The sequence below is a fragment of the Panthera pardus genome, unplaced genomic scaffold (genome assembly GCF_024362965.1).
Source record: "Panthera pardus isolate Hobbes unplaced genomic scaffold, ASM2436296v1 HiC_scaffold_25, whole genome shotgun sequence".
In the NCBI taxonomy this organism is placed as follows: Eukaryota; Metazoa; Chordata; class Mammalia; order Carnivora; family Felidae; genus Panthera; species Panthera pardus.
The window spans coordinates 25,132,895-25,241,425 of record NW_026526821.1 but is presented as its reverse complement, the minus strand read 5'-3'; the positions used below and the strand labels follow the sequence as shown (position 1 = coordinate 25,241,425).

At 45.0% G+C, this 108,531-nt stretch overlaps 1 protein-coding gene across 1 annotated transcript; it reads left to right on the top strand.

Moving 5' to 3' along the window:
* The first annotated feature begins 1,134 nt into the window (after positions 1-1,134).
* CHMP4B (charged multivesicular body protein 4B) lies at positions 1,135-54,233 on the top strand. The gene is made up of 5 exons (XM_019458757.2): positions 1,135-1,480; positions 48,675-48,852; positions 50,837-50,951; positions 52,035-52,161; positions 53,366-54,233. The coding sequence occupies exons 1-5, from the start codon at positions 1,291-1,293 to the stop codon at positions 53,428-53,430; spliced, it is 675 nt and encodes a 224-aa protein (XP_019314302.1). The 5' UTR covers positions 1,135-1,290; the 3' UTR covers positions 53,431-54,233.
* Positions 54,234-108,531: the final 54,298 nt, after the last annotated feature.

Sequence of the window (108,531 nt, the reverse complement as noted above, 5' to 3'; positions counted from 1 at the left end):
CTAATGGATGGAGAGTGATTTTTTTTTTTTTTTTTTTTGAGGGAGAGAGAGAGAGAGAGAGAGACCGACCATGAGCAGGGGAGGGTCAGAGAGAGGGAGAGAGAGAATCTCAAGCAGGCTCCTAGTTGCCAGCGCAGAACCCGACATGGGGCTCACAAACTGGGAGACCATGACCTGAGCCAAAACGGAGTTGAACACTTAACTGACTGAGCCACCCAGGTGCCCCAAGGGAGAAGTGATTCTTGACAGCAAAGGACAAGGGAAAACAATGAAATGTGGCCCCATAACCACAGTGATCTGTATAATGCACGGACAAAAAACTCTTCAATACTTCTACTACTTTTGAAAGTTCTGGGTCTCTTCCTGGTTTAATTATTAGTGTGTATAATGATGACCAAGAATAAGGAATAAATTTTTGAGCACCTAGCTAGGCCATGCTAAATAAACACTTTACATTACCTATCTCATATAAACTTGGAGGTGGTCTTGTTATTATCATTTCTAGTTTACAGTTTCAGACAGGAAGGCACACAGAGTAGGGGAAGTAACTTGCCTAAGTTGCAAGGTGCGTTTTGAACCTTTGCAGTCTAACTCCAGTGCCAAGGCTGTTAGTTTCTACTAGGTTTCCAAGAACCTGCTAGGCGAATAAAGAGTAGAAAGGCATTCTAGGTAGAGGGAACAAAGTATACAAAGACAGGACTAGTCAATTAAGCTAGTCAGCCACTCAGTTTCTCTGAGTCTTGGTTACTCACCTACAAAATAGGAACAGTATTATCTATCATTAAACTTGTGAGAATTAAATGTGATAATGTGTGTAAAGCACTTTGCAAAATTCCTGGATCACAGAATGTACATAATGCTAATTAACGTTTTGAAAAATATTATTTCTCTTCTAGTCCTTCTACCTCTACAGAACGGGCTCCAAGGAGACTACATTTCCCAGCATGCAACCTCGTCCTTTGACTCTAGCTGGACCAAAAAGACGCGCCGCGGAGCGCCTCAAGCCGGAAGACTATAGTCTCCCGGCATGCAGTGCGCCTTCTTCCATTAGGTTTGAGGCACGGCCGGCGCGTTGCCCTCCGGGAGTTGTAGTCAGCGACGTATTGCTCTGACGCTGGCCGGCCCCGGGCGTGGGGGCCTGTGGGAGGTGGCGCGGCCGAGCCCAGCTGCGGGGCGGAGGCGGCGGAGAGGCCTGTGGCGGCAGGGAGCGGCGGGGCCAGGAGCGGGCGCTGGAGCCGAGCCGAGCCGAGCCGGAGCGGGCGGCGCAGGCCGGCGCGGCGAGCAGCAACCATGTCGGTGTTCGGCAAGCTGTTCGGGGCCGGAGGGGGTAAGGCCGGCAAGGGCGGCCCGACCCCTCAGGATGCCATCCAGCGGCTACGGGACACGGAGGAGATGCTAAGTAAGAAGCAGGAATTCCTGGAGACGAAGATCGAGCAGGAGCTGACCGCCGCCAAGAAGCACGGCACCAAAAACAAGCGCGGTGAGTCGGCCCAGTCCCTTCGGACTCTCTAGGCTCTCCGGGCCCGGACTCCACCGTCGTCAGACACGCCCCGGGGTCTGCCCGGACCCTGGAACTCTCCCCGGTCAGACTCCCTTCTGGGCCTTTCCGGACCCCTCCCCTCTGGCTCCCTTGAGTGTCCCTTGGGGCCTTGGACGCCTCCACCATCAGACTCTCATTCCTGCCTTTCCCCTCAGGCTCTCCCTACCCCGCCAGGCCCCTTCGGATCCTGGTTTCTCAGCACTTCCCTCCGCCCGCCCTATATTCTGTTCTCTTCCGCCTTTTCCTCCTCTCTCAGGCCTGCCCTCACCCACCTTCGAGACACTGCTGTCTCTTCCTTATTGGCTCATTTCTGCCCCCCATCCTAACTCATGTGCCCTTCCTTGTCCTCGCCCTGCCTTCTCCTGACCCTCTGTGGGGGGTCTAGGAGCTGCCCCAGCCCTTCCCCCATTTCCCACTCACAATTCGCCTTGAGAGACCTCCTTGATGGAAAGAAAAGGGGAGTGGGAGAGCGGAGACCCCTGGTACCGTCTCTGTTCACTTGCTGAGTGAACTTGAGTAAGTTGCTTTCCTTCTTGAGGCCTCATTTTCCCCGTCCATCAGCAAGTGCCTTCCAGATCTGTGATTCACTGCTTGCTGTCTCATAGCCAGGGCTTATCAGAGTTTCTGGTAGCAGCAGAAGCCTTCACGGGTGACTCACGGCTTCCCCATGGCTTCCCCCATCCTTTCCCCATCCCTTCCCCATCCCTCTGAACCAGAAATAGGGACTCCATTCCTCCATTGGCGGTGACTCCTTCCCAGTCCCCTCTACTGGGGGTCAGGGTGGGGATAGTGAACTCGAGGCATGCTTTTAATATACTTCTGTTGTTGTATGGCTTTCTGGGCAAGTGCTTTGTATTCTTCTTAAGGTGAACGTGACAATGCTTTAGTAACTGTAAAGCAGTTTAGAGATATTTGATCATTTTGTTGTTATGGCAATATGAGATTGAACTATAGGGTGACAACGCCTCCTCCCGCCCCCAGAGGGAAGCAAAGGTGAGAGGGATTGAGGAACTGCACAAACAAGTATTTAATTTAGAAGTCTGCTAGTTACTAGCTGCGTGACCTTGAGCTAGTTACTTTACCTCTCTGAAAGAAGATCATTTCTTTACAGTGACTTTACAGCACATAGTAGGGGCTAAATAGTAGTTTTCTTCGTTCTAACAGAAGAACAGAATAGCTTATCCTGAGGGTGCTTCTCTGCTGATAGTCAACAAATACTCTGGAAAAATTTTTTTGAGTGCTTTCTTTGCTGCATATTCACAGGATGAACAAAGCACAGCTTCCACCCTAATGAGAAGACAGAAATAGGAAAATAAGTGAAAAAAATATTGTCTAGTGGTGGTGGGTGCTTAAAAAAAGATGATCTGATAGGGTGCAATGGAATGGGAAAAGAGGTGCCAGGGGAAGACCTCTTTTAAAAAGTCAAGTTTGAACTGAGCCTTAAGAAACCAGCTCTGTAAAAAGCTAGAGGAGGAGCTTTCCACTCAGGGAAAACAGCAAAGGAAAAGGCCTGGAGGTTGGCCTGTTTTAAGAAACAGAAGACCTCTGGGTCTGGAATGTAGCAATTGAAGGGGAGAGTGGTATGAACTAGGAAGATGGGGATTGAGTGGACCTTGGACTTCCTGGTAGAGTTTGGGTTTTATTTCAAGTGGGTGGCAAGATGTTGCAGGGTATTGTCCAGGAGTGTGTGCTTAGCATTGATAGAGTTTTAAAAACACCATCTAGCTGCTCTTTGGAAAGTAGACAGGTCAGGGGTGAGAGTGGGAGCAAGGAGGCCTGAGATAGTTGCTGTCGTCCATTTGTGGCCTGGATGCCAGCTGTAGGTAGCCCTGGAGATAGAGAACGGGGTTAGATTTTGCTGCCTCTAGCTTTTTTTCTCTGATGACTCTCCCTCAGTCAGGATCCTCTATTGTTTATTAGAGTCTGTGTTTTTAGCAGTCTGCATTTTGGAAAGCTTTGCCTGTTGCAGGGTGGTGGAGGAGAGGGTATCACTTGACCTCATCTCCCATCTGAGAGGGAGATTCTTCTGAGGTCTTTTGGTCTGGAGCTAGTTTAGTTTTTGCAGTTTTAGAGGTGATTGAATTTTCTTTCAAGAGGCTTAGAGAGGGTACCAGCAGACTGTGGAGGACCAGTCTCAGCTCGTTGTAATAATTTTGCTGAAAACAGTCTGTCTTCTTCCTTTTCTTTTTTTTTTAAGTTTATTTATTTATTTTGAGGAAGGGAGGGACAGAGAGAGAGAGAGAGAGAGAATCCCAAGCAAGCTTCTTATGATCAGTGCAGAGCCTGATGCGGGGCTTGAACCCACAAACCTCGAGATCATGACCTGAGCCAAAATCAAGAGTCAGACACTTAACTGACTGAGCCACCTAGGTGCCCCCAGTCTGTCTCTTTGAGTTTGGCTGAGAGGACAGGAGCTACTATAAGCTGCCCTTCTTTTTTAGCATCTTCTGGTCTTTTAGACCAGAGGTCTTTTAGCATCAAGGTCTTATCTGCCTATTGGGGTAGTGCTGTGAGGTATTAACACCACCACATACCGTCCAGTTAGTCACTTATTGGCTTGCTACTGTGGTGGGATCTGCACAATCAGATGGAAATACACTGTGCGTGCCTTCCAGGAATTCAGGATTGGTAGTGGGTGTGTTTTTGTTGTAGTTTGTGTGTGTGTGTGTGTGTGTGTGTGTGTAAAAGAGAGAGTGAGAGAGTGGAGGAGGAAAAGGAGTAGGAGGAGGAAGAGAGGAAGGGGTAGAGAAGGGAGAGAAACATACCAGTCGGTGCTGAAACGTGTGAACATGGGTCTGAGGCTGCATAGGAGGAGGTTCCTGTCTGGAAGGGAAAGGGCAAGGGGGGCTTCAGAGATGAGGGAAGTGTGAGACGGGTCAGCAGGGAGTTTGGGAGCAGTGAGAGTGATATGGGGTGAGACAGCAGATAAGTAACTGCAGACTGGCCTGTAGCCTCAGACCTCAACCTGGAAATGCTGAGGAGCCACTGGCTGTCTTAATGCAGAAGAGACAGATCAGCTTAGGTTTCCAAAGAGTATACCAGCAGCAGCGTATAAGTAAGTAAGGAGTGTAGACCAACCAGGAAGGGGCTGGAGGCAGGAATCCATTAAGACATAAGGATAGAAAATCTCATAGACACGATTTGAGCCGTAGATTTATCATTTACTAGCTGGTGCCTTGGGCTGGTTACTCTGAACCTTAGATTTCTCCTCTGTGAATAGGAGTACTAATATCTACCTTATTGGGTTAAATTGTGTTATGTGTGCAAGGCTCTTAGCATATGCCTGCCATATGGTAAGTGATCAATAAATGCTTGCCATTATCATTATTATAAGGAGACTTGTAATTATTCAGGTGGGAACAAAGGGCCTAGAGTAGAAGCGTGGAAAACTAGATGAGAAGTAATGCATGTTAGACTTTTCTGAAGGAGAATCAAAAGAGGCTTGGTGACTTATGGGACTTGGGGGCAGGATGAAGCAGGGAGGAGTTGAGGACGATTCCCAGGTTTACAGCTTGGACAACTGGGTGGATGGTGATGCCATTAATCAAGGTGAGAAACACAGAGGAGGAGCAATACTTCATAATTGTGTAGTCCTTTGAAGTTTGTAAAACTTCTTTTTTCCTGAGTCTCACAGCATCCATTGTGAGATTATGAACTCCTTGAGGTAGGTTGGATGCTTATGTTCATCACTGTGTCCCCTAGCATAGGGTCTGACATATGGTTAATGTTCAGTAAGTATCTATTAAATTAATGGAAACCATCTGTTGACTATGTTCTGTTATTCCCATTGTACAGAGAAGAAAATGAGGCTCAAGAGAGGATGTAACTTGATTCAGAGACCAGTTCTTCTGGTGGCTGTGGGCATCTTGTGTTCTGTTTACTCCCATGATGGCTGAAGGCATCATCATTACCTTTGTCATCACTCGGCTCATTAAACACCCACCTGGGCAAGGTGTGGTGCTGAGTGGGGGGAAAAGAAGTGAGATAGGACCATGCCCGGCCCTGTTGCCCAGCCCGGCCAGGTCCTTGTGGCATACACATTGGAAAGATGATAAATTGTCCTTTAAAACAAATCTCTGAAGGGGTGCCTGGGTGGCTCAGTCAGTTAAACGTCTGACTCTTGATTTCAGCTCAGGTTGTGATCTCAGGGTTGTGAGATCGAGCCCAGCATTGGACTCCATGCTGGGTGTGGAACGTGCTTGGGTTTCTCTCTTTCCCTCTCCCCGCCCCCTCTCTCAAATAAAATTAAATTAAAATTAAAAATTAAAAATAAATAAAACAAATCTCTGAAGCTCAAGTAGATTATTTGCAGTGCACAGATGTGTTCTAGGAAGTAGTTTTAGTTAGGGGCCTGGAGCAAAATTTGGATTGCATATTTTTGCCAAATTTCTTTTCCTTTCCTTTAGTCATGTATTCATTCTTTTTATATTAAATTATTTTATTTAATTTATGGGGGGGTGGAGACAGAGGGAAAGAGAGAATCTTAAGCAGTTCCACACTTGATTCAGAGCCCAATGCAGGACTCAATCTCATGACCCTGGGATCATGACTTGAGCTGAAATCAAGAGTTGGACATTCAACCAACTGAGCTACCCAGGCACCCCACATATTCATTCTTAAGCATGTGGTAGGCTCTTAAACTGTGTCCTAGGCCCCATGCTCAGTGCTGGAAATATAGAGAAACCAGACATGGTCCCTGCCATTCAAGGGACTTAAGTATCATCACCTTTCCTTTTGTATAAAGTAGAAATAATATTCATCTCACATAACCTTTGGTGAAGATGAGCTAAGATAGTATATAAAAAAGTGTGACACGTTGTGGGTATGAAAGTACACTTTTCTGGTAAAGGTTTTGCTGCTCAGGTTTCTTTCTTTCTTTCTTTCTTTCTTTCTTTCTTTCTTTCTTTCTTTCTAAGTTTACTTATTTATTTTGAGAGAGAGAGATAGTATGGGAGCAGGGGAGGAGCAGAGAGAGGGAGAGAATCCCAAGTAGGCTCTACACTGTCAGTGTGGAGCCCGACACAGGGCTCAAACTCACAAACTGCGAGATCATGACCCCGAGCTGAAACCAAGAGCTGGCCGCTTAACTGACTGGGCCACCCAGGTGCCCCTTGCTGCTCAGATTTCTTTGGTTTGATTGTCAAAATGGAAAAGTCCTTTAACTGAGAAGTGGATGGAAATCAGTCTAGGTGAACTGACAAAAATCACTCAAACTTAGGTGTTTTTTTTTTGGTTCCTTTCCACAGTACCCTGTTAGTGGTACTGTGGAAAGGAACCACTTAGTGGTACTAAGACAGTACCACTTAGTGGTACTAAGACAGATGATCAAATATCAAAGATTTTTTTTTCTTCTTAAGGCATTGTAATGAGTTATGAAGTATCTACCCTAGGTGGTTCAGATTTGCCTTTTGTCCTGTTTTAATAAAGATGAAAACAACTTGTAGAAAGGATCATATTTTAGTTTAACAAGAACTGTATAAGATTAGGAAATGGGTATGAGACTGGGTACCTTAAACACCCTACACCAATACATGTCTATTGGATTTATGGATGCAAATCAGTTCATTTACAGGTTAATTTAGGTTTAGTCGAAAATGTCTGATGGATGTAGAGAGGCTGTGTGCTCACAGGAAATACATCATCATTAAGTCCTGTTCATTGCTGGAGCCAGGGTGACTCTCTCATGTTTAATAGAATTGCTTTAAAATGTTAGCATGTGGGAAGACATCTTAATAAGTTACATTTATAGTGAATGTGGCCTTTTGGTTCTCTAGACTCAGGGTATCAGGTAGAAAAGTACAGCATCTTATTGGTGCATGTGTCAGCAGGATCTCCTTTTCCGGAGGCCCTGGGATGGAAAATCCAAAACTCACCCAGGGAACTGAGCAGTGGGAATTTCCCTTGGTGACGCTTAAGTTTCTTGTTTGAAGAAATGGCTGGCCAGATTGGGTTTGGTTTACTTCTTAAGACAGATGGAGTGTCAGAGAGGCCTTATGTGTTGGCTGTCCAAACATGCTGGTGCCTTTGATTCAAATGACAAAAATCTTTTTTTGCCCCATTTGGCAGGGAGATTAAATATTTTTAAGTGCCTGCCAGGAGGTTTATAATGTGCTTTGAAATTCAAGATAGATTTTGTTTGGAAGTTTAGCTACATGTGAGGACCTTTGAGCTTGACTATTTTGCTGAGGGAAATTTAGTGTTGTCCATGGTTGGGTTTGTGTGCAGAGAGTGAGATCTTGGAAAATAGCTTGTGAAGATGTATGGGAGCCCTATATCCCTGAGGCAGAAAGCCAGGACCTGATTTGTTTCCAGTGGTCCAGAGCCCTGAGGTGGAGCCAGGGCTGAATGGGAGAAGGGAAGCTCTTGGAGTCTTGAGGAATTCCTTTGGGTGGGAAAAGTTTATGAAAATTTGGGCCTCTTGCTCAGAATTTTTTATGCTGTGCCATTGTCTTTAAAAGAGTGAGAGGATCTTCAAACAATACAACTTTAGAATGGTCATTTTGAGGATAGATGGTTATATTTAGAAGGAAAAGTTGAACTTAGCAACAGGAAACAAGAACAGACCTATCTGGATATAATATAGCCTGTTTTTAAGGTGTTTGGCTCAAACCAGCAGATGCTTATAGAGTTCCTTCCGGGAGGAAGGCAGCATGATGGTTTAGGCAAAAGATTTCTCTGTTTGAATGCTGGTCTCACCACTCACCAGCAGTACCTTGGCAGTTACTTATCCTCTCTGAGTTTTCAATATCCCCATCTATAAAAAGGGGAAAAATAATACCTACTTCTTAGGATTCTTGTGAGGATATGGAATAAGTTGATACATGTAAAGTGCCTAGCAGAGTGCCTGGAACATAGGAGAGATGTCAATGTGTCCTTGGTTTCCCATGTATAGTCTTGGGCAAAATAAAGGATATAAAGATGGATAAGACACTACTTTCTCCCTACAAGGGCTCACACTTCAGTGAGGAAGACACATACATGTACAAGTAACTGATAAAAGGCAAAGCATGGTAAGTGTACAAATGAAGTATTAGAGGACAATACAGCAGGAATAGATTAATTCATCTCTGAGGGTTGGCAGGTTCATTTCACCCAGCCACCCATCCGGTGCCCAAATTCCCTTTGCAGTATTCCTGCCAAGCGATTAACCTCCGATTGAACCTCTATGCTGACAGGATTTGTATTAGGTGCTCTATCCTCCCATACTGCAGCATCGTCTGTCTTTGGATAGCTCTGACTATAAAATCACCTTTCTTTGGAACTGAGATCTTTCTTCCTGTAGTGCCTACTTGCAGTACAGGTTGAGGAGGTAGCTCTGTAGGGAAGCAGTTTGGGCTCGTAAAAAGAATGTGGTACAAGGCCTGGGGGCAAATCCTGGCTCTGACAGTAGAGGATTGTGAACAGCGTTTCTTCCCTTGGGAAAGCTAATTGCTAATTCTGCCTCTTGGGGCCAAAGAGAACAGGTCTAATCCTCCTTCAGTAAGATAAATCAGGGAAGATAGTGCTTAATGTTTCAAGCCTGCCACTTCTCTAGGACAGATCTCTGTTCCGTTGGCTGTTGCCAGGTATTTCTGTTCTTTCCCTGTTGCCCTCCTCTGGATGTGCTCCTCTTTATCGGCGTTTCCTTTAAATTGTGGAGTGAGCAGAGCTGAATTTCTGAATATTCCAGCCAAGGTCTGAGCAGCGTAGGCCAGAACATGCAGGGCTAGCCATTTGTCTAGGAATTAATTTGATTCTGTGTACTAAATGGCCCTGATAATTTCCATATCACTGAGACAGGTTTTTGGTTTTTTGTTTTTAAGCAAATTATGTTTCTGGTGACCTTTCATTAATAAAAGAATGAACATCTTGGGGCGCCTGGGTGGCTCAGTCGGTTAAGCAGCCGACTTCGGCTCAGGTCATGATCTCGCGGTCCGTGAGTTCGAGCCCTGCGTCGGGCTCTGTGCTGACAGCTCAGAGCCTGGAGCCTATTTCAGATTCTGTGTCTCCCTCTCTCTGCCCCTGCCCCGTTCATGCTCTGTCTCTCTCTGTCTCAAAAATAAATAAACGTTAAAAAAAAAAAAGTTAAAAAAAAAAAAGAATGAACATCTAGGAACTACTAAAGTTTGGCCTTTAAGGAGTCTTAACTGAAGGGTTGAATGATTTAAATTTTTTTTTTTTTTTAATGTTTTATATTTGAGAGAAAGAGAAAGTCAAAGTCCAAAGCAGGCTCCAAACTCCGAGCTGTCAGCACAGAGCCTGACACGGGGCTCAAACTCGCGAACCATGAGATCATGACCTGAGCCAAAGTCAGATGTTTAGGATACTTAACCGACTGAGCCACCCAAGTGCCCCTGGATGATTGAAATTCTTGACAAAAGCATCTAGCCGTCTTGATTCTCCCATAGCTGATATTTGTAGTTCTACCTCTTCCCTCTTCCATATAAGGCAAAACTGGCTGGAGGGCTTATTTGAGGGATGCAGGAAAACTATACATCTCCGTGGTTGTGGCTGTTTAGGTCAAAAGGTTAATGGCATGGTACGGTGGAAAAGGTGATGGGCTTAGGATCAGAAGACCTGACTTATATTCCACCTCTGCCCCTTGCTGGTTTTGTGATATGCAGCAAGTTTCCTTGTATCTCTGAGCATCAGCTTTTTCAGCTGCAAAAACAGTATTTAATAACTCCTTTACAACTTTGCTACTCAAAGTGTAGTCCATGGGAGTATTTGGGAATGTGTTAGAAATACAGATTCTCAGGGGCGCCTGGGTGGCATAGTCGGTTAAGCGTCCGACTTCAGCCAGGTCACGATCTCGCAGTCCGTGAGTTCGAGCCCCGCGTCAGGCTCTGGGCTGATGGCTCGGAGCCTGGAGCCTGTTTCCGATTCTGTGCCTCCCTCTCTCTTTGCCCCTCCCCGTTCATGCTCTGTCTCTCTCTGTCCCAAAAATAAATAAAAAACGTTGAAAAAAAATTTAAAAAAAAAAAAAAAGAAATACAGATTCTCAGTCCCTGCCAGCCCTACAGAAGCAGAACCTGCGTATTTATGAGATCCCCAGGTGGTTTGTATGCACATTAAAGTTTGAGAGACACCTCTCTGTTGTGGGGATTAAATGACAATAGTGGGCATTTTTTATATGCCCATGTCACTATTCATTCCTGGATACTCAGGGATGCTGTCTTCTGGGTCAGTTTGCTCACTTCTGTTGCTGCTCAGAGATTGAACTCTTACCCAACTCAATCAGTTTCCAGATGCCTTCAGCTACCTCCAAACCCAGTGAGGCCACAGAATGTGGCTGGTTCAGTAGAATCTGGCTCCCCCACCTTTGAAAAACTTGAAGCACATATCCTGCTAATGGGGTAATGGCCTTCTTCATGAAAGAAGTCAGTCATCTGGGTAATTGAGAAGTATTTAGTCAAGCTGTCAGTCATGAGGACCCACTGATTGTTAGGCACTGGCAACCCTGGTGACAAATTGGGTGCAGTTCCCATCCTTAGGAAGCACTACTGCCTAGTGGGGGGACCAGTTGGTAAAGAATTTTTACCCAGTGAGGCTTGTATAGAGTGCTATAAAAACCCCAAGTGAAGAGGAATTAATTCCACTTGGGGGTTGGGGGTGGCTAGGAAATGAATTTTTTTTTAAGTTTTTTTTTCTACCAGAAATGATTTTTCAGAGAGTTGTGATTTCTTGGTTCAGTGGCTTTGTGGCTGTTTCCTGTTCTGTTTCTATGGCATTGGTAGTGTTCTGATCCACCAGTTAACTGCATCAGGAGGGACAGATGTTCTCTGAGAGTCAGTTCTATGTTAGGAGCCATCTGAGATGCTGTGTGGATTTCCAGGCAGTGAAAAAGACACAGCTTGGCCCAATGGATCCTACAGATCTGTTAAACAGATCTGTGGCTCTTTCAGAGAAAAAAAAGTTACCACAACTAAATAACCCATATGTTTTTTCACTGGAGTCTTACAGCCATCCTAAGCGTACCTTTCAGGAACTTATGGATAAAGTAAAAAAAGATTCAGAGAACTTCTCAGCCAGGGGGAAAGGAGTTATATGGGATAATGAAGTATATAAATGGTGGGAGAGGATCAGTGCAGGGAATTCCATCATGAACCTGCCCTGTTTGATTCCATAAAATGATATTTTTCTGGATTTGGGGTGATAGTGAATCAAGCACCAGGTTGCTTGGGGTGCTAGGCCTGGGACTTGGCACAATCTGCTGAGGAAAGTTTTCTCTCATTGAACAATCAGGGCAGTTGAGTTTGCTTAGAGCTGAAGGCTCTACAAGTCCCAAAGCAGAAGTTCAGACATTCATCCAATTCATCAAGTGTGAGGCCTGTCGAATGATCCTGCTCTCAGAAAGCCCATACTCTTGGTAGACAGGAATAATTAAAGTGCGGTAGTGTCTGTAAGGGCCAGCCACAGGAGCACCCTAAATGGCATATGTGGTAGAGATTTGAAGAAAGGAGCAGTTCTCCAGTTTAGGGTTGAGATGACAATGTGATCTTTTGTGTTGGTCCTTAAACAAGTAGGCAGTTATAGGTTGGAGTGGGGTGGGGTCGACTGGGGTAGGGATTGGGTGTAGACACTCATGTTTGGTATTTGACACCACCTCAGGTCTAGAGTTGTGACTGGAAGTTGCAGAAGAACCTCTCCTTTTATCTAGCTGTGTTGAGTATAGAGTAGTATATTTGAGAAAAGGAAACTAAGGCTTTTGAAATGGATTTGGATATTGTGTACTGTTTAGGGACCTTGATGCTGAGATCCCAAATCTTTTTGGTCTTAGTGCTTTATAGGTAAACATTTGCATTTCATTTCAGATGGTCCCTTTTAAAAGAAGGTAGCTAGAAGTCATCCAGTTTGGAAAGGAAGAAGAAAACTATCACTATTTGCAGATGACATGATACTATATATAGAAAACCTTAAAGATTCCACCAAAAAACTCTCAGAGCTAATAAATAAAGTTGTGGGGTACAAAATTAATATACAAAAATCTGTTGTATTTCTATACTCTAATAAGGAACTATCAGAAAGAGAAAACAAGAAAACAGCCCCACTTAACAATTGCATCAAGAAGAATAAAATAGCCCTGGTGACTGAGCCGCCACGAGGGACTCAGCTGCCTGCCCCTTGAACCCGCTTGCTTCCCCGATGCTCTATCACCTCCCCCCACCTTTTCCCCACCCCTTCTCCTATAGGCCTTTTCCACCAAAGAAAAGAAATCATATTTATTTCCACTGTCCAGAACCTCCACTCTTTTGACCCCTTTGCTGATGCAAGTAAGGGTGATGATCTGCCTCCTGCTGGCACTGAGGATTATATATATAAGAATTCAACAAAGAAATGGCAGGAAGACCTATACTACTGTCTAAAAGCATTGTTGATGATTACGACAAAAACTAGTGAAGGTGTTTAAGAAGAAATTTGCCTGTCATAGTACTTTAATTGAGCATCCAGAACATGGAGAAGTAATTTAGCTACAGGGTGACCAGTGTAAGAATATATTCCAGGGGCGCCTGGGTGGCTCAGTCGGTTAGGTGTTCGACTTCAGCTCAGGTCACGATCTCACGGTCCATGAGTTCGAGCCCTGCATTGGGCTCTGGGCTGATGGCTCAGAGCCTGGAGCCTGCTTCTGATTCTGTGTCTCCCTCTCTCTCTGCCCCTCCCCCATTCATGCTGTGTCTCTCTCTGTCTCAAAAATAAATAAACGTTAAAAAAAAAATTAAAAAAAAGAATATATGCCAGTTCCTCTTAGAGATTGGACGGGCTAAGGACAACCAGCTGAAGGTTCATGGGTTTTAAGTGCCTTTGGCTCACTGAAGCTTAAGTGGGGATTTCCTCACAATGGGTAGAATTTCCTTTCTGTCCTTTGTTACATTGTTTAAAAATCTTATAGCTTCTTGTAAAGATGATGATTTGGGGTCTGCTTTTAACTTGGACTAGTTTAAGTCCTTTGTGTAATAAACTGAAAAGAGCCAAAAAAAAAAAAAAACAAAAAAAAAAACCCAGAATAAAATACTTAGGAATAAATTTAACTAAGAAGGTGAAAGACCTGAAAACTATAAGAAATTGATGAAAGAAATTAAGATACAAATAAATAGGAAGATATTCCTGCTCATGGATTGGAAGAATTAATATTGTGTAAATGTCTGTACTACCCAAAGCAATCTACATATTTAATGCAATGGCATTTTTCACAGAACTAGAACAAATAATTCTAGAATTTATGTGGACCCACAAAAGACCTGAATAGCCAGAGCAGTCTTGAGAAAGAACAAAGCCAGAGGCATCACACTTCCTGATTTCAAACTATACTACAAAGCTGTAGTGATGAAAACAGTGTAGTATGGCCTAAAAGACACACAAGTCAATGGAACAGAATAAAGAGTCCTGAAATAAACCCACACATATATGGTCAATTAATTTATGACAAAGGAGACAAGAGTATACAATGGAAGAAGGAATGGTGTCTTCAGTAAATGGGTTTGGGAAAACTGGGACCACTACATAACAAAAGAATGAAATTGTACCACTGTTTATGCCATATACAAAAATTAACTCAATGGCTTAAAGACTTGAACGTAAGACTTGAAACCATAAAACTCCTAGGGGAGCCTGGATGGCCCAGTCAGTAAAGCATCCAACTTCGGCTCAGGTCATGATCTCACGGTTTGTGAATTTGAGCCCTGTGTCAGGCTCTGTGCTGACAGCTCAGAGCCTGGAGCCTGCTTCCGTTTCTGTGAGTCATTCTCTCTCTGCCCCTCCCCCACTTGTGCTGTGTCTCTCTCTGTCTCTCAAAAACAAATAAATGTAAAGAAGAAATTTTAAAAATAAACCGTAAAACTTCTAGAAGGAAACGTAGGTGGTAAGCTCCTTGACATTGGTCTTAGCAATGTTTTTTTTGGATCTGACTCCAAAGGCAAGGACAACAAAAGCAAAAATAAACAAATGAGACTACATCAAACTAAAACGCATCTGTACAGTGAAGGAAGCCATTAACAAAATGAAAAGGCAACCTACTGAATCGGAGAAGATATTTGCAAATCATGTATCTGATAAGGGGTTAATATTCAAAATATATAAAGAACTCATACCACAATAACAATTTAAAAAATCTGATTAAAAAAATGGGACAGAGTATCTGAATATACATGTTTTCCAAAGAAGATATATAGGTAGCAATAGGCACTTAAAAGGATGCTCAACATCACTCATCATCAGGGCAATGCAAATCAAAACCATAATGATATATCACCTCATACCTGTCATAATGCCTGTTATAAAAAAAAACAAGATATAACATTTGTTGGTAAGGATGTGAAGAAAAGGGAACCTTGTACACTATTGGTGGGAATGTAAATTGGTACAAACACTATGGAAAACAGTATGGAAATTCGTCAGAAAATTAAATATAGAACTACCACATCTAGCAATTCCACTTCTGGGTACCTATCTGTTGAAAACAAAAACACTAATTTGAAAAGATATATGCATTTCCAATGTTTATTGCAGCATTATTTACAATAGCCAAAATGTGGAAACAACCCAAGTATCTGTCAATTGATGAATAGATTAAAGAAGTTGTGAGTGTATTTGGAATACTGCTCAGCCATACAAAAGAATGAAATCTTTATTTATTTTATTTTATTTTATTTTATTTAACGTTTATTTATTTTTGAGACAGAGAGAGACAGAGCATGAACGGGGCAGGGGCAGAGAGAGGGAGACACAGAATCTGAAACAGGCTCCAGGCTCTGAGCTGTCAGCACAGAGCCCGACGCAGGGCTCCAACCCACGGACCGCGAGATCATGACCCGAGCCGAAGTCGGCCGCTCAACCAACTGAGCCACCCAGGTGCCCCAAGAATGAAATCTTTACAACAATATGGATGGACCTTGAGGGTATAATGCTAAGTGAAATAAGTCTGAGAAAGACAAATACTACATGATTTCACTTAAAAGTGGATTACAAAAAACCCAGACTCCTAGATACAGAGAACAGAATGGTGGTTGCCGGAGGGGATGGGGTTTGGGCAGGCAGTAAAATGGGTTAGGGGATCAGGAGGTACAAATTTCTAGTTATGAAATAAGTCATGAGGTATAATGTACAGCATAGGAAATACAGTCAGTAATACCGTTTTAACTTACAACACATGGAAACTAGGCTTATTATGGTGATCAGTTTGCAATACATGTAAAAGTCATAATGATACAAATGTTAAATCGCTATGTTGTACACGTGAAACTAATATTGTATGGTTATACTTCAGTTTAAAAAATAAGAGTAGCTAGAAACTTTTTCTTCATTCACAAACCCATTTGCTAAGTATATATTAACTTGAGCTGTGTGCCAGATACTGTCCTAGTTTATTGGGTAAATGCAAGTGAAGGCACGTCATTGCCTCTGTGATGCTTTACAATCTAGCTAGAGTGACAAATAATCAGATATAATCAGGGTACAGTGTGATCTGTTCTAGAAGCATATTCAGAATTCAGAGTACAAGATATGCAGTGGAGGTAACTGAAACAGTCTGTATGTGTGTATGTGTGTGTTGATTGAATCTATATTTTTATCAAATAGTTTTTGGAGAATAATAGAATATTACAGTAGGAAAGAACTCAAAATGTGTAAGTGCTTGAAACTTTGAATTAATATAAAAAGTTTCTGAGAAAGAAAACCCAGGAACATGGAAATATATGTGGTGCTTTTAAAAGCACTTTATTTGAATCAGAATCCCCTTTAGGGGGACATAAGAGTGGGTATATGTTTAACTTAGCTTAGTCATAAAAGAATTGCTTTTAGAATACTAAATTTAAATTACAGCTTATTCTAATAATTATTGCAAATTCGCTTTACAGTTGTCTTATTTCCTACAAAAGAAAGTAGGAATAAACTTGAGGAATGATTTACTGTATGCATAAACAGGAACTGTAAGTCTCTTGTTTATAAGCTTTAAAAGACCTGATAGTTGTAAGAGCAAAAATTAGACTTGTACATGTGTAGCCTGGCTGCTATTCTCTGCAGAGTTTTGAGGAGGAGTTGGTATTCAACAAGGCCATCAGAAAGACTCCCCATTAGGGTGAAGGCTTTGATCAGCCTGTGTCCCCAGAGTTGATTAGACTTTGAAACGTTAACTAACAAGGGTGATATTTAAAACTTAAATAATTGCGGGCTCCTGGGTGGCTCAGTTGTTGAGCATCTGAGTCTTGATTTTGGCTCAGGTCATGATCCCAAGGTTATGGGAAGGAGACCCTTGTCTGGCTCCCCGCTGAGTGTGGAGCCTGCTTAAGATTCTCTCTTTCCCTTTACCCCTCTCCCTCACGCGTGCTCTCTCTCTAAAACAAACAAACAAAAATTTTTAATTAAAAAAATTTTTTAGAGCTCAAATAATTGCTAGTTTCTTAATTCTCCTCAAGTATACCAGTTGCTTCCACCTCTCCAGAGCATTTTCTCCTTTTAGAATCTTGTACAAGGTCAGTGAATGGTTGCAGATTTCTTGGCAAGTTTGGAGTTAGAAAATTTGGGTTTTGAGTTGTAATGGGCTCTGATAGCCTTCTATGGCATGTCCAAGGAGGGAGCTAGTATCAGCCTGGCATCCAGCTTGTTGCGTTTAGCAGACAGGGCTGCAGAGCTGGTGGCGGCACAGTCTTTCTCATGTTTAGATTTTATTTATTTATTGTTTAAAAACATTTTTTTTTAACATTTACTTACTATTTTTGAGGGGGGTTGCAGAGAGAGGGAGACAGAGGATCCAGAGCAGGCTCCACAGTGTAAGCATAGAGCCCGAGGCAGGGCTCGAACCCATGAACTTCGAGATTATGACCTGAGCCAAAATCAAGAGTCTGCCACTTAACAGACTAAGCCTGAGCCACGCAGGTGCCCCCTCATGTTTAGATTTTAGAGGTAATTTTGGAGGTGTAAAGGACAGAGCAGTATGGAAACACCTTTTCTTAAGTTATTTTCATCATTCTAAAAAACTTTTTCAAAGTAAAAAGATTATTTTCAGAACTAGAAATATCTTCAGAAAATGAAAACATTCCCTTGTCTTTGGGAAATGCCATACACTTTACAGACTTGATCGTGTTTGATTTTTTTCCAACCACCCATGTAAGTGATATTACACCCCACACCCCCATTAGAGATGAGAAAGTTGACATTCAGAGTACAGAGTCACTGGTCCAATCCAGAAGTCTTGGGGGATCCTAATGTGGGCTGCATCACCGTGGGTTTTGGTATTTTTGGTGTCCGATAGGGCCAGGACTCCATAGCCTTCAGTGCTCATAATTTTACCAATGGACAAAATCCTGTCTTTGAGAATACATTTTTTTAAATGTTTATTTGTTTTTGAGAGAGAGACAGACAGACAGACAGATAGACAGACATAGCACAAGCGGGGAAGGGGCAGAGAGAAAGGGAGACACAGAATCTGAAGCAGGCTTCAGGCTCTGAGCTGTGAACATAAGAGCCCAACGCAGGGCTGTAACTCAGGGACCGTGAGATCATGACCTGAGGAAAGCCGATTCTTAATCAATGGAGCCACCCAGGTGCCCCCTGGCTCCCTGCTGTTAATGCTTAATTTCAGATTCTCTTGCCAGCTTTAGCAAGGCAATGTGTCAATAATGGGTGTGGGTTAGGTGGAGGAGGAGGGGGAGGGCAAGGTTGGGGGTCCTCAGAATGACTGGATTATGTTTATCCAAAGTGGGACTAGTGCCAGAGAGAAAACCAAGTGACTGTTCATATGTGTCTAGAATGGTTTGAGAGCCTTTGCTCACTGCCTTCATTCACAGTGTTACAACATTAGCATTGTGCATTTCCCAGCCTGGTTTCCATTCTTTTACTACAACAAGCTCAGTTTCTCAGTGGTCTCTAGAGCAGTGTTTCTCAACCTTGGGACTATTGACATTTTGGACCAGAGAATTTGGTGCGGAGGGGGCTGTCCTGTTCATTGCAGGATGTTTAGCAGCAGCATCCTTGACTTCTACTTGCTAGATATCCATAGCATTCCTCCTCCAGTTGTGACAACAAAAAAAACGTCTCTAAACACTGCTAAATGTCCCCTCGGGGACAGAAGCTCCTAGGTTTGAGAACCACTGCTCCAGAGAGTGGCCTAAGGGTGAGAGGTTTTAAAGAGCAGAGCTGAGAGGATCCATTAAGGGTACTTTTAATCCCACCCTTTTGTTGTTCTGCTGAGGACACCAAGGTCTAGAGATAGGACACAGCCTCCTGGCTCTGCTTTCTGGGAGTCTGGCTTGGATTGGGACCTAGATCAGAATGTCTCCCTACTCAGGACTCTTTAACCAACCCAGAGGTTTTCAGTCTTCAGGTTGGAGGACGCTTTTCCAATTCCAGAAAAAATGAGGGATGGTCATGTGATAATGTGTAGTTGTACTTTAGTACCCATTAATTGAGAAGATAAATAATTACCTTCAACCAATATTTATTGAATACCCACTGTCTGTGTTTCCATCCTAGGATTGTCACATGAATGGCAGTAGGTGGTCAAGTGACAGTTGCTTTTATTATTGTGTGATATATTCACCATTTAGGGCACAGACAGTGCTGGGCAGGCGCATTTCACAGAGCAGTGTAGTGTAGTGGCGACTATGAACCCTATGAGCTCACAACCCATAGGTTGGGAACCAGTTAATGTATTATACCATGAGATTTGAGAGAACAGCAGACCTGAAACTCGGGGCTTTTCTTGAAACCATGAACTATTTTTACACTCAAGAGAAAAATCTCCATAGTCTGTGGAAATACAAAGCCACTAGGCTACCCAGAGTCCTCAGTGCAGCTCTCTCAACAGCCATACACTAGGGCATTTGTGATAAAAGAAGAGGCATTTGGCTGGAAACAAGCTTTAAGTTCTTAGCATTAGTTGGTAAATGGTGCATTGGTCTGAGGGGAATTTAAAATAATGGCCTTGAACTTGAGAATATGTGTTTCCAAAGCCTCTCATCTCGAACCACTCAGCTTCTCTGACAAGAAATATTACTCTTATTTCAGAGGTAAGAGAGGCAGAGAGGTGAGGCCACACAAATGGTCCCTGAAAGAGAGCCGGCTACTCTCAGGATTAGGAACTGGGACTCTGGTTGGCATCCCAAGATGGGGTTGTTTGTTTACGTCAGATGATGGTGGGATAAGGAAAAAAGTTGTTAGATTAGCTTCTACCCAATTTGGCCAACATTTTAAGTGCCCACTGTGAAAGACTCCATGTGAAGGGATAGTAGGACACAGATGAAGATTTGGGACAGAGGAAGGGGGTAAGGCCATTCTGTGCTGGAGGAATTGTGGAACCAAGGTACTCTGTGTGTATGTGGGAGGGGAGGGGAGATGATAGGGGAAGGGTGGGGGGTAGTGGTGGCTCAGACAGAGTGACAGTTGGAAAGATAGGCTGCAGCCTCCCTGAGGAGGCCCTGGATACTAAGCTGAGGAATCTGTTAGGTTGAATTTAGTGAGGCACATACTGAATAGACACTCTGTCTGTTGAACAGTTTGTGGGGACCAGCAGCCATCTTGCTGCAGCACCCTGCTGAAGTTACCCATTGGTAGGCTTTCTACCCATTATTACCAGAGGGATTGAGGTGGGTAGAGAGTTGTTCCCTTATAAGGGGGGTCATTGCTCTTTCTTTGGTTACTTTTTCCTGGTTCCCCTTCTGCTTTATCTGAAGCCTGGAACATCCTGGGCAGCTGGGTAGAGACAGAACAGTAACTTTTCTCTACTTGAGAGTATCTCAGGTTATATGCTGAAGATAGGCAGATCTTCCCTACTTAAACTAGTTTGACCAAGCCTCATTTATTAATCACGTCCTTGACTACCTCATGTTGTGCATTTTGCTCCCGACTCCCTGGCCGGCTTACTCAATTAATTGTGATCTTTGAGATTATTTAATTTTCCCTTCATGTTTATCTTTGATCCATGAGAGAGGGAGATGGGGAGAGTTTACCTCTCTTGGCTGATGAGAAGGACTTCTGAGGTCCATACATTTCAAGTTCAGCCTGGTCTCTGCTATCCTAGTCACAAAAATCTGAGAACTCACTCTTTTATTCACTCTTTCCTGAGCTCCCAGCCTCCTGTTTTTTTTCCCTCTTTTCTAGGTGCTCCCTCCATTACCCCGGATGGTCAAGCAGAGCCCTAGGACTTAGAGACCACCCCAGTTCTAGTTCTGCTTCTGTCAACTAGTATCTTTGGGCAAGTGCCTTCTCTACTCTGGGCCTTTGTTGAGAAGCAACAATTTGTTGAGAATCAGCTATTGTTGAGAACAATAAAATGAAAAGGATGGATTAAATGAATGCTGAGATTCTTCCTGCTCTAACATTGTCTGAGTCAACAAGTGCTGTATTACAGTAACTCTCCAGAGAACCAGGTGTTGCTCTAAGCAATTTTGCTGCATAAAAAGATGGAGCAGCTTAGTGTTTGTTTTGTCTGTTAGCAGCTTGGGTATAGCCCTGCTCAGTGTAGATGTTGGGGGCAGCCACAGACTGTTTTGTAGAATGTGATGGACGTTTTTTTGTTTTGTTTTGTTTTGTTTTGTTTTGTTTTGTTTTGTTTTGTTTTGTTTTTAATTATGATTCCCTGGTTCAGACGCCAGAGCTGAATAATCGTTTTTAGCTGCTCCCGTGAGCCTCTGTCCAGGTGAGCAGCGCAGTTGCCAGAAGGCATCTCTTCTGGTGTCTGAGCCTCCTTTGGATCAGTAGTCTGCCTCTGACTTGACTGCCAGTCTTTTGGCAAATCAGAAGCACACATTTTTTCTGGGGCTGAGCAGGCTTAAGCCCTGCTGGACAAAAACCCAGCAGTGACCAGTTAAACATACTGAGGATGCTTCCTTGTAATAGGACTTGACCTCCTCACCAACCCACAGGATTGGGGCCACAGGATACAAAGGAGTTGTCTCCTTTGTGAAGGGAGTGGAGAAAAGAACCAGCTGGTCAAGGCTGGCCTGACTTGAGTCATTTTATTTAAATCTGCTTTTTAGGGGTGCCGGGGTGGCTCAGTCGGTTGAGCGTCCAACTTCAGCCCAGGTCATGATCTCACGATTCATGAGTTCAAGTCCTGCGTCGGGCTCTGTGCTGACAGCTCAGAGCCTGGAGCCTGCTTCGGATTCTGTGCCTCCCTCTCTCTCTGACCCTCCCCGTTCATGCTCTGTCTCTCTCTGTCTCAAAAATAAATAAAAACATTTTTTTAAAAATCTGCTTTTTAGGATGGTGACTAAAGATGATGCTGTATATCTTGGGGAGAGCAGTGGGCTTCTCTGCAAAGACCTGAGGTCCTAGCACTGCCCTGAACAGCTAAGCCTTTTAAAAATATGGAAGACATTTACTCACCTGGTTCTAAATGAAGGCCTTTAAAACCTCAAGGCCCTACTAGTGCCCATTAAAGACCATTCTCTCCCTTTTATTAACTTTCATAGTACTTTCATGTGTCCTAAGCAGCTCTGGAAAAATCAGACAAGTTTAGAGCTCATCTTGCCCGTATAGAGGGAGATTCCAGGCCCAGAGAGGTTAGGTAGCTCAGGGTGCCTGGGTGGCTCAGTTGGTTAAGCGACCGACTCTTGCTATTGGCCCAGGTCATGATCTCACTGTTCGTGAGTTTGAGCCCCATATTGGGCTCTGCACTGTTAGCGCAGAGCCTGCTTGAGATTCTCTCTCTCTGTCCCCCCCTCAAAATAAATAAATAAACATTACAAATAAATAAAAAGTGACACAGCTCAGGAGTGCCTGGGTGGCTCAGTTGGTTAAGTGGCCGACCTCGGCTCAGGTCATGATCTCACAGTTCATGGGTTTGAACCCTGCATCAGGCTCTGTGCTGACACCGCAGAGCCTGGAGCCTGGCTTCGGAGTCTGTCTCTTTCTCTCTCTGCCCCTCCCCCACTCCTGCTCTGTCTCTGTCTCTGTCTCAAAATTAAATAAACATTTAAAAAAATTTTTTTTTAAAGTGACACAGCTCATGAAGACAAACCTGGGACTAGAACCCGTGGCTCTTATCTCTTTCTGATTAGTTCTGTTGCCTCACTGCTTCTCAACAGACTCTGGGGTGGCCCGTTGCCAGAATGGCTTTGAAAATAAAATTAAAGTTGCCATGCAGAAGGCCAGCTGACGGGAGAGAAGGAGCAAACAGTTGCTATTTTAGGGGGTGGTTTTTTTTTTAAGTTATAACTGGCTGTTGGTAGTTTGGCAGGATAGCACAGCCTGGGTGGAGGCTCATAAACGTCAGGGTCTTGTAGCTACCTTCCTGACTCTTTGTGTAACCAGGCTGTCTTTCCCTGCCTTCTAAGAACCTATCCAAGGGATTAGAATATTCCTACTTTTAACCCCTTTTACAGGACTCTGGGGGAAGATTAGGAAGTCTATAAAAAGACCTAGGAAAAAGTTGGTATACAAATGACAATTTTTGGTACTTCTTGATTTTTTCTTTTTTTTTTTTTATTAATGTGTAATTTGTTTATAGTAAAGCACACAAGTCTTAAGTGTGTAGCTCAATGGTTTGTTTTTTTTTTTTTTTTAACAGATGTATATACCCATGTAATCACCACCCAGATCAAGACATAGAACATTTCTAGCACTTCAGTAGTCTTGGTGATTTTTATAGCAGCTAAGGACTTTATTTGTTTACTCCAGTCCCCTTAAGTATCTCAGAGGCATTATATTATCCTTCTGTTACTCATTCAGCATGTTTCCCAAACACCTAGTAGTGGAGAGTGCTGTGCTAGGTGTTGCTGGGGGTTCAGAAATGAGTAATTGTTGGCCTCTGTCTTAGGTTCACAGCCCATCAGGGATTATGACTAGGATCCAGTGGAGACTGAGAAGGGCTGTGAGAAGCGGCTTGAAGGAAAGAGGCTGCTTCTGGCTGGGAGAGGAGAGTATATATATTTACATAGCCAGAGAATTTTCCCCAGCCTTCTCACTATTCATAAATATAGGAAAGGAGCCAGATTTTGGACTTTTAGTCCCTTCTCAGCCAGTTCTTTGCATTTTCAGACCATATTGGGTACTTTGGAGAGGTATAAGCCTAGCTGAAAATCAGCATCTATGGTGTTTGCTCAGCCTTTCCACCTCTGCTGGAGACAACATGGACAATATGGAAGAGAGCAAAAACAAGGCACTTCTCCCCTTCTTTGTTTGGCCCAATGCAGGGCTCAATCCCACAACCATGAGATTATGACCTGAGCCTAAATTAAGAGTCAGACGCTTGGGGCGCCTGGGTGGCTCAGTCGGTTGAGCGTCCAACTTCAGCTCAGGTCATGATCTTGCAGTTGATGAGTTTGAGCCCTGCATCGGGCTCTGCACTGACAGCTCAGAGCCTGGAGCTCTGAGAGCTGCTTCGGATTCTGTGTCTCCCTCTCTCTCTGCCCCTCCCCCGCTCATGCTTTGTCTCTCTCTGTGTCAAAAATAAATAAACGTTAAAAAAATTAAAAAAAAAAAAGAGTCAGGCGCTTAACTGTCTGGGTCACCCAGGTGCCCCAGACGACAAATCTTTTGTGAGTTAATTTTAGCCTGAATTTCTCTAACCCTTTTGGTCAGATTGTTTAAAACATCGAATTTTCTGTGTCTTAAGTGAAAGCAGACTCAAGAGTGACTTTTCTGATCTGTTTTCATGTGTGAGAAACAAGTTTTTGTTTTGTTTTAAATGCTAATAAAGGCATATGGCTCTGTGGTTGGTAGGAGGGAAGAAGGCCATGTCTAAGTAGATGCAAGGTGGTCCCTTTCTTTAAAGAAAGATTCTTTCAAGGTAGTGAAGACCAGTGCCTAAGATAGGGTTAATAAGATAATAGCCTAGGACATCTGAACATTGCAGAGCTTTACCTTAGTGTATGTGTAGATAGGAAAGAAAGAAGGGCACATGACTTAGCTCGGCTGAACCGTGTTCAGGTTTGATGAATTACTGTGTCTTAGAATCATAAGTCTTAGATCGTTTGGGTCCATTCCCCATCTCCATTTTACGGATGAGGAAACTAAGACTTTGATTTGGTCAGGGCTGGAACCAGAACCAGGTCTCATGTCTAGTGAGTACAAAGATGTTCTGGAAGAGTGCTCAGCAGGATTTCGAAGGAAGCATTGCTAGGAGGGGGTAGTGGTGAGGTGGAGGGTGAATAGAGTGACAGGAGCACTGGATGGTTTCCCCCAACAGTGGACCAGGAGAAGCAAAATGCTGGAGGAGGGAGAGGTGAGAGTGTCTCTTCTAGGGAAGACTGAGGCTGTCAGTAGTCTGAGGGGGTGCCCTGGGATCCCCATAGCAAGGGGATGTGGAGGCTGCTGTGGCCAGGATTAAGTGCTTTAATTGGCCAGAGAATCTTCGGCACGTATCCTCCTTCTCTTTTTGTTTTCTATTTGACTACTTGGGGACCCCTATGGTATTGCTTTCCTCGGTAGGAAGCCTGCTTTCTAACATTCCTTTCTTTACATTCTTTTCTAAATAATCCAATTATAATCTATCACTGTTGTGTGTTGTTCAAGGGAATAGAAATTATTATCCCTTCATTATTTTGGCTTCTGATAATTCTGTGCAGTTTGGAGTTAGTTCTCCAGTTTTATTATTTTCACATATATGGTTATAAGCTACAGTGTTTAGTGGAAAGACCAGATAGCAAATTCATGATTGGGTGTGTGTGCGTGTGTGTGTGCGTGTGTGTGTGTGTAGTAAAATCTGTTTTTTACATATATATGTGTAATATATATGTTACTTGATGTCTGTCATCAAGATTAACTATTTGGCCTCATCTGTAAAATAGGAGTAATAATCATAATAAGGGCTCTGAAGTCAGACAAACTGGATTTGCAAACCGGATTAGGCTCTATCACTTAACTGACTGCAATTTGGGGGAAGTTACTTAGCTTTCTAAGCCTCTATTTCCATTCTTTTGCTATTGAAGGAGAAGGGGATGAAGATTTATTGAGCATCTACTATTAGGTATCGTACTATACAACTACTTTGCATGTGCTGCCTTGTTTTCCTTGTAGTGGTTCAGTGAGATACAGATGTTATTATCCTTATTTTATATATACGGAAACTGAGTCTTAGAAAGGTTAAGTGATTTGCCTATGTCTTCCCAATTAAAAGTCTTGGGAAAACCTTTTGGGAATGACTATTACTATACTTTCCGAAATGGGATTTTTTTTTTTCATATGGATTCTGATTCAGTTAATGTTTGCTGAACCTTTTTTAGGTGATAGGCATTATAGTTAATACCAGAATTATTTTATTGTCTTATCACCATTTTATAAATGAGTAAGTTAAAGCTCAAGGCTCATCCAAGATTATCCAAATTATAGACGACAGAGCCAGGATATGGACCAAATCTGCCTGATTCCCACCTCATGGTACCTCAGGATTACCTGACTGTGGCCCAGTTGTTTATAGCATTTGTTGACAAAAATGGATTTCATTTCAGCATAAGAATTTGACTATCCACAGGAAATTAATTACAATGAGATTTGACCTGAATCAGAAAATAATAAAAGGTATTAAAGGAGGAGTAGGGGTGCCTGGGTGGCTTGGTCAGTTGAGCATCCGACTTCAGCTCAGGTCATGATCTTGCAGTTCATGAGTTTGAACCCCGTGTCGGCTCTGTGCTGACAGCCCAAAGCCTGGAGCCTACTTTGGATTCTGTGTCTCCCTCTCTCTCTGCTCCTCCCTTGCTCATGCTCTCTCTCTCAAAAATAGATGAAAACATTTGAAAATTAAAAAAAAAAAAAAAAAAAAATGGAGTAGATTAGGAAGAGGGTCTTCCCAGCCATTATTAGCATGTCTGCTCAGAAGCTTTGCAAAGAACAGAAACAGAGAACTGCCATTACTATTAAATTCCCTGGAGGTTGGAGCCAGGAACAGATTCATTATTTGTTTTCTCCTTGACCCTGGGAGGTAGACCTGTGGGTGTCTTGTGATTTCATAAATAGTGAGGACTGGCAAAGATAAAAGTCTCATGAGAGCTATCTCCCAGTGTTATGAGGATCTCAGGCTGTTGGGGTTACTAGTCCATTGAGATAGTTTAAAAACTTTTTTAGTAGCCAGACTTGGTTCAAATCAACTCTTAGGCGTAGAAGCAACAATGGCAGGTTCTTGGGCAGTTTTTAAGTGACTGACCAGACCATAGGCATTGCTTATTCCTCATTCATTCAAGTGACATGTGGGCTCGAACAGCTTATCTAAGCCAGGGACTGTCCCCAGAAGCTTCATTGCACCAACGGGATGTCAGTTACAGTAGTACAGTTTGGTGTTTTGAGGCAGCTTTCAGCAAGGAGTGATTCAGGATCCAGGAGAAGTGTCCTCACTTGGCCTGGGGAGAGTGGGAGGATTGAGAATCTGCTGCCTGGACAGCCCTGCAAGACCGGTGGGAGCAAACCAGATGAAGAGTGAGATGGGCATTTGAGGAGAACTGGAAGCCTGAGGAGGCTACAGAGAATGAAAGCCAGTACAGGGTTTTCTAGGCAGGGGAGTGGAGTGTTAAAGTTTGTGTTTGGAAGGACCACTGGTTAAAAAAAAAAAAAAAAAAAAGAAGAAGAAAGAAAGAAAGACCATTGGTGACAGGTGGGGAGGGGGCACCTCCTACCCCCATCCACATACACTCTCTCTTCCCCCTGCCTTCCCCCAGCTCATAGAGCCCAAGTCACAACCTTGTGAGCAACTACACAACATAATCCCTCTGCCCCCCAAAACACACACTCAACACAGGGTTCTGCCCTGGACACAGTCCTCTTGCTCTTGGGTCTTGATTGCTTCAGTTGTAGGAAGGGGCCTTCCCTTGGTGTGCTGAAGGTTTAGGGCTTAGGCTGAAGATTTGTGGGCATAGAGGCTTTTCATGCCTTTATGGAGGGAGGGGCTGAAGCTGTTTTCCATGTTTCAGCCTTGATCCAGGTCTGCCAGAATTGGGAGGGGTGGTAAATGGCTATGGGAGAGGAGGTAGAATTGTTAATCACCTAGCTCCTCAGGGAGGGTGAATATAGAAATAAGAGGTAAGTTCCCCCAGAGGTGTGGAAGTGCATATGTGTGTGTAAACAGGACTTTAGCCAAACTCCCACCTAATCGCCCTGGCCCAGGTCGACTGGCAAGGTGCATGTAGAAGAAGAAATGACCCTGTCCTCTAGAGATGCCCTTTTGTTCCTCTCTTCTTTTGCCCTGAGATCCTCAGAACCTCTGCTGTATGTCTCTCCACCATGTGACAGGATCTATGACTGGGAAGAAAAAGGAAGAGGGAGGTTCTTATCTAATTACTGGGGTAAACAACCCAGCACAAAAGTTGCAGAAAGTAGAGAGTAGCAAGAAGAAAATATCAGTTCAGTTGCTTTCTTGGAGGCAGGAATATTTGTGCAGAGGCTACTGCAGGGGTAAAAGCAGGCATGAAGGAAGTTGGGGGCAGCAGAGCTAGGGGATGGAAACAGTAAGGAAGTATAGACCTCCAAATTTGGTAGACCATTCAAGAACTCCTGATGGATCCTCAACTGGAGACCCTGGCTTTGGGAGTGTCTGTCTCCCTGTTCTCAAGCTCCTTCGTTTTTAATTCTTTGGGACATCATGGACCCTTTTCAAAATCCAGTAAGTGCCGTGTCCTCCCAGAACTACACATACAGTGCATGTGAAATTTTGCAGGTTGTGGTAGGGATCCTGGACCCCGGTTGAGAATCCTGCTCCAGCTTCTCTGCTGTTTTTCTGTACTATCTCATTTCTGGTATTGCCAGTTTGGTTTTAGTTGGAGGTGGTAAAATGCCAACTCATACCGGCTTATTCTGCGGAAGGAGGACTTATTGACACATATGACTGTGGGAAAGGGCAGGGTGGAGCTGGTCTCTCTTTCAGCATGTTGACTCATTCTTACTGACTTCCTCATGAGCCTGGGCCAGGGCTGCCAACTGCTCTGGCTTAGAGCTTTGGATCTTGGCAGGGAATGTGCCACTAACTCCCTTCACTCTCATTTCTCTCCTCTGGAATCTCCTAGCAAATTCCAGAAGAGGAATCTGATTGGCTGCTTGGGTTAGGTACTCGTGACTAGGCTAATCACAGCAGTGGAGGGGAGGAGCTGTTCTGTGACCCAGCTTGGATCATAAGCCTGTTCCGCTCCATGGCCAGGGAGGCAGGTTTGTTTGTAGAGGCTTGGTGTTTGAGGAGGGTGGTCCTCTGGAAACAATTGCCCCTGCACTTTTCTCCTCCTGCCTGGTAGAGCTCATTGCTCCTGCTCTTTCATTCTTTCTCAGCCCCAACAGGGCTTGTGGGGGCATGTGGGAAAGAACTGGAGACCTGTGTTCTGGTCCTAGGACCACCTTCCACCAGGGTTCACTGAATACACACTCTGCTTATACCTCCCTGGGTCTTAGTTTCCTCCTCTGTGCAAACAAGGTTGGACTTATTCTCCAGAAGTGTGTTTGTCCAGCCAACCATCCCTCACGGAACACCTACTATGTACTGAGAATACTGAGATAGAGAGACAAGTCCCTTCCTCCCAGAGTTCCCATTCTTAAAGTGTGAAAATAGAGATATGCATTAGGGTTCCAGGACACTGAGATTCCGTGCCCCTATTTATTGTGGACCCAGGCAAAACCTTCTTTCCCAGAAAGACACCAGCTTACTGTGGCTCCTCTTGCCCTCCATTCTTTGGAAGCTGCCATTTGGGCAAGGAGGGTAATTTGTCTCTACCCACTTCATCATGCCTCTCCGATTCTGAGAGAAAACACTAGTTTGGTTTTCCCTCTTGCTTTGGACAAATACTTCGTAGTGCTTTTCTGCTGGCATTTCCCCCTCCCCACTTCCCCACAATCGACTTCAACCCCCAGACCTCTCTTGTCATCTCAGTTGCCAGGGTGCTTTCTTGCTTGTTCAGGCAGAGGGGGCTTTTGTTGGCTTGAATTCAGCTGGAAGCAGGGGAAGAAAAGCCAGTTGGAAAAGAAACATTTCATCCTAGCCTGGGAACGGAAACCAAGGGCAGGCTCTGCTTTTCCTATGTCCCAGCCAAGAACCTGATCACCTCCAGTAAGGCAGACTAAGAGCACACAGCCTGAGACCTGGTGGGTGGGAGGAGTGTGATCAGTGTCCTTACTCCACTCGTGGGACCAGGCCACAGATCAAGTGCCAGGCATAGTTAAGTTGTTCTTAATACATGTTTGCTTTTAAATACAACTGTCTTAGGGTACCTAAGTGGCTCAGTTGGTTAAGCATCTGACTTTGGCTCAAGTCATGATCTCATGGTTTGTGGGTTCGAGGCCCACGTCGGGCTCTGTGCTTGATAGCTCAGAGCCTGGAGCCTGCTTCAGATTCTGTGTCTCCCTCCCTCTCTCTCTGACCCTCCCCTGCTTGTGTTCTATCTCTCTCTCTCAAGAATAAACATAAATTAAAAAAAAAATTAATAAAAAAATAGAGGGGCGCCTGGGTGGCTCAGTCGGTTAAGCCTTCCGACTTCAGCTCAGGTCACGATCTCACAGTATGTGAGTTCGAGCCCCGCGTCGGGCTCTGGGCTGATGGCTCAGAGCCTGGAGCCTGCTTCCAATTCTGTGTCTCCCTCTCTCTCTGCCCCTCCCCGGTTCATGCTCTGTTTCTCTGTCTCAAAGACAAATAAACGTTTAAAAAAAAAAAAAAATTAAAAAAAAAAAAAAAAGATACAACTGTCTTTTCATGTCTCGGGATGGGGCAGAAATTGGCTGTTTTATTTAGGTTACTTTTTTGTTTGTTTTGATTACATAGTCATGTAAGTGATACATTATTTTATTTATTTTTTAAAGCTTTTGACATTCTTTTAAGTTTATTTATTTTTGAGAGTGAGAGAGAGTGAGCAGGGGAGGGGCAGAGAGAAGAAGAGAAAGAATCCCAAGCAGGCCCCACACTGCCAACATGGAGCCTGACACAGGGCTCAAACCCACGAACCTGAGCTGAAATCAAGAGTTTGACACTTAACCGACTGAGCCACCCAGGCGCCCTGGTATGTAATTTTAAAAGTGCCTTCTCGGGGCACCTCGTCTTTTCTCCCCTGAGTCGGTTACTAGTCTCTCTGAGAAATGGCATCTCCACCACCTTGTTGCTCCAACCAGAACTTGGGGGTTCTTCCTGGCTGTGCATTTTCTCACTTCCTTCCCCTACACATTCAAACAGATGATACAGGCCAAGGTCTTCCCTCTTGATACCTCTCATCTTCTCCTGGTCAGTCCCTCCACTGTGGCCTTAGTTCAGGCCCTTGAAATCCAAACTCTCTGGATTATTGCAGTTGTCACCAGTCCTTTCTCTTCACAGCAGCCAGAGAGATCTTTCTGAAATGCAAATCTTATCACATGCTTGCCCTGCTTAGAATCTTTCAATGGCTTCCCTCTAATCCTGGGATAAAGTCTAGCAGCTCCTTAATAAGACATACAAGTTTGTTCTTGAGTTTGTCTCTTGAGCTTTTATCTTTCCTTACTCCTCCCCCTTCCCCCCAATGCCTTTCTGTTCCTCCTGCCTGGGATATGTTTCTCTTCCCTATCTTTTATCATCCTTTATTTTTTTTATTTTATTTATCTATTTTTTTAAGTAGGCTTCACACCCAACATGGAGCTTGAACTCATGACCCTGGGATCAAGAGTCGGATGCTCTGCTGACTGAGCCAGCCAGGTGCCCCTTTCTTATCATCCTTTAAAGTGTGTGGTAACTACAAAGGTTAGGTTCCCCTCCCTTGGGCTACCATAGCGCCCTGTGCTTACCTCTGTCATTATATCACATTGTCCATCTCTTTGCTGGTTTGTGAACTCCTTCAGCTTTGGGGCTGTATCTTTTTTTGTTTCTGGTAACAAAGTATTACAAGCAAAGTATAATTCCTGATAGTAGAAGGAGCATGGATTTAGGTTGTTCAAGGAATTTTTCAATCTGAGTTTTCAAATTTATAAGCATGAAGTTGTGCATAATATTCCCTTTCCCTTTTAGCATCTGTGGAATCAGTAGTGATGTCACATCATTCCTGACATTGGCAACTTTTTTTTTCCTGATCATTCTGGCTAGAAGTTCAATTTTATTGATCAAAGAGACAGGTTTTTTTGTTGTTGTGGTTTTGTTTTTTAGGGTTTATTTATTTTTGAGAGAGAGAGAGACAGAGCACGAGTGGGGAAGGGGTAGAGAGGAGGAAGACACAGAATCCGAAGCAGGCCCCAGGCTCTGAGCTGTCAGCACAGAGCCCAATGAGGGGCTGGAACTCACAAGCTGCAAATTGATGACCTGAGCTGAAGTTGGGCACTTAACAGACTGAGCCACCCAGGTGCCCCAAGAACAAGATTTTTATTTCATTGATTTCTATTTTTATTTCATTGTTTCTGTTTTCTATTTTATTTATTTTTTATTTTGTTATGCTTTATTGGTATAATTGACATAATATTAGTTTCAAGTATACAACATATTTGATTTGATATGTATATATTGCAAAATGATCACCATAAGTCTAGTTAACATACATCTGTTTTCTAGTTTATTGATTTTCATTTTGATCCTCATTTCCTTTCTTCTGCATAATTTAGGCTTTATTCTTTTTCTGGTTTCTCTAAGGTGGAAGCTGAGGTCACTGATTTGAGGTCTTTCTTCTTTTCTAATATAAGCATTTAGTGCTATAAAATTTCCCCTAAGGATTGCTTTAAGTGACATCCCACAAATCTTGATGTGTTATATTTTCATTTTCATTCCATTCAAAATACTTTTTAAAAAATTTTTATTTATTTATTTTGAGAGAGAGCGTGCACATGCAAGCCAAGGAGAAGCAGAGAAAGAGAATCCCAGGTAGGTTCTGTGCTGTAAGTACAGAGTCCAACACAAGGCTCAAGCCCAAGAACCATGAGATCATGACCTGAGCCAAAATCAAGAGATGGAAGCTTAACTGACTGAGCCACCCAGGCACCCCTCAAAATACTTTCTAATTTCTCATTCTATTTTTTTTTTTGACCTATGGGTTATTTAGCAATATGTTAGTTTTTAAGTATTTTGGGAATTTTCCTGAGATCTTCTGTTTGTAACTTCTAATTTAATTTTATTATGGTTAGAGAACATACTTTTTATGACTTGAATCCTTTTAAATCTATTGAGCTTGTATTGTGGCCCAGAATGAGGTCCATGTTGGTAAATGTTCCATGTTCACATGAAGAGAATGAGTATTCTGCTGTTGGTGGTGAAATTTTCTATAGATGTCAATTAGGTCAAGTTTATTGATTTTGAGCTGTTCGAGACTTCTGTATCCTCACTGATTTCCTGTCTACTCTATCAGTTGTCAAAGAAGGGTATTGAAATCTGACTGTAATTGTGGATTTGTTTCTCCTTGTAATTCTATCCATTTTTGCTTCATGTATTTTAAAATTCTATAATTAGGTCTATAAATGTTTCTAATTGTTATATCCTCCTGATAATTGAACTCTTTATGATTATGAGATGACCTTCTTTGTTCCTGGTAATATTCTTTGCTCTGAAATCTACTTTGGTATATTAATTAATATATCCATTCCAGCCTTCTTTTGTGTAGTGTAACCTTGGTTACATTGCAACATGTAGTGCAATAATGATTTCAGGAGCAGAATCCAGTGATTCATCCCCTGCGTATAACACCCAGAGCTCATCCCAACAAGTGTCTTAATGCCCCTTGCCCATTTAGCCCATCCCCCACCCACAACCCCTCCAGCAACCCTCTGTTCTCTATATTTAAGAGTCTATTATGTTTTGTTCTCCTCCGTGTTTTTATATTATTTTTGCTTCCCTTCCCTTATGTTCATCTGTTTTGTATCTTAAATTCCACATATGAGTGAGGTCATATGAAATTTGTCCTTTTCTGACTAATTTCACTTAGCGTAATGCCCTCTAGTTCCATCCATGTTGTTGCAAATGACAAGATTTCATTCCTTTTGGTTGCCAAGTAACACTCCATTGTATATATATACCACATCTTTATCCATTCACCCATCGATGGACATTTGGGTTCTTTTCATACTTTGGCTATTGTCGATAGTGCTGCTATAAACATTGGGGTACATGTGCCCCTTGAAACAGCATACCTGTATCCCTTGGATAAATACTTAGTAGTGCAGTTGCTGGATTGTAGAGTAGTTCTATTTTTAATTTTTTGGGGATCCATCCTTTTACTTTTAACTTATTTGTCTTGATGTTTGAAGTGTGTTTTTTGTTGGCAGCATGTAGTTGGATTTTAATCTAATCAATAACTTCTGCCTTTTTTTTTTTACATTAAACTTCTTTTTATTGTTTATTTTTTAAATGCTTATTTTTGAGAGAGAGAGTGTGCATGTGTGCGTGCACAAGCAGGGGAGGGGCAGAGAGACAGTGAGACATAGGATCTGAAGCAGGCTCTATGCTGACAGCAAACAGCCCAACGTAGTTCTCAAACCCATGAACTGTGAGACCATGACCTGAGCCGAAGTCAGTGCTTAACTGACTGAGCCACCCAGGCACCCTATTGTTTAATTTTTTTAATTTACTTATTTATTTTTAATGTTTATTTTTGAGTGTGAGTGGGGGAGGGCAAGAAGATTAGAAGTGGGCTCTGTGCTGACAGCAGGGAACCTGATGTGGGGCTCCAACTCATAAACTATGAGATCATGACTTGAGCTGAAGTCAGATGCTCAGTCGACTGAGCCACTCAGGTGCCCACTGCCCCACCGCCCATTGTTTATTTTAGAGAGAGAGAGAGAGAGAGAGAGAGAGAATGAGGGAAAGGGCAGAGGGAGAGAGAGAATCTAATTCACACTGAGCATGGAGCCCAACATGGGGCTCAATCCCAAAACCTTGGGATCATGACCTGAGCTGGAATCAAGAGTCTGATGCTCAGCTGACTGAGCTACCCAGGTGCCCCAACTTCTGCCTGTTAATTGAGGTATTTAGATGGTTACATTTTATGTGATTATTGATATGGCTAAATATAAATCCGTCATCTTGCTCTTTTTAAAAATTGGTCTCATCTGTTCTTTGCTACCATTTTTTTCTCTTGATTCCATTTATCTCCTTTGTTGGCTTATTAGTTGTAATTCTTTGTTATTTTTAATATTTACTTTAGAGTTTGTAATATACATCTTTGACTTATATATTCTGTTTTCAAGTGATACTATCGCCTTACATACAGTACCTGAACCATACAGTGGTACAGTCTCACTTCCCCCAGGCTTATGTGCTACTGCTGTCATATGTTTTACATATGTTATAAACCCCTCACTACATTATTGGTTTTTCTGTTTAAAGAGATTTAAATAATTAAAAAGTGGGGTTCCTGGCTGGCTCAGTCAGTGAAATGTGCAACTCCTGATCTCAGGGTTGTGGGTTTGAGCCCCACATTGGGTGTAGAGATTACTTAATATAATCTTTTTAAATTAATTAATTAGAAAGCTGTATATGTTTATGTATTTATTCTTTCTGGTGCTCCTCATACCTCTGTATAGGGCTGTATTTTCATCTGGTATCATTTTCCTTCTGGCTAATTTTATCGGATGTCAAATGGAAATTTTACCTTACTGGGTATTGGATATTTCTGTATTCCTATAAATATTCTTTTTTTAAAAAAATATCTTTCCTTTTAAGAGACTCTTTTCTTTTAATGTTTGTTTATTTTTGAGAGAGCGTGGAGGAGGGGCAAAGAGAAAGAGAGGGAGAGAGAATCCCAAGCAGGCTCCGTCTGCACTGTCAGTGCAGAGCCTGACATGGGGCTCGAACCCAGGAACCATGAGATCATGACCTGAGCCGAAGTAGGATGCTCAACTGACTGAGCCACCCAGGCACCACACTGTAAATATTCTTAAGCTTTGTTTGGGCATAGTTCATTTTGTTGGTAACAATTTGTGTTTTTGGGTCTTGCTTTTAAAATTTATTTGGTGGGACCAAAGCAGGGCTATTTATTTCCCACCACTCAGACAAGACAGACCCTTCTTCTTCTTTTTTTCTTTCTTAAATGTTTATTTATTTATTTTTGAAAGAGAGAGCACAAGCAGGGGAGGGGCAGAGAGAGATTGAGGAAGACACAGAATCTGAAGCAGGTTCTAGGCTCTGAGCTGTCAGCACAGAGCCCTATGTGGGACTCGAACCCACAAACCACGAGATCATGACCTGAGCTGAAGTTGGATGCTTAACCAACTGAGCCACCCATGCGCCCCATACTTTTTCTTTTTTTAAAGTTTATTTATTTTGAGAGAGAGAGCGAGAAAGAGGGAGCGGGGGAGGGGCAGACAGAGGGGGAGAGAGAGAATCCTAGACAGGTTATGCACTGTCAGTGTGGAGCCCAACGTGAGACTCAAACTCATGAGCCTTGAGATCATTACCTGAGCCGAAGTCAAGAGTCAGAAGCTTAACCAGCTGAGCCACCCAGGAGCCCCAAGACAAGACCTTCCTGAATACTCTACCCAAAGCCCCATGAATTGTGAGGTTTTCCAGTATGGCTGAGGAGCAGGTACTGTAACCAGCCCCATGTGAGCGCCTGATACTGTTCTCTCTAATCCTTTTGAGTGGTTCTTTCCCTGATCACTGATCAGTATTTTGCTGAATACTTGAGAGGGCTCTCTACAGATCTCCAAGAGTTTGTGTTTTGTGTTCTCTTTCTCTCTCCCTTCTCCCCTCTCTCCCCCTTCCAGCTTTGTCTTCTCTGGTACTGTGTCTCCTGTGAACTCTAGCCACTTTGGTCTTTCTAGACTCTTAGCTCTATCTCGTCAAGTCTGGAAGCCTGCCAGACTCTGCCTGGTTTCTCTCCCTGCACAGAGGCCTAGGAAACTCTCAAAGCAATAAACTAGGGGAGTTGTCACCTAGTTTATTTCCCATCTCAGGGATCACTGACCTTTTTTTACCTGATACCCTGTGTCTTGAAAATCATTTCATTTTTCTTAAGTAGGAGGTTAAGTTTTAGGTAGTCCCTACCATTTTATCTTGGCTGGAAGCAGAAGGAATATGGATTTGGATCCTGACTCTGCCAGTTATTCACAAGCATTGAGAGGTTAACAAGTTACTTAATCTCTCCAGCTTAAATCTCCTTATCTATAAATGGACTAAGACTAATTCCTTATTGTGAGGATTAAATGAAGGAATAAAATACAAGGCTGCGAACAGGTGTTAGCTCAGGTATGTGTATAAAGAACTCAGGATCAAGGTTCGAGGTCCATCCACCCATTTGGAATTGAGAAGAGGAGAGAAAGGATCCAGAAAAACCCAAGAATAAATGATTATGGGAACCAGAGACCCTCTAGGGTATCTTTTTTTTTTTTTTAAGTTTATTTATATTTATTTTGAGAGAGAGAGAGGATTAAGGGGCAGAGAGAAAAGGAAGAGAGAGAGAATCTCAAGCAGGCTTCACACTGTCATCACAGAGCCCAACATGGGGCTTGAACTCATGACCCATGGGATCATGACCTGAGCCAAAATCAAGAGTCAGACGCTTAACTGACTGAGTCACTCAGGTGCCCCTCTAGGGTATCTTCTAAGACTGACAGGAGAGAGCCATTTCAGAGAGAGGAAGTCAGCAGTGCCAGAACTTACAAAGAAATGGAGAGTGAGGGCTTCTGGCTTTACATTCTAACTGTAATTACCTCTTCTTCCTGGATGATGTGTATGAATGACATTTGTGGCTAGTTGTTGAATACGAATGCTGACTTCCTCTCCCCAGCTGGAGCAGCTGAGTTCAGATGCCAGAAGGAGTCTCTGATTTTTCTAGCACAGTTTGTGAAACCAGTTGAAAGAAATACTGCTAATTTTATTGGACAGAGAAAACTTCATTATGCAAAATACTCAGGAAATGGAGAATATTGATGTTAATTACAGTTTCAAGATCACACAGGGTCAATCAGAAGAAACCTTTGTATTTGTTTTAATCAATTACTAGAAATTTCAGAACTATATAGGTTCATATATTGTTAGAGCTGGAGGAACACCTTAGAAGAAGCATTTAATCCATCCTTCTTATGTCCTTGATGAAGAGTCTGAGCCCTAAAAGGGGCATTGCTCAGGGATGTAATTTGATCATGGCAGATTTAGATCTAGAAGCTAGATCCATGATCACAGGACCCATGTTCCAGGTTCTGTCTAGACATAAGTCTTCTCAAGAGTAGTGGAAGGAGCACTGTCCCAGGGGACAGGGTACCTGGCTTGGATTCTTCTTAGCCATTACCTCTAACTTTGTGACTTTGGACAAGTTGTTGAACCTTTGGTTGCCTGTCTTTAGATTAGGAATAACCTTAACTGCCTGAAGGTAAGGGATTGTTCCAGATAACTCGTAACTGTTTACTCCAGACCTAAGATGAATGTCTAGTGTTGTGGGGTAGTCAGGACATGTGTATGAATAACATGGCCATGTATATGTTAGTGGAAAGTGGTGGGCACTGAGGTGAACTAGAGAGTGTGTGCCCTTTCTAAAAGGATAGCTGCTACTTAGTTATGTTGGATTGTTGCCAGAAAAATTGCAGTATCGAAAGGAAGCCAAAAATCTGGATATTTGTGTGAAATATGTAACATTCAAATTTATGTATTAAGACATGGGACAACTAAGACATATCTGTGGGCTGCACGGGTACTCAGTTTCCGTTTCTGACAGCTGCTTAAATAAAATTCTGTGCCCTGACCAGCATACAGAAAAGAACCTTGACCTAGGATCCCAAAGCACAGGCTGTCTGACTGTGGCCCTCAATAACTAAAGGCAGATCACTTTCCTTCCTGGGATCCTAGTACCCCCATCTGGCCCTGAGTTACCCTTGTCACAAGAGTTACTCTCTGGATGTTTGCTGTGTCTGGGAACTGAAATGGGGCTTCTTCCTGCCTGAATTGAACCCAGCTGCAGCAGAACCCTGAAAAGCCATCAGCTGCCCTTTTTGGAACAAAAGGGAGCAGCCTCACAGGCCTTTGCACTGCTACCCTGGGTGGACTTCCCTTGGCCATCTTTTCTTCTTGCTTATGGCCTAGGCCACTCCCACTGACCTAGTCTGGAACAGTCTATTGCTTACTCTGAGTCTTTGCTACTTCCCCTCAGATGTAGTCACAAGGGGAGGTCCTAGGCTCACTGTCACTTAAACAGGCCCCTGGACTCTGGTTTTAAATTTCTAGGCATTGGGGCGCCTAGGTGGCTCAGTTGGTTAAGCGGCCGACTTCAGCTCAGGTCATGATCTCACGGTTCATGGGTTTGAGCCCTGTGTCGGGCTCTGTGCTGACAGCTCAGAGCCTGGAGCCTGCTTTGGATTCTGTGTCTCCCTCTCTCTCTGTCCCTCCCCCGCTCACACTCTGCCTCTCAAAAATAAATAAACATAAAAAAAAGAGAAAAATTTAAAGTTCTAAGCATCATGGGGTGCCTTGGGGTTGTGAGTTTGAGCCCCATGTTGGGTATAGAAATTACTGCCCCTCCCCTGCTCATGCTCTGTTTCTCTCTGTCTCTCAAATATAAATACACGTTTTAAAAAATTAAAAAAAGAAATTAGTTTAAAAAATAAAATAAATACAAATAAAGTTCTAGGCACTCCACTGGGAGTTAATACAGGAAAAAAAACATAAGCAAGTGACAGAAGTTTGAGAAACTTTACCAAGTTCTTATAGCTATGGTCCCTGGGTCTTCTAGAATATAGAGGGAAGGTCATTTTAGGTTCTGGGGAAAAGATCTAGAGGATATTATGGGGTGAGAGGACAGAGGGCAGAGCCCACTGGCCTCAGAAGAAATGACAGGGCAAAGTTGGGCATTATGAAGTACCCCCATCTCTTTTCCTTGTGTCAGTGCTATTAGGGGCACAGAAGTGTAGGTTCTACTCTTTAGGAGCACGTGGTCTAGGGAAGACACAGGGCAGGCATGAGGGAAAAGATATTCTTTTTTTTTTTTTTAATGTTTTTTTTTTTTTTTTTTAATATATATTTTTTTTTTTTTGGGACAGAGAGAGACAGAGCATGAACGGGGAAGGGGCAGAGAGAGAGGGAGACACAGAATCGGAAACAGGCTCCAGGCTCCGAGCCATCAGCCCAGAGCCCGACGCGGGGCTCGAACTCACGGACCGCGAGATTGTGACCTGGCTGAAGTCGGACGCTTAACCGACTGCGCCACCCAGGCGCCCCTTTAATGTTTATTTTTGAGAGAGAGAGAGCACATGTGAGTAAGGGAGGGGCAGAGATAGAGGGAGACAGAGGATCCAAAGCAGGCTCCATGTTGCAAGAGAGCCTGATGTGGGGCTCAAACTCATAAAATGTGAGATCATGACCTAAGCCGAAGTCAGACGCTCAATCAACTGAGCCACCCAGGCACCCCGAAGCAGATATTCTTTAAAACAGAAAACCACTCATTACAATCTCCCCATTTATGTAGAATTGCCAACCTAAATGCAGAGGAGCTAATAAAATGGTTGGACTTTAGCACATGTGCCTTTAACCAATTTAAAATCCAGTAGGAAAAAAAAAATTGTCTTTTCAGCCAAAGGCTTTTACTGCCTACCCTCGTGGATTACCAATTAGTCAAGTGTTTCTGGGCAGACTGAGCTGCCTCTGGATGCCTTTGGTGCCAGGCTACTAGCTTGTGGAATCTGTTGTGTGGGGAAGGCACAGGAGGCTCTCAGATCCCCAGGCTCAGGCAAAAGCAGGCCACCTGCCTTCTCAGTGCAGGGTAGATAGATGTTCTCCATGGAGTAAGAACACACTCTTTGCAGATAGGCAGCCTGGCATTGATCTCAGGCCTCTCACTGTGTAACCATATGACTTGGGCAGGTGTTAAACTCTTTGAGCATCAATTTTCATATCGGTCAATGGGGCAATAACAGTACCTACTTTATAGGGTTCTTGGGAGGATCCAGTGAACATGTAAAGCACACAGTCATGGTGCCTGGCACCCAGGAAGCCACTTATAAATGTTAGCTGCTGTTCTCTATTATATTTTGCTCACTGATCCACAGCTGCAACCCTTTCTTGGAGAGACGCACTGGGCTAAGGGGAGGAACAGGATAGAGAAAAGAAGACACAGAGATTCCCCCGAGAGAATGTCAGGCATAGGCAAGGAGAGAGAGGCAGAAATTTAAAGAAATGAGCAAGATGGAGAATGCTCGCATTTATTGAGTATTTTCAGAGAGATTATCTTTCTCATTCATCTTTGGGGTAGTGTTATCCATTTTCCATTTGATGAAGAGGTGAAATTACTTACCGCAGTCCAGTGTCAGAGCCAGGATTCTGCCACCAAGCCTCACAGTCTTTTCTTTGTGCCCCTTGCCACTACACATCAACCAGGACCAAGGATGATGAAGCTTATGTTGGCTAAGTAATCAAGGTGGTTTTAAATTTTTTTTTCCCCCAAGCTACCTTTTTTTTTGGAGGGGGGGAGTAGGTGGTGATCGTCGTGGTTCTCTTTCTGTTAAAACAGGCTCTGAGAATTCCTGCAGTTAAGAATAATACCAATGACCACTTATTAAGCACTTGGCATGTCTGGCCCTGTGCCAGGTGCTTCACAAACATATCTCATTTTAATCCTCACAGTGATTCTATGAGATGAATATTATCTGAGGATTAGTGAAATTCAGTAATTTGCTCAGAGTTTACTTGATAATGGAACTGAAACTCACAGCTGAACTGCTAGACTCTCTAAATGACCATGTTAACTTGACATGACCCAGCATTTCCTGAGCTTGTTTGAAGGTGTCTTATCCTGCCTTTATCTGACTTTTGCAGAACATATTTTCTATGTGCTGTTTAAATGATTTGGAACAATTTGATACTCTGTTAGATTGTTGATTGGGGGACTTATTTCTTTCATCTTTGTCCCGTTAAGCAGATAAGGGGCTTCTCTCTGTCTCTCTAGGATTTTTCCTTGCAGTGAGTACTGTACTCCCTGTGTGTTTGCTGATGAAGTCAGCAGGGTTTCAGACTCCACTTTCCTGGTCATACACAAGTACTTATTTTACCATCTCTAAATGGAGTGCATTAGCTCCAAGCCACGGAGAGCAAATTAGGGGAACGGAGAGATACATCACAGAGAAGGAGGCTGCTCTGAAAAATGCTGCCTGTACCTCTCGCCTGTACTCTAGCTGTGTGGGCTTAATAAATACAACATTCCAAGGCTTTTGCAGGATGAGGCCCTCTTTTTCACAGGTGAGCCTGAGATATTGAGTGATGATGATGAACACAAAACAGCCTCTGTTTGGGTTTCTGAGACCTTTCTGTAGCCCCTGTAGACCCAGGCTATTGCTATTCCTGCCACTTCTATACAGGGTAGAGAAATGAGAGCCCATCCAGGCCCCTTTTTCTGCAGCTGTGGACAGGATCCACAGCATCCATGTAGGGAAAATATTATGGAACCAGGAAGATGTTACACCTTTTTTCCATTAATTTTTCTTTTTCTTCTAACTGGGGACTTAGGAGAGAATATTGGTAGCTTTATTTATTTTTCAAGATTTTATTTTTAATCTCTACACCCGAGATGTGTTCACACTCACAACCCCAAGATCGAGTTGTGTGCTCTACCGACTGAGCCAGGCAGGTGCCCCCAGCATAAGCTTTTAAATGAGGTTTGCAAAGGGCAGAATTTGGAAATTGGATGGAAGACCATTAGGAGATTGTTTTCCTTATGGTGGGGAAACTGCTGGTTTACTAGTAGCAACTTGATTTGGAGATAAGAGAGTCAAGGTGGTAGAAAGAGCCCTGGCTGCAGACCTGGGTTCTGGTTCTTTCTTTAATTCCCTATATGATCCTGACAAGCTGTGTCACCTTTTCTGGGCATCATTTTTTCTCAGTTCTCTAATGAGACAGGTTGGACATAAGTATTTCTGTGAGTTCTTCAAGCATGCAGCCTTCCCCCTTTTGATGCCAAAGTTGGAACTCATTTGGTGGGGTCTGGTGGGACATCTGATGCCATGGGGTGCGGGATGCTTACTAATAACCATCCCTGCAGGAGGATGGCTTTCTTTGACATTGGTGATCAACTGGGTTGTTTTGACTTTGGGTCTTTTCTTGCCCACATACACAGGGTAGATGACAGGTAACCCCAGCCGTGACTAGTGGCTTAAAGGCCAGATGTGGTTTTCTTGGCTGAGGGTATCCTGAACAACTGAGGCTTTACTCATGGGCATGATGAGCAGGGAGCATCTGAATGATGGCTGGAGGCAGGCAAAGCAGGGCTCCCTCAGCTTCACTTAGCTGCCTGCCTGCCAGTAGCCCTGCCATGATCAGACTGCTGAGTGTTCTTCAGAATTCCCACTTAGTGTTGCATCTGTGTGTAGGTGTCCTCTGGAGTATGTTTGTGTTTGCTGTGTAGTTCATGCTGAGAGTGGGAAAGGAACTGCACTCTCCTCCTTCCCTCCTAGTCCGTGTATCTTTTGCTTGATGAATTCAGATGTGGAATCTTGGGTCTTTGAAAGGACTGTAGACACCATCATTCATTCATTCAGTGAGAGGTTATTAGTAGGCCCTCCTTCCAGCCATTGCCTAAATCTCTCTGTATTAGTCACTAAGCATACAGTTACGACTTTTTAGCATCTGTAGAGATGCCCTGGGCTCATGGCCCCTATATTGAATGCCCCCAGATCAGAACAGGCAAACTTGCCCTCCTTAGCAACTCTTCAAAGAGAAGTCAGATCTGCCTTTGCCTAAGAGAAAGGAGCATCCTATCTAGTTGTATTGAATTGATGTGTTCTCCGAAAATGGTTTCTGTACTGTCACTAGCAGGTGCCTTACAGAAGGAGTTTCCAGTCCTGGGTGAATGCATTTTCAACTGCTCTCTTTCATAGGGTATCTCTTCTGTATTTTTCCTCCAAATAGCTGTTTAGAGTGTCTAATGAAGCAACTGTCTGGAGACCAATGTTTATTTCAACATGGTTGGAGTTGTTTTTGCTTCAGCTTTCAGAGCCAATAAAGCTGGTTATTAGATTCTGTAATTGCTGCTGTAATTACTCTCTTGGAACCGGCAAAGGCATAATTAAATATGGAGATTCCAAGGACTATTTTTTTCCATCTAAAAGCAACCTCTTTAACTTCTATTGGCCTGAGTTAGATTTTAGTTGTTTGTTGTGTTGTTCTTAAAATTTTCCTTTATTTTAAGTAGGCTCCACATCCATTGTGGGGCTTGAACTCACGATCTTGAGATCAAGAGTCACATTCTCCACCAACTGAGCCAGTCAGGTGCCCCTAGATTTTAGTCGTTAAAGCTGCTGTGCTTATGGATGACGCTAGGGTTCTTTGGCAGAAAAGGGATTTCTTTGGACACCTCTTTATTTGGTTTAGATAAACTCCTTGTTAACCCAGTACTTTTTTTTCCCTTTACCCCCCATTTTATTGAGATATAACTGACTTAACATTGTATCAGTTTTAGGTATACAACATAATGATTTGATGTATGTGTGTATTGTGAAATGGTTACCACGGTAAGTTTAATATCCATCACCTCACACAGTTGTTTGTTTTTTCTTGTAATGAGAACCCAGTACTGTTTTTGTTTTTGTTTTTTAACCCAACCGTTAGGAATTTAGAGACATATAAAGTAAGACATTAAGAGTCAGCATATATTTATGTAAAACATTGTGTTTGGCCCTTTAAACTTTGGCTACTTATAGAAGTAAATTTCTGGGGGCACCTGGGTGGCTCAGTTGGTTAAGCCTCCAACTCCCGGTTTTGGCTCAGGTCATGATCTCACTGTTCGTGAGATTGAGCCCCACATTGGGCTCTGTGCTGACATTGTGGAGCACGTTTGGGATTCTCTCTCTCCCTCTCTCTCTGCCCCTCACCTGCTCATGCAGGCACACACTCTTTCTCTCTCTCTCCAAGTAAATAAACATTTGGGAAAAAAGGAGAAAAAAGAAGTAAGTTTCTGTGGTCAGAAATAAGGTTGGGATGGATGATATTTTACTTTTAAATGTAACTATGCAGGAAAAGTGGCACTTTGCTCCTTTAATTTGGCCTAAGTTATACTTCACCACTGTGCCACACTGTTTCTAAGATAACAGAGTAGTTTAAGTGCTGTGAATATTTATGTTTATATATCTTGTAGCCCAAATGGTGACCCCATGTCTAATTTCAAGATTACTTTACTCATGAACCATGTATGAAGGGAGAAAATGAATTAAGTACCCCTTCTCTTTGAAATTTTTAACTGGTTGAGAGGTACACACAGGATTAGATTGGGATAGATAAATCAAATGTCCTGCCAGACACCATCCTGGAGAGTTTGCTACATGGAGAGGAAGAGACTGTGTGAACCCTGCAGGCAGAATGGGAACCCTGGAGAACAAGGCTCTGCTCAGGCCTTTTTTCCAGTCTCAGGACACACTTTTCAGTGAGAAGAGAGGGTAGGGCATGTGATTATAGAAGTTCCTGCAGGAGGAATGCAGGGAAAGAATCCTGCCAAATGGTCATTTTAGCCAGTGTTTCGATGAGACGTTATCATTTCTCCTTTGAGTCAGAAGTACACAAGTGATAAAATGTGGATGCATCACACATGAAGAACCTTTTGCATAAAATATATGAAAAATTTAAATACAGATGAAATTAGAGATTCGGTTTAATACGTATGAAGCACTTACTATGTACTAGCCACTGTGCTGGTCTGTAAACATGAAAAATATAAACATTTCATTCATGGGGGACCCTTGCTTACCTCCCTGGTATGTTTGGGTATTTGCTTCCATATCATTTATCGCTTAGAGAAGTTTAGAAGTAGGGTGGAGATCAGAGAAATGTAAGATTAGCATGTAAGGAGTCACTGCCAATTGAAAATCTAGTAGAAAAAAAGTTAAAGCAGTTCTAAATCTGTGATGTTAATAGAGAAAGAATAAATTTGATTTAAAAAATCAGAATGTGGGGCACCTGGGTGGCTCAGTTGGTTAATTAAGTGTCCAACTTCGGCTCAGTCACAATCTCACAGTTTGTGGATTTGAGCCCAGCATCAGGCTCTGTGCTGACAGCTCAGAGCCTGGAGCCTGCTTCGGATTCTGTGTCTCCCTCTCTCTGCTCCTCCACTGCTCATGCTCCGTCTCTCAAAAATAAATAAACGTAAAAAATTAAAAAAAAAAAATCAGAATGTATGGGGAAGTTGGTGCTAAACCATTCGTGGACCACCTGCTTCTTTCTGGGTTGGGGTTTTGTATGTAGCAGAACAGCTCCCTCACTGCCATCTGTTGAAAGTCAGCCCTCAATACAAGAGTTCATTAAAAAAAAGAAGAAGAAGAAGAAGAAGAAGAAGAAGAAGAAGAAGAAGAAGAAGAAGAAGAAATTTGTTTTTAAACTGAAAACAAAACAAAAAAATCAGAATGTAGCTGACTGTATAAAATCAAGGCCTCTGCTATACTCAGGGCACCGAAAAGCAAGGCAGATGTGTCATCTCATTGTTCATGCTTAAGAACTGTCCCAGTGTCACTTGCCATCATTCTGAGCCTGTGTGGGAAGAGCAGAGGCCTTGGGGTTTATGCTCCAATCTCTTTGTTAAGTAAGAAGGTGGCCAGGACTGCCACAACAATCTTGTTTACTTACCACACAGCAGCCGGTCAGACAACCTTGTTCACTTTACTCATGAACATGGCAGACAAGTTTTTATAGGCTGGGGTATTCCATGGGTGATGGGGATGGCTGAGGTGGACCTGGGAAAGAGGCATCTGTGGTCTGAGAAGGTTTGAGAATCATTTGTTTAGAATGTGTCTGAGTTTCTGTGGAAAGGCAGCATGGCACTAAGGAAAACACAAGGAAACAGCTCCGGGCCCTGAGCACTTACATACCAGGAGATCTTCCCTCTGTCGTGATGTTCAGTGGCAAAGGGCTCCCAGAACCTGACCTGTGGTGAGAGCCCCAGTTCCTTGCAGGATCTTACCGGCTACATTAAATCACATGGAGGCTTTGTCTTCTGGGTACAGGTAGATGTTGAGGGTTTTTAAGCAAAGGAATGATGTGGTTGGATTTGCACTCCCTCTTCTGTGTTTCCACGGTCTCCTTGACACTCTTTGCTGGACTAGATGACTCCTCCAGGGCAGGATCCTACCTTTTTCATTAAATGCGAGGTGCAACAGAATGGCAAAGCATGGACTTTGGAGTTCCGCACTTGACTTAATCTCTTATGTCACTTACTACCAGGTAACCTGAGTTTGAACCTTAGTTTCCTCCTCGGCTAAAAAGGGTGGTCTTTTTTTTTTTTTTTTAATTTTTTTTTAACGTTTATTTATTATTGAGAAACAGAGAGAGACAGAGCATGAGCATGGGAGGGATAGAAGAAGGGGAGACAGAATCTGAAGCAGGCTCTAGGCTCTGTGCTGACGGCTCAGCACAGAGCCTGACATGGAGCTTGAACTCACAAACTGCAAGATCATGACCTGAGCCCTGAGCCAAAGTTGGACGCTCAATCCACTGAGCCACCCAGGTGCCCCAGAGGGTGGTCATTTCTACCTTAAAGAGTTGCCGTTTTGTGAGGTACTTTTATAGCATGTATGACTTAGTATTAGCAGCTGAAGGGGTTCATTCAGAGGAGTCTTGGGGACACCTGGGTATGACTTGAAGTCATAGGCCATTCACACAGAAATCAAGGGAAATAGGTTGAATGGCTTGTCAGCATTTTTTTTTTTTTAATGTTTATTTTTGAGAGGGAGGGCGCGCACATGGGGGAGGGGCAGAGAGAGAGGGAGACACAGAATCCAAAGCAGGCTCCAGGCTCTGAGCTGTCAGCACAGATCCCGACACAGGGCTCAAACTCATGAACCGTGAGATCATGACCTGAGCTGAAGTCAGACATTTAAACGACTGAGCCACCCAGGCGCCCCATTTGTCAGCTTTTAAGTAGGCACATTTCATTGTTCTTCAGATTTTTTGCCGTTTTTCATTAGCCTGCTTTATGCTTTGGCTGGAGGAATTTTCCTGGTGGTTTTGTTTGCTGCTTTTAGAGGAAGTGTGGACTGCTTATGTGCAGGCCAAGGCCATTTTCCCTTGGCAAATGGTTTTAAGGATGTAATCCTAGGCTAACAGGGAGCATGAGTGAAAGGAGCATGGAACCTATTCATGTGACATGTGGAGAAACCACAGCCCTGTAGGGAGGGCAGTTGCAGGTCTCTGAGAGCCCACCAGAGATGGCTGTGGTCTGGAACTCAGGGACATGGGGAGTGTGTGTGTGGGTGCATAATATGTGTGTCCGTATGTGTCTAAGGCTAGCGCTGTCCAGGCCAAGGTAGGGCTGGGCAGCTTCCCGGACCCAGCCCATTTCTTATGTTTAAGTCTGTGGTGAGCCTTCTTTCTGGCTTTGATAACCATCTAAGATGTATACTAAAGATACTTTCTGGTGGAAAGCGGGGAGACAGTAAGGGGAACAAAGCCCGGGTTGAGAGTAGGGAGATATGCTTTTGGCTCTTGCTCTGCCGCAAATGCACCTGGTCAAATTGCTTACCCTGACTGGATCCAGGAACCAATGATCCAGGAAGCATAGACAGATGCGTAGACAGAAGCATAGACATGCCAGGAGGCATAGACACATGATGACATTGACTTGACCAAATGGTCAGACTCTAGATTTGTCCCTGATAGGGAGTTCTGTCTTTATTTTAGTTGTGTTTTGTTTTCTGTGATAGAGAATGCTATAGTAACCATCTTTAGGCATGAGGATTTTTGCTTTTGTTGAATACATTTCCAGAAGGAAATTACTGGGTCATAGGGCAGGAACATCATTATGGCTATTGCTATATGTTGCCATGTTGCTTTTCAGAAGCAGTGTATAAATTTACAGTTGTCAGCTATGGGTGAGAGTGCATTTTAACCCCAACTGGTCCAGTATTTAGTATAGTAATTATTTATTGTTTTTATAATTTAGTTAGCATAAAATGATACTTTAAAAGCTGCTTTATAATAATTAGAGGTGCTGTTTTCTGGGTGTCCGCTCTGTTTAATGTTGTGCTAGGTGTTTACATATATTATCTCATTTACTCCTCACAGTGAACCTATCAGGGAGGCACAGTAGCTCACCTAAGTCTGTGAGCTGGGGTTTGAACCTAAGGCAGTATGGCCTCAAAACGCAGCCTCCATCTGGGTGCCTCTCCATTCTTTGATTTGTGGGGTGTGGTTACACAGTGTGAACTTTTGCTTGTGTGCTTTGCTGCATTTTGAAGTATGTGAATTTTGTATAGTTTTTTTAGAAAATTGAATGTGCTCTTTGCATAGAAGAGATTATTAACCCTGTGTTAGAGTGAAAGCAGCAACTGAGGTGCGTCTACTATAATTAGGGAGAAGACTCAAGTGAACTCGAAGCTATTCTGATCTGGGCTCTCTGAAACCCTATTTTCTCCCCCCATGCAGCTGCCCTCCAGGCACTGAAGCGCAAGAAAAGGTACGAAAAGCAGCTGGCGCAGATCGACGGCACACTATCAACCATTGAGTTTCAGCGAGAGGCCCTGGAGAACGCCAATACCAACACGGAGGTGCTCAAGAACATGGGCTATGCTGCCAAGGCCATGAAGGCTGCGCATGACAACATGTACGTGGTCACCCACTGGTGGGGTGGGCACCGTGTGGCAGGGCAGTGCTGGCCCTGGAATGCCTCAATCCCAGGACAAGGCCTTAGGCAACCCCTTGACTTACCCATTCAAACATCTGAATTTGTATTAATTTGCATTCTTTTTTGGAACTCCTAAAATGGATCCTGTATCCTGTTGCCTATAGAAGCAGATCACATGGAATGAAACTGTATTTCTGAGTAATTCAGAGTTAACTGTGATGAGCAGAGTTTCTTGCTGGAAAGGTCCTTAGAAAGTCCTCTTGCCCAGGCCTCTGATTATCAAGGGGGACGCTGTGTCCCAGAGAGGGGAAGTGACTTGCCCCGGGTTATATGTGAGCTTGGATAGAACTGGGATTAGAATCACTGTCCAGGGCTTTTTCCTGATGCTGTAGGGATCCTGAAAAGATTGGTGCTTCTGAGGACTTTGGATCTCTCTGTTTTTACATCTGCTTTCGATGGAATTTTCTGGCTCCCCCCTTGCTCTGTCTTTGGCTGTCATATTAACAATGTTCTTGGGGCGCCTGACTGGCTCAGTAGAGCATGCAACTCTTGATCTCTGGGTTGTGAGCTTGAGCCCCATGTTAGGTCTAGAGATTACTTTAAAAAATATATCTGTAAAAACGATGTTCTTGACCTCAGCAATCCTTCCCTTATGTGGCTACTTCTCACATACAGTGGCCTAAGAAACTAGATAGCCACCCTTGTTATAGTTGTAATTAAAGGCCAGAGTAACACTAGACTCCAAATGAGAGCCTCTCCCATGAACAAAATTCTGCATTTGTTGCAGTGCTTGGACTTGGATCATATATTTGGGTACTTGAAGCCCTTTTTTACTTCCTTGGGGTACTTAGCCATGTTCTAGAACAGGGTTTGGCAAGATGCCTCCTATGGGCCTGCCACCTATTTTAGTAAATAAAGTTTTATTGGAACACAGTTGTGCCCATTAAGTTACATACTGTCTATTTGGCTGCTTTTGTGGTATACAGCAGGTTTGTGACAGAGTTTGTATGGCCCACAAATTCTGAGATACTTGCTCTTTGGTCCTTTATGGAAAAAGTCTGCTGATCTCTGCTCTAGAAATTTGGGGTTGCAGGAAAAGTAGCCTTTAAATAAGTGAAGTATTGGGGCACCTGGGTGGCTCAGTCAGTTAAGCGTCTGACTTTGGCTCAGGTCATGATCTCACGGTTTGTGAGTTCAAGCCCCACATCAGGCTCTGTGCTGACAGCTCAGAGCCTGGAGCCTACTTTGGATTCTGTGTCTTCTCTCTCTCTGCCCCTCCCCAACTCATGCTCTGTCTCTCTCTCAAAAATAAATAAAATATTAAAAAAAATTTCTATGTTCTCCAAGATGCCCAGCAGAGAGCACGTCTCAGTGAACCACTATGCATACTTTGAAATATGTGTGTGTTTATTATATTGATTATTTATAAGATTGATAGTATATAGAAAATAATTCTGTATGTTTGCCTTTCTTTTGGAGCCCGGTGGAGGCTCATAAGTGGATTTGAGTAGATGGGGAGGAACTGTCAAGTGGCACAGCTATATTTTATGATTTGTGATTTTATCTCCCCCTGTGCGGTGTTAGAGTTGCCCTTGAGCTTGAAGAAGAGCTTACTGGCCCAGGAGTTAAAGTCCTGTAGTCTCATTTGACATGTTTATTACTAGCTTACATGAGAGATCATGAATGTGGCATCTAACTTTGCTAAGCCTTATTTCCTTAGGGTGTTGGGAGTAGATGATGTCTAAGAATACTTCCATCCTCTTGATTCTGTGCTTCTCTGTTTTAAAAGGGGGAGGAAGACAATAAAGACAAAAAAGTAATTCTTCACAGGGAGTAATTATAGTGGGTATAGAGAGTAGCACTAGGAAGCAGATTGTGTGGAGTGGGGTTTCTCTTCCTGCCTCGTAGGCCCTCTTCACACAGACTGAATGTCTAATATTACATCTGTCCATCTCGTTTGAAGGGACATCGATAAAGTTGATGAGTTAATGCAGGACATTGCTGACCAGCAAGAACTTGCAGAGGAGATTTCAACAGCTATTTCAAAACCTGTAGGATTTGGAGAAGAGTTTGATGAGGTGAGTGGTTTCATGCAGTTCTCACAAGTTCCACAAATGACACCCAAGCCACCTTTTGATATGCTGTTGAAGGCTCTCCAGTAGGGTGTATGTGGTTTGGAAATCACCAGTTCTCATCCCTCCAGAGACTTGGACATAAACAGGGCATGGTATTAACTCTCCCTAATTCTGGATTTTTAGAGATGCTTTCACTCTTTGGTGTAGAAGTTTAGGTTGAGTAGAGGAACCTTCATAGGGACTCCTCAGCAGGCTTCAGGTCAGTAATTGGTTTCAGTAAATAATTATCTTACACCTTTCATGGTGGACCCTAGGCTCAGAGCTGTGGCAACTGAGGTGACCATTCCCTGGTACAGGATTTGCCCTCAGGCAACTCTGATTTGAGGTAAAGATGAAGCCAAGGAAGGAGCATTTATATCTGACCCCTGAGGGATCCATCTGGAACTCGGCCACCCGCTGGTTTCTGCTGTAGCAATTGGGATCTTGGGTCTCTTAGCTTTCTAAAATCCAATAACAGGCCCTGTTGAAGGTATTTCGTTTTGTGTTAGATTTGAGGCCACTGAAGGTGAGGTCCTCTCCACTGGACCTCTTCATGCTGATTCCTGCGGTGTAGCTGACAGTACAGCCTGTGGCTTTCACCTGTGGCTCCCAGCACCAGGGTTTTCATGTTGTCAGACTAAAATTTGATGGACTAGTCAAGTCAATTTCAATTCAGCAAGTATTCCTGAACATTCATGGAGTGTGCCCAGTTCTGAGATAAAGAAATAGGAATGAAAATACATGATCCCTTCTCTGAATCGCTTCTCGGCCTTTTGGCTAAGATCAAGTGTATAATCCCTTCTCTCAAAATGCTGACAGCTAGTGCAGGACCCTGGATATAGACTCCATAACTGCTTGCTGGTGTGTTAGCTTCACCAGTAGAACCATGTTTAGGGTTTGAATCGCAGAGTGTGGACCTGGAGTTCATCTCTCTTCTGACCTTCTTCGAAGGGGTGTGTGTCCCCTGAGCCATCAGGAAAGAGGTACTGCTGCAGGGGCTAGGATTCCCAGGGACATCTCTCTCACTCTTGTGTTTCCTTTTACCAGGATGAGCTCATGGCAGAATTAGAAGAACTAGAACAGGAGGAGCTAGACAAGAATTTGCTGGAAATCAGTGGACCCGAAACAGTCCCTCTACCAAATGTTCCCTCTATAACCTTACCATCAAAACCCAGTGAGTACTTCTTACCCAGTCATGACATATCCCTGATGCCATGTGGTGGTGTCAGTTTGGGACCTGAGTTTGCCCAGGATTGAGAACCACATAAAATCTGTTCTGACGGCCATAGAGACGACGTCACCTGTGTTTTCCTAGTTTTTCTCTAGAACAGTGTTTTTTAACCTCGGCATTATTAACACAGTCAGGTAATTCTTTGGGTTGGAGGAAGGGGGTTGTTTTATGCACTATGGATGTTTATGCAGCACCCCTGGGCTCTGTCCTCTCCAAGGTGTGACAACCAGAAATGTCTCCTACTGCCATATGTCCCCTGCAGAGTATGTGGGGGGTCACCCCCAGTTGAGAATTATTATTCCAAAATGATTTTTCCTATGTCACCAAACAAGACAAAGCTCTAGGCACTGGGAGAAGATGTGAGAGTTTAATTCCAGGATAGCTCTTACTCCGTCTAATAGCCTGTTCTGTGCACACCTATAAAAACTTAGGGCCTCCGAGGCAGCCACTGTGGGAAGGAAACTTCTTTGGCTTTTTTTAGAGACCTGGTTCTATAAAACCTTCGTTTCCTTCTGCCTGCTCCTTCTTCCCCCTCCTTCCTCCATTTTTCACCCTTGGTAGAAATATTCCACACCAGACTTCTAGAAAAGATATAGCAGTTTGATTTGTCATGGAGGGAGAACCCAGGGAGCAGTGTAACCAGGCTGTTGTCCTCTTACCCTCCCACATACAGAGAAGAAATGGTCCCTCAAGTTGAGTCAGCAGCCTGTGGTGGGTTCAGGCAAAGGGGGTCCACATCCACACACTGTTTAAGGGGCACTGGTGGGTGTGGAGAGGTGGTTCAAGCCACTTAATGTGGAGGGGGAGTGCTGGCAAGGATTAGATCTCCTCTGGGGTTCTTCCTTGAATGCTCTGGATGGAAGCCTCACCTGAAGTCTGACAGACTCTCAGTGTAGAATCCTTCTTGTTTTGCCTGGCTTCAGTGCTGGTGGAGGGGAGGTGCTGGGAACTGGTATGCCTGTTATCAGGAGTTTTATGCTGCAGCTTTCAGGCACAGAGAAACAGTCTGCTGATAGCTTGGCCACGAGGCTGGGTGTGAGGGCAGGGCTGTTTTATAGACATGATGTGGCACAGCCCTGGCACCCAGCCAGAATGTGTTGAGAGCACTGTAACCAGCTTCTAAGTAGCCCTTTCTCTCTTTACACAGCCAAGAAGAAGGAAGAAGAAGAGGACGACATGAAGGAATTGGAGAACTGGGCTGGATCCATTTAACTGGTCCAATGCGGGCTGGGCCCAGACAGACTCTGGTGGCCTGTGCAGCGGGCAGGCATGTGCGTGTGTGGGGCAGACAGGACATGGTGCAGGCAGGTTCCATCGCTCCTGAATCTCCCTCCAAAGCAGTAGGGCCACATCACTGCTCACTCTCTGCATAGCATGGTCTGCACCCAGCGGGATGGGGAGGGGGGTGGGGGGCGGGGGGTGGGTGGGAGGTGCCTGCTGTTTATAATGTTGAATTTCTGTAAAATAAACTGTATTTGCAAATCCAACATTGAGCTTCTGGACTACGCTAACTCCACTGCTGAACCTCAATGGAAAGGGTCGACCGTGTGCAGTTGAAATGATCTGAAAATGTAGCCTCTGTCCTTTTAAGTCAGTTGACTCGTCGCACATCTCTGTGAGACTTGTATGGTACTGGCAGAAGAGTCGTTTTTTAAAGCCATAGGCTTTTCCATGTCCTTAGCTGTAATAATGCATCTGATTTGGGTTCCTTGAGAGCTGTATTTCTGTCCATCACCTGTATACTGGCCCCTGTGTTTACCACTCTGCCCACCCCTCACTCGTACTCCCCTGGTTTTTTGGAGTTTGTGACACTGATTTGAAATGAATGGTGTTCTTGAGAGCAAGTGAGATTGTAGAGTTAAATTCCAGCTATATACATTTTTCTAACATAGCTCTAAGGTCCTTGTTGCTGTTTGTGATAACTGATAGATAACTCATTGGAAACATGTGCATACATTTATATTCAGATGAAATTATGGTTTGCACTGTCTATTAAATATCTCAATTAATTTTCATACTTTGCTGTTGTGTTCAATCAATCTGTCATTTGCTTTGGGAGTTGACTCTTTCAAGGCTGGCACGGTATCCAGTGGAGCCTGTGGAAGCATATACAAGACTTGAGCATGACGTGCATCAACAATCGGAACCAAAGAACAGAGTACGTCTTACTGGAAATGCATTTACGTTCTGGATGCCATGGATCCGTGGCCTTCATCTTGCTCAGGGATCGTCTGGGCACAGCTCAGGAGTGAATGGTTCTCGTGTAGTTCCATGGTCTTTCCTAGTTCTTCTCTGTTAGTGTCCATGAGCAATGCCAGCAGGACAGCAGAGCCTCCACCTTTTGGAAACCATGGTCTTCCCACTGACTAGTCCTACCTGGTGCATTGGTTTATTGAACCAATCTGATACATTGGTGCACTGAAGAAAATGGCCTTTCCCATGGAGAGAAAGTGTAGGGCAGTGACTGAGAATCTAGGACACAAGTGGTAGTCTCAGGTTTGCAGTGACTCACCATGTGACCCTGGCCTGGCCTCTTCCATTCTCTCTACCTTTCTTTAGTCTTATACCCCCTAGAGAATCTGACAAACACTGTGGACCTTCTCCTTCAGAAAAGTGGACCTGGGGCGTCTGGGTGCCTCAGTCGGTAAAGCATCTGACTCTTGATCTTGGCTCAGGTCGTGATCTCACAGCTCATGAGTTTGAACCCCACATCGGGCTTCATGCTGACAGTGCAGAGCCTGCTTGGGATTCTCTTTCTCCCTCTTCCTCTGCCCCTCCCCCTCACTCTCTCTGTCTCTTTCTCAAAAATAAATAAACTTAAAAAAAATTGGACCTATGCATATTTGTTCTTAATTCTCAGTGCCAATTGGCAGAATTTGAGAGGATCCCTTCTCTAATGCCCATCCCTAAACCTCTTAAGATTAAAATCAACCTGAGTTCACAAACACTGCCATTGCTCACTGGGTACGGTGGGGCAAGTTGCCCACTTACCCTGGATCTCATTTTCCCATCTGTGAAACAAGGGGCCGGGACTAGATCATCAGAGGCCCTATTTGTGAAGTTGCTGATGCCCTGTGCCTGCCTCCTCATTTCTCATCTTCCCTGGCTGCCACACTTAGGATTGAGACTTGACCACAGTGGCTTGAAAATTCATGACTTGTATGGAGGGTGGGTCTGGCTATTCTCAGAAGTTCTTTCTTTCCACTTCAAGAAGAATCTAGTGGCAACACTTGCTGCCAGCTTCCACCTTCTCACCCTGCAGTTGGTGTAGCTCCTGGATGTCCTTTGGTGTGGGAAATCCAGAGTGGATATTCTTAAGCTTCTCATTAGTTGCCTCAGGGGCTTCTGACCCCAGGTCTGGATGAGGGGAACTCACAGACCCAACAACTGTCCAGCTCTGGCAGGCCTGAACCCAGGTCCAGGACAGTGTTTGGAGCTCCTCTGAGAAACAGCTGCTTATTCCTGTTAGATGTGGGCTGTGGCAGGCCTGTGGGGTAGTGTTCAGTCATGCTTAGTCTCTCCTGCTCTCAGGAGGGTCTCAGTCCTACTGTGTCAGGATTCATTGGCTACAAGCTAACAGATGACTCAGATGACTGGTGTAAACCTTAAAGTCATCTACTTACCATTCAAAACTTACTCAACAAATACTTACTGAGCACCTACTGTGTGCCAGGCACTGTTCAAGGCAGGGAGAGTGCATGCAACAGACAAAGTCGCTGCCCTCAAGAGAGCTAGATTCTAGTAGTCTCAGGACAAGAAGTCTTGGGTTGGTGGAGGGTTGGATGGAAGGGCACTGGCGGAGTCTGGGTTGGAGGCAGTGCCTCAACCACGTCCTCAAGAACCAGGATCGTTGTATCCTTCTGCTCTGCCACCCTCCATACATTAGCTTTTCCTTATTGGGCTTGCTACCTCTTGATCCTTAGATGGCCTTTCATCACACACTCAGGATCTAGAAGGAGGATCAGCACTAGCCAGATTTTCTTTTGCGTCTGCCCATGTTAACAGGAGGCAAACCTTTCCCAGATGACTCCACACAAACTGTCCTTCTATCTCCTGAGCCACAACTGTTGCATGGTCATTTCTTGTCGTAAAGGAGTCTGGGAAAGTGTATAAAAGGAATCTGGGACTGGACAAAAGGGTCCAATCCGGATCCTCCCGTTGGGCTGGGGGTGGAGCCTCCTTCTGTGAGCCCATTATTCTCTGTTAGGAAGAAAGGAGGGATGGTTGCTGAATTAGGTGGCACCAAGTATCTACCACACAGGCAGACACCAAAAGGCAGATGTGAGATTAGCACCATCAATTTCTTCTAAAAAGCAAATCAGATCATGACGTATTCCTTTCAAACCCTTCAGTCTACCTCTACTCTCTCCTCTTCTGTGTATTGGAATTACCCAGAGAGCTTGTGAAAAATTCAAGTGTATTGGGCCCCATCCCTGATCTGGGTAGGGATCCAAGAATTTACATTTTAACAAACTCCTTGGGTGATTCTGATGTAGGGTGGACGGGATCAAGACATCAGAATGGTTCACATGAACTTTCTGTGACCTGGCCCCCATTTTCACCTCTCCCCATGACTTCCCCATATTGTTATGCAGGATTTTGTCTCCTAGAATATGTGCTCTCTGCTTCCCAGCCTTTACATGGGCTCTGGTCCCTTGGCCTTCCTTTCCTGGGCACAGCTTTCCTCGTTCCCGCAGGCATTTGCTGCTTCATCCTCTGCTTCCCACTTCCTCCTCTTGTTAGGATTCCCCACTCTCTTACCAGACAGTGAGGTCATCACACTTCCTGGCCCCTAGATCTGCTTGGCACAGATCGGGCCTCAAGGATGTTTGCGTGAAAGCATGTATGGTCAGAGGGGAATGTGCTATTGACTGGGTGTGCCAGGAGGAGGTGGAAATTGGGCTTGGGCTTGAAGAAGGAGTAAATTTTTTAAATTTACTTTAAGAGAGAGAGAGAGTGCCTGCACACATGGGTGAGGAGCAGAGAGGGGGAGAGAGACTCCCAAGTGGGCTCTGTGCTGTCAGCTGTCAGCACAGAGCCCAACACAGGGCTTGATCCCACAATCCCGCAAACCGTGGGATTCAGTGACCTGAGCTGAATCAGGACGCTTAACTGACTGAGCCACCCAGGTGTCCCAGGAGTGGATTTTTTATGTGTGCCTGTGATGGATGGGGCATTCTAGACCAAGGGAACCTTATGGGGGGAAACAAGAAGGCAGTGAAGTGAGGGCTGGCTCAGGAGGATTTGACTGGAGGAAGGGCTTGCTTGAGAAGAGGTAGAACTGGAGGGATAGGTTGGGGCTAGACTGAGATATTGAGCATGAGATTGAGGGATCTACACAGTCCTCAAAAATCAGGCAGGGGGACACCTGGGTGGCTCAGTTGGTTAAGTGTCCTGACTCTTAGCTCAGGCCTCAAGCTCTGTGCTGACAGCGCGGAGACTGCTTGGGATTCTCATTTTCTCCCTCTCTCTCTGTCCCTGCCCTGCTTGTGTGCATGCTCATGCAGACACTCTCTCTCTCTCTCTCTCAATAAATAAACTTAGAAATGAGGCAGGGGAAGGAGGGAGGAAGTAGGGCAGATAGGAAGGAGGGGAGGAGAAAGAAAAAAAAAATGAGTTGCTCAGGCAATAGTTTCGGGACAAGAGGAGCAGTAGAGAAGAAGCTTTTTAGGCTGCCTTCCATTTCCCTCATTGAAGTGAGGGTGGCAATTTTAAAGTTTATTTGTTTACTTTTGAGAGAGAGAGAGAGAGAGAGAGAGAGGGAAAGTGTGCACGAGTGGAGGAGGGACAGAGAGAATCCTGACTTGGGGCTCTAACTCACTTATGATGAACGAGTCAAAATCAAGAGTCAGGTGCTTAACCAACTGAGTCATCCAGGCTCCCCGAGTGTGGCAATTTCAGAAACAGCAGTTACCACGGGTACAGTCCTGTGTCTTCCAAGCGCAGACTAGCCAGTGGGCTGGTGTGTGGGCAGCAGCAGGCCAAGACGTAGATGCCAAGGGCACAGGGCTCTGGGGTCTGGCATATAAGGTTCAGATCCTGCCTCTGTAGCACAAGGATTCTGTGGGCCTAGGGAGGTGACTTCATTGCCTTAGCCTGTTTCCTCATCTGTAATGTGCAGGTAATAACACACCTGTCTGTTTTGGTCTTTCAGTGCTGCCATAACAAATGACCACAAACCAGCTGCCTTAAAACAATAGAAATCTATTCTCTCACAGTTTAAGAGGTCTGAAGCCCATGGCTTTCTTCTGTATGTTTCTGTGTATCCTTTTCTATCTCTTATAGGACACTCATCATTGTTAGGTCCCCCCTAATTCAATATGATCTCATCTTGATCCTTACTTGAATTACATCTGCACAGACCCTATTTCCAAATAAGTTCCCATTGTAATACTCTGGTTTCTCTTCAGATCGTATAAATCTTTTGTCTTTTACAAATAAGTTCCCTGCACTGCAGAAGAAACAATCAACAAAACTAAAAGGCAGCTGACAGAAAAGATATTTGCAAATGACATATCGGATAAAGGGCTAGTACCCAAAATCTATAAAGAACTCACCAAACTCCACACCCAAAAAAACAAATAATCCAGTGAAGAAACGGGCAGAAGACATGAATGGACACCTTTCCAAAGAAGACATCCAGATGACCAACAGACACATGAAACGATGCTCATCCTCAGGGAAATACAAATCAAAACCACACTCAGATACCACCTCACGCCAGTCAGAGTGGCTAAAATGAACAAATCAGGAAACGATAGATGCTGGCAGGATGTGGAGAAACGGGAACCCTCTTGCACTGTTGGTGGTATTGCAAACTGGTGCAGCTGCTCTGGAAAACAGTGTGAAGGTTCCTCAAAAAATTAAAAATAGAACTACCCTACGACCCAGCAATGGCACTACTAGGAATTTACACAAGGGATACAGGACTGCTGATGCGTAGGGGCACATGTACCCCAATGTTTAAAAAACATTGTTTTAAATGTTTATTTATTTTTGAGAGAGAGACAGAATGAGAATGGGTTGGAGCGGAGAGAGGGGGAGACACAGAATCTGAAGCAGGCTCCAGGTTCTGAGCTGTCAGCACAGAGCCCGATGCGGGGCTCGAACTCACCAGCCGCGAGATCATGACCTGAGCCAAAGTCGGACCCTCAACCGACTGAGCCACCCAGGCACCCCAAACATGTACCCCAATGTTTATAGCAAGGCTTTCAACAGTAGCCAAATTATGTCCACCAACTGATGAATGGATAAAGAAGATGTGGTTTATATACACAATGGAATATAACTTGGCAATGAAAAAGAATGAAATCCTGCCATTTGCAGCAACGTCAGAAGACCATGGGGAAAAGGAAGGGGGAAAAATAGTTACAAACAGAGAGGGAGGGAGGCAAACCATGAGAGACTCTTAAATACAGAGAACAAACTGAAGGTTGATGGGGGAAGGGGGAGAGGAGAAAGTGGGTGATGGGCATTGAGGAGGGCAGTTGTTGGGATGAGCACTGGGTGTTGTATGGAAGCCAATTTGACAGTAAATGATATTTTAAAAAAAGAAATGAAAAGTGTATCAAATGGCCTGAAAGCAGCAGTAATTCAATACAAAAAATAAAAAGTAAACAAAACAAAACGAATAAGGTCCCATGGTGAGGTTCCAGGTGGACATGAATTTTAGGGGACACTTCAACCCACTAGGTTGCCTCATAACTGCTGTGAGGTCATGACCTGTAAAGCACACAGCAAGGTTTAGAGAGCTCTGTGAGATAGAGGTGGGAAGCACAGGTATTAGGAGCCAGTCCCACTTACTAGATGTGAAAACTGAGGCTGTAGGGAAACTTTGGGTCCCACTGCTAATCAATGACGGAAAGAAGCAGATTAATTTTCTGTTCTGTGAAGGCCATTCCACAACTGTATTTGGGCATCTTTGTGCCAGTTCATGGTTTGGTGGGAAAATCAGGCCATCATCCTCTTCAACATCATTGCCACCACAAGCTGGGTAATCAATGTAGTGAAACCCATTGAGAAGAGGGTACCCGCCCCAGAAGGGCTTGTGAGAGGAAGCACTGCCTTAGCCAAGATTGAGGGGCGTTGAGGACTCAGCAAGGGAAATGGTGTGAAAGACAGGGAGTTAGGATAGTTTTCAAAGGCATGTTCAAAGTCCTGGAGGCCACCCTGGTCTTCCATGTGGGTCTGAGCTGGTCAAGAACAAAATCAGTAGACCTTCAGTTAAGTATTTATGAAATGAATTATAGGTGGGGAAACAAAGGCACTAGGTACTTCAAATCCCATAGCAAATACTGCAGAACTAAGACATGAACTCAACTCCCTTGTCTCCCTACCCAGGTCTCTTCCTGTCTGCCCTGGGTACCCTGTCCTGGAGAAGCAGCTTCCTTCCTTCCTGCTAGGCTGTGTCCTGGCCTTGCTCAGACAACAGAGGAGTCAGGTAGAGCTGGGATAGAAGCCCAGAGCTTTGGGTTTCACAGCCAAGGTTCTGCACCAATCCCAGGCTAGGCTTCCATGAGCCTCTGGCTAAATTTGCACAGGGCAACTCTGGGCTGGAGAAGAGGGGAAAGGTCTCCCCTTTCAGAGCAGAAATGTGTTCTCTTGCTCAGTGATGTTACTTGCCTGGACTTGTTCGTTTTCAGTAAGAACAACAGCCTTAAAAGAATGGCAAATATTAAGGAGGTATTTACGAAGAACAAGGGTTTAATGTGTTTCATCTTATTTTATCCACCCAAGAACAGTTTCAGGACAGGGCCAAATATTGCCCTATTTTACAGCTAATAAAACCTAAGCTCATTGGGATGAAGTGACTTGCCCAAGGCCACAGAACTGGGGAGCAGTAGAGCCACAAGAATCCAAACCCCCCTATTCCCAGGCCCTGCAGCCCTTCCTTCCCTGCCACAGTGGTGTGGGAGCGGGGAGTTCACAGAATCTCCTCCCTGTCTCCCTCAGAAGGTGCCAACTCTGAATGTGACCAAATGGTCGGGTCCAAAGAGGAGGCCAACTCTCTCAGGAATCTTCCTCTGAGAGCAAAAGGGCCACAGGCAACAGGATCTAGAATCATCCAGTGTGACCAGGAATGGAGTGGTGGTGTCAGAACCACGCAGTGGAGTCAGGCTCCTAGCTCCTTCCTAGAGCCTTTCGCAGGTGGGACCCCTCAGGGGCTGGCTTGCCCTCCCACCCTGAGACCCTACCCATTTTCCTCCAGAGCATCTCACCGGTAATTACTACCTCTTTCCTTCTCTCCATCCTCAGCTTGGTCGGCTATGCGGGGGACACTTGGTTCCCTCACAGAAGGTGTGGACAAAGATACCATGGTATGTAATGATGGCAGTTCTACCTGTCTATTGTTACATGACAAACCACTCTGAAACTTAGTTGTGAAAAGCAACTATTTCATTATGTTCACAGATTCTGTGGTCAGAAATTTGGAAAGGGCCCAGTGGAAACCACTTGTCTCTGTTCCTCAATAACTGGGGCCTCAGCTGCAAAGACCTGAAGGCTGGTGATTACCTCAACGGCTGGAATCATCTGGAGACCTCTTCAGTTCTTTGGTATATGTGGTGGTTGATGCTGGTTATTGGCCGGGACCTCCTCTGGGACTGTCAGCAGGAGCACAGGCCCTCTCCATGTGGCTTGGGCTTCCTCACAGTATGGGAGCCTCGATGTAGTCCAAGCTCAGGGCTCTAAAAGGGATTGCCCCAACCAGCTTCTGGGAAGATGCATTACTTTTAGGGTCTTGCCTTAGAGGGCATGCAGAGGCACTTCGCTGCATTTTACCGGTTGTAAGTTGCAGACCCACCCAGGTTCAAGGGGAGGGGAATAGACTCGACCTCTTGATGAGAGCATGGCTAGTTCTAAAAGACCCTGGAGGACAGGAGGTATCATTGGGCCTATTTTTGGAAGACATAATCTGTCATGATAGCCAACAGAGAGTGTTTACATGGGCCATGTGCCAGAAATTGAATTAACTCATCTGGTCTCCAAACTCCATCCAGAGAATTCTTTTGAGTACATGTTACATCTATCGTCTATCTATCTCTCTATCAATCTTTCTCTATAGATATACATATATGTACATATATTTTCCTTCTCTCGATATATGTAATATAAATATGTATATTTATATAGTATATATGTGTACCTCTATACTAATATATTGTATACATAATACATACAGAACCCCTTGAGGTTTGATTTTATTTTTTAAGTTTATTTATTTTGAGAGAGATAGAGAGAAAGGGAGCGAGGGAGGGGCAGAGAGAAAATCCCAAGCAGGGGTTCTGTGCTGTCAGCGCACAGTCCCATGCAGGGCTCCATCCCACTAACTGTGAGATCATGACCTGAGCAGAGGAGAGCAAGAGTTGGAGGCTCAACCATTTGAGCTACCCAGGTGCCCCAACACCTTAAGGTTTTAAAAGGCTAAGATAAGGGGTGCCTGGGTGGCTCAATTGGTTGAGCGTCTGACTTTGGCTCAGGTCACGGTTTGTAAGTTCGAGTCCCACATGCGACAGTTCACTGCTGTTAGTGCAGAGCCCATCTCAGATCCTCTGTCCCCCTCTCTCTCTGCCTCTCCCCTGCTTGTGTGCACGCTCTCTCTCTCAAAAATAAACATTAAAAAAATAATAATTAGGGGCACCTGGGTGGCTCAGTCGGTTAAATGTCCGACTTCAGCTCAGGTCATGATCTCCTGGTTCGTGAGTTTGGGCCCCGCATCTGGCTCTGTGCTGACAGCTCAGAGCTTAAAGCCTGCTTCAGATTCTGCGTCTCCCTCTCTCTGCTCTTCCCTCGCTCATGCTCTGTCTCTGAAAAATGAATAAATGTTAAAAACATTTTTTAAATAATAATTAAAAAATAAAAGCCTGGGATAAATCAGATAATCAGAAATGTCAGTGTTTTCTTCCTGTATTTCAAGGAAGTTAAAGGATTTAACTTTGAAATCTGTCCCTTCTCCTTCCTGTCCATTACCACCACCTGGTCCAGGACACCTAAATCTCAACTGAGCAACTTTTGCAGTGAACTCCGTGATCTCTCTGCCACTCACCTTGCCTCCCCAGGTCCCGATCCTTCCTGGTATCTGGAGCCAGAGTAATCTTTCTAAAGAGCTGTCACTCCTGTTATAAAAGCTCCGTGACTTCTACTGCCCTCTGGACAGAATCACAGCTTCCACTCTCAAGCCCTGATCTGGCAGGTCCCTGCCTGATTTTCCAGCCTGCTTGAAGACCTGTTCTTGTCCTGAGGTTGACAGAACGTCTGCATCAGAATTTCCCAAGGATTGATTCAACATGCAGATTCCTGCCTGGATCAGAATTGCTTGCAGGGTGGGGCCCCGGAACTTGCATTTTAAACATGCTTCCACATGATTCTCTTTCTCATTAAAGTCTGCGAATCCCACCTAGCCTTTGAGATAATCTCTTCTAGTGCAACACCTTCAAACCCATTCTGCAGATGAGGAAACTGAAGCCTAGAAAGGATAAGTTTCCCATAAATGTTCATTGAAGGAACTGAAGAGTTAAGTCAGACTGAGGGGGCAAATGTGCAAGCAGAATCTCCAAGTGACATTTTCCAAACTTGGGAAACGCTGCCACGGCTCCTTCCAGGTGCAGGGACAATGGGTAGCCGTGTGATGCTGTGCTCCAGTGAGCACGCCCCAGCCTCCCAGCCTAAGGGGTGTGAGATCCTCGCCCGTTTGAGGGGCCGACGCAGCAATGCTCTCGGGGGCCTGTAGGTGGCGCCGTCTCCCAGGGAGTGAGACCCTAGGCTCCTCTGGAAGCGACGAGGAGGACGGGCTCTTCCCGGGTGGTCTGCTCCCCTGCAGCGAGCGAGAGGCGAGCGCCGGCGGGAGCCTGGGCGGGGACAAGGGTATGTGTGCTTAGAATCCCTCCCCACCCTACCATTTCCCCCCACCTGCCCAGCGGGGATCCTCCCGCCGAGAGGCTGCTGGGAGAGGGATGTGTGGTGTGTTCCAGCTCCTTCCAGGGCCTGGGGGGCAAGAGGAGAGGTGTAGGAGAAGGGGGACAGGTCAGCCTTGAGGTGGGGCCATTAGGACAACAATAATGGTAACAATGTCCTTATTTCCTGAGCGCCCACGCCCACGCTGCTCAGGTCTGTTGGAGGGGGAGGTGCTGATGGTGTGGGCTTTTCCCTCCCTCTGGGAAGTCTCTCGGTCGGGGGTCTCTGCCCTTCCCTCCCCCCCACCCCCCAGACCTCCACAAGGGAGGGCAACACTGTCCACTTGGGTTAGAGCCCCACAGGGAAGGGTGAGGGTGGGTCCCAGTCTGGGGACTTTAGTGGTTGGCCTGGAGCTGGGTCCCCAAGGGCACAGGCCCTGGTATGCTGTCCTGCTCCCTTGGTGAGCTGCCACCCCCACACCTCTGCCAATTTCTTCTTCCAATCCCCCCATTGTGTAGGGCCTTCCTGCCCTGACTCTCCAGCCTCAGGCAGCCCCCAGAATCACCCAGCCGGTGGACCCAGTAGGCCTGGGGAGGGGGACCCAGAAACTATATTTTTAACACACTGTCAAGGTGAGCCTTGGACTGGCCCTTGGAAACACTGATGAGGAAATGTCTTCAAGAAAAAAAAGACCCAGACTTGTACTGTTTCCTGATTTCCATGGTGCCAATTCACACCATGGCCGATTTCAAGATACCAACAGGACAACCTGATTCCTCAAAATTGAACAATTGGCTCTCAGAGCTGGTACGTGCCAGCTCCAGCACACCAGTAGAAAAAGATCTGTTTATGACTTTGAGTGTTTAAGGAAGATCCTGTCCCTGCTTTGGTCGGGACCTGCTACATAGTTTGTGGGCGCCAGGGCTAAATGAAAACACGGGGCCCCTTGTTCAAAAATTATTAAGAATTTCAAGACAGTGACAACAGGGTATTAAACCAAGTGGCCCAGGGTGCTTGAGTGGCTCAGTCAGTTAAGCGACTCTTGGTTTCAGCTCAGGTCATGATCTTGTGGTTCGTGAGTTCGAGCCCCCATCAGGCTCTGGGCTAACAGTGTGGAACCTGCTTGGGATTCTCTGGCTCCCCCTCTCTCTCTGCCCCTCCTCCACTCACTCCCTATCTTTCTCAAAATAATAAATAAATACACTTAAATAAAAAATAAACCAAGTGACCCTTCTGAATGAGGGCCTTATGCAGGTCACACACCCATGAAGCTTGCCCTGTCTCTGGTCCAGGCCACCAGCTACACTCGCTTGTCACAACCTCTTCATTGGTTTTCCTGTTGTCTCCCTGACTCCCTACAAACCATTTTCCACTCAGCAGACAGGGAGACCTTTTAATGTCCAGGCTCAACACTGTCACTTCATGCCTGCCTGTTGTCTTTAAGAGCAAGCACAAGGCCCTTCTGTCTGGCTTGCTTCCCCCACCCTAGGCTCCTCAGTTATATATTCTCATATCTGTCCTGCCTAGCCAGCTCTCCTGTCACTGGAGAGACTTTACAATTACTTGTACAACGTCTATTTCTCCCTCCAAACCCTAAGTTCCAGGAAAGCAGCAGCTGTTGTAGTGCTGTGCTCAGCACCACCCTGTGACCGCATGTAGTGGACTCAATACTCGCTAGTTGAATAAATGAATTAATTGATGAAAAGGATAGTTGGATCAGGACAGGGCTTTTCAAATTTTTTTTCGTAACAGAATCATTTAGTCCAATGAGATCTTATAGGCAAGCTCATTACATAATAAAAGAGTAGTTGTTTGGGGGCGCCCGGCTGGCTCAGTCAGTGGATCATGTGACTCTTGATCTTGGGGTTGTGAGTTCGAGCCCCACACTGGGTATAAAGATTACTGAAAAAATAAAATCTTAAAAAAAAAAAAAAAAAAGAGTAGTTGTTTAGCCTGCATAGGGGCCCAGAGCCCTGATCCCAGACCCCACGAGATCATTGTCTCTGCAGAATAGGGTCCACTTCAGTGGACCTAGTTTGGTAACAATCTTGCCACTTTTCCTTTTCTTCTTTCTTTGAGCCTTAGCCATCCCCTCTTGGCTAATGTTAATGATCTGGTTTCTGTTTGCATCAGCCGGACTGAACCCTTAGTAGTCACACTGGTTATAAATCCAGATGATGTTCCCGTAAAGAGGGCAGAGGATGTCACTGAGGCTGCCTACTGAGCACCTACTGAATACTTCCAGGAAAGGTGGGCTGGGTGTCACCAGGGGAAGCCTGCCCTACTAGCATTCCCTTCTCTGCTTTCTCCCCATCCCTGGCCACACACATCTCTCTCGGGCACCTCTCAGCTCTCAGAACAGCAGTTGGGCTGAGTCACAAGCAGAGGACGGGTGTCCTTTGGGGAGGAATGCTAGTGGTGAGCACACAGGCAGGGCCACAGCCTGACACCCTGGCCTCACTTTGGTCATAAAGTGACCTTCCATGGCCAGAGGCTATATGCTGTCTCTCACTGGCCTCTAAGCTCGCTTTAATGCCAGCCAGCATTTATTAAGCACTTACTGGATGCTCAGCAAGTTACCAACGACTTTCTGGGTTTTACTTCCATCAGTTCTCACAATAACCCTTAGGAGTGGCTGTTATTATATCCGTCATTTTACAGATGAGAAAAGGGAGGCTCAGAGTGGGGAGTGAGGTGGCCAAGGTCACACAGTGGGTGATTCACACTGTCTACCCACTCTGACCTGGGCATGCTGGGGCCACTGAGTCACAGACCAGCTCTTTATGGGTGAGAGAGGAAAGAGGAGTCAGGGCCTCACTCTGCTCCTGGTGGCCTGGCTGCTCCCCTGCCCCTAGACGGTGCCCTGCTCTTACCTGTGAAGTAGCATTTGAAGTGGCATTTGAAGCAGACAGACCTGAATTCAAATCCCGGCTCTGCTGGTGACCAGCTGTGTGGCCCAGTGTGTGGCTTTGTCTCTCAGGCCTCACTCTCCCACCTGAGCAGTGGGAGAAGAGATGTTGTCACCCATCTCCCCGGGTGGGGGTGGGCACGTGGGAGGACAGGTTGCCATGACACCTGGTACATCCTGAGTGCCCAGTGGAAAGTGGCTATGAGGGATTTTCACGATTTTCTCATCCTGGGCCCATCTTATTTTATTTTTTTAAGTTTTATTTATTATTTTTAATTTATTTTAAGGGGGGGCTGCAAGTGGGTGAGGGGCAGAAAGAGAGAGAGAGAGAGAGAGGGAGAGAAGTGGGGCTTAACCAATGTGGGACTCGAACTCACGAACTGGGAGATCATGACCTGAGCTGAAGTCAGATGCCTAACCGACTGAGGCACCCAGGCGCCCTGGGCCCATCTTAGAGAAGAAAACGGGACCCCCAAGGGGTTCTCTTTCTTGTGCTTCCTCAGTGGGTCTCAGAATGGGATCCTGAGGGGGAGCTGCACCTCAGGCTGTCCTTTGCTGTGCGTCTGCCCATTCTGCTCCTGATGAGGATACTGCCGGGGGGTGAAGCGTGAGGAGGGTGAGCGTGCTGGGTACTGGTCCTCGCTTTGCCACCACATGACACCCAGCGCCTTTCTGGGCCTCCATTTCACCATGTCTGCTGGGCGTCTCCTTTTGGAAACTGTGAAATGTCAGAGTAAAGAGCAAATGAAAATTTGAGTCCCAGCTCTGTGCAGTCATACCTCACATAAAAGAGGGGGTATGTTAATTTCCTGAGGCTGCTGCAACAAATTACCACAAATGAAGTGCCTTGAAACAATAGAAATTCATTCTCTCACATTTCGGGCCAGATGTCCAAACTCAAGATGTCAGCAGGGCCTCCTGGGGAGAGTGCATCTTTGCGGAATTTGCCAACAAGCCTGGCGTTCCTTGGTGTGTAGAATCCAGCCTCTGGTCTGCCTTCATATTGTCGTCGGTGTGTGTGTCTTCTCCTGTCTCTTATAAGGACACTTGCCATTGGATTTAGGGCCCACTTGGGTAATCCAGGATGATATCATCTTAAGGTTTTTGGGGCACCTGAGTGGCTCCTTTGGTTGAGCCTCCGATTTTGGCTCAGGTCATGATCTTGCACTTTCTGAGTTCAAGCCCCGCATCAGGCTCTGTGCTGACAACTTAGAGTCTGGGGCCTGCTTCAGATTCTGTATCTCCCTCTCTCTGCCCCTCTCCCACTCATGCTCTGTCTCTTTCTCTGTCTCAAAAATAAATGAACATTAAAAAAAAATTAGGGGCACCTGGCTGGCTCAGTTGGTTAAACATCTGACTTCAGCTCCAGTCATGATCTCGTGGTCCATGAGTTTGAGCCCCATGTCGGGCTCTGTGCTGACAACTCAGACAGAGCCTGGAGCTGCTTTGGATTCTGTGTTTTCCTCCCTCTGCCCCTCCCCCGTGCTTGCTCGCACACTCTCTCTCTCTCTGTCAAAAATAAACATTAAGAAAATTACAAAAAACATTTTTAGTTTAATTACATCTGCAAAGATCCTTTTTCTAAATAAGGTCACTTTCAAAAGTTCCAGGAATTTGGATGGGACAGATCTTCTAGGGGGCCACCATTCAAGTCACTAGAGGGGTTATCCTAGTTTATCACACCTCACAGGCATGCTGTCAGAGAGAAGGGAGTGTGAACAGGATTCTTCCAGGGACCTTAGACAGTGACGCGTGCACTGTGTACCTGGAGAAAAAAATTGAGGCACAGGGAGGAAAAAGCCAGCGGGGGAGGCTGCCCTGGCAGCACTGAGATCCTTCCCCAGTGGGTCTCATCTCTGTGGATGGGTCAAGCGGGACCTCTCTGGAGCCAGCAGCCCTGAGTCCTGTCTCCAGGCTGAGCCCTGGGTGAGTGGGCATCTTGACGTCCCCATTCTGGCAGAACACTACCCAGAAACATATTTTACCCGTAAACGGGCCAATTAAGAAGGCAAATGTTTTCAAACAGGAGGATTTATCGGCATAGAATGTGCCATCCCTCCGAGCGGGAGGAGTGGGTGTGCGCGCAGAGCCATCTGGAGGGGGACTGTTTATCATATTTATTTAGTTACGAGTTGCTGGTTTGGAACTGGCAGGGCTTCATTAGGTGTGAGCATGGATCCCTGGGAGGGTGCACGGATTCCGGCGGCTCTGTGAACACACATGTGCCTGTTTGCCTGTGTTCGTGCAGACACACATGTCTTTGTGCCTGAGAGCATGTATCCGTGTGCCTGCCTGTGTGTACGCACACATGTGTCTATGTGCATGCGTCTGTGTGCATTCTTTGTCTGCAGCTGCGTGTGTGGCCGTACGTATGTCACAAACACTTCGTGCCTTATCTGACTCACCTCCAACTTAAATGCTGCTGATCACTCCGTACTTAAAAGTCTCTCCTCTGGCACATCCTATGTCACTTTCCATGTCTGATCTCTCTCTCTCTCTCTCTCTCTCTGTCTCATGTGTCCCTCTAGATCAGGGATTGCCAGTGGATCTCATGAATGAGAGAAGAGGGCTGACCTGGGGTAAGATTTGACGCAGACTTGTTTTGCATATTAAAGGCAAGGGAATTGTCTTGGCATCCACAAAGATATACACTTTCCTGTTTTGCTTGAAAAACAGCAACTCTGACTCTAGGCAACTACACTTTATATGACAGGGGCGTGGGACATAGTGCAAGTGCAATGATAATTGACAACAGAACTATGTAGCCTTGGTTTTGTGAGACAGCTGGGAGCGGTGGGGACTGTGGGAAATGGATGCATGTGCCTGTCGGAGAGGCAACCACTTCTTAGCTACTTCTTAGCAATAGTTCTTCTCTAATCCATGTTGTCACATCTTCTGATCTTCCAAGAGAAGCCAGAGATTTGTATTTTTAAGTGAGCATAATTTTTAACATTTTTTAAAGTTTTTACTTATTGGTTTTGAGAAAGAGAGAGGGAGTGAAGGAGGGACAGAGAGATGGAGAGAGAGAGAATCCCAAGCAGGTTTCAAGTGGGGCTCGAACCCATGCACCATGAGATCATGACCCCAGCCAAAACCAAGAGCAAGATGCTTAACCAACTGAGCCACCCAGGCACCCCAAGTGAGCATGATTTTTAAACATTGGCTCAAAGCTTTTTAAAACACTGTGTAGGCCAAACTGAACTTGTGTCGTTTGGAACTGGCAGGGCTTCATTATGTGTGACATTAGGACAGATGAAGTCCATGGCTGCTCATTTGCCTCCTGCCCTCACTGTCCTAGGTGAGCCCCTGTGCTCTGTGGCTTTAGGGGTCATCACGAAACTGACAATTGACTGCTGTGCCTCTGAGTTGGGCCCAGACCCACTTCTGAGGCAGACCCTCTCATCCTGGGCTCACGCCCTGTAAGCACCATGAAACCAGGCATCCAAGGTGCAGTGTGGCATCTTTCCGCTGACCTGTGTCTCCCATGGGTACCCGAGGCAGAGGCAGCCCCACCATCAGCCCTGAAGACTGGACTCTACCATTCATCTTTGGGTCCTCTCTTCCCCTCAGCCTCCATGGGCATCCAATCAGTCTCCCCTTCCTGCTGACTTTGTCTTCATGACACATCCCTCCATCCTTCATCTCCTGACTTCCGGCTAGCACCTCCCAGTCCCTTCCCCACTCAGCAAGGTCTACCAAACTGTATGACTTAACTCCTGCTCACTCCTCCAGCCTTATCCTTTCTCTCTTCCTGCTGGCACTTCATGCTTCAGCAACACCAAACTGCTTTTATTCTGTTTATTGCTTCCTGCCTTTGCACATGCTGTTCCCTCTTCATGGAATTCCTTTCCAGGGCTTCCTTCTTCCCCCAGCTAACCCCTCTTCATTCTTTGAGATCCCACAGGAGCCCCTTCTGCAAAAGGGTGGTAATAAATCTCACTTCATGAAGTTGTTCTCAGGATTCCATGAGATTGGGCCTAGCACGGTGCCACACAGGAAAGGCCCAATTAATGTGCATCCCTCTGTCTGTCTCCCCAGGCTGCCACTCCCTGCCTCAGGAGAACTGGGGAGCCTACATGAACCCTGAGGGATTGGACAGTTTGGCTCCTGCACAGGTGAGCGCCCCGCCTTTTCCAGGCTCAGGCCCTATAGGATGTCAGCCACGGAACTTCACCAGCACGTGGATTTTTCCAATCAGCCTTCTCCCATTAAATTGGCATTTTTATATTTTCTTTGGACATACATTAGTCACAGAGAATTTTTACAGCTCATGTTTTAGAGTGTGGCGTTCTGGGCTGTAAAGATATAATCGGTTCTCATAAGAGACGGTTTCTCTGGCGCTAAAGGGGGGGCTGGTGTGGCGGCGGCGTGATTGGAACTCTAAGTGTCTAAAATGACTGTTGAGAGTCCCCAGAGCCACAATTCAATCAACTGTTCCAAACGGGAACCTCAACAGTGAGTGTGAAAAAGATGGTGGATGATGAAAATGAAAAAAGAAAAACATTCAAGAGGGAATTGAATTTTGGAGTCATTTGATGGAAGTTTTAAAAATGAACAGAAACAGCCCCCCAAAAGTGCATCTTCTCCACCTGGCTGAAAGAGAGAGGGTTTGCTTTCTGGAATTCTAGAAGACTCTTTCAAAGTTACTTCTTTCTTTCTCTCTCTCCATCCTTTCTTTCCTCCCTTTGCCCCTTTCTTTTTTCCCCACAAATGTTTCGTGAACACCTACTATGTCAGGCACCCCATTAGGCACTGGGGGGTATAACAGTGAATAAGGCAGATGTCCCTGCTCTTTTGGGGTTTGTAATCCTGCCTTGCTGTTGAGCGCTGAGCTTGTTTCCAGTTCTTCACAACTGCGGATGAGGGGGCCGTGAACATTTGACACACATACAAGAAGGTGGAATGGAACAGTTTCTTGTTGCCCCAGTAATGATGACCAAGGCCAAAACTATTGGCAAAAACATCAAGTATCCCACATTTTTTTTTAAGTAAGCTCTGTGCACGATGTGGGCTTGAACTCACAACCCCGAGATCAAGAGTCACATGCTCTACTGACTGAGCCAGCCAGGAGCCCCAAGTACCCCATATTCTAAAGAGTTCTGTTAAAACTGGGGCCAGACACACCCTTTAGGGCTTATAAAAGATAGTCCAGCAATTTCTGTTATTCCCAACTGTAACCCCTAGCCCCTATCCCCTTGTCCTGTCTCCAGAAGCAGAGAACCATGAGACACAGAGAGGAGAGAAGTGCTGGACTGGAAGTTGTCCACCCTGGGGTGGGGATGGGGGAGGGGGGTCATTGTCTCCTCCTTGTGAGGGAGGAGAGGGACCTCCGAAGGGAGCATTTGCAGAGATGGGGCCCACCGAAAGGGCAGATGGGAGTCTCTGCCACGTTGTGGGCTCTGCTTGCACAGTCACCCTGGCCTCTCTGCCCTGGACCAGATATGGGTGGGCAGGGAGGGGCTGACAGAGGAGGCTGTGGTCAGGTGGATTCCAGAGGAGGAGGCTGTCCAGAGCTGTTTGCTGGGACAAGGACTCAAGGGGCAGCAGGAGGTCTGAGGCAGGCTGCCAGGGGTGGGAGCCGAGGGATGGAAGGGGCAGAGCCACAGAGGTTGTCCCGTGCTGGGGCCCCCTGAGGACCGCAGACCTGTACCCACCCAGGGGCACAAGGCGTGGCTGGGGAGCATCTTCACACACTTCCCTCTTCCGGGCCCTCTTTCCCCGGAAGCCATCTCTGCCTGCCCTCTTTCACCACGCCCCACACCAAGCAGGCTGGGTCACGGCCTTCCACTGGGCTCTCCTGGCCCCCAGGGTTCCTACTACCTCGGCACCAGCCCCTCTGGCCTCCCTGCCTAGGACGTGTGTTTCTCCGGCTGACAGCAAGGCCTTTATCATCTTTGCGGCTGTATCTCAGCCTCTGGCACAATGCCAGTAAACAGCAGGCGCTCACTGTGTGTTTGTGGGAAGCACCTTTGTTGGAGTTGAGGGTTACTGCTGGCTCAGGGACCCTGGGGCCAGAGGGTCCCATTCTCTGCCTGCGTCTTTATTAGTTTTTCCGTCCTCTTTATGCCCTACCCCAGCCTGGCTTTCACTTTACAACTAAATAAATAAATCTTCGTCTTCGTGGAGAGCTTTTCTCTGGGCAGTGTTCCGAAGAACTGGAAACGCTCCCAGCCTAGGAGCCACTGGGAGGAGACCTCAGGAGGCTGGGCTGGGCCCCAGTTGGAAAGGGCGCCCCCCCAACCCCCCGCCCCGCCCCGCCTTTGCCAGTGCTGTGCTTTCTCACAGCCTGACTCAGTGAGTGCCGTGTCACCAGCATACACTAGGTGCTCATTCCGTGTTTTTGAATAGAATTGCTGATTGGTCAGGCCAGGTTGGAAGCTGTGACAGAGCTGATGTGTGAAGGATCTAGAGATGTGGTAGGTGTGGGTGCTGGGAATGAAGACACAAGGTAGAGAAGTGGAGAGAGGGAAGGGCATACCAGGGAGAGGGTACAGCCTAGGCAAAGGCACGGTGGCAGGAACTAGCTGGGACACACAGGGCTCTTGTGCAGCTCTTGGCTCCCAGTGGTGAGTGATGGGTGATGAGATTGGAAAGACCCAGCTGGTCCAGGTCCTGGGGGGGGTGTTAATGCCAGGTGAGGAGTGAGAATGTTGTCCTGAAGCCGTTGGAGCTACTGAAGGGTTGGAGCAGCGGGAGGGATGGGATTGGATGTTGTGTTTAGAAAGCTCACCCCAGCTGGGGCGCCTGGGTGGCTCAGTCGGTTAAGCATCTGACTCCTGGTTTCAGCCCAGGTCATGATCTCACGGTTTCGTGGGTTCGAGCCCCGTGCAGAGCCTGCTTGGGATTCTCTGTCTTCCTCTCTCTCTACCCCTCCTCCACTCACACTGTCCCTGTTTCTGTCTCTCTCGAAATAAATAAACAAACTTAAAAAAAAATTTAAAAAAACAAAGGTTCTCTTTCTCCCTCTCCTGCCCCTCCCCCACTCACTGTCTCAAAACAAAACAACAAAAAACTCACTCTGGCAACAGAGCAAGGACCAGAGGGGAGGTGAGTGATGACAGGCCCCTCTACTGGGGTCGGGGCAGCAGACATGGAGAACAGGGGACAGACTTGAATGAGATTCCAGAGGTAGGATCAGTGGTGTCAGACGTTGGAGTTGAAGGAGAGGCTAGACACGCCCAGGACCCTGGCTGGCACAGCTGGGACTTGGGGGTAGGGGGTGGGGAGCAGCTGTGGCCAACGTCGGGCCCCCTGAGTGGGAGGTGGGACATTGGGGGGAAATAGTCGGGAGGCAACACATTTGGATTCAGAAAAATTTCAAATAAGAAACAAGGACAGACACTATATAGCAGTCAATTATGGGCTGCTTTTCCCAAATATGTTTAAATTACAAATTAAAAAACTCGCCTCCCTGTATCCCCCCTGCCACCTCCATCCCAATTCCCAACAGTGACTGGTGCTTGCTCCAGTCTGAAAAGGGAATTTTCAGTTGTTTGCTGTAGAATGAGTGATACAGACCCTGTGCTCTCCTGCCTGCCCCCCCCCCCGCCCCCCCCCCTCCCCCAGCAGAAGGTTAGCTCACTGTTGTGATCTAGGAAGAACTCTTGTGGAAACAAGAAGAGCTTGGGCCCGTGTCTCTGGGAGTGCACCTGGGGGACCCCTAGAGCCAGAGAAGATGGGATAAACTGATGTCTAGATTACACAATCACCCTGGGAGGGGTGAGCTTTTCCCCCCATTTTGCAGAGGTGGAGACAGAGGCTGTGAGAAGTGATTTGGCTAAGGCCAAGAAGCTAATAAGTAAGTACCTGATCCCCGTCTCCCCCCATCTGCCCCTTCAGGCCCCACATAACCCACTTGGTCTCCTGTGAGCCTACAGCTCCCGCTCAGAGCAGGTAGCCAAACCAGTGTCTTTGCTGCAGTGAGGGAGTGAGCGAGCGCTTCAGTGAAGAATTGTGTCCTTCATCTTGTCCCCTACATTTTACACCACCATGTAAAATTTTCCATTAATTCCTCAGAATAAAATGTAGTGGCTGTTAATTTTTGACGCCTGGGAAGTAGCCAGCTGAACGCTTTTTTATGCCTGAAACTATTTTCCGCCATTAGAAAAGTGTAATAAAAAGTTTCTTTTCTTTCTTTGGTTTTATTTTTTAATTAGACCAGAGGGTTTCAGTGGCTCAGTCAGAACTGTGGCCAGCAGCTGGGAGCCCAGGAAGCACAGACAAAGGACACATACTTGCTCACTCCTCACATGCCATCTCCACAGCCAGGCCTTGCCTCTCTGAAAACCAGGAGTGTCAAGGTCCGGCTCAAATCAGAAAAAGACCCAGAACTTCATTGCTTTTCCAGAAAGACCATTTGTGAGAGGTAACATGGGACTGCGAGAAGTTTCTCTTTGCTTCTTTTATTTTATTTTTTGAAGTTTTCATTTATTTAGAGAGAGAGAGAAAGAGAGCACAGACGGGAGGGACAGAGAGAGGGACAGAGAATCCCAAGCAGGCTCTGTACTGTCAGCACAGAGCCTGATGTGGGGCTTGAACTCACAAATCATGAGATCATGACCTGAACTGAAATCAAGAGTCAGATGCATAACTGACTGAGCCACGCAGGTGACCCCTCTTCTTTGCTTCTTAATTTTTTCTTTTGGATTGATCAAGTTTTCCTTTTCCTTTCTTTCTTTCTTTCTTTCTTTCTTTCTTTCTTAGCTTTTGTTTATTTATTTATTTTTCAATAATCTCTACACCCAATGTGGGTTCAAATTCACAACCCCAAGATCAAGAGTCGCATGCTCTTCTGACTGAACCAGCCAGGCACCATTGGATTGATCACATTTTCTTTAACTAATTTCATCTATTTGTTTGGAAGTTACAAATATTATGTTTATTCTGTTTCAGGTATCCTCTGCAACATGACAAACTGTCCCACCTGAATGGCTTAAATTTTTTTTTTTTAACGTTTATTTATTTTTGAGACAGAGAGAGACAGAGCATGAACGGGGGAGGGGCAGAGAGAGAGGGAGACACAGAATCTGAAGCAGGCTCCAGGCTCTGAGCCATCAGCCCAGAGCCCGACGCGGGGCTCGAACTCACGGACCGCGAGATCGTGACCTGAGCCGAAGTCGGCTGCCCAACCGACTGAGCCACCCAGGCGCCCCCCACCTGAATGGCTTAAAACAAACTTTATTTATTATTTGTTCTGCTTCATGTGATTGTGGCATTGAGAGAGCTAAAGGGTCTAAAAAAAGGCTCCCTAACACCACTGGCAATTTGTGCTGGCTGCTAGCTGGAGTAGTTTAGTTGGGGCTGTTTGTGGGGTGCCTTGGTTCTCCTCTTCAGCCTTTCCACATGGCTGCTTGAACTTCCTCACAGTGTGGTGGCTGGATTTCAAGAAGGAATGTTCCAATAGCTGAAGTCATAAGCTGTAGGTATCTTAAGGCCAGACTTGGAAGATACACAGCATCACTCCATTCTTTTGGACAAAACAGATCATGAGGCCAGCCCAGATCAAAGTGGTGTGGGACACCACTTTAGAATGAGTGACAAAAGGATTTGTGGCCATCTTTAATTTCAATCAATTTAAACATCACAGAAGCTATACTTGAATTCCATACTTATATTTAACTGTATAGATTTCTAACAATATCTAAAGTTGTTAAGGAAAAAATCTCAGGGCGCCTGGACGGCTCAGTTGGTGAAGCATTCAACTTTGGCTCAGGTCACAATCTTATGGTTCATGAGTTTGAGCCCCGTGCTGGGCTCTGTGCACTGATAATGTGGAACCTGCTTTGGATTCTGTCTCCCGCTCTTTCTGCCCCTCCCCTGCTCACACTCTCTCTCTCTCTCAAAAATAAGTAAACATTAAAAAAAAAAGAGGGGCACCTGGGTGGCTCAGTTGGTTGAGTGTCCAACTTCAGCTCTGGTCATGATCTTGCGGTTTGTGGGTTTGAGCCCTGCATGGGGCTCTGTACTGATAGCTTGGAGCCTGGAGCCTGCTTCGGATTCTGTGTCTCCCTATCTCTCTGCTCCTCCCCTGTTCACTCTCTGTCTCTCTCTCTCTCTCTCAAAAATAAATAAATTAAAAAAAAGAAAAAAAGAAAGAAAGAAAGAAAGAAGGAAAGAAAGAAAGAAAGAAAAAGAAAAAATCTCAGAATGCATTGCTTTCCTTCTGAATGTCCTTTTACTGACCCCTTTGTTATTGTTTAGGATTTTAGTTCCATCTTATGTTTAAAACCTGATTGTTTTAGTTTTTTGTTTTGTTTTGTTTTGTTTTGAAGTAATCTCTACATCCAGTGTGGGGCTTGAACTCACAATCCCAAGATTAAGAGTCAGATGCTCTTTGGACTGAGCCAGCCAGGTGTCCCTTCAGCATTATTTTCTACCACAAAACTTTTAAAGATTTTTCCATCATGTTTTTTCCACCATTTCCATCATTTGCCAAAAGCTTTGATGACTATTATTCCTTGGATTCCATTTCTCCCTTATGAGTTCATATCCTTCTTGTTGAAGTACATTCTTTAATACTTCCTTGAGTTGCAGCCTGTGAGTAGTAAATAAACTTTATTAATCTTTTTTTAAAAGTTTATTTATTTTTTTTAGTAGTCTCTACACCCAACATAGGACTCAAATCCCTGACCCTGAGATCAATAGTCTCACCCTCTGCTGACTGAGCCAGCCAGGTGCCCCTGAACCCTATTAATCTTGATGTCTGGAAGGATCTTTACTTTGACCTCACTCTGTAATGACAGTTTAGTTAAGTAAAGAATTCTAGGCTGACAAGTATTTTTTCACTGTGTTTGGAGATATTATTCCACTCTTTTCTGGCTCCTGTTGTTTCTGATTGGAAGTCTACTTGTTTAATGGTCTGATTGTTTCTTTGAAGGGAACTCCTCCTGCCCCCGGGCAGTTTTGTTTTTATTCTTACTGTTGTTTACTGCAAAAGTGTAGATTTGTTTTTATTTATCCCACTTTGAACTCTTTGAGGACTTAGATCTTTGTTTAATTCTGGAAAATTCTTATATATTAGATTTCCATATATTGCCTTTCCTGTGTTTTCTTTATTGTCTTTTATTGGAATTCCTATTAGATGTGTGATAGATCATCTCATTTCATCCTTCATTTTATCTTCTGCTTTATATTTTACATTTTTGTTTCTCTGCATGTTTTACTCTGGGCAATGGCCTCAGAATATCTAGCTTCCTAGGCAACGGCTATGTCTAGACTCTTCAAACCCATCTATTGAGTTTATTTTAATTTCAGTTTATTTTGGATGACTTTTTTTTCCTTCCATGGCCCAGGCTAGGAAACTCACTTCTAGGCTGCCGTCCAGGGTTATTGGACAGTTTTCAGTTTTCCAGTTTTTATCCAGTCTCCATTTAAAGAAGAAATAGCTCATTTCTTTAAAAAAAATTTTTTTTTAATGTTTACTTATGTTTGAGAGAGAGAGAGACAGAGTGTGAGCAGGGGAGGAGCAGAGAGAAAGGGAAACAGAATCTGAAGTAGGCTGCAGGCTCCGAGCCATCAGCATGGAGCCCGAAGCAGGGTTTGAGCTCACAAACTGTGAGGTCATGACCTGAGCCAAAGTCGGACACTTTTTTTTTTTTAATTTTTTTTTTTTAACGTTTTATTTATTTTTGAGACAGAGAGAGACAGAGCATGAACGGGGGAGGGGCAGAGAGAGAGGGAGACACAGAATCGGAAGCAGGCTCCAGGCTCTGAGCCATCAGCCCAGAGCCCGATGCGGGGCTTGAACTCATGGACCGCGAGATCGTGACCTGAGCTGAAGTCGGCCGCTTAACCGACAGAGCCCCCCAGGCGCCCCCAAAGTCAGACACTTAACCTACTGAGCCACCCACCCAGGTGCCCCTCATTTCTTTTTTTTTTTTTTTAATTTTTATTCGTAATTTTAAAAAAAATTAAGTGCATTTATTTATTTTGAGAGAGAGAGTACAAGCTGGGGAGGGAACAGACAGGAGAGACAGAATTCCAAGCAGGTTCTGTGCCATCAGCACAGAGCCCGATACAGGGCTCAAACTCCCAAACTGTGAGATCATGACCTGAGCTGAGATCAAGAGTCAGATGCTTAACTGACTGTGCCACCCAGAAGCCCCAGAAATAGCTCATTTCTAACTTCTCCTTTATGTAGGCAGCCTAGCTCTAGCTCCCGGCCTCTTACAGGGTCTAGAACCTCATCTTCTGTGCTCACAGAGACATTAAACCCCCACCTGTTTCTTTCTTCTTCTTTTTTTTTTAACTTTTAATGTATATTTATTTTTTTATATATATATATATTTTTTTTTAATTTTTTTTTAACGTTTATTTATTTTTGAGACAGAGACAGAGCATGAATGGGGGAGGGTCACAGAGAGAGGGAGACACAGAATCTGAAACAGGCTCCAGGCTCTGAGCTGTCAGCACAGAGCCCGACGCGGGGCTCAAACTCACGGACCGCGAGATCATGACCTGAGCCTAAGTCGGACGCTTAACCGACCGAGCCACCCAGGCGCCCCAATGTATATTTATTTTTGAGAGAGAGAGACAGACAGAGAATGGGCTGGGAAGGGGCAGAAGAGAGGGAGACACAGAATCTGAAGCAAGCTCCAGGCTCTGAGCTGTCAGCACAGAGCCCAACGTGGGGCTTGAACTCACAAACCATGAGATCATGACCTGAGCCAAAGTCAGACGCTCAACCGACTGAGCCACCCAGGTGCCCCAAACCCCCACCAGTTTCTAACCAGAAGTCCAGATTCGGCAGCCCCAAGCTGCTCTGGTGGTTCCAGGAAGCTGCCAGGGACTTGGACACCTTTGATTTTCTTGCAAGCATCTCATCTTTGAAATACCCCCATATGGGGCGCCTGGGTGGCTCAGTGGGTTAAGTGTCTGACTTCAGTGCAGGTCGTGATCTCACGGTTTGTAGGGTTTAAGCCCTGCATCTGGCTCTGTGCTGACAGCTCAGAGCCTAGATCCTGCTTCAGATTCTGTGTCTCCCCCTCTCTCTGCCCCTCCCCTGCTCATACCCTGTCTCTAAAAAAAGGAATCAATGTTAAAAAAAAAATTGTTTTTGAAATACCCCCATAGCTTCTGTCTTCTGTCCAGAACCTGGTCACATGGTGACTGCAAGCAGCAAAGAGAAGCTGGAAGAGCAGGCTTTTTTGGTGGTACCTTTCCTTCCCACCATGAGACAATTGTGGTGCTCTTAGTAAGGTATAGAGCAAGTAGGTATGGAGCTAGTAACTTGTAACGTCCACCACACAGAATGTTATCCTCATTTAGGGGAAGAAATCGTAGCTCAGAGAGGTGTGGTGATTTACAGATTCAACTGCACTGAGCCCATGTTCCTTCTGTGAAGCCCCACTACCCTCTCCCTGCTTTCAGAGACCCTGGCCTGGATCTCCGCTGCTGGACTTTCCCTCGTCTCAATGTTTCAGTATACTGGCCTTTGCATGATGGATGACTGGGCGGCCTCATTAAGCACTGAGTTTTGTTGGTTCCCAGAGCTTACAGGAGCAGCAGGGCCTGGGGAACTGAGTGCAGGGAAGCTGAACAGGACCCCATCTGTCCTGTTCCTTCCCTCCCCCAGCTCTTGTTCAGACAGGCATTTGTCAGCATGGCAAGAGGGCAGTCTCTCTCAGCAATTAGGGGGTGCACACGGGAAGAATAATGACTGGTCCCCAGAGAGGGAGTAGGGATTAATCAGGGGCCAGCATGGCTAGGCGGAGTTTGACATCTACATCTCTTCTGAAGGGAAAGGAGCTGGCTGACACCTCCCTGTCCCACAGCGGGGGGCTCCTTAGCTCTGCCTTCTGGTTTTCCTACCACCTGTTCCTCCTCAATATATCCCTCCCTGACTGTCCCTCCACCGCACCAACTCTCCCCACCTGCCCTGGATCTCTGCCTTGGATCAGTGGCATTTCGTTTGAATGATCACACCTGCCTCATTGATGCTGGTCTCCTAGCTCTGGCCTTGCCCCATGTAAACCACCCTCCACACTGGCTGTTTACAAGTCTGATCATTTCACACATGTCTCTACTTCCTGCTTCCTGCTTTTATATCCTTCTATGGCTCGCTACTACACGCAAAATAAACAGCCAACTTAACCTTGCCCACCTCAGCTCCCATTCCTCATCCTTTGTACTTTTTTTTTTTAGAGAGAGAGAGAGAGAGAACATGGAGAGAGGGGCAGAGGGAGAGAGAATCCTAAACAGGCTCCATGCTTAGCATGGAGCCCAATGCAGGGCTTGATCTCACCACCCTGGTATCATGACCTGAGCCAAAATCAAGAGGCAGACGTTTAACTGACAGCCACCCAGGTGTCCCTCATCCTCTGTGCTCTTGCTATGTTTGCTATTTAATTTTTTTAGAATAGATTATTGTGATATTATGATTTATAATAAGAAATATATATTTGGTCCTCATTCAGTTGCTGGCACAGAGCTCCTAAAACTCTTGGAATTGTTTCTTTCTTTCTTTCTTTCTTTCTTTCTTTCTTTCTTTCTCTCTTTCCTTTCTTAAAGGAGATAGAAATTTATTGAATATACTGCAAAGGAGCAGTGGACAGAACAGCAAAGGAGAGGCTGTCCGCTAACACTCTTGGAATTTGCGTAATGATAAGAGAGGTAAAGTTGTCTTCTATTATTCATAGCAAGCCCCTTTCAACCACACCTGAGTTTATTATGTTAATGAAGCCACTTTTTGGAATGTTCTGCAGGATGGGGCTGGTCACCAGGAAGACCAAGTGATTAGAGGGTTGAAATTTCAGCTCCGCCCACCGGCCTCTGGGAAGGGGTTAGGACTAGAAGCTCAGCTCTATCAAAATTCTTGAACAAGTCAGTTTTTTTCAGGTCAATATTTAATTTTTAACTTTAATACGCAAGTAAATAGAAAAGGAAAACTGCATTCAAAACAGCTGCTAAGGAAGTACAAGCCCCAGAGCAGAAATTCTTCAAAAACAGAAGAGACTCTCCCTAGAAGCATGCAGGGTGGGGTTCGGTGGGGTCTGGCCCACACCCCAGGCCCACGAGGAGGCATGGAAGGGGCCGTGGGTTCCCGAGGAGGATGGCTGCCTGGAGGGTCTGCTTCAGGAATTCTGGTAAGTTCCCGTCTTACAAAACAAGGATGTGGACAAAGTGCCTGGCACACTTGAGCAAACACAGCTTAGGAGACCCTGGGCAGGATACACTGTCCTTGGAATCGCCCAGACCCCGAGTCAAAGGCTTTGCAAACCTTGAGTTCCACAGGTAACTTCTAGAAACACATTTCCACTTCCCAGAATGGTGGATTTGGCACAACGCAGTTTGGGGAGGGTGAGGGCTGCCGCTGGGCAGAAACGAGGCTGCAAGGAGATGGTTCCCCATTGGTTGATCCCACTCTGCTGGTGCCGGGAGCCCTGCCAGGGCTCCTCACGGTGCAAGAATTTTAAAGAGGTGGCCGCCAGCCCAACAGCCACGAATTCGTGGCCCAGAAAGCCTTGGACGCCTCTGCAGGACGGTTGCCTCAGCCCCTCGTGGCCACACCCAGGAGGTGGCTGTAGGTACGGTGACAGTGTAAAGGGCACAACTGCAGAGTTCCATGAAGAGGGCTCTCATGGCCCAAGAACCCATGGGACGTGGCTGATTGCAGAAGTAACAACCATTAAGAGAGCTTACGAATAAATATGTGTCCATCCATATATATATATATATATATATATATATATATATATATATATATATATATATATTTCTAGAAGGTCCATCTTAGGTACATGACTTTACCCCAGGTATGGGGCCACTTGAGCCCAGTGGGAGCTGTAGGGTGAGCCCCCTCCCCTCAAGAGCCCGCAGTGCAGCTGCCAGGTCAACGCAGGGTCTTGAGTCTCACTTTTTCCAGAGTGGTTGAACATGTCAATTTGATGAGCTTCCGAGCCGGTGAACATATCCACCAGAAGGCGGACACATCCCAGTTTCATGGAGACAGAAGCTCTTGAGCTCAGGACCCTTCCAGACCTCGCTCTTTGTATTCCTTCATCTGGCCCTTCATCTCTATCCTTTATAATATCCTTCATAGTAAACTGGTAAATGTGAGCAAATGTTTCTCTGAGCCACTCTAGCAAATTCATTGAACGCAAGGAGGGAGTTGTGGGAACCTCCTATGTACAGCTGAAGAGGGGGAAGTCTTGTGGGACCAACCCCTCGACCTGTGGGATCTGACCTGCCGCTGTCTCCAGGTAGCTGCTGTCAGAGTTGAGCTAAATTGTCAGACACCCAGTCAGTGTCCACTGAGATTGGAGAATTGCTAGGTGGTGCTGGGAAAAAACACTCCAGAGTCACATGATTACAGGTCTCAAAAATCAAACTAGGCAGTGAAAGAGTTTCATTTCCACATTTCTGTTGACTGTCCACTTTTCATCACCCACCACATTTTCTTAGTTCCTTGTATCTCCTTACAGAATTTCTTTTTTTTTTTTAATTTTTTTTTTTAACATTTATTTATTTTTGAGACAGAGACAGAGCATGAACGGGGGAGGGTCAGAGAGAGAGGGAGACACAGAATCTGAAACAGGCTCCAGGCTCTGAGCTGTCAGCACAGACCTGACGTGGGGCTCGAACTCAGGGACCGCAAGATCATGACCTGAGCCGAAGTCGGATGCTTAACCGACTGAGCCACCCAGGCGCCCCAGAATTTCTTTATGTAAATGTAAGCAAAGCCAATACAAAGTATTCTATGTCCCCCACGTCCTCCCTTTTTGTAAAAATGGTAGGTTTGGGCGACACATCTTTTTTTTTTTTTTTTTTAATGTTTTTATTTATTTTTGAGACAGAGAGAAACAGAGCATGAGCAGAGAGAGAGGGAGACACAGAATCTGAAGCAGGCCCCAGGCTCTGAGCTGTCAGCACAGAGCCCGACGCAGGACTTGAACTCATGGACTGTGAGATCATGACCTGAGCCGGAAGTTGGACGCTCAACCGACTGAGCCACCCAGGCGCCCCGGGCGACACATCTTCAAGTCACAAATCCAGTGGCCCCCACCAGACACACCTGACCACTCAGGCAGAGCTAGCACTTTGGGCTCCCAGGGGCACACTCACATAGGATTAGGAGCCCACCGTCCTCCAGTGACCTCATCTCAATTACATCTTCAAGGACCCTCTTTCTAAATAAGGTCACATTTTGATGTGCTTGGGGGTTAAGACTCCAATGATGGAGTTTTGGAGTGGTGGTGGGGCTTTGGAGCCAATGGCCAAGAAAGAATTTTTGAAGATGTCTTTGGTGCAAAAAAGGTGATGTTCTTCAAGTACGGGGACAGGACCCGTGGGCAGAAAGAGCTGCACTGGGGTTGTGAAGAGTGACTGCTTATATACTGTGGAGTTGGGGGAGGTAAAGTCAAGAGGACGTTTCTTAAAGGGATTTTCATCTGCTAAAGAAGACTTCTAGATTGCTGGAGGCCTAGCTATTGTCAAGCTAAGGTTGTTTTTCCCTGTAGCAGAGCAAGAGCCTTAAGATAGTAGAGAGTTCCTGGAGAGTAGGCTATTGATAAGATTGCCCCCTTTTTCTTTCTCTTTCTTTCTTTCTTTCTTTCTTTCTTTCTTTCTTTCTTTTGTAATTGTACTAAGATATTTGTAAACTGGTGGAGACTGTTATCAGTTTAACCCTTTGTTTTCTGTCCTTTCCTTTGTTCTTGGGCAGCCAGGAGCTCCTGAGGAATATTACACATATCCCACCTCGGGGGTGTGTGTGTGCTAGCTTGTGCTTAGCCCTCAGCTTGCCTTATGGTCCCTCATCACTACTACTCTTAACGTGCTGGATCAACTCTAACCAGACTGGTGCCTGCAAGAGTCTCCGCTGTGGACACATCTTACCTTGGAGGCCAGATCAGCCCCTAATCAAATTGGATTCCTTATGTCTGGCCAGAAGGAAACCCAGGGAGATCAATAATAATAACAAAGGCCTTCAGAGAAGTGCACTGACTCTTCAGAAAAATGAAGAGGGTGTCTTCCAGCTCTGCCAGGGCCCAGCCAAGGATAGGTGTGTGAGCAAATGGACATGATGGCTTTGTTTGCTTGACTATCTTGGCACACTGAACAGCCAGCCAAATTCCCCAATGCCAGTCTCAGAAACAGAAGAAAATAAAAATACTCAGACTGCTCTGTGGGGGCCCAACTGTCATCATTAGGGATTGCAGCCACCTAATGTGTTAAGTGATCATTAGCTAGTTATTGACAGAGGACGTCTGATGGGTACCAGCTATTTTTGTGGGCTGGGACGAAAACTTCAAGGACTTGGTGAAACCCTGGAAACTTTGTCACAAATCATTTGGTCATAGATCTACAAGGTCCTTTTGTATAGTTTTGGTTATTTTAGTGGATTCCCCATAGAGTGGACCTAGAAGATCCCTCTCCTATGTTCTATTGATTTGGGGTCTAAAGTTTAGATTAATGGTTTTATCTCATGTGATAAATGTAATCCAGATAAATGTAATCTAGATCCAGAATCTAGAATTATGTGTTGAGAAGGATTCTGAGGTTCCATGCTTGGTGGTATTCCCAATTCTTTCTGGAATCTGCACCCCTATTCTTCCAGGAATTCCCTTTCCTCTCTGGTCTAACCTTGTGGACCTAGCGGGAGCCCATGTTTTTATATAGTCTCTTCACTTGGCACAGCCGAGAGGCCCGATTCCTGGTGGCATCTGATCCATATTGGGCCAGAGTCCTTTAATCTATAGTGGAGTGAGTCAGGTCCTCTCTCTGGTGTGAGAAGAGAAGGAATATTGGTGACCATGGTGGTATCTGAAGTTAGAGGGAAGGAATCTGATACATTGAGAAGCAGAGACAGAGAGTGGGGTTAAGGGAATCCTGGTGGCCTCCAGTCCCAGGTACCATGAATTGGGCGGAATAGGTATATCCCTTCTCAGACTGAGGTTTGGTTGTTAACTTCATCTTTGCATTGCAGGAGCCAATCAATCCCCTTTTCTCTTAAGCTGCTGTGTTAGTCAGGATTCTCCAGAGAAACAGATCCTAATGGTATATAGAGAAAAATATAAGAAGAAATGTATTATAGGAATTGGTACATGTGGTTATGGGAGCCAAAAAGTCCCATGAACTAGGAAAGCTGGTGGTATAATTCAGTCTGAATCTGAAGGCCTGAGAACTTGGGGGCAGGGGGAGCTGATGTAAGTCCCAACGTGAGTCTGAAAGCCTGAGGACCAGGAGTGCCAATGTCCGAGGGCAGAAGATGGATGTTTCAGCTCAAGCAGGAAGACAGTGATTTCATCCTTCCTCCCTCTTTTTGTTCCCCATTCAACAGATTGGATGATGCCCACCACACTGGGGAAGGCTCTCTGCTTTACTCAGTTCACCAAATGCTGATTTTTTCTGGAAACACCCTTGCAGACCCACCCAGAAAATAGTGTTTTTCTAGCTATCTGGACGTCCTAGAGTCTAGTCCAGTTGACACATAAAAATTAACCATTGTAACCAGTGTGAACTGGGTTTCTGTTGCTTGTTGTTCTGGATGATACACTCACCAACTATCTCTGGGGGAGGATGCGAGGTCCCAGGAAGGGAGTGATGGGAAAGTGCTGGCCACACTGTAGTGTGCTGTGCCTCTTGACTGGGACCTTCTCCATTCTTGTGGAGCCCAGAGATGTAGCCATACTCATCCTGTGTCTGAGGCCCCAGGCTTCAGATGAACAGACCCTCTGCATAGTGGGAAGTTGAGGCAGAGAGAGTAATGCTCAAAATACCTGCTGCTTACACCTGCCCACCCAGGCAGCCTCTAATGTGGAGATTTTGCAATGATAGAGTGAAAGAAGAGATCAAAAATAAATTCAGTCAGCTTCTTTCTCAAACCCTGTGGATATCCAGGATACGCTAAATGTGTAAAGCAGAGCATCAGTTCCAGGGACCATCCTGAAACCTCTCCAGGGACCAAGGGTTCCAAGGTCATGCAGTTGGACAAGAATCCATTTCTTACATTTGACAAAACTCACCCCATGGCATTGGGAAAAATAAAATGAAGAAATACACACCAGGATGGACCATGGCAGGAATATCAACAGCCCAGCTACAAACCCTGGTAATCAGTGAGCTAGTTGGATGTCTGATCATTGCTAGACTTTGGGAAGTTTCCCCCAGAAACAGGAGCAGTGGTGGGCAAGGTCTTGATTTTAGAGCATCGTGAGGCTTGAAGAACTTGCTTTGTCATCTGGCACTAGGTAACTGGCAAAGCAAGAAACCGAGCCCTGGAAGAACTGGGAGAGGTTGAGAACATTCTCCAGGTGGCCTCCTATTCAAGACCACCACATCTGTTGGCTCACGTCTCTCTGGGTTTCCCAGTGTACATTCTCTATCACAGTCAGGCTGATTCCTAGCCCCATGCTCCCTGCTTGCTCCCACCCTAGTACTTTGGCTTGTGGTATACCTCCAGCCCTTCTGGAATGTTCTTCACCATTCTCAACCCACCATCTCAGGTGATCTCAGTGGAACAAGTATAGGACCACCAATTACAGCTGTTCAAGACAAGCACTGCACACTCCCAGTGGCACCATTCATAGTCTGTGTTCAAGTTGTCCAGTAACACTCAGCAGATTATTCTGCAGAAGGTTCAGAACCAGGTTTTGGGGTTAGATTCAACACAGGTTGAATCTTGGCTCTGCTTACATAGTTATTAGCTATGTGACTTTGGAGAAAACATTAATTCTTGGTGCCTGGTGTTTTCATCTGCAAAATGGGGAAGTGCCATATTTTATTGATTCTAAGATCCACAGTTTTTCACATTTTGCATCTCTGAAATTGGGCTGTATCTCACAATTGATGGCATGCTATATTTTTAAGCAGTAGCATTTCTTTCTTTCTTGGTGGTAACAAAAAAATGTATATTTTGATTGATACCATTTGTAGACTTGCTGAAATATGGAAATAGTATCTATCTCACAGGAGGATGGATAAGCTTTCACCTGTGAAGCGCAGTGTCTAGCCCGTATTCCCTCAGCCCATCCTGGGGGTCACCTGAAGCTTCAGTGAGCAGTCCTTGTCCCTTTTTTTTTTTTCATTTGGAATTTTTATGCATTTTTGTGCATACGAGTCACCTTGATGTCCAAATTCACATGACAATAAGCAAAAGTAACATACAGTGCAGCCAAACAGTTCTTTCATAACTTAGCTTTTGTTTTTTGCATTGTGGTTTTTATGGTTGTTGTTTTCCCAAAGATCAGTTCCTGAAAATGGATGATCCTGGAATACGAATAAAGAAAATATGTCTGAAAAGTGAGGATTTTAAACAGTAGACTTCCAGGGGCACCTGGGTCACTCAGTGGGTTGAGTGTCCGACTTTGGCTCAGGTCATGATCTCACGGTTGGTGGGTTTGAGCCCCACATCCGGCTCTGTGTTGACAGCTCCGAGCCTGGAGCCTGCTTCAGATTCTGTGTCTCCCTCTCTCTCTGCCCCTCCCCCTGCTTGAGCGCTCTCTCTCTCTCTCTCTCTCTCTCTCAAAAACATAAAACATTAAAAAAAATTAAAGAGTAGACTTCTTTATCCTTCTAACTGCTGACCCCGCAATGGTAGGCATAGCACCTATGGTGCCTGCTTGCCTTCTTCTTCCATGTACACTCTGAGGTGTAACTTACACTCTTCAGCTCTGAGTGGAATCAGGGTGAGGCTGAGACTCTACCTGAAATGGCGCTCTTGTCTGCCCTTTTCTGCTTCCTGTCTTCTTCCACACCCATATCCAGCTTCTTGCAAGAGCATTTCCTTAACAAACCATTTGCACAAGAATCTTTGTCTTTAGGTCTGCTTCTAAGACAGTCCCCCCATGAAGGGGATCAGTGGCTTTAGCAAAATGTAACATCCAGAGGCAAAGCTGGGTGTGATTATGTGACATTTTCCCCAAATCGTGCTTGGGAGATCCTGGACCCCCACTATTTTATACTGTCACTAGCAATGTGTGAGAGTTTCTATTCCTCAACACCTCACCGACTTAGTATTATCAGGATTTGGTGTTTTCTTTTCCCCATTCAAATAGATGTATGACCTGAATTTTAAAAATCAAGTCAATGGGAGCACCTAGGTGGCTGTCGGTTGATTTCCGCTCGGGTCATGATCCCAGGGTCATGGGATTGAACCCCATGTCAGGCTCCTCACCAACTGAGTGTGGAGCCTGCTTAAGATTCTCTCTCTCCCTCCCTCTGCCCCTCTCCTCTGCTCATGCTCTATCTCTATCTCTATAAAATAAAATAAAATTAAATTAAATTAAAAAATCAGGTCAACTGAGCCATGTCATTCCTCTACTTAAATCTTCTAGTGGCTCATATCACACTGAGAATAAAATTCAAGCCATTACACGGCCTATAGGGCTCTTCTTGCCCAGTTCCTCACAGCCCCTCTGACCCCTTCTTTCTCTGTTCTCCCTCTCCAGCTGCCCTGGTCTTCATGCTCTTCCTGAGACCTGCCAAAATGCCCCACCTCACGGCCTTTGCCCTTGCTGGTTCTCGGGTCTGGAATGCTCTTTCCTTGGATTTTCACAGGGGCAGCTTCCTTCCTGACATTCCAGTATCAGATGTAAGCCACCTCTACAGAAGGGCCTTTTCTGGCCTTTCCATCTAATATTGCCCATCTTCCACCCCTACCTTCACATAACTCTCCATGTTACCTGGTTTTATTTTCTTCATGTCTCTCATCGTGATGTGAAATTATTTCAACTAATTATTATTTAAAATTTTTCTCTCTTTTAAAAGTTCCATCGAGGTACAATATACATATATTATAAGACATCTTATGTGTATAGCTCAATGAATTTTTACATATGTACATGCATAGCTACTTCCTGTATCAGGACACAGAATGTTTCCAATGCTCCAGAGAGCTCCCTCTGCCGTTTCCTCCAAAGATAATCACTGTCCTGATTTCTATCTGATTTATTGTATTCATTTTGTCAGCTTTGGAACTTCATTTAAATGGAATCATAAGGTTTGCACTCTTTTTGTCCAAATTCTTGCTCTGTCTCTCTCTCTCTCAAAAAATGAATAAACATTAAAAATTTTTAAATAAATAAACCACAATTTATTTATCCATTTTTCTGATGATGGACCTGATGGTTGTTCCTGATTTGGAGCTTTTGCATAATGCTTCTATGAACATTTTTTCTCTAATGTTTATTCACTTTTCTTTTCTTTCTTTCTTTCTTTTTTTTTTTTTTTTTTTTTTTTTTTTGAGAGACAGAGTGTGAGCAGGGGAGGGGCACAAAGAGAGGGAGACACAGAATCCGAAACAGATTCCGGGCTCTAAGCTGTCAGCACAGAGCCCAACACGGGGCTCGAACCCACAAACCATGAGACTGTGACCTGAGCTGAAGTTGGTCACTCTCCCGACTGAGCCACCCAGCCACCCCTGCTATGAACATTTTTATGCATATCTTTTTTTTTTAACATTTATTTATTTATCTTTTGAGACAGGGAGAGACAGCATGAACGGGGCAGGGGCAGAGAGAGAGGGAGACACAGAATCCGAAACAGGCTCCAGGCTCTGAACTGTCAGCACAGAGCCTGACGTGGGGCTCGAACTCACGGACCGCGAGATCATGACCTGAGCCGAAGTCGGATGCTTAACCGACTGAGCCACACAGACGCCCCTATGCATATCTTTTGACAGATACACACTCATTTCTCTTGGGGGTATGACTGAGAATGGATTGCTAGATCATAAGGTAGAATTATGCTTATCAGCTATTTATTCTTTTATGTGTGTGTTATTTTTCCCATTAGACTCCAAGTTCTGTTGAAGGTAGGAAACAAGCCTGTCTTGTTCACCACTGCATTTTCAGCATGTAACTCAGTGTCTACCACATTGTAGGTGATCATTAAATATATGTTGAATAAATGAAACATCAGCTCAAAGTAAGTTATGGTGGAGCCAGAACTAGATCCAACTCCTCCTGACTTCCACCCTCTGCAAGCTGGGATTTAGGAGCCCAGCTGACTCAGAAGGAGACAAAGCTGCAGGTGCTAGGTTGGTTTCAGCATCCCGTTATTCTTTGAAGAGAAAGCACTCCCTCTCCCTCTCTTGGCCTGCATTGTCACAGCTTGAAATATTCTTTTGATTATGAGAACATTTCCCATTAAGTGTACATCTCCAGCTCTCCCCCAGGATTTATGAGCTCATAACTCCAGGATCTGTCACAATCAGTGTTACAAAAGTGTATCTGAATGTAATGAAATAATTCGATGAGAAACGTGGCAAGGAGACAGTCGGAATTTTCTCTTGCCTTACAAACCATCCCCAGGGGATGGGTGTATATAAATCAGCACCTCCCTTAATTAAGTAAAACATTTTAAGGAAAAAACAAATTAATTACCACTTCATGGCACCACCCCAACCGATTACCCAAACGGTTCACGTTCCATAAACCTTGCTTGAATGTAGAACTAATTATCGCTCTTTTGGTTTGTTTATACTTCCCAATACTGCAAAGATCTGTATCAAATGTGGGTGGTGTGGGATTTTTTTTTTTTTTTTTTTTGCACTTTCAAGATGATGTAAGTTGTCATAGAATTGAAAGTAAGTTTTTGTTTTGTTTTGTTTTTTAAGCTGAAAACACGGGGTATATAGAACGTGGAGCGTCCAGAGGGGGAAATAGAAATAATCTTGGGAGGGGCATGTGGATGGCTCAGTCAGTTGAGCTCTGACTTGATTTAGGCTCAGGTCATGATCTCCCAGTTCTTGAGTTCGAGCCCCACATCAGGAGTCTCTCTCCCTCTCTCTGCCCCTCCCCCACTTGTTCTCTTTTGCTCTCTCTCTCAAAATAGATAAACAGAAAAATTAAAAGAAAAAAGAAATGATCTTGGGGTATTGCTAGAGAGGTGGGAAGAAGCCCGTGGGGGTATAGAACATGTGGAGTTTTGACCTGGATCAGTTAATGACTTGCTGTGCAATCTTGAACAGGAACTGAATATCTCTGGTTTCTGTCTGGGTGGCTGAACATCTTTCATCCAGCCTCCTATCCCCACTATGAGCCCATGCCTCCTGGCACGTAGTCCCACTAAGAGGTGAGAATCCTGTTATCTGTGAGCTATTGTCCAGCCTGACCTGATGTCCTTTCTCATGCTCCTTTCTGCTGACTCTGTCCTCACCCTTGCCCCATGGGCCAGACCCATTGTCTTTGATCCAGACAGATTCCTGTGGCCAGGGCATCTGTTAACTATGCTTCATCTATTCCCATCCCAAAGTCCCTGCCCATCCTGGCCTCTTGCATCTGGCTCTCTTCTGACAGATCCAGTTGCCTGATGAAGCAGGCTCTCCAGGCCTAGTCTTGGCTCCTCTGGGGTGTGTGTGTGTGGGAAGAGGGGTCGCAATGGCATCAAACATGGCTGGCCCTGGGAAACCCCCTCCAGCTGTGTTCCTTGTTCTAAGTCCAGAGCCACGTGCCCGCTCCTTGTGGGGAGAAAGCCAAACCCTTACCTACCCTTGCATCCCTGCCACTTGCTTTGGATGTCCATGCACACTGTAGGCACTCAATCACTGTTGAGTCACCATCTGAATTTCAGTGAAAGACATGCATACCACAAAGATATAATCATCTAGCTCTTCAAAGCATTTTTATTAAGGTATGGTTGTACACAGTAAAGTACATACATTATAAATGTATGACCCAATGAATTTTTACTTTGTGTAGACCCACATAATCCCCACCTAGGTCAAGACACAGAATATTTCCAGCACCACCCCCCCCCCCAGAAGTTTCCTTCACAGTCAATACCTCAAAGTGAACCATTATTCTGACTTATGTCACCAAAGATTGGTTTTGTCTATTCTTGAATTTCTTATAAATGCAATCACCTGGTATCTAGTTTTGTGTGTGTGTTTCTGGCTTCTTTTGCTCATTTGCTGTGTCTGTGAGATTTATCCTCAACACAGAGAGTGGTATTTTTGAACCCTTTTTTAAGATTAAAAATTCAAAAAGTGATTAGTGATTACTGGTTGTTGGTATCTAGTTTGACAGTATGTCAAATGCCTTTTTAAAAAATTTTTTTTAATGTTTATTTTAGAGAGAGAGAGAGAGAGAGAGAAAGACAGAGCATGAACGGGGAGGGTCAGAGAGAGAGGGAGACACAGAATCTGAAGCAGGCTCCAGGCTCCGAGCTGTCAGCAGAGCCCGACATGAGGCTCGAACCCACGAACCGTGAGATCATGACCTGAGCAGAAGTCGGGCACTTAACTGACTGAGCCACCCAGGCGCCCCTCAAATGCCTTTTTAAAAATAACCAAATGCCGGGGCGCCTGGGTGGCTCAGTCGGTTAAGCGGCCGACTTCAGCTCAGGTCGTGATCTCTTGGTCTGTGAGTTCGAGCCCTGCGTCGGGCTCTGGGCTGATGGCTCAGAGCCTGGAGCCTGCTTCCGATTCTGTGTCTCCTTCTCTCTCTGCCCCTCCCCCGTTCATGCTCTGTCTCTCTCTGTCTCAAAAATAAATAAAAAACGTTAAAAAAAATTTAAAAATAACCAAATGCCAAGACATTTGCAGACCTAATGTTGTCCTGATGGTATGTACCCCCCCACCAAAAGGAGTAATTTAGATCTTGAGAGTACTCAAGTGCATCCAAGTTCCAAATGGAGCAGGGGTGAGTTTGATTAAGAAAGCATCTGACTGCATTCGTTCCCTCTTGAGAACCTTCCAGGGCATCTTTTTGTCGTTTTCATTTTTATTTCCTAGGTTACTGGAGAGGTCGAGTGTCTTTTCTTGGGATCATTTGTCATCTATGTTCCCTCATATCCTGCAGGGACCTTCTCTGGAGGACTGGAGGAGTTGGGAGGTTGGAGGTTGCTTCCTCTGGGGGACTGGGAGAAAGCGTGAGAATGACCTGGATGCCCCTTTTGAGCTTGTCTCCAACAGGGCCACTCACCCCTGGATCCAAGGAAAATCAGTGCTGAGGGAAGGTGGGGGAGAGTCATGCTCCACTCTGTCTCAGGTCAGACTCAGACATTGCCTGTTGCCACAGAACCCTCAGTATCAAGCCTCACCTTTAGCCCTGAGAGTGTCTTAGCAATTGACGTCTGGAGTCACACTAGAGGCTCCAATCTAGCAGGTCTAGGGTGGATCCAGGAATCTGATATTTAATTCTTTATTTTATTTTTTAAAAAGATTTTATTTTTAAGCAATCTCTACACGCAACGTGGGTCTCAAACTTACAACCCCGAGATCAAGAGTCCCATACTCTACCGACTGAGCCAGCCAGGTGCCCCAATCTGATATTGTAAAGCTCTCCAAGTGATTCCCTGGAATGGTCTGGAGCCAAACTGCTTGAATTTTGATTCCAGCTCTGCCTGTTATCACTGTGACCTCAGGCAAGTGATGCGCCATAATTTCCTCATCTGTGCAATGGGGATAATGGTAGTATTGATAGAATTAATTGCATTAATGCACTAATGCTTGTACAGCACTTACGCAAGTGCCTGGCAGAAAGTAAACCCTCAAGAAGAGTTGGCCACCACCTCCACCACCTGTACCATCACCATCATCATCATCATCATCATCATCATTTACAGTAGTACCACTGCTTTACTCTTTCCCTTTACACATGGGGAAACTGAGGACCAGAGAGGGCACTGGCTTCTCCAGGATCACACGGTGAACCACAGGCAGCTCTACCCTTGGGGCTGTGTTCCCTCAGCTGCCCACATAGCCAGCTAGGATGAAGGAGACCAGCCGGGTCCCCTCTTTTTCTCCTCTTTCTGGGTCTGGGTGGGGCTGGAAAGACCTGGGGCACCTCTGGATTTCCAAAGTTAGGACCAATATCTTTTACCTGTATCAAATCCCGTCAATTCCACCTTGACAATGTCTCTGGAATCCAAGCTCCCTGCCACACCTGAGGCCAGGTCACCATCATCTTGCCTGGACAACTGCACTAGTCCCTCTCTGGTCTTCCTGTTGCCACTTTATGCCCTCCGCTTCATTCTAGAAACACACTGGTCCCCCAGAGCAATTGCTCTAAATCACAGACCGAATTGAGTCACATCCTTGCTTAAAACTCTCCAAGCTAGGGGCAGCTGGGTGGCTCAGTTGGTTAAGCGTCTGACTCTTGGTTTTGGCTCAGGTCATGATGTCATGGTTCGTGGGTTTGAGCCCCACAAAGGGCTCCATGCTGCCAGTGTGGAGCCTACCAGCATGGAGAGAGGAGAGGATTCTTTCTCCTCTCTCTGTCTGTCTCTGTCTCAAAATAAATAAATAAAATAAACTTAAAAATAAATAACTAAAGTAGTCAGACTCCTAGAAACAGAGTAGAATGGTAGTTCCTCAGGGCTTGAGGAAGGGCAAAATGGGGAGTTGTTGTTTGATGGATAGAGAGTTTCAATTTTGCAAAATGAAAAAGTTTTAGAGATCTTTTGCACAACAATATGAATATAGTTAATACCACTGAATTGTACACTTAAAAATGGTTAAGATAGGGATGGCTGGCTGACTCAGTTGGTAGAGCACGTGACTCGTGATCTCTGGGTCATGAATTCGAGCCCCACGTTGGGTGTAAAGATTGCTTTAAAAAAAAATCTTAAAAAAAATGGTTAAGATGGTACTTTTTAAAAAAGATTTTATTTTTAACTAATCTCTACATCCAATGTGGGGCTCCAGGAAAAATCAATGCCCAGGGTGTGGGCCCCTGACACTTTTAATATCACTACCACCACTGCCTTAGCTACCATTTCACAAGGGCTCGCTATGTGCTGAACACCATGCCGACCAAGCTATTTGCATCATTATTGTAGTTAATCTTCACGATAAACCTGTATCATCCCCAATTTACGGATGAGGAAACTGAGGCTCACAGAGGAAAGGTATCATGACCAAGATCACACAACGTAAATTGTGGCCCTGAGACTTAAACCTTCCTAATGCCAGAGAAAAGCTTTTAACCACTCAACTGTATTTCCCATACACACCTAAATTACTGCATTGGGTCCATATATTGATTATTTTTCTGTCTCCCCAATTAGGGAAGTGTTGTGTCTTTGCCATCCTGCTTCCTACGCACCGTGTCTTGCCCAGGGCCCAGCACAGAGGGGGTGCTCATTTTGTGGGAGTTTTGTTGCCCGTCCTTGAGTAAGTAGGTGTCAGTGCTATAGCTCCCCTAATTCCACAGCTTCTGTTTCCCTCCAGGAATTGGCAGATTGGCGATTGCAAAAGAAACATTCTTAGCTGATCAATAAATAATAATGTTGGAGAATTTAAAATAAGAATCTGGATTATTAAAGTTGCAAATCTTTGGTCTTTATACCTTTAATAAAACATGCATCTATTAATAATGGATACTAGTTCTGGCCTGCTTATGCTGAAAAGGGGAAAAAAATGACCAGTTGAAAGATGCTAATATTTTTTCTCCTTAGCGGACTTGGGTGCCAACTGCTTTGCTGACAAATTGCTCATCATTTAAAAAGGTTTAAAATTTTTAACAGCATGAAAGGGAAATTAAGGATGAGATGTTCAGCCTTGGGGTCCCTTAGTAAGAGATTGTTCCTTCTGGAGACATCTCTCTCCTTGGCTTTGGTGGACCCGCCTCTGCTGGCTCCTCTCCTTGTCCTCTCGCTACCCCTTGTCCATCTCGCTACCCCAACCTCTTCCCTGTTCCCTCTCCTCTCCCCTCCCCTCATCACTCCTCTCTCCCTCCTCCCCTCTCCTCCCCTCCCCTCCCCTCCCCTCTCCTCTCCTCTCCTCTCCTCTCCTCTCCTCTCCTCTCCTCTCCTCACTTAACTTCCCTTGCCCTGAGTGACCTCACCCACTCCTGTGACTAGTCATCATCTTTGATCACTAGTCATCATCTTTGCATGAAGGCAAGTCACTCAGTAGTAGAGAAAGTCAAAGAGGTAACAAAAGGACAGACCATGTGGGGCCTTGTAGGCCACATAGTACTTTGGCTTTTACTCCAAGCATGATGGTGCCACTGCAGGAGCAGAGGAAGGCACAATATGACTTATGGCTTATAAGAAATGTCTTTGGAGACTACGAGTAAAATAGACTGGAGGGTGAGAAGGGCAGGAGCAGGAAAAGCATTTAGGAGAACATTGTCATGATCCAGGAAAGAGATGAAGGTAGTTTGGAATAAAGTGGGAGCAGTGAGGAGGTGTCAGGATGTATTTTATATTTTAAAGTAGAGGCCATAGGGTTTGCTGATGGATTAGAGGAGGGGTTATGAAAAAAAGAGAAAGGAGTCAAGGATTCCCCCGAGGGTTTTGGTCTGAGTAACCGAAAGGGGGAAGTTTTCATTTTCTGAGATGGGGAAGGATGTGGGTGGAATAGGTTTGAGGATAAAGACCTTAGTCTTGGATGTGCTTCATTTGAGATGCCTATTGGATATAATTATATAGACTGAACTTTGCCCCCTTAAAATCCATGTTTTTTTAAGTTTATTTCTTTCTTTTGAGAGAGAGACAGAGAGACAGAGAGAGAGAGAGAGAGAGAGAGCGCGCATGCAAGTGGTAGGGGGGGAGAGAGAATCCCAGGCAGGCTCTGCACTGGGGCTTGATCCCACAAACTGTGAGATCATGACCTCAGCTGAAACCAAGAGTCTGATGCTTAACTGGCTGAGCCATCCAGGTGCCCCCAAATCCATGTTTTGTTTTTGTTTTTAAGTGAGCTCGACACCCAACATGGGGCTTGAACTCACAACTTTGAGATCAAGAGTCACATGCTGTAACAATTGAGCCAGCCAGGTGCCCCTAAAATCCACGCTCATTGTGACTGTATTGGAGATAGGGACTTTAAGGAAGTAATTAAGGTTAAATGAGGTCAAAAGGATAGGGCCTTAATCCAGCAGACTGGTGTCCTTATAAGAAGAGGAAGAGACACCCAGAGATCTCGCTCCTTACACACACACAGGAAATACCATTTGAGGACGTAGCAAGAAGGTGACTATGTATAAGCCAGGAAGAGAGGTCTCATCAGAAACCAACCCTGCTGGCACCTTGATCTTGGACTTCAGCCTCCAGAACTGGAAGAAAATAAATATATGTTGTTTAAGCTGGCAGTCTGTGGTATCTAGTTATGGCAGCCCAAGTTGACTAATACAGGAGTCTAAGATGAGATGTAAAATTGGCAGTTGAACATGTTCAAAATTTAGGAGAAAGACCCCAGCTATAGATATAGATTTGGGCATGATCATCAAGGGGATGGTCTTTAAAGTGAGATTAGATTGCCAATGAAGGTGATGTCACAGAGATGAGAACATGACAAAGGGCCAAACCCTGTGACCTTCCCATGTTTAGAGGTTGGGGAGATGAGGCAAAATCAACAAAGACTGAGAAGTTGCCAGTGATATGGGAGGGAAACCAAGAGCTTAAATGGTCCCGGGAGCCAGATAAAGAAAGAGAGAATGGTCCTCTATGTCCAGTGATACTGATAGGATAAGTAAGGTGAAAAATGAGGATTGACCATTGGATTTAGCAACATGAAGGTTACTGGTGACTTCAACAAGAGAATTGGATTTAGTTTTGGGTCCCCTGATGGTAAAATCAAAAAAGGAAACCCAATAGATTCCATGACCCTCATTATCTTCCAGAAATGAACCTACCAATTATTCAAGCCAACTTTTTCTGGGAATTTATCATGCAAATTGGGTACTATAATGAATCTTGTCAACACCAGTTGAAGGTTTTTTTCCTCTGTTCCTTCTCACAATTTGAGTCAGGTACAAGTAGCAGTCTTATGTATCCATTCCAGTCCGGTTATGGAGGGTCCCCGAGTTAAAGGTATATGGAGAAACTTCACGCAGCAACCCAACACAAGGGCACAGAGGAAGGAGTGACTGCCTGCCTCGGAAGCTGAGAAAGAGGCAATGCCATCGAGATGGGCTTTGAGAAGATAAATAGGAATTCTCAAAGAGAAAAAGAGGACAAATGACATTTTACACACAGGAAACAACATGTGCAAATTCTAGCATGTGCTTTCACTTTAAAATTTTTTCCTTTTCCCCCTATTTTTCTAACTTCGTTTAGAAACACCCACACACCCCTATTTTCACAAACACACCATATAACTGTTAGAACTCTTGGGCAACTGATAGAAAACTCACCTTAAAATGGCTTAAATAAAAGGAACTTTTTGGTTCATGCAATCAAAAAGTCCAATGGTAAATTTAAGACATGGCTAAACTTGGGGGTCCAAACAGTGATACTATAATTTGGTGTCTTTCCATCATATGGCTCAGCCTTCCTCCATGCTGGATTGGCAGTTCACACGTGCCATGATAGCCGTCAACAATCCTAAGCCTAAATCATTCCAGGGGAATTGAACAGAGAGCGTCTCTGTTGTACCTCGTTGGCTCTGATTGGGTCAGCTGGCTCTCCCTGAATAAAACACTGTGGTCAGGGGATTGAGATGCTCTGATTTCTATAGCTGAGGCAAAAGCCCACCCCTAGCGCCAAGGTGGAATCAACTTTGTCTAAAGCACGGGGACTGAGATCCAGGAGGGACAGAGCTACCAAAGGAAAAACTTGTTGCCAAAGAAGGTTGAGTGGACCTTTGGCCACAAAAGGTTTGTACGTCCGCTTCTATGGAGTGCGATGCTGAGGATCTCCCTGAGATACTAGAATCCTACCTATTGTGTGGACACTTAGGCCTTGATGATTGAATAGCCCTCAGAGCAGTGGAGCCTGCAGGACTGTGCTGGGAGGTACAAGAAAGGGAAAGGCCAAGAAATGTAGCTGGTGTGGGGCTTAGCAGTCATCACACTTTCTCACTGGAGAAGCATATGACACCAGAGAGGGTCAGGAACTTGTTTGAGGCCATAGCAAGCTGAAGGAGAGTTGGAATTCGAACTCCGCTGTAGGAAGACCAGAACAAGACTCTGTCTGTGTGTCTGGCAGCTGTCACATTCATTAGCTCCCTGACATCTATCTCCTTGTTTCTTTGTATATTTTTACAAGGTTGTTAATTACCAGCCATAAAGCTCAGCAAACATTTTGATAGGCTTTAAAAGCTCATGAAAACAACGTTACATTTTAAGGCATGGTTTCCTAATTAATCTAATTAACTGTCAGCTTCACATCCTGCTGGTTTCCAGACAAGGCGAGCTGTGCTTCTCAACTTCTGTTTCAGCCCCATGATCACAGTCCTTGAGCTAGGCAACTAGCCAACATGTGGCCTGAGGTGTGGGTTGTCTGAAGCAGTGTTTAGATGGTCAGCCTTGTTTTGGCTTATTTGCTTGGATGATCTGTTTCTAGGATGAATAGATCTCCAGTGGCTGGAGATGCCCCAGATTAGAGCAAACACATGGATGACTGGTCACCTCAGCTTGGAACCATCTCAGAAGGCCAAGGTACAGATAACTTTGGGGTGCCTTCCCCAATGATGCCCCCTTTGCAGAGATCTGTCCTCACGCACAGTGCAGGCCATGTGGCCCTGCTTCCCCCCACAGCTGATTGGACTGAGATGGACACCTCACCCAAAGATGGCTCAGTCACTTCTGGCCTGTGGCCTGGCTTGAAAAGATGAACTGGGCCAACCAGAGGCAAGTCTGCAGGTGGAGAAACAGAAACAGAAAAGGGTGAATTAGTTTGCTTGCGCTACCATAGCAAAGTTCCACAGACTGGGTGGCTTAAACAACAGAAATTTATTTCTCACGTTCTGGAGGCTAGAAGTTAAAGTTCAAGGCACTGGCAGGGTTCATTTCTCCTGAGGCCTCTCTCTCTGGCTTGTAGGTGGCCACCTTCTCTCTGTGTCCTCACATGGTCTTTTCTCTGTGTGTGTACATCCCTGGGTGTGCCCAAATTTCCTCTTACAAGGACACCAGTCAGATTGGATTAGAGCTCATGCAAACAGCCTCATTTTAACTTAATCACCTCTTCAAAGACCCTTTCTCCAAATACAATCACTTTCTAAGGAACTGGGGTCTAGGGCTTCAACATACAAAGTTTAGGAGGACATAATTCAGCCATGACAAAGGGCAAGCCCTAGTGATGAAAATTTACATAGTATTTGGCTGGGGCAAGGGGGCAGCCATGACTGGTGCACCGTCCATAACTGTGAGATCCCCTGCTCGACACCCTGAACACTGTTTAGTACAAACTCCTGGGACCTGTCACCTCCTGCCTTTTATCTGGCTGCTTTCTGCTGAAGGCATGGTCACAGGCATACAGGAAAAGCCAGAGTACCAGAGGGTGAATGCCCAGGGTGCAGTCCTCTACCAATGACTGATTGCAATTGAGGGATGAATTCTGCAGTGCTCTTACTCCTTGGGTGGGTTAACTCTGACTCATGTTCTACACCATATCCAGAGTTTTCTGGTAGGATTGAGATCCTGTTGCACAATAGTAACTGGCTGATCATGCTTCTTTCCCTTCCTTTCTCTCACTTTCCACTCCCTGACCAGCATTTGTTGGTGTGCCTCTCAAGTAAACTGCTTGCACTTGGATCCTTGTTTCAAGGTCTGCTGCTGAGGGAATGCAAACAAACTTAGGTGGCATGTGGACATTATATGAAAATAGGAGCAGGAGCAAGCTGACCAAAGAAAAGAGGAAAGAGAAAGATTGGGCCCGAAGAGGGGGAAAATGTACCTGTGTTACCACGGTTCAAGTTCTGGTCCCTATGAGCACTGCCCTGCATTTATCCCTCTTGGCTTTCCAAGTAGTCATAAAGTGGGATGTTAGGTGTTCTGGGACATAAAATAATTTAGTCACTTCCCTATCCAAATGTAGCAGAGTCTCTTGGACTCTTCCAGAAGCTTCCCTCTGAAATGTGCAGTTATAATGAAGTTGGTACCTCTTAAGTCTGGGGAATTGTGCTACGAAGGACATTATGCCTTAAATATGCATAAATATGCATATGCATAAATATGCCCCTCAAAGTTAACCCTTGGTTTGCAAAGCTGAAGCTGGGGATGAGTTGGGAAAATTTGCATATGGGCCAGGAGTTACCTGGGAGGTCAGAAACCGAGGCCCTATGCCCTTTTCTTTTGAGATAAAACATGATCATAACCTTTCTGGTTGGTTGGGATGGGCCCAATCGAGGCTCCTGAAAGAAAGAACATAAAGACACACAGGGAAAATGACCATAAATGCAAAGGGAATCTGTACTGGTGACTCATGTTCTACCAGCTCTTAGGTTGTGGGGATTTAATTTCAGTAGCTTTTGGAACTGATCTGGGGAAGGATGGCTAACTGAGGAAGCATGGGTCCTTTTTGTAAAGAAATCCAATCCTGTTACTTTGAAGTTTCCCTACTGTCTTCCTTTTTTTACCCGTGACCTTGGGCATGTTATTTTGCCTTCTTCAGCAGAGCTGAGTATCAAGCTGAAGGGTTAAGATCAGACCCTACCTAGAAAGTGAGATCTGAGAGTCTGAAGTCTTGCAGGAAAATAAGAATATGATCATAAACTGCATTTCTAAAACCCAAACATTCGACTCTTTAATTCTTCCTACTTCCTATGCAAATTCTTTAGGTTTTTCAGCCCTATAATGGGTATGTGGGGTATGTACTATATTCCTTGTAGGAATGAAAGGGGGGAATCAAGCCATCAGGGGCAGGGTCTGGAGTCAGAGAGGAGTGGGGGGGCAGTTGACTTCTGGGCTAGAGGTGTTCTCAATACAGGGTGCCACAGTCACCAATGAGGTGCACCCCAAGTGCACCTTTGTCTTTTCAGACAAAGGAGTCTGAAAAGAGGAATGTAGCCCTTGGGTCAGTGATAGCATGATATTTACAATGATAATGATGAACAGTGTGAACACGATAACCATCGTAAAATCCTCTGTTTACAGATGAGAAAAACTTGCCACCCTCAGTAGGGCTGAATGTCAGTTCTAAGAAGCAAAATGAGACCCTAAAAAATATGATTTAATTGTCAGAAAGTAGGAAGATGAGGAACAGATTGGGAAATGGGAGTCCTATTTGGGTCATGGCCAAGCCTTGAACACTTTAGGGGTATCAGAAGCCAACCTGGGGGTGGGGTTGGCTCTGGGAAAGGGCTAGTTTTGGTGGCCTGAGGCCCAACAGGATTGTCCTTCCAGTAGTTTCTATTCTTCATTATCTAGCACTTCCTGGCCCCTACCCTGCTTGTCACTCCCCTAGTGAATTTAAATAGATACCCTCAAAACTGTAAAATTAGGGCTGGTTCTCCCTCCCTTTTGTCTACTCACCTTCAAGAATTTAATGAGCTTGTCTAGGGTAAAATGTATTATTCAAGCCCAATGCTGGTGGTATCACTGAGGAAGTAAATCCTAAACTAATAGAAGTTGAGTGTAATGTAAAATAGCAATTGATCTGTCGCAGTAAGAAAAATTAACAAACTGCTGTTCAAATATTTATTAGCAGGAGAAACTGGACAGATATCCTTATTCTTTAACTGGAGGCAATTGAAACTCAGGGAATTGTCTTGTCCTAAATGGGAGAGTTAGCTCAGAAATAATTACAGGGTCTGAGAGGACCAGATCCATCCCTAGGGGTTGGGGAGGGGTGAGACCTGTGGTCTCCTAGGCAGGTCAGAATAGGGGACAATGTCTCCAGATGCTTCTTCTCCCCTCCCCCCTCAATAAAATCAGATTATGGATGTTCATCCTGAAGTGACTGTCATCAGCTCACCTCTGTGACACATGTAGGGGGAGTTCTGGCTCCTCCCCCATCTAGGAGCTCAGTCCTAAACCTCAGCCTTGACCTCCCTACCATTCTCCTGCCTCTGTGTTCCTTTCATTCACCCACTTTCTGACAGCCTTGGCAGTTAGTGACTATTTTGGATTTCCCTACAAATGCTCAGCCTCTCCCATAGGCATCACCAACCACCTGTCCTCTTCCATCATTGACCTACATAAAGATGACTGTAAAGTCTGGCATCTGGAAGAAAAGACTAGTTTTCTTTCCAACTAAGGGAAATTGCCTCCAAAGACAGCCATTGTGAAAATTAATAAAGGGAAATCTTGTTTAAAATGGAATCAGGAGGGGCACCTGGCCGGCTCAGTCAGTAGAACATGTGACTCTGATCTTAGGGTTGTGAGTTTAAGCCCCCACCTTGGGCCTGGAGCCTACATTAAAAAAAACCAAAACAAAGCAAAACTAACTAACTAACTAACTAACTAACTAACTAACTAACTAAATAAATAAATAAATAAATGAAATTAAATCAGGAGACCTGGACGGGGAGCTCTTGTGCCCCCTCACCTGTGGTCAATTGCAGACTCAACCGGAAGAGATAGGCTTTGCACCTGGATACTACTTCCCTATCCATTCTCTGGCTTTCCTCTTCCCTCCACAACAGCCCAGCCAATGAGAGACAGTCACAGCTCGGCCAATGAAAAGCCACTATACTTGGAACTCCAGTTTACCCCAATGGACTTTTTGTTTATAACAGCCCCTTTTCTCTATAAAAGAGCATTCTTCTTCTTTAGTCTGTGGATTTGCCCATGGTTTCGTCATAGTTTGCTTTTCTCAGGTTGTAATTCTCTGCTATTCCAGAAACAACAACCAAACCGCATTTGTTGTTGTTGTTGGTAAAATAATTGGAAGCTTTATTTAAAAAAAAATTTAACATTTATTCATTTTTGAGAGATAGATAAATACTACATCTTTTTTAAAAAAAAAATGTTTATTTACTTTGGAGAGAGAGAGGGTCAGGGAGACAGAGTGTGAGCAGGGGAGGGACAGAGGGAGAGGGAGACACAGAATCTTGAGCAGGCTCCAGGCTCAGAGCGGTCAGCACAGAGCCAGATGCCGGGCTCACAGCCAGAACATGACCTGAAGCCCAAGTCGGATGCCTTAACCTACCGAGCCACCCACGTGCCCCATTGGCAGCTTTATTTTTAAGGTTAACACCACCAACAATGCTTCCCATTTCTGGATGCCCATGCTGCTGTTCCTTTCTGAGGTGGTGTCGTTATTGAGCAAGAAGTCCAACTTACTCTCAGGAGAGTAAGGCCCAGCCAGCCCCCAGTGGTTCCAGTCCCAGATGAGCTCCCAGTTGAATTTACCAGTGACCCAGCAAACATCCTGTGGAAGAACTGCCTAGCTGCATCTGGCCATCCCTTGGAATGGTAAGAGATAATAAATCGTTGTTTTAAGCCATTAAGATTTGCAGTAGCAGGACATCTGGCTGGCTTAATGGGTTGAGTATGCAACTCTTGATCTCAGGGTCATGAATTCAAGCCCTACATTGGGCATAGAGCTTATGCTGAAGGAAAAAAAAAAAAGATTTTCCGTGGCCTGTGAAATAGCAATAGATAATTGAAATACCAAACCTTCTAGGACTGGAGTCTGACTTCCCCCTGCCATTATATTATACTTTGCCAACTTCAGAACTCCTGATTGACACACATGTTGGACTTCCTGGACTACCTGCCAGGACTGTTCTGCCCATCAAACTCCAAGCCCAAGTGCATCGTTTTTTCAACAAACACTGATTCGTATCTATTACTTGAACGACCAAAATGGGCATGGTCTCTGAGTATTCAGAGACACACTCCTAGCCTCCAAGAAGTTTCACAGGCCGAGGAGGACACAGGCAGGAAGATAATGTGCTAAAATTCAGTGTGCAAAGCGCTGAAATAGCAGCACATAGAACCGTGGGGTGGGAGGGAGAAGTCACATTCAGGTAGACTTCATGGAGAGTCTGTGCGTGGTCAGGGGGGAGTTTCCCAGGCAGGTCACTCCCAGGTTGCAATGATTCTGTGCTGCCCCTGTGGCACTTCTCAGTGCTGCTGCCTGTCCTACCACCCCTGGACCTCCTGCATCTCACCCCTGTAGGCTTTGCCCTCACCAGGGCTGGGCTCTACAGCTGGTGGAGAATTTTAAGCAGGAGAATGGCCTGGTGGCTGGTATTAAGGGTAGAGTGGGAGAAACCAGAGACCCAGCAGGAGACAGGAGCTCGGTGACAAGGCAGGTGAAGTGGTTAAGGTGAGAGTCACAGCAGGCAAGGGACAGAGACTGTGCCTAGGATGGAGAGCCTAAGATTCAGAGGTTCCAGGCAATAAGCCTGCTGACTCCCAATTCAGTGCTCATTCCACTACTGAGCGAATGAGTTTCTATAAAATGTGTAAAATTTTAAAAATTTTAAAAAATTTTTTCAATGTTTATTTACTTTTGAGAGAGAGAGAGAGAGACAGATAGACAGAGCATGAGTGCGGGGAGGGGCAGAGAGAGAGGGAGACATAGAATCTGAAGCAGGCTCCAGGCTGCTGTCAGCACAGAGCCAGATGTGGGGTTTAAACCATGAACTGCAAGATCATGACCTGAGCTGAAGTTGGACACTTAACCGACTAAGACAGGCACCCGAGGCACCCCCTGAGTGTAAGTGTACTCTTAAAAGTTCTGGAAGGCACTTGCCAAATTCAATATTGGGAAAGGGGCAGGGACCAGGATTATGTGAGTTGGGCAAAGAAGATTTGTGCTTTATTTATAATGTTCTAATAAAAAAAGGAGAGGGGCTGCCTAGGTGGCTCATTTGGTTAAGCATCTGACTCTTGATTTCAGCTCAGGTCATGATCTCATTGAGCCCCATGTTGGGCTCTGCGCTGATAGCACGGGAGCCTGCTTGGGATTCTCTCTCCCTCTCTCTGCCCCTCCCCTGCTCCTGCTTTCTCTCTCTCTCAAAATAAATAAATAAATAAATAAATAACAAAAAAGAGAAAGACAAATACCATATGATTTCACTCAAATATGAAAATCAAGAAATGAACGAAGGAAAAAAGAGACAAACCAAGAAACAGACTCTTAACTATAGAGAACAAACTGATAGAGCAGAGGTGGGTGGGGGATGGGTGAAAGGGGTGACGGGGATTAAGAGGACATTTACAATGAGCACTGAAGAATGTATAGAATAGTTGAAATACTCTTATACAACTTAAACTAATATAATACTGTATGTTAATTTTAGTGGATTTTTTTTTAAAGGCAGTGACTTAATTAGAGGTGATAAAATTAAATATTTTTTAAAGTTTTCTTTTTTTTTTTTTAATAATCTCTATGCCCAAGGTGGGGCTCAAACTCACATCCCCAAGGTCAAGAGTTGCACGCATGCTCTACCGACTGAGCCCCAGAAATGATATAATTAAATATTAATTTAAAAATAGAAAATAATGAATTAAAGAGTCCCTGGCTGGCTCAGTTGGTAGAGCATGTGATTCTTGATCTTGAAGTTGTGAGTTTGAGCCAATTTTGGGTGTAGAGATTATTTAAAAATAAAATATTTATTTATTTTTATTTTTTAACTTACATCCAAGTTAGCATATAGCGCAATAACGATTTCAAGAGTAGAATCTAGTGGTTCATCCCCTACGTATAACACCCAATGCTCATCCCAACAAGTGTCTTCCTTATTGCCCCTTGCCCATTTAGCCCATCCCCCCCCCCACAACCCCTCCAGCAACCCTCAGTTTGTTCTCTGTATTTAAGCGTCTCTTATGTTTTCTGCCCTTCTCTGTGTTTATATTGTTTTTGCTTCCCTTATGTTCATCTGTTTTGTATCTTAAATTCCACATGAGTGAAGTCATGTGACATTTGTCTTTCTCTAATTTCGTTTAACATAATACCCTCTAGTTCCATCCACATTGTTGCAAATGGCAAGATTTCCTTCTTTTTGTTTACCGAGTAATATTCCATTGCATGTATATGTGTGTGTGTGTGTGTGTGTGTATGTGTGTGTGTGTATACAGGCCAAATTCACACACACACACACACACATACACACACACACACACACACACACACACCACATCTTCTTTATCCATTCATCCATCGATGGAAATTTGGGCTCTTTCCATACTTTGGCTATTGTTGATAGCGCTGCTATAAACATTGGGGTGCATGTGGAAAATAAAATCTTTAAAAAAAAGAATGAATTAAGGATTTGATTCATAGGCATTGTTACTCCCTCCAAATAATCAGCTCAAACCACTGCTGTCTGAGAGCTGAGAGTGGGAGCTGAGGTCTTGCTCCTGAGTGCCCCTTTATTCTGTGTGAAGCTCCGGGTGGTAGGAGTGTCACTGAGGAAAGGAGGGGACGAGGAGGTCCTGAACCTCCCTTGTCTGGCATGCTCTGTGTGGACACAAGGCCAATCCTGTGTCAGTGCTTCATCATAGCCACCCTAGAGGTGGGTACGATTGCTCCTATGTACAGATGGGCTCAGAAGGATCAAACAGTAGCTTAGGATCACACAGCATACAAGCAGAAGGATTTGAACCCAGGTCTGTCTTATTCAAGGCTGTACTTTCTTCTCTATACCAAGGAGCAAGAGGATAGGCAGGCATGAAATCACCTGAGAGTTTTCAAAGCACACAGGTGCCCACACCCCACCCTTAGAGATTCTTATGCAACTGGTCTCAGGTGGGGCCTGGGCTTTCTAAATTAAAAAAAAAATTTTTTTAAAGAGGTGATTTTTATGCTCTGCCAGACTTGAAGACACTGTCTTAACCAGAGATGGGTTCATTCCTGCCTGGATAGGCCATCACAGGGTGACCCTTTACCTGTGCCTGTGCTACTGACATTCTGTCTTTGTGGACAATGACTTTGTGAGAAGTAAATATTGATCAAACTCTGGGATGCATTTTTGAGAGGTGGCTTGCAAAGCCTGTGTCAAGCTTGGGTTCCCA

Excerpts from the sequence above, each read along its gene's own strand:
- CHMP4B (XM_019458757.2), top strand. The coding sequence starts at position 1,291 with ATGTCGGTGTTCGGCAAGCTGTTCGGGGCCGGAGGGGGTAAGGCCGGC. Across the intron at positions 1,481-48,674 it reads CGGCACCAAAAACAAGCGCG|CTGCCCTCCAGGCACTGAAG; the intron begins GTGAGTCGGCCC and ends CCCCCCATGCAG. Across the intron at positions 48,853-50,836 it reads AAGGCTGCGCATGACAACAT|GGACATCGATAAAGTTGATG; the intron begins GTACGTGGTCAC and ends TCTCGTTTGAAG.